The sequence below is a fragment of the Leiobunum rupestre genome, chromosome 6 (genome assembly GCF_980474605.1).
Source record: "Leiobunum rupestre chromosome 6, qqLeiRupe1.1.hap1, whole genome shotgun sequence".
NCBI lineage: Eukaryota > Metazoa > Arthropoda > Arachnida > Opiliones > Sclerosomatidae > Leiobunum > Leiobunum rupestre.
The window spans coordinates 67,453,223-67,597,401 of record NC_143389.1 but is presented as its reverse complement, the minus strand read 5'-3'; the positions used below and the strand labels follow the sequence as shown (position 1 = coordinate 67,597,401).

Below are 144,179 nucleotides of genomic sequence, written 5' to 3'. Positions count from 1 at the left end.
TCAGATTATAGTTACCAAATTTCGAAGCTAGTCAGATTCGAGAAAATTCATTTTCAAACTATTCAGGCAATCCATACTCATCATTTGAAGCAAAATTTCACAATACCAAAGAATTCACATTATACGAGTTATCCGTTGTCGTTTCTGTATACGGGCTAAATCTCTATAACTATTTCGAACTAGCAGGCTAATTTACCTCCATTTTAAGCCCAAAATGTAGAAATATTTTCACGTGGAAAATTAATTTTGAAAATCGGACAATATCATGATAAAACGTTTGCCAAAGAAAACCAATATTTTAGCGCTTGCCTATACTCAGTTGCAACCTTAGAAAGAGGAAATTCTAATACAGGAAGTGGAGGGATATTATCACGCATTTCCGGTAATCCGTTGGCCTGGGAATTCCCAATTTGTGGAGAATTACGGTGATATCTATATGAGTGTAACCACGCGCTGGATAAGATCCTATGGGTCCGATTTCAAACGATAAATAATATTCGACAAGTTTGATTACGGTTGTGAAACTAAAAATTAATTAATTTTAATAATTAATATTATTTACTTAAAAATATTTATATTCAGTAAAGGCCTGGAAAGAAACGAATTACGAGGAAAACATTTAAACAATCGAAGAAATATTTTTAAATTAACACATTATATAAAAGTATATTTTATTGTTAGTTAATTTAAAGAATATGTCCACTCCAAATTTGCAAAATATCAATTATTTAGTTTTAATCTTCTTAAAGGGAATATGAACTAAATAAAAGAAATCATCAGCTAACACGCGATACGATGTGTTTTTAACGTAACTAGAGCGAATCATCCCAGCTGCTGTTAAACCTGGTGGCATAAATGTGAAATTCGTTGATTCACCGTAATCGTGCAACATTCAATTCAAAACAAAATTTTAATTTTAATCGAGGTTGGAAAACTGCGATGGATTTTAAATTCGGCAATCTGCGATAAAAATTTCGTTCTTTGGGTGTTTCAATCTTGATCGAAATTCGGGCTAAATTGTTTATTTATCACTTTTCAGGATAGGCAAGTTTTTAACAATGTTTTTTTTTTAAGAATTAGCAAGTTTTTAACAAATATTTTTTCAAGATTAGCAGGTTTTTGACAAGTTTTTATACACAAATGTTTTTTTTCTTCGGGATTAGCAAGTTTAGAACCAAATGTTACATTGCAGCATATGTAACATAATTACTCATAAGTATGCCACTAACGGTTTGTTTCATCACGAACCAGTAAAAAGGTGGACTACGTTAGATTTTAACCTTTTTATTCACCCTAGTAATTTTGGGAGTCACACTATTGGCTACTAACATATGTATTTAAGCCAATGGAAAACCTCTAAATTGAGAAGGAATTTTTTGTGTCGGAGTTTTAGTCAGCCCAATGTAGCTTTATTGAAATTTATAAACTCGCTCGGTTTGTGCGGATGAAGTTAAATAATGAGTAGTTTAGAAAAATAAAAGGTTGCGGAAAATGACCAATACGGTTCGGTTCAGTGATCGCTTTCCCAAATGGAACAAGTCGTCGAAGTGAGTTATCCCACCAGCGTTATTAAAACCCATACCAAGCCTAGAAGAGGTAGGCCTAGGCTCAAAAGAATCTGCAAAGACTCCAACCTTGTAGATGCCCCAGAAAAGCTCAACCTGAATTTCAACTATTTTTTCAAATAAACCCGCTTCTTTTATTTGACAATGCAAATTTATTTTAGAACCATAGTCTCCCAAAACTTCATTAATTTGCATATTAATTGCATTAATAGTAGTTGACAGTATAATTATTGTAGTTCATTTTAGCTCCTAAGCCTTGGTTGTTCAAAACGATTTGTTTACTAAACTAATGGCCGTCGGTTTATCAGACGTAGAGCTAATTGTGCGACGGCATAATCGGCATTTATGACGTCAAATATTACGCAGGGTACGGATGACGCAATATCTGTGAAACAAACCGTTAGTGAAGAAATAGAGCCAGTGGCACACTTATGAGTAATTATGTTACATATGATTGCAGGGTTGGAAAATTTAGAACAAATTGTTATTTTTCAAGGTTGCGAAGATTGGAACAAAATGTTATTTTTCAGGTAAGTTATAACAAAATGTGGAGAATCTAAAATATTTAAAAAGGAGGGAGATGAACCAAGAAAATAATTTGGCAAGTCGGGGGACATAACGTCCACAAGACCTCGATGGGAATCAGCAGTTGACTATGATTTACCATCTGCTTTTTGGGTATTTCATCCGAGGGTCATTGAGGGTGGACGAGGGTAGGGCGCCCGGGGGGGGGGGTTAAGAACGGGGGAAGCCAGTTAGATATTTCGGAACTGGGGGCTTCGGGGCGAGAAATTCTCAAGAGGCAGCCTGGACAGCGGCCCTACCTCTCCGGGGCTGGAAGGGTTAAAGGTTTTTGACGGATTGTAGATGCGGGGGGTTGCGGCCCTGGGCTGCAGAGCGAAGGGAGGAGGGGGGGGGGGGTGTGACGAGCGAGTTGCGACTTCGATCCCGAGAAGAAAAGGGGTATTACGGCGCGTTGGTCATCGCATTCAACCCTTCTGGACCCCGGAATATACTTATATACGCAATGCTAGTATCGTGTAACCCTTTCCCCGCCGCCCCCCCTCACTTCAATCTCCCCACCCCGTGGTTCGTTTGGAAGGCCACGAAGCAGTTCCCAGACTCTGGAACTTGTCCGCTGGCGCTGCTAATATTGGCGGCAGAAACTTCCAATTTATCCGCTTTCGGCTTTTCCATTACTGGTCAGAGGAAACGCTTCTTCGCCCGGATGTTTCGAGGGGTCGTCCACAAAAGTGTCTTGCAACGCGAAATTTCATCAACGCTCTGTAAGGTCTGTAGGAGATTATTCTAAACAAATACATTAATTTATTTTTCCACTAGTGACTAATAATTTTCAGTTTCCACTACCGATTATAATAATTTCCAATTTCCACTAGCGATTGTAATAATTTTCAGTTTCCACTAGCGATTATAATAATTTTCAGTTTCACAAGCGATTATAATAATTTTCAGTTTCCACGTTAAGCGCTTGTAATAATTTTCAGTTTCCACAAACGATTACAATAATTATCAATTTCCACTAGCGATTTAAATAATTTTCAGTTAACACTAACGACTGCAATAATTTTCAGTTTCCATTAGCGACTGTAATAATTTTCAGATTCCATTAGCGACTGTAATAATTTTCAGATTCCATTAGCGACTGTAATAATTTTCAATTTCCACTAGCAACTGTAATTATGCATTTTTCTTTAATGTCACAAAACGTTTGCAATTCCCAAAGTTGAAGTGACGAGCCGTTACGTGAGCAAGTGGAATCTAAGCATTTTGAGAAATTTGGACGCTTACGTCCGGCCTCCTCGAGTTCAGTGGAAAACTTTGGTAAATCTGTTGTCGTAGTATAGCGAGGGTGGTTGCAGATATTAAATATGTGTTTCTATAAAATAAAACAAAAAAATTAGAAGTATAAAATGTTTTTATTCGCGTCACGAGCGCAAGTTATTTAAGTGCTTTACTTGCACGCGGGTTTCAGATTCCGAAGGGTCTCGCGACGGCAGCGCGTGCTCTCTACCTTCAAGAGCTACGGCTAAGTGACGTAGACAAAACAGTGGCACATGATCTCCCGCATTTTATAGAAACACCTATTATGTTACTGCCTCTATGTAAAACAATTCAATATGCATACGAACCACACAATATGTGGACCAAAAAATTTTAAATTCTTATAATCCTTGCGCTATTAAAAAGGTCACCATGGAAACCAAATCTCGTGATCGCGAGCCACGGAGCTAAAGCGTAGATTTTATATGACGAGTTTTTCGTCACGGAGTTGAAAGTGACGTAATTTACGTCATATCCCTTGAACCAGGGGCGCGTCGAGTTATCGAGATCCAAATCTTACCGTAAGATTTTGTTCTTGCTAGACAATTTCTTAGTTAAAATAATTTCAAAAAAGTGTCAAGTTGTCTATCAATTTTCTTCGATAAGCTGGATCTGTAAAATAAGTAATACAACTTTAAGCCTTTTGGAAATAATAGTTCGAAACGTTGCTTTAATTTAAAAAAAAAACGACAAAAACAATTGTTAATATATTTACCATTTACAAGTCGTTGGAATTCTCCGGCGGATACCTCAAAATTATAATTTATTCCCGTAATATCATCTTTAAAGAGCTACGCCAAATAATTCATTGGCATTCGACGCCATCTTGAATCTTGTTAAAAACTACCTCGAAAGCGATCTTGGGAATCTCGCAAGATTTGTGAGATCAAAAGTTCTTGTTTCCGGTTTTAAAAATCGTCAAGTTAGCAAGATCGCAAGAAATCTTGCATTTCTTGCAAGAAATCTTAATAACTTGCTGTTATGACGTACTTTTGAGTGATTTTTTTACAAATGGCCCAACTCCCCCATTTGAAATTCACCTTATATTTCTTTTTCCGTCGTAAAATATCCTACTGTCAGTCAAGTTTTCATACAATCTCATTTTTTTTTATTAATATTGTCTCGTTTGAATTTCAAATGACAGAAAACAAAATTTACATTTTGAAGTGTGTTTCAAAACATGAAACGTAAGATAAGTAAATATATATATATATATATATATATGTTTATATATATTTATCTTACGAAAAATAAATAATTTTACGTTTCATGTTTTCATATATATATATACACGATAGCGTATAATATATATATATATATATATATATATATATATATATATATATATATATATATATTATACGCTATCGTGTATAGTGTCCAAGCCGAAACAAGTAATGACGTCACCAATGGCACTCGAACATAAAGAACTAAAAGAACTAAATATATAAATGCTTTAGCATGTTCAAGGGCCTAAAACTGCTCACTACTTTAAGATACCCTTGAGTAAGTACCCAAGTAATATAACTACTTGGGGAAACTAAAAAATTTACAAAATAACAAAATTTCTGATTGGGTGAATAGGCCTAATATGACCAATTCACTCGATTTGGAAATATACGAGTTCTGGGGAAAACCAAATGATTTCGTAAAATGAAATACTGAACAAACATCAATTGTTTCCTTGTTTTCCAAACTTATCTAAAAATTATCGCGGTTTTTCGCGTTTTGAAATATGGAATCTTACGCAAATGGCAAATGCACCATTGAACATCGCTTTATGTAAAGAATGTAAACTAAATGTAAATAACGCGAGAAATCTTATCAAGAGACTGTACACAACAAAGACTATATATACGCTGCCAAGCGTATATATAGTCTTTGGTACACAATAAAGCTTCGTCTACCCTAACAATTTTAAGCTATACGTTTTCTATCGCTATAGAGTAATGGCACTGTGACGTCCTAGTACGTCACCCATGCTCTTTCCTATAGATAAAAAATTTGCGACCAAAATGGCGGCCATGGACAAAGCTACGGAGTGCTACTACTCTATAGCTAAATCTGTCTATAAAATTAAAACCATTGAATTCTTCTGCCTAAAATGAAAGTGGGCGCTATTCCTATTTCTTTCAAGCGGCGGTTTTCGGAAGCTCGCGTGTGGAACATGATGAAGCAGCAGGCCCCAAATGAGTACTTGAGCATCCCCAATCCGACTGACCCAAAAAAAATCGATTGTTCAATTACCGAAAGATATGATCTAAAATATTTGTATATTAATCAATAAGGAAAATTACTTTTACTAGAGAGGTATCAGTAAATATTTGAAACCATTTTACTTAAGTTTTTGAAAATTGCTTTCGCGCGTCCCACTGCACCAAAAAAACTTTTCAATTGTAGAAATATTGAACCAGCTTATCATGTTTTGACGGATATTTTAGGGCTACAACCGGATTAGTATATTTACTAATTTCATAGGTGGGGAGATAAAAATTACTCAAGGTATTGGCACCCCCAAAAATAATTTGAGCGCCCCCTAGTTTTGGCGGCTGTGTACGGGCCTGTGAAGCAGACGCTATTTTAATAGGGTTTCCGTGCATTTTTTTGTTCTAAATTATTTATTTAACATCGAAAATGTATGGCAACCGTGTTTTCCAGCGACTGATTAACAGGGTTGCCATATAGTTTCGATGTTAAATAAATAATTTAGAAGGAAAACATGCGTGACAACCCTGTTAAAATAGCGTCTGCTTCACAATGTTCCACACGCGATCTTCCGAAAACCGCCGCTTGAGGGAAATAGGAAAAAACTAAGTTTTTAGTTGATTGTAATATATTTATTTGCCTTATTATTTTAACAGTTTTTGTTTAATTTCTATAATAACCTCCTTCGAGGGATGTATGAAAGCTTAGTCAAATCGAGTAACATTATGGAACCATATTACTGAAGCTAATCCTAACTTTATTTAGAGCTCTAAATCCTATGCGCTGACACTCTCGCCCTGCTCCGACTTGAACCATCGTCCTTGGTAGTAGTGTATATCTACTTGGGCTTATTTAAACGCTAGGGGCTCACTGCAGATAACTAAATATTGATTACTCATAAACTGTAATTTTTTTGCTAATCGACATACTTATTGGAGTTATGTAACTTATGTTATAATTTTTGTCTCGGAAATATATAAATTAAACTTTTGATGTGGATGTCCATACAGTTTACATTTGAGTGATTGCTATTTTTAAAATTTCAAAATAAGATTTTCTAATTTCCCGCATTTTGACAAAACTCCAATTTCAGAATTGATCTTGAAATTATGACGTCATCGTCACTTTCTTCCTTCGAGACATGGCCGCCATCTTGTCTAAACGTTTCGTGAATACCACCTAGATATTAATATTTTCATGCGAGCATTTCAGATGACGTAAACACAATTTTTTCTTCATATTAAACAGAATCATTTGGAAACTGTCACGTGACCCATCCTCGAGATAACAGACCGTAACAGAGATCCGACCAATCAAATTCTGGAGAGTAGCACGCGAAATTGCTTAAATTCAGACGAGCGCCCGTTTAAGGTTTGTTTTAAATTCTGTAGGGTGGTTTGAAATTGGACAGGTTAAATCTGTAGTAGAAGCCGAGAATATTGTAGATATTTAAACGTAGCTTTAATTATTGTGCGCAAACTAAACTCTCGTACAAGTTCCCCCTGCACGTTTTGAAGAGGCAGCTCAACCCGTCTATTATCACCGGTATTTGTGTCTATTATCACCGGTATTTGTGTCTATTATCACCTGTATTTGTGTATCAATTGTCAGTCGTATAGGTTTTAGCGCAAAAACTTCGGACAATCAAAATATTTATCAAAAAGACGCAATATTTTATGTCGGATCCCCTCGTATCGCGAAACCATAAGCTCATTCGGTTGGCAATAGGGTCGGTAGTACTTCACCCCCCGCCCCTCTACTGCCGCAATCTTGTACCCAAAGAGTTGATAAAGAGGGGAAGAGAGAAACCTTGAAACGTGGCTCAGAAAATTTTCGAGCCCAAATTTTATCCCCGAGCAAGATCGCGCGGGCCTATCCCCTCGCCTGGGGAAAAAGATATCCCCCTTTTTTGTTCACTGGATCCCGGGGGGAAGGAAGGGGGCCTAACACCGCCAACATCACCTAACGTGAAGTTGGTTTGGCGATTTCATTGGCTGGTGATCAATTTTTCATCTACACCCACTGATTACGACAACGCGCGTTTCGTAGAGCGCAAAGGGTAAGTGCGTCCTTTCAATATAGCCTCCAAAGTGACGTGGTTTGCCAGTCGGAATTTCCTCGCAACACCGTAATAACATGGAAAGTTTTTAGCGGTACTGCCGCCGAGAGGTACGTTACAAGGATAAAAACATCGTGTCACGGAAGAGAAATAGACCAGTCTTCTTAATAAACTAATTTAAGAGGTATGTTTAAATCGATTAGCTTTTGATCTTAATTAAAAGTTAACTTACCCTTTTTTTAAATAACATAGGACAATTTGAATATCCGAGTGTTTCTTTTATTATAGATATGATTGCCTAACTTAGCGACTGAATTTTTAACCGGTAATTTATCTTTAGAAACCTTAATAAATAGTAATCTATAGTTATAATGAAATAAATTAATACACATAATAATTATATACATTTACAAATAAACCTTAATTGCTACTACTACCTTACGACCCTTTTATACAATTTGGAATATCATAGTAAAACAATGCCTAATTTAGCGACCGTGTTTTAAAGCGAATTTTTTAAGCAACCTTTTTTTTTAAATAGCTAAGAATCTATAATTATAATGAAAAATAATAATAATTATTATTATTATCGTAGAACTTAATTGCTATTACTATGGATGGCTAGAAATGTAAGCTTTTAGAGATAATAAGATTTTGCCAATTCTACCCAATTCAGGCGAGTCACTTGGCGATATGTTCTAAACAATAGAGAGGTAAAGCCCGCGATAGAAAACGTGTCAGGTGAACGCGTGTTGTAAACAGTTTGCGCCCAATTAAGTTAGCGACCACCGGGACCTGGTAAACTTTGTTAGCAACGAATACCAACTTAACTGGAACTTAATTTAACTTGGCCTAGAAGTTAACAGCAATTAACTTTCTGTGGCGTATTCATTATCTTCTACATTTAATTATTTTCAATTATTATTTAAATATTACAATTTCTCAATAATTTGCGAAAAAATACCACTTTTGCTCTCAGGTAGCGAGTTGGAATCTCACGCAAAAATATTTAATTAGATATAACTATCTTAACGTTGGATTTAAACGGAAGTCCGAGCGTAAAAGATGTCTGTTGTATAGCGACCTCCGTGTCAAAAATTGGTGAAACATTTCATAATATTGAAATGGACTGCTCACCTATATAGAGCATCCTGGATGTGTATTATTTGAACATTATTATTAGAAATTAGTCGATTTTTAAGTATAATGAAACAATACACTCGGCAATTATTAACGAGTTTAAAATAGGCGCTTAAATAAATCATCCTCCCAGGAAATCGCCCAGAAGTAATTTTTCCGAGAGCCAGGATACGCAAGATATGGTTTATATAGTGCTTGTGGAAATAATGGGAACTTTGCACCTGTAAACAGAAAGTCGTGTTTTTGCCAAGCCTTAATAAGTCAAAAAAGCTACCTGGTTAAAAGGGAACGTCACGGGGAATGCTTGTTGCAGCCGTAAAGGCGAAAAATTTCCAATATTTTAACATGCACTATATAAACAGTAACTTGCAGGTCCTGGCTCTCGGAAATATCACTTCTTGGCGATTTCCTGGGAGGATGATTTGTTGAAGCGTCTATTGGGAAACATTTCCGTCGAAAATCGTCGTGTCGTCAACAAACAGAACCTACAAACGGTGTAGTTTAACATAACACTACAGAAGTCAAGAGTAGACGACGTCAGGTTTTCACCATAGAAATAGATATAAAACTAGAACCATTGCGCTATCCGGTAATCTCAAGGAAGTCGGGCAAGCGAGAAGGCTGCATTGAGAGTGGAATCGCTACTAATCCAAGAAGGAGTGCGCCATCTATTAAAAAAATGTAAACTTTAATATTTTTTAAAATAGATGGCGTGCTCCTACAAAGAATGCTGGCGATTCCACTCTCATGGCAGCCTTCTAACTCGTACATCTCACCACAATCTAATCCTGCTTCTAGTCTCATTTCTATGGTTTTCACCGGGAATTTCCCCAATCCCCACTATTTAAACTCGTTAAGCCTTGGCGATTGTGTTGTAAACATATTTCAGTATCTTTTAAAAATCGACTAATTTCTAAAACATAATGTTCAAATAGCCTAAATTAATTGAACATTTGCTCAATTAGGACTCTTAATAATTCAGGAGGTATTATTTTGCAATTATTTATAATTTGTAATATTTCAATCAGTGGCTTAGCCAGGATTTTGTTTGGGGGGGGGTACACCATTGTAAAAAAAATTGTACGTACAACCATACGTTTCGGGGGGGGGCATGTCCCCCTGTGCCCCCTGGCTACGCCACTGATTTCAATAATTATTTCACCGACAATTGCTAAGGACAGTGACGGCGATCCCTAGGGAAAAACCAACGAGGGCAGAGCCCCCACAGAAATGAAATTTATAATCTCACTGCCTTTATTTGGGTCCGAATTCCGTCTTTTTACCGAAGTTATTTTGAGATTGCAGATGCGAGTAGCATTAAGATGATATAAGCGTAAAATTGATTTCGATAGATTCGTCCAAGCAGAAAATCGCCGCGTCGTGTACCCTATTTTAGCTAAAATACCTTCGTAAAGTATGTGGCCAAAAAAGCCACACAGGTATTTTTCGTATAAGATATAAGAAAGAACGCTTTTAAAAAAATATAGCAATACAAATTTAAGAGCTGTACATTTTCTTGCTTAAGTTTTAAGTATATGAATCTTTGGATAAAATAATAATGGCCCATGCCCCCACAGAAATGTTTTCCGATCGCCGCCGCTGGCTTTGCAAGTAGCTCCCGAGAGAAACGCCGCTAGAAGTCGATCGAGTACAGATACGTCATTTGAGCAACTGTCGGCTCGCTCATTGCCACCTGTATTATGAAAAGGCGCCTGTTATTAGAGATAGCCATTAATATATCCAATTTATCAAAAAAAAACTTTAGTGGAGAGACGTAGTGCCATCTATTAATGACAAAGGAAGCTAAAATTCAAAATAGTCAAATGATAACGTCGTCAGAGAGCCATCGCAGAGTATTATAATTATACAACTTCTACTTTATTTAATGGACTTTAACCCGTGTAAAAACTAACGTTTAAATGAGAAACGTATAGGAGTGTCGACCTAGCTTAATAGGAGCTTAAATAAAACATCTTCAAAGGAAATCGCTAAGCTAAGAATTAATATTTCTGAGAGCCAGGACCCGCAAGTTACGGTTTATATCGTGGTTTTTTAAATAATGGGAACTTCCCACCTATACGGTATGCAACATGTGTTTCTTTTTTATCAGGTATCTTTTTTGACATATAGGCCTTTATTAAAAGGTGGGTAAAAATGACGACCCTCCCAGCAAAATTTGAATTTATGTGAAAGACCAATAAGAAACTGCTATTTCGTTACACGACGTCTGAAACGCAGACGATTTTAAACCGGAAACACGAAACTACGCAAGACAGGAAATTCATTTTCATATAAATTCAAATATCGCTGCGAGGGTCGACATTTTTACCCACCTTTTAATAAAGGCCTATTAAGGCTTAGCAAAAACACGACGTTCTGTTTACAGGTGAAAAATTTCCATTATTTCAACAAACACTATATAAACTGTGACTTGCCGGTCTTGTCTCTCGGAAATATTACTTCTTGGCGATTTATGTTTTATTTGAGCGCCTATTGGGCACAGAAGGTTTACAGCACGCGAGGTCATAGGCTCTACCTCGGCAGAGCGTGGCGTCGCCATCTAGACTCGTTTCGGTCGCGAATCGAGAATAAGTGGAATGGTTAGCGGGAACAAAATACGCGAATAAGTACTAAAAAGCTAAATCCAAAACAAATTTGAAGCTATTAAAAAACTTACCAATAACTCGTACTAATAGGTCTTCGAACAAACGCGAATCTCGGACCACATAGGTTTTTCTTATTAACTTAAATTTATTTAGTCGACTTTCACATAATTCCACAAAATGACTCTTATAAACCCTAAATAAATACTCGATGAAGATTATTCTCGTTATTTCTATTTCCCAAAAGCAGCGGTTTTGGAAGCCTTTTAAATACTAGTGTTATTTAACAAGTTTTATTGGAAGTAATGCTTTAAATATCATATGACAGGGTTGCCACAGTACCTGGAGAACCTGAAATTCCTGCTCTCATATAGGGCACACTGGATGTATATTAGATTTACTGATATCAGAAGTTTCCTACACAGTACTGATGAGCCCCAAAAGGGCGAAACCGGTCTACGGTTGGAAACTGCCTGAAATTTAGACTTTTCATGAAGTCAGGAATATTTTTAAAATTAGTCTAAAAATCAGGAATATTTTTAAAATTAGTCTAAAAATCAGGAATATTTTAAAATTAGTCTAAAAATCAGGAATATTTTAAAATTAGTCTAAAAATCAGGAATATTTTAAAATTAGTCTAAAAATCCGGAATATTTTAAAATTAGTCTAAAAATCAGGAATATTTTAAAATTAGTCTAAAAATCAGGAATATTTTAAAATTAGTCTAAAAATCAGGAATATTTTAAAATTAGTCTAAAAATCAGGAATATTTTTGAATTAGTCTAAAAATCAGGAATATTTTAAAATTAGTCTAAATATCTGAATTTTAAAAATTAGTCTAAATATCTGAATTTTAAAAATTAGTCTAAATATCTGAATTTTAAAAATTAGTCTAAATATCTTAATTTCAAAAATTAGTCTAAAAATCTGAATTTCAAAAATTGTCTAAAAATCTGAATTTCAAAAATTGTCTAAAAATCTGAATTTCAAAAATTGTCTAAAAATCTGAATTTCAAAAATTGTCTAAAAATCTGAATTTCAAAAATTGTCTAAAAATCTGAATTTCAAAAATTGTCTAAAAATCTGAATTTCAAAAATTGTCTAAAAATCTGAATTTCAAAAATTGTCTAAAAATCTGAATTTCAAAAATTGTCTAAAAATCTGAATTTCAAAAATTGTCTAAAAATCTGAATTTCAAAAATTGTCTAAAAATCTGAATTTCAAAAATTGTCTAAAAATCTGAATTTCAAAAATTGTCTAAAAATCTGAATTTCAAAAATTGTCTAAATATCTGAATTTTAAAAATTAGTCTAAATATCAGGATTTAAAAAATTAGTCTAAATATCAGGATTTAAAAAATTAGTCTAAAAATCAGAATTTAAAAAATTAGTCTAAAAATCAGAATTTAAAAAATTAATCTGAATATCAGAATTTAAAAAATTAATCTGAATATCAGAATTTAAAAAATTAATCTGAATATCAGAATTTAAAAAATAATCTGAATTAAAAAAATTAGTCTAAAAATTAGAATTTTAAAAATTAGTCTAAATATCAGGGAATTATCTAAAAATTAGTCTAAAAATCAGGGAATTATCTAAAAATTAGTCTAAAAATCAGGGAATTATCTAAAAATTAGTCTAAAAATCTGGGAATTGTCTAAAAATCAGGAAAATGTCAGAATTTAATTTCGGTTGCAAATTGGAAATCTTTCTAATTTATTGATGAAAAAATAGGAAATTTTGGCACAAAATTAGTCGGGGAAAATCTGGAAAAGTCAGGGAATTTGAATGTGAAAAAAACTGTGGCAACCCGGTTTTAGAAGTATCCATCTAGGCCATAAAAAAGAAACATACATCTTCGCAGGCTCGACGCGGATTAACATTGGGCGGGAATTTCCCGTCAAACCACAAATGTGTACACCGCATCACGGCTCAAAATTTACCGCGCGTACTACTTTTCCTAACCATGAAAAATGTGAAAATACACTGCTAACTTGCTAAGGAATATTTATTAATCATTTTCCGTCTGTGATAGTTTTAGAATCCCGCTATACGATGAATTTCGCCCCGCACTAGGTTTTGGAACACTAGGTGTTTTCTTCCAAAACCTATTTTGAAAAATCAGTGAGAGCCTGGGAAGGTGCATGTTTCAATCTACTAACATCAGTAGCGTAAGGTGATTAATACAGCAATACATTTCTAATCATATGTAACATAATGACTAATAATAATTAATCGCGTAATTATTACTAACAGTCTCCTCATTTCTAGAGCTAAATTATTTTATGAATTTGAGATTTATAGGAATTTCATAGATTTAATTTAGATCGACTAATAATTTCCGAGTGTAAACTGTGTTATCGGAATGATGAAATTTATTTTTTTCTGACCAATTAGTGAAAAAGAAACCAACACAGACTACTAAATTTTTGAATTATGGATTGCTGATTCTTCTACTAATTCGTCTATGGCAATTTCTTGTAGAGCATACGCTACAAGTAATGTTTTTGAGTAATATCCACGGTTTACGGGTGGAATGTTTTTACTTTAACTGTAATTGTTGAATGTAAAAAACGCGTTTTCCTAGGGGTCCGACATTTGCTAATTTTGCGTACGGGGTTTTGAATCTTAAAAGTTATTTCAGAAATCAAACTGATTTTGAGATTGCAGAGCCCTGATTTTGAGATTTGAGAATTAATTTCAAGATTTTCAAGATTTCTAAAATAATTTTTCTCTAGAGTGTACGGGATTTGAATAAATGTTGACTTAAATCATGCCAGTTTTGATCATGGAAATTAGGAGAAATTCCCAATAAAAATTGGGCTGTTATTGTTTCGTCCATGGAAACTGACGTTTGTAGCGTATTTAAGAAATGAGCTGGCCCATCCGAAATATTTATTTCACATCGAATGTGTTTGAATAGACGCCTTAGACACCAAATATTTCGATACAATATCAATTCGAATAAACCTTGAGAATGTTGTCGAATATTCGATTTCCCTGATCAAATAATTTAACATTCGAAAAGGGGTTAAAATATTTGGTATTTCAAATATTTCGGAAAACTAGTCGAATAACCGGTGGGGTTTTTCTTGATGGTTGGGTTTCAAGACCATCATGGTGGGGTGGAGGTCTGCTTAGCACTTTCAGTCTTTCACCTCTCAGCAAGAGGAGCCGGGTTCGATCCCAATTTGTGGCACCGGATGAAAAATCTGAACAACTCCTGCGTTGAGTTTGCAAGTTATCTCCCCCACTATTTAAAGGGGTTTTCCGCCGAGTTCTTCGGTTTCCCCTTCCATAAAAACTTGTTGAGGTTAACAAGTTAGGGAGCTGTTGGTATGAAGCGAGGGGCAGGTCACTCCTTGATTAACGAAGCACCCCTCAAAAGATTAAATACGATTTAATCGTGATTATTTTGATTAAATTCAATTTAATCACGATTATGTTGATTAAATCACGATTAATAATGATTAAATGATTAAATCACGATTAATAATGATTAAATGATTAAATCTGATTAAAATGACTAAATCCTGATTGAATCGATTAAATCGTGATTAGTATGATAAAATCGCGATTAGAGGCAAACACAATTGCGATAGAACCATCAATATTAATAATTAATATTAAATTATCGTACTTTAGTTTTGATTTTAGTTATAAAATCTCGATTCAACCGATTTTATTGATTTAATCGTGAATAAAATGATTAAATCCTGATTAAAATGATTAAATTTAATTAAAATGATTAAATCCTGATTAAAATGATTAAATCTCGTTTAAATCGAGATTATATTTTCTAATCTTTATTAGATTTTTTAATCTTGATTTTACGCGTGACGTCATCATTCACGCGATAACCATTTCCCAATGAGTGACACTTATATTTGCAAGAGCAATATTTCTGTGGCCATTTTGGGCAAAAATTTGAAATAAAGGCGTAACAAAGTTTTATCATATTTTCCTGAAAATAACCCAATGAGACACGCGTCAACTTTCGGAGCACTCTGGGAGCCCTAAGATAAACGCCACGACACTCTAAAACCAAATACTTGGTATTCGATATATTTGGTATTCTTTTATCAGTTTTTCATTCAAACATATTTGAAATATTCGGTGTTTGCCGTGCGTAGAAAACCAATATTTGATATTGAATTAGGTTCCAAAGTATTGATAGTTCTTGTCGATTGATATATTATGAAATTTCTTACCCTATCGGTCTAGGAGATAAAAATTACCATTTTTTAGTCCCCCCCCCCCCCCCGAGGGATTTTGGTACTGAAATAATTTAGTAAACGCATCAAATAGCGAGTTTCTAAAACTATTACACGGGGTGACGGGGGAAAAATTCGTAAATATTCCTGCGCAGCGTAATATTAACATTGTACCTGGTTAGGAATAGTAATAGAGTTCGTAGTCAATCAGCAAAATTCGGGGAATTTTAAAATGGTTCCAAAAAGTCGGGGTAAAGTCAGGGAATTTGAATATGGGTCCAAATAGTCGGATTAAAGTCAGGGAATTTGAAAATGGGTCCAAAAAGTCGGGGTAAAGTCAGGGAATTTTAAAATGGTTTCAAAATGTCATGGGAAAGTCAGGGAACTGGAATTTTTTTTCAAAATGTCGGAGTAAAAGTCCAGGAATTTGAAAATGTTTCCAAAAAGTCGGGTTAAAGTCAGGGAATTTGAAAATGGGTCCAAAAAGTCAGGGTAAAGTCATAAAATTTTAAAATGGTTCCCAACAGTAACGAAAAGTCGAGGAATTTTAAATTTGTTCCAAATGCCAGGGGAAAGTCAGGGAATTTGAAAATGGTTCCAAAAAGTCGGGTTAAAGTCAGGGAATTTGAAAATGGTTACCAACAGTAAGGAAAAGTTGAGGAATTTTAAATTTGATCCAAAATGTCAGGGGAAAGTCAGGGAATTTGAAAATGGTTCCCAACAGTAAGGAAAAGTTGAGGAATTTTAAATTTGATCCAAAATGTCAGGGGAAAGTCAGGGAATTTGAAAATGGTTCCAAAAAGTCGGGGTAAAGTCAGGGAATTTGAATATGGGTCCAAATAGTCAGGGAATTTGAAAATGGGTCCAAAAAGTCAGGGTAAAGTCATAGAATTTTAAAATGGTTCCCAACAGTAAGGAAAAGTCGAGGAATTTTAAATTGGTTCCAAAATGTCAGGGGAAAGTCAGGGAATTTGAAAATAGTTCCAAAAAATCAGGGAATTTTAAAATGGCTCCTAAGGTCAGGGAATTTGAAAATAGTTCCAAAAAGTCACGGGAAAGTCAGGGAACTTGAAAATTGTTCCAAAACGTCGGGGTAAAAGTCAGGGAATTTGAAAATAGTTCCATAAAGTCATGGGAAAGTTAGGGAATTTGAGAATAGTTAAAAAAATCAGGGAATTTTAAAATAACCCCAAAGGTCAGAACTTGAAAATAGTTGCATAAAGTCATGTTAAAGTCAGGGAACTTGAAAATTGTTTCAAAAAGTCGGGGTAAAAGTCAGGGAATTTGAAAATGTTTCCAAAAAGTCGGGGTAAAGTCGGGGAATTTGAAAATGGTTAAAAAAAAAGTCGGGGTAAAGTCAGGGAATTTGAAAATAAGTCCAAAAAGTCGGGGTTAAGTCAGGGAATTTGAAAATGGTTTCAAAAAGTCAGGGTAAAGTCATAGAATTTTAATATGGTTCCCAACAGTACGGAAAAGTCGAGGAATTTTAAATGGGTTCCAAAATGTCAGGGGAAAGTCAGGGAATTTGAAAATAGTTTCAAAAAGTCATTGGAAAGTCAGGGAATTTGAAAATGGTTCCCAAAAATAGGGGAATTTTAAAATGGTTTCAAAAAGTCAGGGTAAAGTCATAGAATTTTAAAATGGTTCCCAACAGTACGAAAAAGTCGAGGAATTTTAAATTGGTTCCAAAATGTCAGGGGAAAGTCAGGGAATTTGAAAATAGTTCCAAAAAATCAGGGAATTTTAAAATGGCTCCTAAGGTCAGGGAATTTGAAAATAGTTCCAAAAAGTCACGGGAAAGTCAGGGAATTTGAAAATAGTTCCAAAAAGTCACGGGAAAGTCAGGGAACTTGAAAATTGTTCCAAAACGTCGGGGTAAAAGTCAGGGAATTTGAAAATAGTTCCATAAAGTCATGGGAAAGTTAGGGAATTTGAGAATAGTTAAAAAAAATCAGGGAATTTTAAAATAACCCCAAAGGTCAGAACTTGAAAATAGTTGCATAAAGTCATGTTAAAGTCAGGGAACTTGAAAATTGTTTCAAAAAGTCGGGGTAAAAGTCAGGGAATTTGAAAATGTTTCCAAAAAGTCGGGGTAAAGTCGGGGAATTTGAAAATGGTTAAAAAAAAAAGTCTGGGTAAAGTCAGGGAATTTGAAAATAAGTCCAAAAAGTCGGGGTTAAGTCAGGGAATTTGAAAATGGTTTCAAAAAGTCAGGGTAAAGTCATAGAATTTTAATATGGTTCCCAACAGTACGGAAAAGTCGAGGAATTTTAAATGGGTTCCAAAATGTCAGGGGAAAGTCAGGGAATTTGAAAATAGTTTCAAAAAGTCATTGGAAAGTCAGGGAATTTGAAAATGGTTCCCAAAAATAGGGGAATTTTAAAATGGTTTCAAAAAGTCAGGGTAAAGTCATAGAATTTTAAAATGGTTCCCAACAGTACGAAAAAGTCGAGGAATTTTAAATGGGTTCCAAAATGTCAGGGGAAAGTTAGGGAATTTGAAAATGTTTCCAAAAAGTCGGGGTAAAGTCAGGGAATTTGAAAATGGGTCCACCACCCTCCTAAGCATTGTAACCTGGCCACCTGTTTAAAAGGCTTATAAGTCGCTAGATGACTTGGGCCTAAGGTGGTGCCTTTGGTATTAGCCTAGCTGATTATTATTATTAAAAAAAGTCACGGGAAAGTCAGTGAATTTGAAAATGGCACCAAAAAGTCGCGAGAAAGTCGGGGAATTTGAAAATGGCCCCAAAAAGTCACGGGAAAGTCGGGGAATTTGAAAATGGTACCTCAAGCCATTCATTTATTCTACATAATTGGTCATAGAAAATTTTGAAAATTGGTCAGGGAAAATAATTCCGGCGGACATTTTGTACGAACCACCAGCAACACGAGTGGTAAACTACGACCCCGTGATGCGGTGTACACATCCGCGGTTGGCGAGAATTCGCAACCAACGGAATCTGCGTCCAGCCGGCGAAGATACTCGTTTCATTTTAAAGCCCTAGATGGATCCTTCTCTCGTAAGAGATAAATAGGCGGAACTATAAAGTCTAGGGGGGCTGAAAAGATGGTAGGCACGTGACTTTGTGGAGAACGGCAACGCCATCTATCCTAAGAATTACGAACTATTATTTATTTTATTTTGCTAATAGCGGTTTAAATTTTGATCGATTCATCTAAATTATCTAATTATTATTATTGTTTAGAACATTTTGTAATAGAAAAGTGGAAGTTAATTAGCTGTCTGCAGTATTTGGAAGGAATATTTTTTTCTTTACCGTCGCACGGCCAACTAGGAACACGAGTTACCGAATCGAAGTTGGCTGTGATATGGTAGTCACGTGATTTTGTTTTCCCATTTTAGCAAGTTGGTTAATACCAAATTTACTTTATAGTTTCGCCTATTATGGACGTCCATTTTCTTGGCACCTAGTTACAGGAAGAATAATTCCATATCCTTTTTGAATTTGGTAATTTCTAAATCTCCAGCCAAGAGGTTGATTTTTGAACATAGCTAAGGTAGCCTTTGTGAAGAGAATATTGTTTAAAATAATGTAGGATCATAAATGCTCCACCAATAAGTCTGCAGTGAGAAATAACTTTCCTCTTAAAAACTGCCCTCAAAGGCCGAGCTGGCTCTTCTTAATTTCCTCCATGATCCTCGTTGTTTCTCCATTCTTAACGATTGGCTGAAGGAGACAATATTGTTGGAGATGTCGATCCTCGGAACAGTTATATCGAAAGGGATACGTAATGTTATTGAACGCTGCCATCGCGAAATTGTCCTAGTAGACACGCCTATAATTGTTTAAAAAAATCGAATAGCTTTGAAAGCTTAGTAAATTAGTATTGAGCAGGAATCCATACCTCTACTTGGAATGCTTATCGCGGCAGATTTTCGTCTCGATGTGGCTAACGGTTTTTTTTGACGTCACTGTACCTAGGTTTACACTTACCCCTAAAATCGCTTCATATGACATAACTAGTTTTTAAAACGAACGTGAGAAATCGCTTCGTGTTGGTTCGGGAGCAACTCGTCCAAGTCGGTTCGCTTAAAATCGCTTTCAAAACGACAAGGCGGAGAAGTAAAATAGCTCGTATTTTCCAAAACAATGGGAATAAAATTTTAAATAATGTCAAATAATATTACTGTATGTATAGGAAACATGATTAACTAATTGTTTTGGGATATATTTTAGTATTTTAAAAAATTTGGTCATAATTTAAAATGGCGTTAAGCCTTGGCTATAAGCGAACCGAGGTGAAGCGATTTCGCACGTGTGAACCAAGAATTATAGTCGGCGGTCAAAACTGGCATTCAAACCGACCTAAACTCGGTTTTAAGCTCTAGTGGGACCGTGGCTTTCGTTAACTTAACAAACAACTACGTGAAAGGGGAGCGCGCAGAGGGGATTTTTTTCTCTCGCAGGCGGGGCCAAAGCCGTCAGAGTGATAATAATAATTATCATCTAGGCTAATACCCAAGTCATCAAGCGACTTTTAAAGCCATTAATTCAGGTGGCTGGGTTACAATGCGTTCCGAGGAGAGGTATGGATTCCTGTATTTAGTTAAAATATTAAATAATAATAATAATTAATTAATAATTTTCAAGGTTCCTATTAAATTGTTATGTAGTTGAAATATTAAATATTTTACGAATTATTGTGAATAATTATATTTAAAAGGCACCTTAAAAAATTATGGCGCCACCGAAGCTTTTCACTATCGTGAGATGACCAATATTTTTTGTATGGCGTTACTAGTACCGTTGGACTTAAGTGGTTCTGAGACCAAACTAATAACGGCTCAGTTGAGTTTACAACGCTAAATACGAATATAACCATGTAATTGAAGATTTTATTTAATTTCAGATGAAATCCATGAGCAACTAGAATTGGCATCGTGAACCCGAATTGTCGACATGGGTAACGACGACGAATACAGAGAGCGTTCTCCTTTGAACCGGGAAATAACCGTGTCCGCCATCTCTAGTCTTCTCCGTGCCAAACACTCGCCTTCGCACGACTCTCTGTACGTGTCGGGCCACGCGGGCAGGCGCTATTCGTACCCGGTTGCGCCAAACGTCAATGCCCAACCCGAAAACGTTGCCAATTATTTTTCGGGAAACTGCGATCAGCCTTTGGACTTCTCGAGGAAACGGAACGAGAGACCTCCTAGTCAGACTATATTTTCGACGCAAATTCTGTCGCCTCCTTCTCCCGCTCAACCGGAACCGCCGAGGCAAATACTCAATACGACGGATAAGTACCACCAACATCCCTCTTCTCCTTCCGAGCAGTCTGGCGACGACGCGTCCTTCCAGCACGGTTCCGAGCCCGACCAATCTCCGATTCAACGCCACTCAATGACCGATGTGCCTCTGCCTGGTATGCCTTGCGTGTCTCAACTGGGGGTTTTCGGCTTGCCCGCCTTGTACCGAGATTTCCGTCCGAACAATCAAGAGGGTCTTCTAGATCAGACTGCCTTAAATACCGCCGGTCTCCTAACAACCGTTCAATCGCTACCCATCTCCTCGAATCGGCCTTTAATAAATAGCGTGAGTCCACCGAGTCACGGCTCTCGGAAACCTCAAAAATACGCGCGTCCTTTTAAAGCTTACCCGCGAGATCCGCTGACGGCGGCCGTGTCCATGGGCTTGTATTCCAATTTCGCCTTACCATCGGCCATTCCTCTGTCACCGGAGACCATGACCACGCGCAACATACTTTCGTCCGTTACGGATCCCGCTTACTTGCATTTCAGGCAAACCATGTTAGAAAACAAGCGAATTGACGCGAAAAGGAAACACGTCGGACTGAAAAGTAACGGGAACGGTGACAATAGTCAACGTGACAATTCGGACGGAGATAGTAACGACGGCTGCAATATCAACGCCTTCGGGCCTCCGCCTCCTCAGGTGCTCATCAATTGCCCTCGAATGGCCGCTCCCGAAGACATCAGTAACGCGAGTAGCGAGGACAAAATGTGCAACACCGTCGGCACCAGCACGGGTTCACCGAGCGACGATGGAGGCCGCGACCCGAACCACGGGCACTCCGTCGGCGCCGTGGCAATGCAGGGCATCTCCGGACTGGGACATCAACTTTCCAACACTCTTTCGAACCGGAAACGAAATAGGTCCCTACCGGAAGAACTAAAAGACGAAGCCTATTGGGAGAGAAGAAGGAAGAACAACGAAGCCGCCAAGAGGTCCCGCGACGCCAGGAGGGCCAAAGAAGACGAGATCGCTATCCGGGCTGCCTACTTGGAAAGGGAGAACTTGAAGTTACGCGTTGAACTCGCCGCCTTAAGAAACGAAACTAACAAGCTTCGTTCTATGGTTCCTGTTCAGGTCTTCGGTAATTAAACGGACTCTTCTTAAACTTTTATCGCTTATAAATTCCGAGATACAATTTTAGTCGCTCATGGTACGACGGGTTATCATTTTTGTTTTAAAAGAGAATTTATTTTATAACACGCGTTTTTCATTCATCAAAGTGATTTTGATCTGGCAATGACAGACATAAATTTTAATGGCAGTTCTGTCACACAATACGGGTTTAAAATGTCTTTCAATCCCCGAGTGGATTCTACGTATTCTCACAACCGTTTTTGTAACGCTCAACTTGAAAGGCCAATAGTTTGATATTTTCTTGTGATTACGTACAAATGCTCAATGGCCAGATTTGTATCCAAAGATTCATTAATTTCTATCTTTATTAAATCAAAATTGTACATATAAAAAGTAGATATTTTTGATATATGGTATTTCGGGTGGACAAGGTTAGTTTGCTCCGAAGTATAAAGTATTTTTAATTATTTTTCTGTACCAAATATTTTGAATATAATATGAACTCTTTAACACCCGTTAAATTGCAACATAAGTGGTGTAGGGAAAACTACGTGTCAGAACCTGCTCAAACTGCACCGTCACATCGAATCTACTACCTTGGCGTTGTACGGCAACGCCACAGGCGGACTTTCTATGAACTAGATTATGTGATCTAGCAGATTCTGCCACTTAAGTTTTCTCACCGCCTCTTTTATTGCCCGTTAAAGAAACTATCGAAATCCTATATTTAAGAGATACTCAGTATATATAAGTTCCTTTTCTAATTTTAGTTGAATGCATTTTAAAATGTGTACTTTGTAACTTTTGTACGTAGCAATATATTTCAGAGGCTGTCAATTTACAATATTTAAAGAAAACGCACAAATTTTCTTTGTATTTTTTCTATCTGGGAAGGATCTACTTAAAAGAACTCGATGATCTCTTTAGACTACTTCCTTAAAGTTAGTGGTCTAGCGAATTCCTACAAAATGTATTTTCAAATAAACTATTTTTATAAAATGAACTAAACGGAAGTGTTGAATTCCTTTTACCGCTCCAAGTAATGTAATTTAATTAGCATTTTCAGTTTACACGTGAGAAGCTCATAAAATGCCGTATTTTCGTCTGCTAAGCAAAATCAGTGGTGGCACCAGGATTTGTTTTGTGGTTGGCGAATAGGTCGTAGTCCTCTATTTACAAATGTTTTCGTTTGTGCTATATTATTATCGTTGCAAATAGGCGCTTCAATAAAATATCTTTAAGGAAATTTCCGAGAGCTAGGACCTGCAAGTTACCGTTTATATAGTACTTGTTGAAATAACTTTTCACCCGTACGGTATGCAACTAGTATTTCCTTATAGCCAGGTAGCTTTTTTGATATATTAAGGCTTAGCGAATACACAACGTTCTGTTTACAGGTGAAAAGTTTCAATTATTTCAACAAACACTATATAAACAGTAATTAGAGACGTCACGTCTCTGATTTATATGGTTAAAATTGAAGGGAATAAGGTTATTGGTCAAGTCATGGACGAGCTACTACAACACTACCGGCAAAGTATGACTCGTGTATTGGAGGATTTTATCTTCACGTGTTAAAGTGCGTTTTCTGGGGCAAGTTACATGAGCTTTACGTCTCTAACTAAAAAAACGGAGGCATGTGGCAATTTCCGCGTCACGTGACATTGTATTTGCCCCTGATGTCGGAGCCAACGCGCCCTGGTGTAAAACCGCGAACTAACCCCATCTGAGCTGCTACGGAAAGTAGTCCGAAAAATGTCCTTCAATAGTTCGTCAATGATCAAATCCTTTATGCCCAAAGTTTGTAAGCCTTTGAAAATATATTATTTTTTCTTTCGAGTTGCTCGCTTTATTATTACAGTCAACATGACAACATCAATTCACAGAATGATGTAGGCAGTTTTATTTATTTCGGCTACATGAGACGCTACACGCAAGGAATAGGGAAAAACATCGACGCCGCAGCGCCACCGAGATTCGTTTGGTTGCGAAAGTAAACCCCAGCCAAGCCCAAACGATTTCTACTTAAAAGTATGAGGTGATCTCGGAGCTCGCGCCTAACTCAGGGCGTACAGCCATGGACTAATTAACACAGGAACACCTTGCACCCCGTTCCAGAATATTTGCTTCGGGCGATTGTTAAATGTGTGCTCTGGCGGTATATTTAAGAACTAACGGAAAACAAGGGTCAAACGGGGATGATAAAAGGGGGGGATGAACATAAAGCTAGTCCATGTGGCTACCACGTTGTGGCGCGTACAGTTTCGTTTTTCGGATTTAAATTAGCTAGAATTGTCCTTCTTAATTTGAACTAAATAGAAAATGAATTTTTCTTCATAAACTTATGAAGCGATGTTCATTTCTACACTTTAAAAAAGGAAAAAAAAAAGAATTGTCCATGGTACAGCTATGATAATTCCAATTTTATTCAAGCGCCGTGTTCTGGAGGTTTATAAGTGGACGATGGTGAAGCTAACGGTATTTTGAAAATTTCGAATTAAAGAGATGGATTTTTTTATTCAAAAGGTCCAGAGGTTAAATTATTATTAATCCAAGGATATTTCTTGGATAAATAATTGGAATATTATTAATCCAAGTATATGTTAACCAAATGGTTAACGACTAAAATGTTTGGTAAGTATTTGTTAATGTTGAACAATGTGTAATTTGCGATCTAGACGTTTCTGGGCTTTGTCATACTTGTGGTTTAAATTATGGTTTTCTAATGTACTACGAATAGAAAGTTGTACAAAAAAATTCATTATTTCTTTCAAGTAATGAACACGTGAAACATGCTGATGCATATCATATTTTGAAATAAACCAAGATTGATCAATTGTTCTTGAAATAATTCTGGTAATCCTCTTATTACCTTTGTGTACGTTAAATGCCAACTTTTCATTTAGTTTTTTAATTTTCAATTGCAGCCTTGTTATTTTAGATTTCTGTTTGCTTAGAGTTCTAAAGTTCTTAACTATGATGTTTCCTTTTTGTTCTTAAATCAGCTACTTGAACCATTTTGTTTGCCGTTGTTTTGTTTGACTTTGTCTCGATCTTAGTAGCCTGCTGAAATTCAATTGTAGGAATTTCCACTGATAAAGAAAATCATGTTAAAATTTAATAGAGTTGTTTCGAATGAAACTGTTTATAATCAAGTTCGATAGATATATTTTAGCTGGAACTTGCTGCAACTGAAACACAGCTCCTTTTTGTAGGCCTATTGTTGCGCTCTTCCACCATTTCTACAGACCGTTTACTAGATTCTCTGGAACCTTTACGTTTGAGCAACTAGCTAAGTTAAATATAATAAGCTAAATTAGCATTCCCTTTGAATTTTTTTTAAATTTAAATTAACTTATAAATAAACAATACTTAAAACTCAATTGCACTAGTTTTTCAAAAGTATGCAAAATATTCTTTCCGCAAAATAGCTCTTGGAAATGGCCAGTTCGCACTAGTTTTGCAAAAGTATACAAAATATTATTTCCGCAAAATAGGGCTTACCTCGCTTTTCAGCCGGAGTTTCATATCTCTATATCCTCAGTATCTCTGATATGGGGGTGTTGTAAGCCGAAAAAACCATTGAGTTGGGAATATTAATCTAGAGGTCGAATCAAAACGTCGGATTTCAGTATTTCGCGAAACAAGTTTAAAAAAAATAAGAATACTGCCGTCTGCTCGCAAATGACGAGAAAACTTTATCATTCTACCCGTGGCGCCGTCTATCTCTCAATGGTTCGTTCAAATAAGACGCGTTTTCTAGCAAAAAGATTTTTTTTCAAAAATAATGGATGGCGCCACGGGTCATATGATAACGTTTTCTCGTCATTTTAGAGGGGACGGCACATTCGTCATTTTCAAAAACTTGCTTCGCGGGGAGCAGATTTGATTGGATCTCTAGATTAATATTCCCAACTCAATGGAAAAAACTCATCACTCTCTCATGGACGAACTACTGAAGGACACTTCTCGGGCTGCCTTCTACCAAAGATAATTTTAACTCGTACCCTAGATTCGAATACTGAGAGCTTTCCCATTGACGGTTTTGCTACGAAGCGTTTACCCTTTTCCGGCACGTGACCTCAGAAAAATCGGGCTCCATCGGTTGCGGTAAGGCGCAAACCATGGAGCGAATTTTTTCTGAGTTCTGGCGGGAAGTGGGTAAACGCTATCGGCAACGTGCGAGAGAGTGATTTTGAATCTAGGATACGAGTTTAAATTATCTTTGCTTCTACCACGCTATCTCCAAAGTTTATATAATAATAATAATAATAATAATTTTATTTATCAGGAGAGAAAATGCTTATAGTACTATGCACTTATTGAGTCCCGAATACATACACAAGGATATACACGCATGAAGGAATAGTCCTTCATGATATACGTTAGTAAATCAAAAAAATGGAAACCCAAAAACAAGAAATAAAAAAGCAAAAAAAAATGAAAATAAAAATAAAATAAAACAAATGAAAAGAAAAATACTAAAGAAAAATACACAAGTGTTAAGCCCAGTTCACACTATACAATTAATTGGGCCACTTAAATGTATCCAACTAATTGTAAGCAAGAAAATTGTATAGTGTGAACAGAAAAAGGGGGGACCATTGTTACAATTTGTCTGTTCACACTATACAGTTTTTTTGCTTACAAATAGTTGGACACATTTAAGTGGCCCAATTAATTGTATAATGTGAACTGGGCTTTAGTACCAGCCACGAAACTTTGTCAAGACGCGACTTAAACGCATGAACAGACGAGTTGACCTTTACTATCGATGGCAGGTCATTCCAATGGTTAACTACCCTTTGTGTAAAAAAACATCTTTGAGAGAGGCTACCACATCTCTTTTTAAAGATTGTAGGAGCTTTACGCCCTGACCATTTAACATCAAAAAACGTTCAGTTGAGATGACATAATGACCATAAATAATTTTAAATGCTTCAATCAAATCAGTACGCAGTCTTCTGTCCTCGAGTGACAGAAGCCCCAAACGCTTAAGGCGAGTTGGGTATGGTAAGTTTCTCAAACCCGTGACAAGTTTCGTGGCTCGCCTCTGAACCCTCTCTAAATTGTCAATATCACACTAAAGGTGAGGGGACCAAATACTGGAGCAGTAGTCGAGATGAGGGCGTATATACGAACTGTAAAGAATTTTAAAGGACTTGACACTTAAGTGTGAAAAAGATTTACGTAACATATACAGTGCCCTCATCCCACGAGCGGCTGCAATACGACTGTGAGTGTCTCCCAACATATGACCAGAGAGCATAATTCCAAGGTCTCTTACTACAGAATGTGCCTCTATTATCCGTCCCCGCAACCTTTATTGGTGACATGGGTTCCTATCACCACAGTGTAAAACCATAGATTTAGTTGGATTAAAACTCGTGCAATTGGAAGACACCCAAAAGTCGAGTGCGTCAATATCACTTTGTAGCGCTTGAGCGTCAGTTTGACCAGAAATGCCACGACCAATTTTATTATCATCCGCAAATAGCTTCAGAAAGGAGTTCTTAATTACAAGTGGCAGGTCATTAATAAAGATAATAAATAGTGTGGGACCCAACACCGAACCCTGCGGTACACCACTGGTCACATTACACCATGACGAAGAGACACCGTTTACCACAACACGCTGGGATCTATCCCTCAAAAAAACCGCTACCCAATCGACAATAATGGGGGGAACATCCAGGTCCAATAGTTTACGGATAAGTAACCATGGACACTGTATCTCTAACCGGACGGGAAAAGCTGTAGCTTCCACCATACAAAATCACCTGGCGCCGCCACCGTCTCTCTGTAAAGGGGGGAGGTTCAAGAATTTTGAAAGTTTCGGGCTGTCAAGGACATATAATTCGTCACGTGGTCGGCAAAACGTTCCGTTTGAAATGGGGGTTTACATTCTTTCGAAGGAAGTAGTTTACATCTGCCCCAATACTAGTTTTGGGTGACGTAGGAAACGCGACGATTGTATTAATAGTTGTAGACTAAACTAATGTTTGTTTCATTAGAAAACAGGGTAATTAAATACGGATCAGCTACCAAAGAGTGAGAAATGGCTTGTTTCAATAGAAAACAGAGTAATTAAATACGGAATAACTACAAAAGAAACAGAAATGTCTTATTTCAATGAAAAACAGGGAATGTACATTAGGAGAAGCTACAGAGAGACAAAGATCGCTGGTTTCAATGGAAAACAAGGTAATTAATTACGAATCAGCTGCAAAAGAACCAGAAATTGCTAACCTAACCTAACCTAACCTAACCTAAACCTTACCTAACTTAACAATGACAAATAGAAAACATTTTATAAGATAATAAGAAACTAAAATTGTAGTTTAGTCTACAACTATTAATACAATCGTCGCGTACCCTACGTCACCCAAAACTAGTATTGGGGCAGATGTAAACTACAGTCCTTTCGGATGACCTTGACGGCCCTGCGAATCGAGTACAGCCGACTATTTGAGGTAATACGAAGTAGGACGCAAACGGACAGTGAGGGGTACCTCTTTTGAGCTGCTTTTCCCGTCCGGTTAGAGATACAGTGTCCATGAAGTAACGCAGATCTAGATAAATAATGTCGACTTCTATATCCTGGCAGATTTATTTCACTGGGGGAAGAAACGTGTTCGGGGGGTAAAAACCGACTTTTCAGGGGCAAGAGGAGTTATCACACGCGGAACACTATTGCCCTCTATTGGCAAATTTCGAAACTATTATAAATAAAATACTGTCTGCCCTCTCGATAAATATTCAAACATTGTATTTTACGTTTTTAATACAGGCATAAAGTGTTTTTTAATTACTTACCGCTTGATAAATAACCAATAGACCTTTAAAAAATCGCACGCTGGTTTGTTTTAAATACACGTGGAGATTCGGTGGTCACGTGACGTTTTATTTGTCCCTGAGGTCGAAGCCAGCGCGTCCTTATGAGATAATCGCGAATTAACCCCATCTCTAGTTCCTACGGAACGTATAGTAAGCGGGAAATGAAAAGCGGCCCGAGAAGTGTCTTACAGTAATTCGGCCAAGCTCTCTCGTCCTGTTATTTAGAAGGTCCATGTCCTAGGCTTCGTGCGTCGTTTAAATTTTGATGTCAATTTGAAATTGAATGTAGGAAATTGAAAGGTTCAGCTATCTCGGAGGTGGGCAAAATATTTGAGAAGCTTTCCAAAATGAACGCTCATTTTTTTTTCTATGCTTGATCAATTGAGCTAATGCTCACGGTAAGCGATCAGATTTTCACTCTCTTAAACTGAGCGAGCTCTAGGCGAGCGCGTAATATACCTCTCAGTCAGTTATGGTTCACGGCGCGTTGAGAGAGATCGGCCGATCTGCCTTCTAGTCTTCTCATTTTTAAGAAATACTCCCTCTAGCGGCGTGGCGGTTGGTTCAGACGAAAGCTCTCACAACGCGTTGAGAGAGATCGGCCGATCTTCGAACGAGTCTTCTCATTTTTAAGAAATACTCCCTCTAGCGGCGTGGCGGTGGGTTCAGATGAGAGAGATGACGGCGCGCTGTGCAAGATGGCGCCGAGAGAGATAATATTTTTATCGCATTTGAACGCTACTATAGAAATTTCGTTGAAACGTTATAGCAATTTACCAAGTGATATAATGCAATATAAATATTGATTGATATTGCAATAGTCTCAGACAATGAAGCAAGCCACCGTACGTACGATACTTTTTACCTCTCCGAGGGGACTTTGTACCCTGGAGGGGTATTACAATCACCGTGTCTGTCTGTCTGTCCTGCGAACGCGTTCGCATTTTCCATGCAAAGGTTAATCATTGCGTACGCAGTTTCTCAAAATCTTTGCGTTCGCAGCTTCTCGAAGGGTTGGCAAAACCACCGTGTGACGGTGAGCGTTAACGGATTCATTTGCGGTTTCGTTTGGTTTGGATGGTGTTTTTTCGTTAAGAGGTGAAAGAAACTCAAAAGATTGCCGCTTTACGTACTCACGTGGAGAGAAGAATCCAAAGAATTAGGTGTTACCATATTTTTGATCGACCTATACTGATTAGTCTCACCCCGGTCATCAATGAAATTTGGTCTATATGTGCGGTATTGTCAAACTATCAAGCTCCAATAATTAAATACGCCGAAGATACTATGGTCTAGGTGACTACAGAATTTAAAGGGAATAGAACCAATCGGATTTTTTGTGGATCACCACAGTGGTGTAACCAGGATTTTTTCAGGGGGGGGGGCATTTGATTAACAAAATTTTGGACTGCTTAAGTTCTGATGACAAGGGCTTTTGATAATTAATTGGTAATATTGTGGGGTCTTCTATATTTACAATCGTAGCAACTACTTAGTTAAAGGGAATATAACCTGCAAAGCAATCTTTATGGAAGACCCCTACATTTTTAAAATTTCCCTGTACAGTGGCGCCAAACATTTCTAAAGCCTAAGGCAAGAACGGACAGAGCTGCAAACGTTGATGTTCCACACCAAATACCTGAGGTTATATTCCCTTTAAGAGATTAGGTATTGATGACTTTCCTGAACTTACTATTATGTGATATCTTTATGGCTGATATAGCCCAGTGTCATACTTGTTTAGTTTACTTATGTCATTGTGTATTGATTAACCTAAAACGTTAGATAAATATCCTTAGTTTTTAAATAAAGCTTTATTTCAATTTTAAAATTATTAAAGATTCTGATTTTCTTCAAATGCAGGTAATAAATCATTAAAATAAAACTTTTCTAATTTGGCAACCATGTTGTTAAAAAAATTTGGGTCAAATTTAATCCTGTGAATTATAATCCCTTTTGGGAAATAAACTACGAAATCACACCAACTAAACCCAGTCAGTCCTAGTTGTCCCATTACTTGGAAATGGTACTCGTGGGCTATTTTTAACATCGGTTTTGCATCAATAAGCTCAATATAAAAGGCCTTTTCATGACAAGCTTCACTAGGTAAAGCAGCGGCATAAGAATATGGACATTTGCATTCAACTAAACCTAAACTTTCGGATTCTTGAGGGTCAAAAACCACCCTATCGGGTGATGTACCCAGCCATGGTTTTTCTTGGGGTATAACAATCCCGCTATGGAAAGTTACCATTTGGTGCCCAAGATCCCACATTGCTTTCTCATATTTTAAAATGCCAATATCTTCATTCTTTATACCATATTTTATTGCACGTATTCGGCTTAACTCTGGAGGATTTATGAAAGACCTCAGGCTTGAATCTGTCCACTCGCTTTTCCTCTTTAAAATTTTACCAAAACAAGATGACGTAATTCTGTTTTTATGCAGAGAAAGCCATAATTTGCAATTTCTCTGAGAGCGGGTATTTTTTTCATAAAAGGCTGCCATTTCATTTAAACAAACAACCCCCTGAAAAATTACATTTTGAGCCTCAGTAAGAGGAAAATAATCACCATTGGCTTGGTAAGGCTTATCTAGCTTAAAAATGGGAAATACTATTTTTTCCTTATCACAGGCACATAATGAATGGATAACCTCGTAACCATTTTCTACGAAGCTTAACAGATAAGATGAAAATGCACGTTGTGAGGCTTCACCCATTTGGGTTTTCACCCATGGCAAATCATCATCTGTAACCATTAACGGGACATTGCTCGTATCTCCAGCTTCTATAAGTTCTGCTTTTAACTTGTCCATAGCTTTTTTTTCTTCGTCCTTGGTACGATAGCCAAAACGCCTAGCTTCATATAGTTTAGATTCTATTTTTTTGGAGTCTTTCCCTTCTTTAGGTGATTCCCAGTTGATATCAGCCAGTTTAAATGTAGCTATATTTTTCCCTCTTGGCCGATTCCAAGTTTGAGGTAACTCAGTGCATGATAAACTAGGGGGGGGGGGGCACTTCGTAACCAGATTTTTGCAGAAGAGCAATCAATCTCAATAGAGCTATACAGTGGTTACAACAACCTCCTTTTCCAGCTTTACATTCACATACAGTTTCTTTTATAGTAGCGTTGGGCCTAATTGCTGCCATTACCAGGTATGGTTTTCCTGTTTTCTTCATACTTCGATAACATTTTCCATTCACGAATGCGAGATTTTGCCTCCTACATATCAATATAAAAGAGAAATAAGATACCAAAATAATTCAGTAATCAGCTCAATAACACACCTATGAAACTGAGTTCCTATCGAAGAAGGGTCAACGTAGCCTTCAGTTAAAAATTTAAAACTTCTTTTAAATTGTCGTTGAGTAGAAGAGTTTAATTGATGGTATGACAAGATACTTTCCTCTGTTAAACGAGGCACTGCTCCCAAAGAATTGGAATAACCTACTATGGGGTAAATAACGACTCCATCGTTGCCATTTAACAAATTTTGAGCAAGCGGTGAACAAGGAGATCTGGGCTGAACAATAAAGTCTTAGACTCGAAGTAGAGGCTTTGGGGCTATCCATTTTATGGCTGTAAATGAACAATTATACAATTCAAATTAGCTAACGATTTTTTTTACCTTGACTTTTAACCCATTAATCATACTTACTCTTCTTCTGAACTTTGACTAGTATAGGGTATCACAGCATTCTTCAGAACTTTGACTAGTATAGTGTATCACAGCATTCTTCAGAACTTTGACTAGTATAGTGTATCACAGCATTCTTCAAAACTTTGACTAGTATAGTGTATCACAGCATTCTTCAGAACTTTGACTAGTATAGTGTATCACAGCATTCTTCAAAACTTTGACTAGTATAGGGTATCACAGCATTCTTCAGAACTTTGACTAGTATAGTGTATCACAGCATTCTTCAAAACTTTGACTAGTATAGGGTATCACAGCATTCTTCAGAACTTTGACTAGTATAGTGTATCACAGCATTCTTCAAAACTTTGACTAGTTAAGTGTATCACAGCTAAATAATTACCAAACAGATTAGTTCAAAATAAATTTAAAATATTTCATAAATAAAATATCATACCTTAATGTCTGATTTAGGCTTCGTTAAAGAACTCCAAGATTTAACACTCACAGCAAAGATCCTGGCAGTTATAGAGATGCGAAACTCCCTATACCCTAAGCAAACCATTTTTTTTCAAATTTTTGCCGATCGCAGCGACGCCTGTACGTGGGGAGTAATCGCAGAGATCCTAGGATTGTTACCGTTGTTTACAATTTTTGCGTCTCTCGGCTTGAAACGGGCGCTTCCTTCCGGCCGAAGGGCGGCGCTGATGCTTGCATTTTTTTGTCAGGTTTTCGGCGGAGTTTCGCATCTCTATAACTGCCAGGATCTCTGCTCACAGTGTGAACCATCAACATCGAAATGCTATTTAAGTCTTTGCGTCATAAGCAGACGGTAGGAAAAAAAACGGATGTTCCGTCCAAGGCCAGTGCTGCCAGCTAAACTATTGGAATGCGAACCCCCCACTATTGACATGGGTCTATACGTAATAACTTCGTTTTCCTAACGTTATTCCATGCACAAATCAACGTACTGGCCTCGAAAATATTGGTACTGTTCAAAAAATCTTGTTCATCAAGATTTGATTTAAGGTTTCTTGACAAATGTTAAAATGATATATCAAAATTTGTTTGAATAGGCTTACGTTAATTTGGTATGCCAAAATTTATCTAGGCATGCATTGATACAAACACTGGACGCAGCAAAAGCTTGGTAATCGCTTAAATCGCGTTAAGATAGACTTCGCCGCAATCTCATACCAAAGAATTCTTTGCTCATACACTAGGATAAGGTTGTATCAAAACAGTAACTAAATAGGGGAAGTGGCCCTTTAGTTGGGTTTGGTGAGGCGTCACTTCTTCGGACTTTTTGCGCTTTTTTGCCGTAAATCCTGTTAGATATCCATTAATTAGTTTAAAATTAGGGTAAGCGGTTTTTTAAACAATGCATTCATCCGCGATTTTCCGTGGAAAATGAGTTCGATGTCAATGGAAGACTTGCACGTGCCAAAAGTAAAAAGGACCCTTTCCTCTATTTACTTCTGGATATATCATCATCTTATTCTTGCATTTTTTTAAAGGTTTCTGCACTTTGTAAACTTATTAATATTATCAAGAATGTATCTAGCTAGATATATTCATGATATTATATAAACGGCGAGATTTAAATAAATCTGAAATCCACTAATATATGTCTTATACGAAAGACGTATTTACTCGCAACATATACTTTCGTAGACTCCCACTAATTATTCAAAATTAGTTTCGTAAAAATATTTTTAAACGAATATGGCGCAGCTATCCTAATCTAGGGTCGTTATATTTCTTCTCTCGTGGACAATGACGTTAATACGGGGTCCTATGCGAGACCTTTTATTTTTATATTTGACTATTTTGATAATATATTTTTTTATCTTTAATCGAAAGTCTTTCCCACTTACAACTACCTTTATTCATACAATAATTGTTCGAAATTAGGCGTCATAATGCAACTCGATTTTCATTAAATCACATCAGAATTTCGAGGTGATTATTTAATGAGAGAAAAAGGTATTGAAATTTGAATTTCCCGATTTCGTAGGCCCGTTAGTATAACCTGTTAAAACCTTTTTTTACTAAAAACTTAACTCAAACTTTAATTAAAATATAAAAACCGTATACTTTAAAGAATAGATAAAAACGCCCTTAATTATAGATTTAAAACAATAGTATAAGGAACAACTTTGAAATACGATAAAAAAGATAATGTATCGGGTATATAAACTAGTGTAGAGATTCAGTTCATACCTCCAATATGTAACGATTTTAAAACTTGTAAATAAATATTTTGTTGATTTTAGTTTTTTCCCGTCAAAGCGTCAAATAAACGATTAGTTAGCCCACAGTCGCCATTACAAAGTTTCAGAGGTGTTTCAGTCCGCCTTTACGTTATACGCTCTCCCACTCTTCAATCTATTTCACATAACCATAGGATAAATATGGATATTTCATTATAAACCTCGGTATATAGTGCAGCTCACACTGTACAAATAATTCAGTCACTTAATTGTATCCAACCAATTGTAATCAAGAAATTTTCATAGTGTGAACAGAATAAGTGCAACAATTGTTTAAAATTTTCTGTTCACACTGTACATTTTTCTTGCATACCAATAGTTGGATACAATTAAACGGCTCAATTAATTGTATAGTGTGAACTGGGCTTAACTTTAACGAAATTTACATGATATTTCAAAGATTATTATTTTGTGACCCCTTATAATTTTGTGGCAGCTGTGCCCCCCCCTCCCCCCTTTAACTCAGAGCAGTCTTCTCTTTTTATTCTAAAAGAACTCGTCAAGAACCAAAAAAGGATTGTCTCTCAACCTACTAGTTAACTATCTATTTATAGAGAGCAAGGCCAAAGTTGTTAATTGATTTTCAGACATACATGTAGTTGTTCTTAAAACTTAATCATAAATTTAAATATGTGGCCCCTTAATTATAAAAATGTAGCCCTTTTAATATAAATCTGTGGCCAATCTCAGAAATGACCACCCTTAGCGCCGCTACTGAATTTTTGGTTGCGATTAAATATAATTTGAAACCTAGTTACAGGAACGTGCATCCCGCACTGTCAAAAAATGGGTTCACTCATATATTTTACATTTTAGTTAACTTCGTGGTTAGATCTACTGACTGCACTGGCCCTGACCATTCTATCAATAGAGTAGACAAAATCAGAGCTGGTCAGATAAAACCTAGACTTCTGCTTGTTACCCTTTAAGTTTACTTCCCGCCGAACAAATACCCTGGTGGTAAGCCAACCGCGGAACACGTTGGCCTACCACCATGGTATTTGTTTGGCAGGAAAGTTAATTTAAATGGTAACAGGCAGAAGAAAACCTAGGCTTTTAAGTACGGCCATCTGCGAGCTATATTTAATATATAATATGTGTCGAGATTTTGTAAGATTGACTGTTTTCGGAAAATCGACATATGCTTCATTACAGAGAATAGGCCTGAATAGTAGATAAAATTAAATTTATTCGTCGTTCCCGAAATATAATTTATGTATTAAATGTCACTTGTATACATTCTATATTCGTTGATTTCGAGTTGGTACCATCAAATGTGAAAATAGATCCGCGTGTACTTCATTTAATTTCTTGGTATTTTTTTATATAAAAAAGCCACTCGTATACGAATAAAAGAGAAATCATAGAATTTTCCAAAAGTCTGCTCGCCGCTTTGTAAGCGGTCCGGCGTAAACAAACTTCGGCGTCCCTCAGTGGGATCAAGACCCGCGTCGAGCTAGCGTTCAAATGCGATAAAAATATTATATCTCTCTTGCACAGCGCGCCGTCATCTCTCTCATCTGAACCCACCGCCACGCCGCTAGAGGGAGTATTTCTTAAAAATGAGAAGACTCGTTCGAAGATCGGCCGATCTCTCTCAACGCGTTGTGAGAGCTTTCGTCTGAACCCACCGCCACGCCGCTAGAGGGAGTATTTCTTAAAAATGAGAAGACTAGAAGGCAGATCGGCCGATCTCTCTCAACGCGCCGTGAACCATAACTGACTGAGAGGTATATTACGCGCTCGCCTAGAGCTCGCTCAGTTTGGCAAGTTTCTGAGCCAGATCAGCAGACCTTCGAATTTGAGATTCTCGCTCGTTGTGAGGTTATTTTCAAAAACGAGCACTCACAATTTTTGCCCATTTCGCGATAGGTGGCGCTGCAGCGTTACGTTTTTTCGAAGTAGCGAGTACTACTAGCGAGTAGCGCGCCTATGATATAGCGTCTACTACTGTCAAATTCGAGTAAAATGCCTAACTCTAGTCATTGCATTGTTTTACCATGGAGAAAACACTAAACAATGTGAAATAAAAATAAAGCATTAACCTTTTATAGCTTCTATTTCATACATCATAGCCATAGAAATCGGATAACAAACTAGAACGATTTTTAAAATTTTGTCGCGTGGTGATTAGAACCCTGCCTTTGCCCATGCTTTTCGTTTGGCTTGCAACGAAAGTTACGCCATCGGCGCCGCACTGGTGAACTAACACTCTATTTCGCATAAGATTAAATGGCCGACTTTAGTTTGCTGCTAACGCGGTCTTTTTGACATCTTTAAAGCGACTTATGTTTAATTAAAGTTGAAGAATGGCTCAAATCTGCGTAATTAAATCGTGTAAAGCCGCATTCACACTATCCAACTTTAGTCACCAGACTATATCTGTCTGACTAGTCAATCCGACTAGTCAGGTCAGCTTTCGCGTTCATACTATCCAACTAGTCAACTTGGTGTTGGATGCTTTTTGTCGGGTAGTTGAGTTCGAACGTTAGACGCATGAGGTCGTTTATATATCATTAACCAATCAGAGAAAGGAAATTTAGGTAGAAGCTGTCTGCTTGTTTTTCTGATTTGGGAATGTTGGCTTTGGCTCAATATTGTGGCTGGTTAAATTTATTGTTTTGAGTGATAATAAATATGGAGTCTGATGAATAAAAGAAAATTGCTTAATTAGGTAATTTTTTGATCGTAAATAAACAAAGGGTGAAAAAAGAACGAACAATTAGATTAATTCTGTTATAATTAAAAAGGGAAAGAAATAGTTATAAAACTTACGGTTTCTTTTACTATCAATCTTTCTCCACACAAGGATCAATATGTCGAAAAGTTTATTAAAAAAGCCTAAATTTAACGTCGTCAGCTCACTGCGATTTCACACGTGATCGCATTGAAGTCACTTTTTATCGGTTTTTATTGGCCATAGAAATCTTATACTCCTACCTAGAATGCTCCAGTCTACGGGAGAACCTGACGCCAAGTCATTTTGTAGCAACGACTAATGATTATATAGTCTTTGCTTAAGCTTCAGCCAATCAGCGGCCATTAATTGACTACGGCAAGTCGCTAGCGCCATAGCATGGCGGTTAAAAATAGTAGAAGCTCAGAGGATTTTTACAGGATCCATCCGATCCAAGCTCGCAGAATTCCCATAGGTTTTTGCTGGAATTTTTCACATGAACCACTTCAACGTTTTTGGATTTTTATATAATAAGTGTTAAGATTTTTTGAACTTTTAGTTTTGTTTTCATATTTACTTATTATAAGGAATATTTAAATACCATTGTGAGGAAGATAAATAAGATTTCGTTTAGGTTCGCTTTGAAAATATTTAAGCCTAGGCCTGACATAGGCCCAACTTTTAAAATATAAGGCAATGCCAATTGCAGTTTTGGGAGAAACAGTGACTGAAGGTCCTTAGTATTAACCTTTGTATTTAAAGGTTATTTAACATTTAAAGTAAGTAAAATTATATTTATTATTTTGTTTGTAGAAACTTAGATAAACAAAAACATTATGAAAGAGTAATTATATCCCACTAAAAATACATTACACTAAAGAATGACACTTATGAGGAATTGACGACAGTCATTGAATTAAACAGCAACAATCATACTGATAATTGTCTAATTTTTCAAAACTTTACCTTCTATTTAATAATATGCTTTTTCTCTGAGAAGCTTAGCCAAGATAAATGTCTCGCTCTCTGCTTAAATTCAACATTCCACTGTTAAACAACATAAGAGATGGTACTCAACGAAGACCGATATTTACAATGTTAAATAAAGTATTTTTTTAAAAAACGGATATTGCAGTAATTATAGTCCTGAGTTGTTGTTCCACTAGGCTCACTGAACTTCCTGAAGTAACTTTTACCAAATCATCAATTTGAAAGCCCGCCGTTGGTTAACATTTCAAATTCCCTCCAGGCTTAAGGAAACCCAAACTTTTACCTGTACAACGACACATTACCGTGGAAATGAAACATCGAGGAGCCATAACAACAAACAACGCAATAGTTATCCAAAACGTTTGCATATAAGAGAAAAATCTTTACGAGTAAAGAAACAGCTACCATGTTTAAAAACTACATTAAACTCGATCACGGCCTCCTGCATGCGCGGGGGTTCTCAAGGTGACGTAATCTAAAATCGAATTATTATTTTCAGTAACTCAAACTAGATGGCAACGAGTCGTTGGCGTAGTCACTCTTTGAATCGTGATTGGCTGATAATGATGAAACCTCCGAAAATGCAATTGGCCCATTTTGTATTTATACGGAATCATTCTACGTTATAAGATTTCTATGCTATTGGCTGCTGCCACCTGACTAGCTAGTCTGCCTGATTTTAATCGCCTCTCTTCCCGATTCAAAGTCGGAAGCTTCCCCGACAAAAATCTTATCAGCTGAAGCATTCACATTACCGGACTTGTCTGTCAGACAAAAATCGGGCAGCTTGTCAGCTGACAAAAGTTGGATAGTGTGAATTAGCCTTAAGAGTAAATACACAAAAGAAAACATATCTTTTCACAGGTTAGTGTTAGAAATAGTTTTCTTTTTACCATAATTTCCAATCGTTAAGAACGCACTAGAAAACGAGTTTCTTTCAAATCATAGAAAGCTAGTTTTTTTTTAAATAAAAAATGAAGAATGCTTCAAAATCGCGTAATTAAATATTTTAGGAGTAATTTCTCAAACAAAAACATATCTTTTCACAGGTTACTGTTAAAAATAGTTGTTTTACGTGCAATGGTTTATCACGAATATCTACGTTAGTATTGTATGTACGGCTATAAATTCGAACATTAGGACCCGGCTATTTCCTACAAAAAACGTTCTATGAACATTTTACATACGAGAAATCGTTGTGTCGTATTCGTGATATAACGTTGTGCCCGAAACGCGTCTTAATATTTCGTTTAAAATTTACCACCCCGATAACTCTTGTTATTTCTGCAATAAATCGCTTGAAAATGAAGCTATTGTGAAGGTTGTGTGAGATAAAATGATGGGAAAGTCGGAATAATGGGTCCCTTCAATTTAAGTTCATATTGGCTGCCGTAAGGATTAAATTCACAAGACCAGTATCAATGCTTTGAAAAGAAAACACGACACCGATGAGACTGTTCGACATGTAGAACGCGAGCGAATCAAACGTATATTAAATTATATTTAATACTTTAAATCTGAAAACCTACTATAAACTAAGTATTATTTGTAGTTAGGCCTATGCGACCAATGTAAAATACCCAAAGAAACAGTGAAGAAAAATTTAACATTTGGATATGAACTAGCTAGGTAACATCATAAGGATTTTTTGTACAAGTTGAAACACGAATATTCTACCAGGATTCTACGAAACTAATTTCGGAGATGTTTATTTAATTTGAAGACAAAAAAATAAATCTTTAATACGATTTCAAAACCGGCACGCATTTCTAACCAAGTCCCAACGAACACGCGGACGAAATTTTGACTACGGTGTCCGCTAGGTGTCTCTAGTATCTTATGTCCGAATCGACCATATTCCTATTTACGCCAAGCGGTGAAAAGGGGGAAGCTCATCGGGGGACAATGGAGTTTTTGTGCGGGCCTAATAGGTTCAGAGGGCTCTGACCGATTATTGAGTAGTCTCTGATCGTAGATTGTTAAAATGGCGGCGTAGTTACACTCGACGTTTGTTTTGACAGTTTTTTCGACTGTTTCCATTACAAATTTTTGTCGTACGATAAAGATAAGTTATTTATTTTATTCTTTTATACTTGCACTTTACTTGGAATAAGATTCTAGGGTGAAATTCGATTTCTATCGTTTTCCCCCCAAGGTATTTTCCTTAAGCCTAGGCAAATATTGCATGAACTATAGGGTTATTTAAGCTTGGATTAACAATAGGACTACTATTATTATAAAACCCTTTTTGTCTTATTATAAATTGCAAACTTAGATTTTTTTAAACTTAACTGTTTTTGGCTTAAGATCTTTTAATATTTAAGTCTTAAGGTATTTTGCAATGTTGTAGAATGGTTAAAGTATGCTGTGTGGTATGATGTCATAGCGACACCAGGGGCACGTCAAAATTCTAAGAATTCTTCCCTTGATAGTGAGAATTCTCACTTCTCAAAATTTTGACGGTCCTTCTCACAGGAGGTGACGTAATCTCTTCTCACGAGTTCTCTTGAGAAGAGTGAGAATGCCTCCGAGCATTCTCACTCGGTCAAATTACAAATAAAAATGGCAGCTAATATTCTAATAAGTTTACTTGATGCTGAAGAAAATAAACAAAATTATATTTTTGTTAACGAAAATTAATTTCAGAGAATATAGAATGGTTAGTTAATTTTCTATGAAACCTTCCCTTTTAAATTATAAATAAAATCTTTTCTTCCTTCATATATTGTCGTGAAATCGTGTAAAAATAATATTTATTGTCAAAGGCTTAGTTTACTACGTTCGTGGGATTATCGTAACTTCGTAAGCCGCCATCTTTAGAAGAGCCTTTTTACATTTGACGCATTTTAGCGAGTTCTCACGGGGAGAAAAATTCTCACGAAGAAATCTTCTCAAGAGAAGAATTCCTTCTCAGAATTTTGACGCGGCCCAGGGAACAGTCCACAAAATCATTATTTCTTTCAGTTTCCAACTGATGAAGATGTTAGAATGAAATGGGCAGAAGCGTGATAATGTAGCCATACAACAACTGGTGTTTTGCACAATACATATTTTATTAAAAAGCTAATGTGGTAGAGAAATTTAAAAAAATTTGAGAAATCAGAATTTAAGTTTCGATTGTTTTTTTATTTTCAAATATTGTGATACTATGTACAAAATGAAGCAAAATAAAATATTTAGTTTTCCAAATGTATATTTACTTCTCATCAAGCACTTCTTTAGTTTTACCCTCCTGGCCAATGTATGATACGCAGGCTGCCTCGGGCAACAAAAATTGGTAGAAAGCACAAAATTGTTCATAGGATGGAAATCCAGTATAAAATGTAATTGTTTTATCGCTGCATAGAAATTTATTTTAAGTCAATTTCCCCTTTTTGCCTCAGTTTTAAAAACAAATTGGTACTTTAAGTTGCCAGTGATATAGTACTATAATAGTCAGATCCAATACATATTGGGAATCAATAATTGGTTCTTCAGCTTGTGGGATGGGATTTTCCAAGTCCTTGATAGAAATGTTTCCTGATCATCACTACTGTTCCATGGTTTCATGGACTAATTAATTAGACCATGATGGTTTTATAGTGGCTTTAATAATTCTATTTCATGCATTATATGCCCAGGCCACGGCCCACTGCGCATGCGCTCGCGTTCTCTCGCCCCATAGCGGCCCGCTCAATCAGCCCAAAATAGAGAATGCCATTTGTGGCCGCTACGTAGGCTGGAGCGCTATAATCTGACCCCTCTTTAACATTGAATCCTACGGAGATATGTGGTTTTTTGATTTATTATGAAAAAGATTAAGAATTAATAGGCATTTTCAAGGAAATGAATGGTAAATCAACTCTTTTTATACGTTTTAATCACTTTTTCAAAATTTTTACGTTTGTTTTTCCCGCCGAAAATAATATTTTAAAATCACCAGATGTCAGATGCTCTCGCTACTGAGTCAGCTGTTACAGTTGACAACACGTCGATGAAAAAGACTGCTTGGATAATCACAATTAACGCTTGTAGCTAAGCCAATAGCAAATATTTTAATAACTGGGAAATGGAAAGTAAGTTATTATTTAAATATTTACAATCCATAATGTGGAGAAGTTTAAACAAAGTTATTATTTATCTGTTTCCAGGAATGACTGCCATAAATGTTGTATTGGACATTTCACATTTGGAGAAACTTTATCGTTTGAGGCTTAAAACTAAGTTCTTTAAGTTTCTCGTAACAAGCTGAAATTTAACCGTGTTATATTATCAACTAAAGGTGGAATTATTTTGTCACAGATAAATTTGCAGAAGTTGAAGCATGAGTGTCATTGCAATCACACTGTAAAAGAGGACATTTAGAAAGTTTCGGCAAATTGTTACAAATTCCAGGAGTTTCTCGTAAATATGGAATCGCTCCCTCTATGAAGGTCATAACAATTGAGATAATCAAACAAACTTCTGCTTTGGATATTTTAAACCACCTCTGTCTGATAGTTGAATTAAATCAAGGAGCGGAGAGTAGTAAATCCCCAATTCGAAATTTGATTCGTTTAATCAATAAATCTAATATTTGTTTGAATTTGGTTACTTGATTTTAAGAGGCAAGAAAATGACTAAACATTATTTACATTTTTGAGGGACTACTAATTTTTAATTTCAGGTCAGTATATCCCACCCCCAAGGGTCTAGAGACGCCAGTGCATTTATAACCAAATTGTTTACAGGTTCTTTGAAAATGTCAAGCCCCACAATTGTCTGTTAGAGATGAATTCTGTACCTTTATCTGTGTCACTAAAGTGTAAACTGCATACTACACTTGATGCTGATGTGTCATTTATTTTGTAATTATCACGTGATGTGATATGATTTTCAGCCATCTTTCTCACAGAATTTCATCACTTTTTTAGATTTGCAATAAGGAACGCAAAAGCATTTTAATCTTGTTAAGTAAGGGTAACTAAATTGTTGAATAAAAATTACTTAATTTCTAATTACCTGTAAACTGTATTATTACATTTCAATAGTTTGTATAATCTAGTGAATCCATTGACTTATTGATAAATGAAATTCGAAACCATATAAATATATGTCGGAACTTATTCTTAAAAGGGTTTCAAACAATGTAAATCTTAGAACATGTTTATAATAAAAATGAAAAAATTCCACCTAAATAAACATTTTATTTTCTTTAGAAGATAATGAAAATTATATAGTTATATCAGAAATGCATGTATTTCTGGTTATATGTATGGAAAAATGGCTACAAGACAAGGTAAAAGTTGTAAATAAAACTAACTAGGGTTAACTTTCTTGCTAAACAATTTGAAAAAAATTGAAATATAACCTAATTTTTTAAATTATAAATGGAAACATAACTTTCAATTACAAAATAAAAATGAAAAAAATTAGCTTTAAGAATATTTAGGTACTTTTTAGCAGCACGTACTCATCAGTTGTTGAGTTTCCCACCATAGAGTATGATGTTAAATCGGTTGTAAAAAGACGCGTTTTTAGGGTTGGGACGAAGCGCTCCCGGCGGACGACGATGACACTAATCTCTAAACTTTTGATTCGCGCCAATACATGGATTTGAAATTCTTTGAGCGGGCCGCTATGGGGCGAGAGAACGCGAGCGCATGCGCAGTGGGCCGTGCCCAGGCTTATGGGAAATATCTCGGGGGGGAATTCGGGGAAAAACGATAGAAATCAAATTTTACTCTAGAATTTGTTAAAGGTAAGGGCAAGTATAAAAGAATAAAATAAATAACTTATCTTTATCGTACGACAAACATTCGTAATATAAACAGTCGAAAAAACTGTCAAAACAAACGACGAGTGTAACTACGCCGCCATTTTAACAATCTACGATCAGAGACTACTCAATAATCGGTCAGAGCCCTCTGAATCTAATAGGCCCGCACAAAAACTCCATTGTCCCACGATGAGCTTCCCCCTGTTCACCGCTTGGCGTAAATAGGAATATGGTCGATTCCCCACATTGCCAGGCCTATGAATCCCATATTTCCCCTCCAGTATTTCCATTCTCCTAGGTCCTGCAGGGAAGAAAATTAACATACGACGATAGGGCAGTAGTGCCATCTTCGTTTTCAAAATTTCTAAATCTAAAATATTCTCTTACGCCCGTCTTTTCACGATTTATAATTTAATCAAGAACGCCGATAAAATATAAGTTTTTGAAGCCACGAAATGAAACGTTTAGAGGCATACATTTTCTCTCAAGTTTCTCATTGGTGCGCATGTGCTACGGGAAGTTCGTTTCGGGGGTCGTTCATAAAGAACGTAAGTAAGTGATAGTTTGCTGTTGGGTAATCCATAAATAATCTTTTGTATTAAAGTCACGTGTTAAGATTGACAACTATGTTCGAATGAAGAGAAAATTAATTTTCGAATTTTAATAAATGGTCATATATTATAACAAAAACAGTTCTCCGAACTGAAAAAACTGTTTAGAGCTCTTACCAGTTAAAGCATAAGCCTATCATAAGGTCCCCATAAGCAAAGGTCTACCATATGGGCCCATGTTAACGGCGTTGTCCTGGAGATAAAAAAATTAACGTACGATAGGGTAGTAGCGCCATCTTCGTTTTCAATATTATCTTACTTGGTAGAGCAGCCACGCTCGGGTTGTTAAATGCCACACAAAACGCGTCTAAATCTCTAATTTTAAAAATAAATACCTTCAGAAACAAGATCTGTTTTTTTCTAAAAGGCAGTTTTAGGTTTTGATGAATCATTTTGCAACGGTAAGTGTTAATTTTAAGTTTCTCCCGCGTGGTTCTCAGTTTAAAAACGTTCGCGCACGGTTTCTGCGGATTCATCATCATGCAACGCGCTAAATTCATTTGGGGAAATGCCTAGTTGAGATCATAGCCACTAGGAGGTGCAGATTTTGAATACCTACCTCTTAATAACGGGTATGTGATCGTCAAAAATGTGACCTAGACCTTTGCTTATGGGGACCTTATGATAGGCTTATGGTAACATATAATTAAATAATAAATAATAATCAGCTAGGCTAATACCCAAGGCACCACCTTAGGCCTAAGTCATCATGCGACTTTTGAAGCCCTTAATTCAGGTGGCCGGGTTACAATGCGTAGGAGGGTGGTGGCAAGCCCTGCATGCCACGAGATCGAGCCAACAGCTCCCTACACTAACTATTACCGTTAACCTAGACAAGTTTTTATGGAAGGGGAAACCGAAGAACTCGGGGGAAAACCCCTTAAACCAGTGGGGAGAGAACTTGCAAACTCAACGCTGAAGGAGTTGTTCCGAGTTTTCATCCAGTGCCACAAGCTGGGATCGAACCCGGCTCCTCTTGCTGCGAGGCGAAAGTGCTAACCACTCCCCCACCCCACTTCAACATAACATTAGCTTACAAGAGTGACAGAATCAGATAGCACCTGATCACTATATAAAATAAGCTTCGTGCGCGCGGCGTAGATGGTGCTACTGTCTTTTAGCCAAGAATCTAATCGGTGGTCTGCCAGCCATTCGATTAAGCGTTCTAGTTTGTTATCCGATTTCTATGATCATAGCCGTGTAATACGCGTAATTAAACCACGTTTTATATATTTACACAGGTTAGACTTGTCGCGCTCCGGGAGGGGCCACTTAAGCGCTACTCCCGCATTCGGAAATTTCAAAATCGCGTTCGCTGCGCTATCTCGGATAAAATTGTAAAACTATTGACCAAATTTATATATATATCCAATTAGTACTGTTTCAATAACTTAGATGGAGCAGCAAGCGTGATTTTGAAAACCTAGTTTCTAACCTGTGTAAAGGATCCTATATGTTAGAAGGATAGGTAGCCCTCCGGCCAGCCCGTGTTTTAAAAACGCTGGCAGCGCCGTCGATATTAAGAGAGACTCTAAACGTGGACATATAGGATCCTTGAATATATAAACCGTGATTAAAACATAAGAAGTCCTTACTCTATAGCTGGCAAACGCTATTAGCATCTGCTAATGCAATATACTTATGTAGTTTTTTACGGCAACCATAAGAGGGTGTAACGATAGTTTTCGGCCACGAATAGAAACAGGAAAATTCTAAAGTCGTTTGATACGTTCTCACAGGAATAATTAAGCTTATTTTAATTTTTGGTCAGAATTAAGTAATGTTTACATTGAAACTAAGCAAGTCGTCTGCTTAATCCGAATTATATCTTTCCAACGGCTGAGATTTTCAGCCAGCATCATGAACATCCAAATGTCTTCAGCTATTCCATCATACTTTAAAGGGGCTCCAAAGTTCGATGCAGTGCCGGCCCGAGGCAAGTTTGAGAATGGAGCGAGATCCGATTATGGCGCCCCCCTTGCTGGCCCCTTTTATAAAAATATTTGTTTCCTTTATTTTTCTTTACCGCTAAGGCGCCCATGAGACTTGGCGCCTGGAGTGGCCGCTCCGTTCACCCTATGGCAGGGCCGGCCCTGGTTCGATGGCAAAAAAGAAAAGAAAAATGATCATGCTTTTCCTCCCCCCCCCCCAAACCCTCACTTGGCCTTGGCAGAGGCGGGCAGAGTCAACCGTAAATTTCGCACTTTACTGACTTTACACACATTTTGCCACCGAACTTTTGAGCCCCTTTAATTTGACAAGTATAAACGAAGCTCTCGCGGTTTTCCTAAATACGAGTGTAATCGATTTTTTTTGTAACTTTAGTGACATACAGCGACCAAAAAATAAGAAGCTCACTCTACCGAATCTGCCGAAAGGTACGGTCATAGAAATCTTATAACATAGAATGATTCCGTATAAATACAAAATGGGCCAATTACATTTTCGGAGGTTTCGTCATTATCAGCCAATCACGATTCAAAGAGTGACTACGGCAACGCCTCGTTGCCATCTAGTTTGAGTTACTAAAAATAATAATTTGATTTTAGATTACGTCACCTTAAGAACCCGCATTTGATTGGCCCACGTCAATCGAGTCACGGGCCGTGATCGAGTTTAATGTAGTTTTTAAACATGGTAGACTGTTTCTTTACTCGTAAAGATTTTTCTCTTATATGCAAACGTTTTGGATAACTATTGCGTTGTTTGTTGTTATGACTCCTCGATGTTTCATTTATACATGTAGAAAACGATTTGCGGTGGACGGTAATGTGTCGTTGTACAGGTAAAAGTTTGGGTTTCCTTAAGCAATTTGAAATGTTAACAAACGGTGGGCTTTCAAATTGATGATTTGGTAAAAATTACTTCAGGAAATTCAGTGAGCCTAATGGAACAACAACTCAGGACTATAATTACTGCAATATCCGTTTTTTTAAAAACACTTTATTTAACATTGTAAATATCGGTCTTCGTTGAGTACTATCTCTTATGTTGTTTAAAAGTGGAATGTTGAATTTAAGCAGAGTGCGAAATATTTATCTTGGCTATAAGCTTCTAAGACAAAAAGCATATTATTAAATAGAAGGTAAAGTTTGGAAAAATAAGACAATTATCAGTATGATTGTTGCTGTTTAATTCAATGATTGTCGTCAATTCGTCATAATTGTCATTCGTTAGTGTAATGTATTTTTAGTGGGATATAATTACTCTTTCATAATGTTTTTGTTTATCTAAGTTTCTACAAACAAAATAATAAATATAATTTTACTTACTTTAAATGTTAAATAACCTTTAAATACAAAGGTTAATACTAAGGACCTTCAGTCACTGCTTCTCCCAAAACTGCCATTTTAAAAGTTGGGCCTATGTCAGGCCTAGGCTTAAATATTTTCAAAGCGAACCTAAACGAAATCTTATTTATCTTCCTCACAATGGTATTTAAATATTCCTTATAACAAGTAAATATGAAAACAAAACTAAAATTTCAAAAAATCTTAACACTTTCATTAAATAAAAATCCAAAAACGTTGAGGTGGTTCATGTGAAAAACTCCAGCAAAAACCTATGGGAATTCTGCGAGCTTGGATCGGATGGATCCTGTAAAAATCCTCTGAGCTTCTACTATTTTTAACCGCCATGCTATGGCGCTAGCGACTTGCCGTAGTCAATTAATGGCCGCTGATTGGCTAAAGCTTAAGCAAAGACTATATAATCATTAGTCGTTGCTACAAAATGACTTGGCATCAGGTTCTCCCGTAGACTGGAGCATTCTAGGTAGGAGTATAAGATTTCTATGGGTACGGTATACCGTTGAACGTCTTTTTTGCCATCCGGTTGCAAGAGTCCGATCCCTAATTGGAATAGCTAATTAGTAAATCTCGAATGATATATTACGAGGTGAATATCTATGTGCTTTAGTTCATCAATAATCTGCACCAAAAAAAGTCAATTAAATTTTGTCTATAACTAGCCTGCAATTTGGTCATTGGATTTCACACACGCGACGAATGCGCGTGATCTTGGTGATTTTTTCTTTAACGCACCCTAATGATTCGTTACGTAGATTTTTTAAAACCTATGTTGTCTATTCACTAAAGCCATATTGAAAAAAAATCGCGGGAAATACAATTCGCGCCAAAAAACTTAAAATTGGTAGGTTAAAAGTAACAGGCCCGAGGGGCGATAGCTTTTCATGAAGCCGGCCGGGCTTGGCTTCCTCTCGCTCCTCATGAATTTAGATAAAGGAGAAAGAATAAAGGGTAGGCTTGCGACGTCAGCCAACGAAACTCATGTTTATTTGAATTCGTATTAAGTTAATGTATTGAAGTTTATTTTATTATATTTTAATTTTCCGAAAAATCAAATGAAATATCTGCTAACAAAGGAAATAAGTGTTAACATGAAGAGACAAAAGAACAGGGATTAGAATTTACACCATGTGTGATGAATTGAAGCAGATTTAATTTCTTTAAGTTGTTTATTGATAATGGCTTTCCACCAGACTACAAACCATACGTTAGCAGTTAGTTTAATGACAACTCCAGTTTCTAAACTAAGTGATAGGTCATCGCGTGTAAAAAATAAAAAACGTCTAACACCTTCAACTCCACAAAGCCATGCCACTCCCATTGTTATGGATGAATATGACCAAACAGAAGACCATTATTATTTAGCTAGACCCAAATATAAATTAACAGCAAAAGAGCCAGCAAGCCGAAATCAGGTACTTTTATATTTATTGTTTTAATACTGATATGTAAATAGCATTCTTTGCAGAACACACAACCCGCATTGCAATGTTTGTAACTTTGCTTAGATGTTTGAAAATCTTTCTTGTTTCAGTTATAAAGCATAATGCATAACTAACAAAATTAATGTACGTTGTTTTTGGCAGTATAGCATCACATTGTCTCAATGAACTAGTTTACTCGTTACTCGTTAGTATGTTAAGTTAAAGTTAAAAGTTAGTATGTTTTTAATGGAATATTTGTTGCGTTGGCGCTTTTTCATGTTCCTTATAGATTTTACTTAATAAATTCAGTGCTAAAATAGAAAATTGTGTAATATTTTACATCTTACTTAAAATTTGTGTTATAAAAATATAACAGCTGGGTTGTAAAGTTCTAGATAAACTGTTTTTGCCATGGAAATCTTATTGTATATCAAGACTCGGATACCAGAGATAATTTCTTAATTCTTATAATCCACAAAGTACTTTGAATAAAAAAATAAACTCCTTACTTCTAAACAAATGGAGTGAGACTAAACTTAAAGTGAAATCTTATGGAGATGAAGTGTTTTTTTTTTAAAGCACAACAATCACATTTTAGTCAGTTTTTTGCAAGGCTTGTAGGATATAACCAAACTCTTCATAAAAGTCAAGTAGATTTCAAAACCCTTAGTTTTTCTTAACTTATTACGATTACTAATCATGGATAATTTAAAACATTTTCATATTTAATTTCTTTGTTTAACTGCCAGGGAGTTAAAAATTGGAACATGAGAATGGGCTAGGGAGATTATATTTGGACCCTGTTGTAGTATGTTGACAGTGGAGGTCAATTTCGTATCGAATTATGGGACTGCATTTTGCCTGGCATTTGTCACGCTCTACCTAACATGGTTGTTCTTTCAAATTAAATAATACATAAACTAAACAAAAACTGTAGTTACTTATACTTAGAGGACATAACTGTTGAGTCGATGTTGAGCATTGCTTCCAATCCTCCTCAAGCTTTAAAAGTAAGCTCCTTTCCCCTTTAAATCCAAATCAGCCTGGTATCTCATTGTTTAACTAAAGCTATCGACTACTGATGTGATTGAAGCACACGTTGGTAATGTTTTTCCTCCCCCCTCTCGTGCCAGATGGTGAAATTTGACCATGATGCCTTCTGATTATCTCAACAGAGTCATTCTATCTAAGTATGAATAAAAATATTTTTGTTGTTACTATGTTATTAATAATGACATAGTTAACACTAATGTGTAAGATGCTCTAAAAGGGTTTTATGATGTTTGAACTTCAAATTGTTTTTAAGATAGTATGTGATAATTATAAATTTTAAAATTTTCATTCTATTGTTTTTTCTTAGGTTAAACGGAAACTAAACCTAGAGTCACCTTTACCTTTAGAATGTGTTCCAATATCCGATGAATTTAAAACTCCGAAAGCCAAACGGGGAAGGAATTGTAGAAATGATGCTCTTTCATCCTCTAGTCCAAAAAGTACAAAGTTCTTTATAAATTGAAAAAAAATTATTTTTACGATTTGTTTAGAACAAGGGAGTGGTCACTGCAAAAATTTTAATTTCCATTTATTTCATTTTTTTTCTGTGATTTGCATACAATCACACCTTATTACTTGAGTGACTACTCTCTTGGTCTAGAGCCTATTAACCTAATAACAAAGAATGCTACAGCATTAAAGAAGCAATTGTTCTTGGGTAAGTAGATTGTGCAGTTAATAAAATAACCTACTACAGTTTTGAGCTTGAGGACCTGTAAATTTTATGGTGTTCCTGAAAAATTAATGCACTACTCTATTTATGGCAGGCGTTTAGACATAAGTCAAAATGAAAGAAATAGTAGTAAGTGGCTTCAAATGCTACATGTTGCTAATTCCCGTCCAAAACATTTCCTCGAAGAAATTTCTCTTAAAAGGGTTAATTAGTTTAGAAACATGCATTCCCGCTCAGCCAATCTGGATGTTATTTTTGGGTTTTTCCTGCCAATGGGATTCTTGGTGAAGGAGACCAGACGAGTTCTCTGTCAGTTCTCCCTCCTTGGACCGGGGCACTTGTTCCTCCCCCTTACGGCTGATGGAACATTTTACCTTTTTCTGTGTATAGTTTAACTTAGGGAAAGACTCATTTCTTAGCACAGCTCACTTTCAAATCAACAGGAATGCCAGTCTTTTATGCCTTTTTAAGGCTTGCTTTAAATTAATTAAATCCTTTAAAGGGGGTTGTGAGGTGTCGTAAGTCGATTATAAAACGTCACTGAAACGTCATTAGAGTGTAACTTCGTAAATGCGACGAACAGTGACTGAATGACATATTTCAAATTGACTTAAACCCCCCCCAACAACTCTACCTTGAAAATCCCTTTAAATGAAGCACATGGCTAATCAAAATAAGAAAACCCCGGTGTAAAATGCTGTGGCTGGTGAGAGGTTTTGTAATCCCTTACCCTAGGTAAAATATGAACTAATTATTATTTGAATTATTGTTTTAAAATACAGTAGGAACCAGTTGTAACTAATGTAATTGACCTCTCCAACCTTTTTTGTTCTGCAAACATTTAAAGTTGAGGAGTGAGGTATTGTAAGGCCAGTATAGTAAATAAGTACTGTAAGTCCGTTACAGTATTACTAAAAAATTTAATCGAACGTGGCTTCGTCTATAACTTAGAGGTAATTACAACGAGGAATTCCCTTCACCAGTTCATTTTTTTTATGGCAATTGAAAAATAAAACGCTTTAATAATGAAAACTGGGTTTTACTGTTATGAAATAATGACAAAATAAATGCGAAGGTAAAATGGAGTATAAAAATTCATTTGTTTTCTGAGCGTATTTTGAAAATTGAGATCAATATCGTGTTTTCACCATCAATGTAACAAAGTTGTAATTCTGGCAATAAAACTAGTAGATTGTCTTCAGTAGCTGGAAGTATTGACTGATTTGGAAATAGAAATATAACTTATTTTTTGGTATTGGTGTACTAGAATTAGAAATCCAGACTATTATCTATAAATCTTGAGGTTGAAAGGATTATAAATTGAGGTACTTCCTACTGAAAAAAAATAGCTTAAAGTACTTCTTGTTTCATTAGTACTATTATAGCTTTTTAAACCTTACTATAATGTTTAATTTTATTTTTAATTACAGCCCCAAAGAGGCCACTAGAAAGGACACGCTATGACACATCATTGGGACTTTTGACCAAAAAGTTTGTTAATCTTTTAAAGACAGCACCTAATGGGGTATGTAATATTTTTAATGCATATCTGGTACCAAGAATATATTTATACATGGGAGAATGATTGTTGAGTCGATCTACTGGCACCATGATCTATTATTCCCTCATCACAAGAGGGGGGAAAGTCATCCACATGTTTTTCAATTGCGTTAGGGGCGTGCCAATGATATACTGTGCCAACTTGAATTCGGAGAAACTCAAAATAGTCATTCTCCCTAAGTATAAGTAAACACATTCATGCTAGTATTAAGTCATTTTTCAGAAAGATTTGAAACTGGTTTCTACTATTTCTGTATTTTAAAAACTCGTTCAGCCTACACCTCCAAGATGAATTTTTATTTATCTATAATCATGTTTGTAAACCAAAATTTTGAAATGGGTCTTAACAGTATTAACTTTTCTAGGTCGTTGATTTGAACGAAGCATCTCTCCATTTGAGTGTCCAGAAAAGAAGGATATATGATATTACAAATGTTCTTGAAGGCATTGGACTCATTGAAAAAAAATCTAAAAATAATATTCAATGGAGGTACTGTATTAGAACATTGTTTTTAGATACTGTGCTTTTTTATTCCAATGTAATATTTCATTTTAGAGGTGGGAAAGTTTCTGTGCCAAGATCCACCATTAAGTTTGAACTAGCGCAAAAGGAATTGCACATATTAGAAGCAAAAGAAAATCAACTAGATGACCTCATTAATAATGCAAATTTGCAATTAAAAATGCTTACCGAAAATTGCAATAAGAAATATCCTTTTAGTTAATCTCAGTTTGAATTCATCTTGAGTTGCCGACACAAGAAGTTCATTATTCTGCCAGCCATGTGAACTTCTCATGTTGATCTAAAAGATTAATTAATTTTCATTAATTTTAAATAATACTGATATAATATTGGTATAAATATTTTTAATTAGAAACCAATATTTTGGAAGTTAGGGCTGCATTCAGTAACTCTAAAAAAGCTCAGCGCTGAGCTCCACGGTCGGTGGTTTTTTACTGAATGAGTTTTTGACTTCCGGTTTTGACGTCACGTTGCCCCTCCATTTTGCAATGAAGTCATTGGCTGTAAGAGCATGTTTTTCCGTTGCTCAACGGTCACGGAGGAAGGGCTAGCTGCAGACTCCGCAATGGATGATATTTTACAAAATTTACAACAAACATAAAAAGCGTTCAGCAAGATCCTACGTCAGGTTAGCAACAGTTTCAACGAAAAAAAATTTCAGATACTTCGTTGAGAGTTACTGAACGCAGCCTAAATTTAAATGTAGTTATTCCAATTATGTAGGTGTATTTTTTGAACAATGTGAATTTTGCATACTTGACCTTAACTGTTATGTATACTGCTTTTGTGACCTATAGAGATTTAAGAAGTGTTAGATCGTTTTATGAACAAACAGTTGTTGCAATCAAAGCCCCACCAGAAACGAAACTAGAAGTACCTGATCCGAGAGACGTAAGTTTTTTACTATTTTACTGAAACTGTTGTGGTAACAGTTAGTAGGACCAGTAATTATAAAAAGAGTAAAAAAGACCATGTAAAATTTAATATTAACTTCGTAGTACTTTGGCTAATATGCCTTCTTGGTGGTACGATATTTAGGACAAAACAAAGCCTGAATTGTCAGGCTTAGTTTTGTCTTAAATCTCGTACCGCCAAGAAGGCATATTTGCTGAAGAGTTTTTAACTCTTTTGTCGATTTGCTGACTGTTGGCGTCTTCTTTTCTTCCAGTAATTATTAGTCAAGTCCCAGTTACAGCTTTACCAATGGATTATGTTCGTAATAGGCAGACAAATAAATAAAAAAATTATAGAAATAATTTATACAACGCTGCATTTCAGGGTGGCTATGCCACTGAGCTTTATCATGCTTCCTTAAACCAAATACTGATTGAAACTAGTCAGTGTAAGTGGAAACATAAAAGACTAATAGAGCGAGTCTTAAGCATTCTCATATCAACACAATGTTATGATATTGTGGAATGACACAATCTTACATTTTAGACATGAATTCATTACGATATTTCAATTTCATCAATTTAATTATATTGGCAAAACTAAATTTTATTTAAAGATTTAAATGGCATCAGGGTTGCCACACGTCTGGGAAAAGTCAGGTAATTTAAAAATGGGCCTAAAAAGAATTTGTAAAGAGTCTTAAAATTTTATCTTGACACTAATTTTTGAAGGTAATTTTACTCTAGTTCTCTAACAAATTCTGTGATTATTATTTAGTTCCTTGAAAGTTTTGCTAATTTTTTTTAATTTTACAATAACCTTTGTACTGCAATATAAGTTGCTTTAAATTTATTAACTTCTGATAAAAGTAAAAATAAAGTAAAAAATTGTCTTATTTTGGCCTTAAAAATAAGGGAAAATCTCTTAAAATGGTCACGGAATAGTCAATGAATTTGAATCTGAAAATATTGGGGCAACCCTGGGCAGGTTTAAAGGTATATCTTTTAATCACAGTCCTCTAAATGAAACTTATATCTAAGAAAGCATTTGGTTCCATTTTGAGAGGATTTTTAGCATTTGTGCCAATCTCCCTCATGCTTGAAGAGTAAGGGGCATCTTGGGAACGAAAGGGCCGACGCCTTGGCCAAGGAAGGTGCGAGGGCTGGGTTCATTGGTCCAGAACCTGCTCTCCCCATCTCCCGTGGACTTGTACGCGGCTTGATGTCCAAATTTATGTCAGATCGTCAACTCAGACAATGGTCTGAAACTGAGGGTCAAAGGCAGGCCAAAGAGTTTACTCTTGGCCCTTCTAGGGAGAGAACCAGAGAATTACTCTCGCTCTCTAGGTCCAGTATTAGGATTGTTACTGGCCTACTTACAGGCCACTGCCATCTAAACAGACATTTAACGCTTATTGGGGTCAGTGATGACCCAATTTGCAGAGCTTGTTTAGTTGAGGAGGAAACTGCCTCACATGTACTCTGTAGCTGCGATTACTATGCAGCCCAGAGGTTTGAGCATTTGGGTATGCATCGGTTGGAGACGTATGACGTCTCTAATATCACGGCCGGGCAGATTTTAAGCTTTATGTTGGCATTAGGACTTATTTAAGTCACCCAGTTTGGGGATGCACAATGGACCTTAGGTTGAAGTGTTTGGCTTGCCACCCCACTCAATAATAATAATAAAGCTTCTTGCCCATAAAAAATTAATTTAACACGGAAACTTTTGTCATTCTACACAATAATTGGAAATTCATGTAGCTTATCCCCTTCCGTCACTTGATTCAAGAATTTCCTGCTTCCCAAAACACATCATTACGTAGTATCACCTTCAAAATTAGAATTATTCTTTGGCCTTTTAAAATATATATGAATGAAAACCAAAGTTTAAATTCATAAATAATTTATTTTGCATTCAAATAATAAATTTGTGATAGGATTTTCACAAATGAGCATTCAAACACTCCAAATGTTAAAAATTAAACTGACTACACACTTGCTCTCTTCCATGTTTGATGATGTAAACTTAAATAGTACAAAAAATTACATTAATATTTAACATAATTTAATATTTCAATTTCGATATAATTTACAGAGTCTTCAAATATGGTTGAAAAGTGAGAAAGGTGAAATTGAAGTTTTTCTTTGTCCTGAAGAAGATGAACCACAAAATTCAAGTAAAGATCCAACTAAAATTGTCAAAGACGAGTCTGAAAGTGCATGTGAAGGATCAAGTAGGTGGAATAAATTTTGCTTTGAATTTTTTCATGTATGATATAACAGTGTGGCTGCAATACTTAGGAATGGTAAGACGCCTGTCCCCCATTAATTGGCACCTTTAAAGTTCATTGGACCTTGCAACAGGCTCAAAGAACTGAATTATATATAAATATCATTTTTTACTACCAACTCAGATTGGGAAAATAGCTCGTGAACATGAATTATACTTCCTATTTGCTAAACCATTTTTGTGAAAATTATTATCATACGCAATACAAATTTTGTAAAAAACCAAAGACATCTTGAGCCTTTTGGCTTAAATAAATCATGGTTTTCTCAAGGGGCTTTTAGGGGATCCTCCTGGTTGTTACTCTTGTACCTCACCAAATATTTTTCCTTCTATCACCACTGAATACTACTCAAAAGTATTGGTTTTAACTTGTCACTTGTTATAATTTTTGGGAATTAAATTTTACTAATATAAGCTCCAATATTAAGCAACAAAAATTGAAATTTATGCGCAGAGTTAGAAGTGTTTTATTCTTAGTTGAAAACGTGTGAGGAATATTAATTCAATTGAATTATTCATAAATAGGAAAATAACTTTTCTGACTTTTGAGAATTTGCAGTACCTTTTCCTAATTGTATTTTATATCATATTTTCTTTACAAAATCGAGAAATAAAGCCCCAAATTCCAACAGTAAACCAGTTTTGTCCTTTGGAACTCATCAGTACTGTGCCAGAATTAGAGGAGCAATACTGATGAGCCCTAGAAAGGCAATACTGGTCTGCTGTTGGAATATGTGGCCCAGATTCTTGATTTTCATATCCCTTTCAACAACTTGACTTAGATGAAGTCGTTGGAAAAATTTCTAACTGCCATGCAATACTGTCAAAATAACCTCAACCAAACACTACATTTGGAAGCTCATATAGAGCTTCCCAATTTTACTAGTAATGTAATAAATATATCGATCAAACTAATCACAAACCCTTATTATCTTGGCAGGTGAGCCACCTCTTCGTTATGCATTAATTTCTGAAGATGACGATTTAGCTCCAATGGGGAAAAACTTCCTTTTGCAAACTGAGGACCAGAATAGTGAAATATTGCCATTTCTTCCTTTGGAACCACTTATTTCTGATACCGATTATAATTTCACTTTGTCTGAAGGCGAAGGAATATCTGACCTATTTGATACTTATGACTTCAGTGTATGATCTCATATTTTCTAGTTAATTTGCAATTGGAAAGGCAATTAAGAGTTGGAGCCGGTTTGAAATATTATGTATGGCATTTGCGTTACTGCCAAAGTTTTATTTGATATTCTTGCTGTTTGAATATAATTTACACAATTTTATACAAACAACGCATCCATCCTACGAAGTTGAGGTTTGGAAGTACTTAGCATTATAACTGTTCTAATTTTTATATGTAAAATATGAGACACCTAGGTTAAGTTTTTGGGGACAAGTTCTAATAATTGATAATTTTTAATATGTAGTTGCACGTTTTTACTTTTATGCTAATTTTAACAAGTAACAAGAAAGGAATTTATAAGCTGTCTTACTTTTTTAAAGTTAAATACCAGTATGTGATACATGTATGGTAATGATTACTTTCATTAATTTCTTGATTATAATTTGAAAGTTGATATTGCCTACAACTGGTCACTGTTAGATTTAGTGGCATGTTTATACATTCTTTTATTTGTAGCTAATTAATAATAATAAATAATCTTACGATAGTTTTACGTATATGTTTGTGTCATACTTAGTTTGCCCAGTACCTTTTCTAAATTAAATAAACATGAAAAACTTTTCATTTAAATATTGGGGTAAATATATTTTTAAACTTCAATTAAATCAGCAATGTTAATGCTTGGTGGGCATTCCTCTCAAGTACATGGATTTCATATAAGCTTTAAGACTGAACTGTTAAATCTTATTTTGGAAATGTGGAATCCTGAATTATAACAAATCTCTTATATTAAGAGTTTTTATAACTGTAGTTAATAAATCACGGTGCATTAATATTATTGTATTGAAACAAATGCCTTAAACCTATCAAATAGACCTTTATCTAAATTGAGTATCTTGAACAACTTTGTCAGCGTGGTACTCATTTAATGTATGAGAGTCGCCAATTTTTTCTTAACACAATTTAGTTCTTGTGGTGAAAAATAAACTGAATGAATGATGAAGTACCTTGTGGGCGAATTGCTAAAGACAATTTTCATAAAGCTTGAATGAAATATTACATTACTAGTAGAGATGTATGTAAAGTTAAAGGAAGAATGCAGGAAGTTAAAATGTAAACTTTTCTATTTTTTGCTGTTGAGAATTTCATTTTAACTATTGTTTTCAAAATATTTCTCATTTGTATAAATCATTTTTTGGTTGTATGTATGGTATGTTTATGAAGCTACTCATTTAAACATTTTTATCTAGAAATAAAATGTTTTGTAATATCTTATTTTAAAGAATAAGTGTGCTTCAATGAATAAAGAACTGCGGAGAAAGCAAAATAAACTGGGTTTAGTAAATCAAAGCTAATTTATTGACAACAGATGCTAAATATAACTCATTTGTTGGCTTAAAATAAGATAATTAGAGTGTAACTACTTAATTTCTCTAGGCCAAAATTTCTGGAAACAATCTTTTGTTTCGACGTACGTTTTGCATTAACAGAATTCTTATCTGCTTTGATTTCAGTACATCAATTGAATTTTATTTATCCATATATGTAAACACCTAATTAGATAATTAGTTTTTGTCTTGTGAAAATAATACGTTAAAAAAAATAATAACTAACTTTTACACAATTATTATTAAAGTATACACCTAGTTTCAAACTAATCAGATCATGGGAAAATTTCAGTAGGTTTGAAAAGTTAAACAGCTATAGGATAGTTAACTTAAACCAGTGTTAATTGACCATGGATGAACAAGGTTGATGTCACCCCCATGGATTTCCTTTCTTAATACTATTACTAATTGGCCAATTGAGGGAAGTAAGTGAGTGTTACATTTCAACAAGGCTTTATGTGGGAACCAGTGGCGTAACTTTGGCTGTACTAAAATTTGACCCCCTTCTTGACCCCTCTCAGGTATTTAAAAATTGAAGATTTTAACTAAGTAAGATAAAATTATAAGTTGGGGATAAGCGGAAATGAAAGGCAAGTTAACAGTGGCATGGATTCCTTAGGTGGTACCAGAATTCTAAATCAAAAACAATAATGGGCACGGTTAAGATAAGCTTAATAACAGCAAGGTTATTTGACTTTAAGACATTGGATTACGGAAGCATTCTGAGAACACTCTTAATTCAGAAATGTTTCTCAAATCCCCTCTTATCATTATGATATAGGAGCACCATCTAGGTAATTATTGACTTTTTTTAATTACATGGAGTAAAGATAGCTATAAATTAAATAAATATTTTCCGAAGTTATTTAAGTAAATAGAGACCGAAACGAGGTCTAGGTTGCGTAACGGCGCACAGTGGGGCAAACTGAGCCCAAACCTGGCCAAAAGTCAAAAAAATAAATCACGCGTATGAGTTTTATTTTAATTCATAATATTTGTTTATAAAGCCCCGCACAATTTACCGGTGTTTGATTTCTGACTACAAAATTTTATTCTCCACCAGGCTCCTTAGAAGTAGTAGATTTTTTTAGAAATTTTAAGTAGGAGTTTTTGGTATACATTCAGGCTTGATTTAAAAGGTAAAGATATTTTTTTTGCAGTCCTTAGTTTTGGAAATATCAATTCCAAGTAGATATCGATATTTTAGAGTTATGAAACTATTATACAAAGCCACCTAGTTCAAATAGTGGGAATTCTGGAAAACGACGTTAAAGGTCTTTAACTAATATATTCCTTTTAGAATTAATGTGACTTTTAGTTAAGAATTTAGGTAGATAAAGTTACAATTTTTGATTTAAGTTGATGAATATTCATTATTTATCAAAATATCGTTTAAAAATTTTGCTGATATTTGCCTATTTTCTATTTTTTGTAAAGATTTTCAACAGATATATGAAATTAAAAAGGGTGTCCAATTTAAAAACGATCCATGGCGATAACATCAAAACCGTTTAATGTACTAATTTCAAATTTTTGGGGCACTTAACAAGTGTTGGGGAACAATTAAAAATTATAACATTGATGACCTTGAACAGTTTCTTCAAGGTCATTGAAAAATTATCTGGAGAACCTTTAGATTTAGAAACTTCGTTCCAATTAGAAAGGTGTTCCTCGTCATATTTAATGTCTAAATAACTTTAGCCCGAATTCATTTGATCAATTGAAAGCCGAAAAATTTCGCACTTAAAACCAGTTGGTTATCAAGTAAGTAATGCTAAACTGGCTACAGGAAAGTTATTATGAATCGGACATAACATATGTTCTGTTCACGAATATTCTATTTATTCAAATTTATGTTGAGAACCGTAATGGATATTCAATAAAAATCGAATTAGAAAAGTGTTCTTCCCTACATTTTATGCTGAATGGGCTTTGATATGATTCAATTTGTAAAAAAGAAAGCCAAGTAATCGAAAATTTATTTTCTTTAGAGTTCGTCGATTCAACTTAAAACTATGCTAATTCAATGGGAGAATTTCTTTTACGTAATTTTTGGATTTATAAAATTTTTATTGTAAACAGTTTAGCATTGTTTACTTGATGACCAACTTGTTTTCCGGCTTTCAATTGATCAAATGAATTCGGGCCAAAGTTATTCAGACATTAAATATGATGAGGAACAACTTTCTAATTGGAACGAAGTTTCTAAAGCTAACGTTTCTCCAGATAATTTTTCAATGACCTTGAAGAAACTGTTCAAGGTCATCAATGTTATCATTTTTAATTGTTTCCCAACACGTGTTAAGTGCCCCAAAAATTTTAAATTAGTACAGGAAACGGTTTTTGAGATATTAATTTTGACCAGGTTTGGGCTCAATTTGCCCCACTGTGCGGCGCTACCTTCTCCGAGGTAGCACCCATGATTTGGCTGCTACAGACAAAAAAAAGTCAAAAGAACCAGTCTTGGAAATAGTGATATTTTTTACGGGGGCCCTGCCGCGGCCCCCTACCCCCCTTAAATTTATTTTTATTAAGAGCCACTGGCCCAAGCCGGGGGGAGGGGGAATTGGGGGTAAAAATTTAAAATTAGGTAGGGAAAATAGGAAATAACATTAATTAACTTTAAAACAAGCAAGTATATTATAATATCACACATAATCATTTGTAACGCTAGATCTCGCTCTCGTATAGGGTAGGAAAATATAGTTTCAAAAACGGCGTACAAATCATCATGGAAGAAGAAAGCTATTAAATTGAGAGCCCCGGTGGCCCGCAACCCCCGTTCGAATGATTTATTTTAAGAGCCCACTGATTTTTATTAAGAGCCATTGGCCCCAAGACTCCCGCTAATTCCAAGTCTGAAAAGAACTGTTTTTCTTAAACCACGGCAAACTTTCGCGCTACAGCGGCCATCTCATTCGTTGACGTTTCTGTGTTAACCTATGAACAAAAGATGTGTATGACGTCAGCGCATTAAAACGCACATTTTTAATTAAATGAATCATCATTGTCGTGAAAAATTAACTCAGTGGGGGTGGCGGCCATGCTGTCACTAATTTTCCCACCTTTTTTTTACATCTAACTTCAAAAAACATTCCAAGGCCGGGTAACCGTTTGAATTTAATTTACAGTCTATTAATCGAGACTACCATTGTTTTATATTTTTTTCGTGAGCTTTATTTATCTTAAATCGAGGACGTTGTTGAATACGAAAGTTTGACAGCATTTCTATTAAAGGACCGCGTAATCTAACCTCCAAAAAGTTGAGTAACCCTGGCAGAAGGCAAAAACTATGGCACGCCAAACCGGACAAAATTCGTCTACCACTCGCTTTATTCATACTTTACCTCTTGTTATATTCATACTTGGTCTTGCTATACTCATACTTTACCTCTTGTTATATTCATACTTTACCTCTTGTTATATTCATACTTTACCTTTTACTATACTCATACTTTACCTCTTGTTATATTCATACTTGGTCTTGCTATACTCATACTTGATCTTGTTGTATTCATAATTTACCTCTTACTATACTCATACTTGGTCTTGTTATATTCATACTTGGTCCTGCTATACTTATACTTGATCTTGCTATACTCATACTTGATCTTGCTATACTCATACTTGGTCTTGCTATATTCATACTTGGTCTTGCTATATTCATACTTGGTCGTGTTGTATTAATACTTGGTCTTAATATATTCATACTTGGTCCTACTATATCTATAATTGGTCTCGTTATATTTATACTTTTTCTCTCTCTTATACATCGAGGTCTCTCACACTTCGACTCTCTCTCTACTCTAACTTGGCCGTTCACTATTCATACATCGCACCTCTCTCTCATACTTCGACTCTCAGTAAAGGGCGCCTAGATTGTTCAGAAGATTTCTTAACATCTCTAAACGGGGACTTAATCCCTACTCTGAAGCACGAGGAACGGGTCAAGTACTTGGGAATCGATTTCAACGACGAAATTGTACTTGACAAATTTGATGTTCTAAATACCATCGCTGTGAACCTACACCTGCAGGTGGCTAGCCCTCTCTTACAACCCAGTCAAAAATTTAATATCTTAAACCAATTATTTTGGCCGTCGGTAGTCTATCCATTGCAAAATGCTCCGCTCAAGAATTTGACCAAGCAGTTTCTGAGAGACATCGACGTCTCAATAAGAGGGGCTGTAAAACAAATAATTATGATTCCGAACGATAGTCCGGACACCATGATTTATTCCCCGAGAAAGTTAAGAGGGCTTGGAATCATTTGCGCCTCTTGGGAGGCATACCTTCAACATTATAGCAAGATAAACGTTTCTTCGCTTAATTATTATATTGCAAAGATACATTTTCAATGTTGAAAGGTTTTGTTTTGAGCCCGAGGGGCTACTCTCGAATTCGTGGCGTTGGGCCACTGCATTAGCACTACGGTGCTACGGGAATAAATTAACCTTAGTTTGTATAATCAAATCAATATGTGTACCTGATTACGTGCCATATTATTGTTTCTGCTACAGCTAGAACGTTTAACTTCGCCCACAATGAAGGGAACTAATATAGTAAACCTAGGTAATAGAAGGTGTAGGGAGCTATCGGTTAGCTCGCGTGGCATGAAGGGCTGGCCACCACCCTCCTGCGCTCTTTAACCCGGCCGCTGGTTAAAAGGCTTTATAAGTTGCAAGAGGACTTAGGCCTGTAGTGGTGACTTGGGTATTAGCTTAGCTGATTATTATTATTATTATTTAAGGTACACGAAAGGAAATAATATACTTTGTACAGTTGGACTTAACTAATTATAATAAGATAATCGGATATATTTTATTGATTTTGTTTACTTACTTTGATATTTTTCTAGGGGCACAATGATATTTTTAAGGGGGCACAGAGACTTTTTGAGGGTTACAATGGGGCCTGGGTGGAAGTACGTATCCGTGCAAGACTAGTGCGGTCTCGCGAAATTAAACGAATGATCTACTTCCCTTATATTCGAGGGGTATATAAGTCACTCTGGGATGACCTGTACAACGAGTTCGCGTACTTAATACTGTTAAATGTACGGATTTTAAAGAGTTCACAAACTCTTATTAGCACAGTCAGAGGTACGACAGTGTACACCGAGTTCGCGGAGTGACCAACACCTCGCTTATATTCGCCTAGTACTTGCAAAATGGTGGAAAAATCGTTTTACTTAACTTTTGAAAGACGCAGAATACCTTTCAAAAGTGGGGAATTTTATTTTCGATTTCTTTAAAAATTCATCTCTCTGTATATTATTGGTCACGTGAATGTGACGTACTACTGCCATGTCCCAATTTATTCGAGATTTCCCACCAAAACCGTCTTTTAGAAAAGGCGCGAAATTTCCCACTTTTGAAAGGTATTGTAAGGGGATTACAATACCTTTCAAAAGTGGGGAATTTTATTTTAGATTTCTTTCAAAAGTCATCTCATGTAGATTCTCATTCTTGAAATTTAATTTCCAAACACCCTGTACAATAAAATACGGCTGAGACAGAATAGTTTTTTAGTTGGTCAAGTTCTCACTTAACTTGGCCAAATATAGTCGGCGTCAAAAGCGCGCGGTACAAAGTTTTGATTTGATAGCGCGACGGTATGAAGCTAGAGAGAAAGCTAAGGAAACTATGTATGTATGAATAGCGAAAGACCAAGTTAGAGTAGAGAGAGAGAGAGTCGAAGTATGAGAGAGAGGTGCGATGTATGAATAGCGAACGACCAAGTTAGAGTAGAGAGAGAGAGTCGAAGTATGAGAGAGAGGTGCGATGTATGAATAGCGAACGACCAAGTTAGAGTAGAGAGAGAGAGTCGATTCAGAAGTATGAGAGAGAGGTGCGATGTATGAATAGTGAACGACCAAGTTAGAGTAGAGAGAGAGAGTCGAAGTATGAGAGAGAGGTGCGATGTATGAATAGTGAACGACCAAGTTAGAGTAGAGAGAGAGAGAGTCGAAGTGTGAGAGACCTCGATGTATAAGAGAGAGAAAAAGTATAAATATAACGAGACCAAGTATAGATATAGTAATAATCAGCTAGGCTAATACCCTTGGCACCACCTTAGTAAGATCAAGCATGAATATATTAAGACCAAGTATGAATACAACACGACCATCGACCAAGTATGAATACAACACGACCATCGACCAAGTATGAATATAGCAAGACCAAGTATGAATAAAGCACGACCAAGTATGAATACAACACGACCATCGACCAAGTATGAATATAGCAAGACCAAGTATGAATAAAGCACGACCAAGTATGAATATAGCAAGACCAAGTATGAATACAACACGACCATCGACCAAGTATGAATACAACACGACCATCGACCAAGTATGAATATAGCAAGACCAAGTATGAATAAAGCACGACCAAGTATGAATACAACACGACCATCGACCAAGTATGAATATAGCAAGACCAAGTATGAATAAAGCAAGACCAAGTATGAATAAAGCACGACCAAGTATGAATACAACACGACCATCGACCAAGTATGAATATAGCAAGACCAAGTATGAATACAACACGACCATCGACCAAGTATGAATATAGCAAGACCAAGTATGAATATAGCACGACCAAGTATGAATATAGCACGACCAAGTATGAATATAACAAGACCAAGTAGGAGTATAGCAAGACCAAGTATGAATATAACAAGACCAAGTATGAGTATAGTAAGACCAAGTATGAATATAACAAGAGGTAAAGTATGAGTATAGCAAGACCAAGTATGAATATAACAAGAGGTAAAGTATGAGTATAGCAAGACCAAGTATGAATATAACAAGAGGTAAAGTATGAATAAAGCGAGTGGTAGACGAATTTTGTCCGGTTTGGCGTGCCATAAAAAACGTCTACTAGTTCCATGGACGAATTACAGAAGGACAATTCTCGGGCCGCTTTTCATTTCCCACTTACGTTTCGGAGCAAGTAGAGAACGGGTTAATTCGCGATTCTCTCATAAGGGCGCGCTGCCTTCGAATTCAGGGGCAAATAAACATCACGTGACCACCGAATTGATGACGTCACTCCGTTACTACCTCTCAGTAAAATATTCCCCAAAGTGAAAAAACTTATGGAACAAGCTCTCAGTAAAAATTCCCCAAAGTGACAAACTTATGAAACAATATTAAAGACTTATGGTAAAGAATATTCAAAGCAGCAACTATTCATATTTCCATTCATATTTTATAAACGATACCGAGCACCACGTCGAAAATAATAAACCGTTAAAAACAAATAAACATTCCCACTTGTTCCAGACTTCCAGCCCGATTAAAAGAACCGAAGCTGAAAATTTTAAAAAGTTCCAAATTTACTACGCTTGATATCGGTCAACCTCGAACTTTTGGGCATAAGTTAAAAGGGAACGCCATGGGGAACGCTTATTGCTGCCGTTAAGGAGAAAATTTCCATTATTTTAACAAGCACTTACTTCGTGATTTCCTGGGAGGATGATTTATTGAAGCGTCTACTTACTCTAAAGTTCAATTAAAATCATGATACATAAGTGAGACTCTTCCTATTCTTCACATGCAAAAGTTTTACGGAGAGCTAATCACAAGACAGACTGCATTACGGGCTTCGTCGCCGTTTTGCGTTCGCTTGGTAACGCGTCACACGTAGCCGTTGACAGCGCCTCGCTAGGGGGAGATTTTCTTCTTGTGATGACGTCACTCTGTTACTAGCTCTCAGTAAAATATTCCCCAAAGTGACAAACTTATGGAACAATATTATAGACTTACGGTTCCACTAACTGAATTCAAAGATAATGAAGACCTTGTACCCTAGACTCGAAATCACTGCCTGGCGCGTAGTTAATAGTATTTACCCACTTCCTACTGGACTTCCGAAAAAATTAGCTCAATTAGGGCTGCGTTCAGTAACTCTAAAACAGCTCAGCGCTGAGCCACGGTTTATAGAATATACACAGGTTGGGGCGCTTGGGATATGCAAGGACAGTAGATACAGGGACGAGAAAGCGTATTGGCGGCCTCTGTTGGAATATATCACCTAAAACGACCTAAACGCAAGGAGAGTTAGTTGTAAACAAAAAAATGGCGGTCATCTAATTTTAGCGGTTCTTGACGAGGCTTAAGTTTTCAAAACAAATGGGCATTTTTTTATTTACGCTCGTAGTTTTATTTTTAATTTAACATCAAAATGGTAAAAACTAACTACAATAATACTGTCCATGGTGAACCACGTCTTAACAATGGCCGCGGTTTGTTTACACCTAACTACCCGTGAATATGAAGACGTTTAAAATCGAATTCCCCCCCCCCTGCTTTCTCGTCCCTGTATCTACTGTCCTGGGGATATTTGAGGGTCCACTTTCTCGCTATCCCGCGTTTAGAAGTTTGAAATTAGGCTAAGGCGCCGAAAGCGTCATCTGGCGAAAACTAGCGTTTTAATTTTACTGGATGCTACGGGACTCCAACTCATGGAAGGTTTTCTGAATTTCATATTTAACTAAGGTAAATATATTTTTATACTAATTCTTTATTTTTCATATTATTTATTCCTAAAACACCTTATAATTTTCAAAATTGTATTTTGGAATGTGTTTTAAGCTTCCTGTTAAAAATATGATATTATTATTAGGCCTTAGCGTAGATAGACATGTGCATTTTTTCTCTATAATCTTGGTTTTAAATTAAATTTTAAAATATATAAATTAAATTAAAAAACAGGTGAAGCTTTTGTGGTATTTATATTTCAAAATAATTTTTAACAAATTGTATATAAAGTACATTAGTACTCTTTATAACATACAGGTGGCGCATAGATAGCTAAGTCTGGAACAGGGTTGGCAGGCAGTAGAAAATAAGGGGACCTAATCGCTAGCATGTACGAAGGTACAGGGAGCTCCAACCTGTGTAGATTCTATAAACCATGGCTGAGCTCAACGGTCAGCGGTTTTTTACTGAACGGGTTTTTTGACTTCCTGTTTTGACGTCACGTTGCCCGTTCGTTGAGCAACGAAGTCATCGGCTGTAAGAGCAGTTTTTCAACGGTCACGTGACGTCGCAGCACCGAGTAAGGCTAGCTACAGACGCCGCAACAGACGATATTTAAAAAAATTTACATCATTCGTAAAAAGCGTAACGGACTCAACGAAAATAATTTTTCAGATACTTCGTTGGGAGTTACTGAACGCAGCTATAGATATAGCACCTTACAACGACCGATGGAGGTCGAGTTTTCGGAGGTCAAATGCCACAAGTGGGAAATCGGTTCTTTACAAAACCGTCAGTCGGAAAGCTTTCTGAAATCGAATCTAGGGTACGGAGTTCTATATTATCTTTGCTTAAAAGAAAGGGTTACAAGTGAAAAGTATTCACCTAATAGTTTAGCAATGAAACTGTGCAATTACACTACCGCTATCTCTAGACTTAGTGCTGAACCACTATTTAGCAGACGACATTTTCTAAAATCGCGCAAGCTCTGGAAATTAATAGGTCAGCAAGGCGCCACCTTTGAAGTTGCTGCGTGCTACTCGCTATGACAGGATGGGATCGGCTTATTACGGGCGCAATATACATAAAACAATGGGGATTCAATATCATCAGCTATAGACTCCAGGGCCAAAACATCATGGCATGTAGAGATTCGATGGATTTAGTCGGTAAAAATAAAGGTTCGGGGAGATCATTAGTGTAGATCGTGTAAAGAAGGGGTCAACCTGAGGTACACCGCTCGCGACTGGAAGATAATCTCCCAGAAGAGGTCCCCCACCTCGGAATTCTCTGGGTACGGTTAGACAGAAATGATGAAATCCAATTTAACATATTGCTACAAACCCCATTAGACAAAATTTTAACAGTTTTGGCCACGTTCAGATAAGGAATAAGTGGTCCCCAGCATCGTACGTATGAAGTTAGTAGACAAGGACCGAGCGACCAGGACAAAGAGAAGGTTGGCATATAATGGTATAATATTTATTTGTAAGGAAGTCATGTTGATATTTAGTTATAAATATGGATAGACGACCGATTAAGGCTTCGCGAAAACATTTTTCAAGATTAGATTGATGGGTCAATATTTAGCGGAATTTCCCTTCGCGCCTTTACCAAATTGCAAATTGTCGTGATACAAGCTAGCAAGGCCACGAGTTCGCGAAATGCATCAGGGATGTTCGCTTTCTTTATCAATGACATCTCATAACTATTTGAAAAGAAATGAAAGCGTGCTACTACGAATGATATCAAAACGCGAGACAAAATCAAAGTTGTTTATTGCTTAAAGGGAAACAAACAGCTCGAGCAAAACGCTTAGAGGTAATATTTTAATGCAATTATTTATGCTAGAGGGCGCCAATTTAAACGTTTTGGTGGGAAGGGAAGAAGTACTAAAATCAAACAGTCTATTACAGCGTTAAGAGCCAAATTTAAATCGGAAGGTACCTGTCTAATGAATGGTCCCTTTTGCATCAATGTATCCCCGATATGGGCAGCGGAAACAGCAAATAGATCTACATGTATATTACATAAGTAATAAAAATACATAAAACCAATCAATGTTTACAATGACCTCTTTCAAAGGAAATATAGATAAATTAATACATTCTAGTGATCGAAAGAGAAAATAGCATATGAATGGGATTATGGAACTGGTTAGTGAATTTCATTAACGCTCGGGATATTATAATATCTCGACCGTTACATTTGTCAGAAATCACCTACCAAGGCTGAGGAAACCCTAAGAGGTCCCATTTCAAAAAATACGAAAAAAAAAGATAAATGATCTTAGTGTTTGAAAACTAAAAGCATCTCGTGAAAAACTGACGAATTTCAAAAAATTAGCATAAAATATTTTGGATACAGTGGAACCGGAAAAGCAAATTGTCACTGAATTGTTTAAGGTCATTGAATTTTCTCCCATCAAATGAACCCCTGTGCCGACTATGCGATCTGAAAATATTAAAATCCTAGCAAAAATATATTTATAATTATTAGCAGTGGTGATTTTGAAGCAGTTTTTTGAATTATGTTTGAATGTACCACACCTCTTGGATATATGACCGAATTTCGATATGAACTGAAACCTTCCTTTAGAAAGACATTTATCAATGGGACGGAGGGTCAGACTATATGTAAAATATCAAGGGGGGACTGACACGAAACCTGCGCTTTGTCTATGCCACTGCTCCTACGAATAAAAGTTCTGATTGCAGATAACTGATTGAGATAAACATAATCGAAATAAACACACTATAAAAATAATGCATTGTTATAAAACGAACGAAGTCCCTTTATCTCTTTTGTTTTATCGTTGACAGATAGCTAAAAAGCGAATGCTTTCGAAGTGATTGCATCTCGTATTTAGCAATCATGGCCGCGAGAGAGTCGACGATTTTTTTCCTGTTGCTAACGATTTTGTTAGTGGCTACTGTTACCACGGATGCCAAATTTAAGGATGGACCGTATCTTCCAAATTGGAAATCTTTGGACTCAAGACCATTGCCCACATGGTAAGACTATAGGATTAGTAAAACAGCGAATTCGTAACATTTACATCAATGTTAACCTCCAAAAACCATCAGATATGTTTTTGACAACGAGAATTTTGCCCGACCCTGACATATGATGACAGATATTTCTTTCATTGTACGAAAATCGCATTTTTTAGTAGGGTCGTGAAAACCTACTGAATATAGCCCATTTAAAACTGTTATTTAAGAAAATATTAACTTGACAGTTTTTGGCTGGTTGTTAGTTAGGATTATGGGGTTAGCATTTTAACCGAAATTGTGGTATTGGGTGAAAAATCGGAGCAACTTTTTCTGCTATTTAAGCGTACTAAAAGAATTACAACACAGTTTTGCTCTAATTACTAATTTGCTTTTGTGGTCGTAATTAGTTTATATTGAAGTCTTTGCAATAAGAAATGGAACTTTGTAGTCAGGGATTACAAAATCCTTTTCTGCTAGAAAGGGTTCAATGTTTTAGAGGGGTTATGATGACTGGCTTTGCCTAAATTCCCCCTTATGTCACTTTGTTAATTACATTGGGTGAATATAAACATAATTTTAAATATTTACTGAAACAATTTATTTTCTATATTATAAAATTAAATACATTTTATTAACTTATTTTCATAATTAATAGACCCCATCTTTGTTTTCTTATTTTTATCGAGCTTCTATTTATATGTATTTATTTAGCCGTTGAAAAATCAACATAAAATTCGCTTCTTCCGCCCAAGTGTGGGGAAGAAAGTCTAAGTTATTGTGGGACACATTCATCCTGTAATGGTAATCCAACCTCCCAATAGTTGAATAGCCCTGATGGAAGTATAGGAAGGGAGTTAGAGATAAGTAAAATCGAAAATGTTGATTAGTGTCTGTGCAGGTTGGAGTTATAGGAAACAGAAAAGTTTTAAAAATTCTGGTCGAATTGCAGATATCTCCTCCCCTTCGATCACCTGACTCACGCTTACCCTCCTACTCCCCAAAAAACGTAATTATGTAGTTCCCATCATAGATAAATAAAAGATTCTTAAGGACAGTTATCCTCTCCAAAACACTTCTTCTCAATGTAGTCCTTGACTACTAGCGCCACCTTTGGAAAAAACTTTGCTATATGGGTAATGCATATTATATGTCTTTAACAAGGACCTATAGTTATATGGGGTTATGCGAATTATATGGTCCTAACAAGGACCTATGGCTTAATGGGCTAAGTGAAATATGTGTTCTTAACATAGCTATATTGATTATGCAAATTATATGTTTCCATATGTCCAAACAATTGTTTTAAGATAAAAATGAAATTTCAGGTACGATCAAGCTAAAATTGGGATCTTTCTACATTGGGGAGTATTTTCTACTCCAAGTTTCGGCTCGGAATGGTTCTGGTGGTATTTAGATGGTACTAAGGTACCTCAGTATGTGAATTTTGTGGCGAAAAACTTTAGACCAGGTACGACCTACCAGGATTTTGCTAAAGATTTCACAGCGGAATTTTACGATCCAAACCAATGGGCGGACATTTTCGAAGCATCTGGAGCAAAGTAAGAACTTCGAAAGAACTGGTAACACTGCTAAAATCATTTAATCCGCGAGATAAAACATCTCACGCAGACTTGGAATTAGCGGGAGTCTTGGGGCCAATGGCTCTTAATAAAAATCAGTGGGCTCTTAAAATAAATCATTCGAACGGGGGTAGCGGGCCACCAGGGCTCTCAATTTAATTAAAAAATATTTATTAAACATTTTACGAAAATTTCTGGAACATGATTTGTACGCCGTTTATGTAAGTAACGTAACCAATTTTTATTTTTGTATTTTCCCTACCTAATTTTAAAATTTTCCCCTCAATTCCCCCCCTCCCCGCTTGGGCCAGTGGCTCTCAATAAAAATAAACTTAAGGGGGGTCTGGGGCCCGCAGGGCTCCCGTAAAAAATATCACTATTTCCAAGTCTGATCTCACGGCAGTCGATAAAATTTGGTGGCGCCATCATTTTTCCGTTAATGCAAACTTTTAAGGTGCCTTTCAAATATAAATTTAATTATTCACAATAACTCTTAAAATATTAAATTTTTTAACTTCATTCTAATTTAGTAATAACCGTAATAATTCGTAAAATATTTAGCAATTTATCTAAATACGAAATTAATGAGCACTTTCAAAACTGCCAACAGATGTCACACCACTCGACTTTTAAAAAACTCCGCGTTTCTACGAGAATAATAATTCATGGACACTGTATCTCAGTGTCCATGATTTAAGCGCCTATTATGCACTTAGAGAAATAAACTATAGAGTATTCTTTATAGTTCGAAATATATTAAAAAATTATTTACCTATATCTAGATATATTGTCCTAACTACTAAACATCACGAAGGTTTCACTTTGTGGCCCTCTGATAATTCTTTTGGTTGGAATGCCATGGATGTTGGGCCTAAGAGGGATCTTGTCGGTACGTATTCACAACCATAGTTACATATTATCAGAAGTATATATGGTATAAAATATCTTAAAGGGAGTAGGAACTAAATGAAAAAATAAAAAACCATGCGCTACCACGTATTATTATAATTTAAACCAAAACTAGAAAGGGGTCATCGATAAATATTACTAAATCGTTTTCATCATATTTAAACTTCGTGACTTATGTGGCTTAAACCTAGAACGATAACTCCTGGACAAGCGTCCCAACGCTATAGCTACGTTTACAGATTTTCCGTGCATGAGCACCACCAAACGGAGAAAAGCCGAACTTCCCATCCCCATGTACCCCCTTTTTTCAACCCTCTTTCCGAGGAGTTGGTTTTTCGGGCTCTCTGCCTATGTTATAGCGAACGCCGCGAAAATAATTTTTCCGAGAGAGAGAAATAAACACCGTTTTTCATTCTGAGATATTTTGGGGGAGGTAAGTTCCTCTTATTGCCGTTGGCGGCGTTATAGTAGTACGGACAGAAGACGAACATCTCCGCCCATTTTCAGTAATGTCCAGTAGTTATCGTTCTAGCTTAAACGCCTGGCCACAAAGCAAAACCATACATTCGGTCAGGAACGTAATTAGGTCTACAAGAACCTTGAATGGTAACATTGGTATCTGCTACCATGTTCTTATACAGAGAGGCTACACTTTAAAATCTACATGTATCACCATCTAGAGGTTGCAAGATTAGAATAAAATACTCTCACAAATATTATATACGCATACTATAAAATGTGTATAATTACATTTGTAAACATAAAATATTTTTTGAACTGTTAACACAAGAATGTATTTATTTATGCTTAGGGAGAATGAATATATTGAGACGATTTTTAGCGTTGTTCCAGCTAGGAGCAACAAACACAAAGAGAACGCGGCTAGCTTTTAAACACTCTAGCGCAGTGTTGTGTACAAATTTCATTGGACGAACCTTTACGCTGAACGTTTTACGGAAAGGAGGAAGACAATTTCCGAATTTTCCCCTTCCGACGGCAGTAGGCGCTAAAGCGTCTAACCAATGAAAAATGTACACAAGAAAATGCACGACTTTTGACGGGTTGCGTTCTCCTTGTGTGGGGTGCTGTGTTTGTTGCTCTTAGGTTCCAGCAATCCACCTCATGCTTGATGAGTAATCTCCTTCCCCCAAAACATTATAAATAAGTAAATTCTTGGCTAAACTAAAGTTTGCAAGTAACCATGTGTCTCCCTTCTTAAATCTATATTTAAAAAAATATTATTTCATCATTACCATGGCAAAAATTCGGTTTAATAATTAAAAGTTTTCAAATACGTAAAACAAAATTATTATTTTTAACAATTAGGGATACGTTTAAAAATATTTTAAATATTAAAATGAAATTATTCAAATTTTATTAAAAAAATTAACAAGTTTTAAAAAAGTTATTAAAAAAATGCTTACCAGGCGGATCCGATATTTTAACGGGGTCATTCAGTAACAAAAATATTTTCGTTTTTGAAATCTGCAGATGGCGATACACGATAGTTTTAGGGCATGGAAATATAATTATTGCCTTTATTCAAGGTTCCTAAAGACCAAAATACGTGATAGCAAATACAACCAATCCTATTCCGTAAAATAGCGCGCAAAACAAGTCAAATTCAAACGCCGGTGTGGCCCTTTAAGTCAACGACTCTCCCTTCTAATTTATTTCATTTTAATTTTTATTATCAAGGCGAATTGGCTGATGCTGTCAGGAGTAAAGCCGATCTTCACTTTGGAATTTATCATTCTCTCTTCGAATGGTTCAACCCTATTTACATCAGAGACAAAGAGAGTGGATTCAAAAAGCAAGATTTCATTGAGGTAATTATGGGAAAAATCTTTAACGCAGTGTTCCGAGGTGGAAAATCCAAGTGGCAAATAGTGTATTTTACCAATCTGTAAAATAAGGAGTTTAGTGGCCAATAGTGGACAATCCATTTTTATTGAAAAAATCATAAAAATTAGAGAGACTGATTCAGATTAAAGACATTGCATTCGAATTTGTACTTTTTAGACAATTTTTTGTTTTATTGTGTACAATGCTACTACTTTAAAAAAATAGTTTGGAAATGTAAATTAAACTAGTTATTTTTACCTTTTTACGAGCAATACTCTTTTATTAGCCACTATTAACCACTTTTTGTAACATTTTGCACTATATTCCACTTTTTGCCACTGACCTGAACTTTGATGAAAAAGTAGCCCTGTGGTAACACTGCTCTAAAGTAATCGGCATGTATAGTGGGTGAAAACTCGGAACCACTCTTTCCGTGTTGAGTTGGCAAATTCTCTCCCCACTGGGTAAAGGATTTTCCCCCTAGTTCTTCGGTTTCGCCTTTCCATAAAAACTTGTTGAGGGTAACGGTAATAGTGAGCTGTTGGCGTGAAGAGCCTGCCACCTAGAAGCAACAAACACAAGGAGAACACAGTTAGCCTTTAAACACACTAAAGCAGTGTTGTGTACAAATTTCATTTGACGAACCTTTACGCTGAACGTTTTACGGAAAGGGGGAAGACAATTTCCGAATTTTCCCCTTCCGACGGCACCAATCGCTAAAGCGTCTAACCAATTAAAAATGTACACAAGAAAATGCACGACTTTTGACGGGTTGCGTTCTCCTTGTGTCAGGCCCGTACATGGGGGGGGGGGGCGCCAGGGGATGCTCAGCGCCCCCAAATGAGTACTTGAGCATCCCCAATTTACTAATTTCATAGGTGGGGAGATAAAAATGACTCAAGGCATTGGCACCCCCAAAAAGAATTTGAGCGCCCCCGAGTTTTGGTGGCTGTGTACGGGCCTGCCTTGTGTTTGTTGCTCCTAGGTGCGACCACCCTCATACGCAATTTAATCCGTCCAACTGATCTTAAAGGGCAACGCAAGTGAGCGGGCAAAATGTGTGTTAAGTCAGTAAAGTGCGAAATTTACGGTTGACTCTGCCCGCCTCTGCCAAGGCCGAGTGAGGGGTTGAGGGGGGGGGGGCTGAAAAGCATACTGTTTTTTTTTTTGCCAGCTCACTTGCGTTGCCCTTTAAAAGACAGTAAATGGGCGTTCGGACTTTACAACTTTTAAAGGCCAATTAGTTTGATTCCCAAACTTGCCCAAATAATTAAGCTGGGTAACAGCAGACTTTGGTCCACTTTTTGGTGGACCAAGTTCTACCCGCAACATTTTTCGGGTAGGTGACCGATTTTGGGGTGTACAATTTGTTTCAGTTATACAAATATTTGAAATTTATCAAATGAAATGAAGTTATTCCGTGACGGCATTGACGCTTGAACATTGAAATATTTGACACACCGTCTGCTTACTATTGCTATTTTTAAAATAGCAAACATACATAATTTTGACAGGCTAAACCTAATTTTTAAATTTCATACGGAAACATTATTGCAGTGTAAGCAATTGTCATGCTATTGCGACTGTCAAAAATTGAATATAGACGCATTGTTTGATGGAAAAGTGTGATATTTAATTGGTATATTGGATATGAACCACTTGTTTGGCCCCAATAAAATTGTATAGTCTGAATTGTACTTGAAAGTAGATATCTGACTGGGGCTAAATTGGTACCTTGGGCATTAGCATAGCTGATTATTATTATTAGTAGTATAGCTTATACAGGTAGTCAAGTCCTTTCTCTTAATTACCGTTAAGACTAAGCAATTCTTTTGGTGCCAAATTAGTTGTTCATATCAGATGTACCAATTAATTGGTCACCCTAAGCTGTTCACACCTACTATACAGGCGCTTTAACCAACTAACGCACGGCGCCACAGCTGTTCACACCTTTCCACCAAACAATGCGTTTGTATTCAATTTTTGTTCGTCGCGATGGTACAACAATTGTCCACATGAGGGCCTACTTTCTGGGTTCCTCCAATGGCAGTATTCGTGTTTTTTATTTCCTGTATGAAATTTAGAAATTAGTTTAGCCTGTAAAAAATATGTATATCTGCTATTTCGATAATAACAATATTAGATAGGCGACGGGTCAAAGGTTTCAAAATTACCATATCAGTAACGTCATTGAATAGCTTAATTTTATTGGTTGAATTTCTCAAACAAATTATACACACAAAATTCAATGCTATTTAGTTGGACAAAATTCGGTTAACAAAGTAATTGGCCTTTAAACGTTGTATAGTCTGAGCGCCCCTATTGAAGTGTGAGACATTCAGTACACGTACCATTTTCCTTTTCATTCCGTTATTTAAATCTCCCCGACATATCATAGATCGTATTCCAGAAATAACCACTAAAACAACCAAGTCCATTTCGTTGATGTGGTCTTCAAGGAAATGGGTTTGCGGCAATAGATCGAATTTAATAAAATCTTCGTATTTGGTATCATTTCATTCTTAAAATTCAGAGGAAAACAATGCCCGAACTATACGAATTAGTCAATCGCTACAAGCCTGAGGTGATTTGGTCTGACGGCGAGGGCGAAGCTCCAAGCGTTTATTGGAATTCAACCAATTTCTTAGCTTGGCTTTACAACGAAAGGTGAGCACTCGTATTTAATATATTTAGCAGCAGCCATAGAGAACCTTAGAGCACGGCAACGAGGGTGTAGCAGCAGCCGTAGATAACCTTGGGTCCAGACAACTTGGAATAGCAGCAGCAGCAATAGATAACCTTGGGCAAGACAACGGGGGATAGCAGCAGCCATAGAGAACATTCGGGCAAAACAACGAGGGTTAGCAGCCGTAGAGAACCTTGGGGCTAAACAACGAAGGCTAACAGCAATAATAGTGAACCTTGAAAATAAACAACGATGGTATAGCACAGTGGCGTAGAGAACGTTCGGGCAAGACAACGACGGGACGGCAGATAGAGAGAAAGATCAGATGTCTACTAAAACTTTTGGGATAGCCAGGACCGAATTCATAGGATTCAATTTGATATTCGTTAGAAATTATGTTTAATTCAGAGAAAACGGCATGGTATTAGAAGATAAAACTTATTTTATACAAGACGTTTCGAGCCGAGGCTCTTCTTCAGTCGTTCGTTAGTTTTAATTTGATTTAAAATTTTACCACGCGCCATATTCAAGTTCTAATATCACGCGAGCAGAAGGTCAGCGTGTTAAAAAATAAACAAAAGTTTTACTGATTTTAACAATTTACGTGTGTAATAGAATCAATGTAACCGATAAATCCAAAGTATATGTAAGTCAGTGTGAATTATTAAAATATAAATATAAAATAAAATAAAATTTTAAATCACAATATTACCCCAATTAGTTACTTCTTGACATAATTGGGGTAATATTGTGATTTAAAATTTTATTTTATTTTATATTTATATTTTAATAATTCACACTGACTTACATATACTTTGGATTTATCGGTTACATTGATTCTATTACACACGTAAATTGTTAAAATCAGTAAAACTTTTGTTTATTTTTTAACACGCTGACCTTCTGCTCGCGTGATATTAGAACTTGAATATGGCGCGTGGTAAAATTTTAAATCAAATTAAAACTAACGAACGACTGAAGAAGAGCCTCGGCTCGAAACGTCTTGTATAAAATAAGTTTTATCTTCTAATACCATGCCGTTTTCTCTGAATTAAACATAATTTCTACTAATATTCACCATGGTAAATAATAAGTTTAATATATTGATATTCGTTCTTGCTCTTTTATAGTCCGGTAAAAGACGTGGTCGTTACTAATGACAGATGGGGAAGCGATACAGCTTGCAAACACGGAGGATTCTATTCTTGCCAAGACAGATACAATCCAGGTAAATACCACCAAAATTATGATGTCAAATTATTACATAAATTTCATAAAAGTAGTTTTCTTGAATTATAAAATAATAACTTAAACATAAATGGGCTGACGCAATCTTGCAGGAACATAAACACGTAGCTCTAGAAGTCATCGTTTAAATGAATCTTTATTCTTTATAAAACAACGGTAAAATCCCAATGTCGATATTGATGGTATTTGTATATATCGATTCTGATATAACATCGGTACAGAAGCAACACTAACTGGTGCTATTAAGAAACTCTAAATGTACACACTTGGAACGGATGGGACTTAAACTACTTCGAATGTAATACTTTGAGTCTATTTCCAAAATCAATGGCTGTCCGCCGTCGCGAGCAAAAATCTCGTTGCTAAATCATGTCCATGTCACCATAGTCTTCCTTAGACTAGAAATTGCAAACGTGTAAGCTAGAAAATTAACATTGACCTTATAATGGTGAACACAAAGTAATGGAATCTACTACTAGCTCGAAATTTTCGATGTTGGCGTTTACTAGGTTTTGCCATGAAACAGCCGCTCAGCTGCACAAATTTCGCCAAATTTTGCCATTTTGAGTTAGAATGTGGATTTTATTAATTTGAGGGGCTTATTTTGGATCTGCAATCCGTTTTTTTTTCAAATTAATTTAGTTCCTGGGATATTTGGTTGCCAAAATTATAACACAAAAATTCCGAAAATCAGTCGCGGAAACGCATTTTTAACCAAATCATACTGTTGCTTTGCCTGTTGCTGATTATTCACAAAAACCCTGGACCACTTATTCCCTATCCCGTACAGGACGCAGTTTTCTTATCATCATTATGATATCAAAATGTCGATTTCTCTCAAAATCGCCTTTATGCATATAATACGTTTCTGAACTAATAGAAATAATAAAAGGAGGGGGATTTTATGATCATTTCTTAACAACGTCCTCTGTTGCAGGTAATACAAAAACATAAGAAACATTGATGGGGTTGATTAATTTGAAAATAATTTAATAAAATATCTCTACTTTTATAACTTAGCGATTAAATAAAGATATTCAGTAAATATTTATTTAAACTTAAGACTACCTTCATATACGTTAAAATGTTTTGTTACCATGGTTGAATTTTCAATTATAATGAGTATTAAAAGCACGACTGATACTTCATGGTATTTTTATTAAAATCTTTACAATTTTTACATATTACTGGAGCTTTCGGGTTCGAGACCCCTCGTCAAGCGGTGTTCTTCTTGTATGATTTAACAAACTAAATTACAAATTTCTCGTTTCAATTTTCTTATCTCCTATAACCGTTTTTGAAACGAGAAATTTGTAATTTAGTTTGTTAAATCATACAAGAAGAACACCGCTTTACGAGGGGTCTCGAACCCGAAAGCTCCGGTAATATGTAAAAATTGTAAAAATTTTAAATTTTAAAGATTTTATTAAAAATACCGTGAAGTATCAGTCGTGCTTTTAATTCTCATTATAATTAAGACTATCTTTGTTAAATGTAAATAACCTAGATGGCGCACCCATGCAAAAACGATAAATGAGGGAAAATTTAGGTAAAGATTGAAGGTAATGGGTAAAATGAGAGTATTTCGAATATTTCATGGGAAATTTGAGGGTATTTAAAAATTTTGAAAATAATCTACCATGAAATATAATTTCCCATATTGACCAAGTGTAACTAAGTTGGCTGTAAGTGGAAAACCTTTTAGGTTCTTTCTCTGTTGTCAGCTTTGCCGATTGGAGCAGACATAAATATTGTTTTCGTCCCTTAGTAAGCGAATTGCATACCTACCATTAATATGAGTGTCTTTTTCTTTGTAAAAATTAAAGAAAAAACGGTGATAATTTAACTAAATCTTTTAAATCGTTGTTTTTTAGGGAATTTTCAGAGTATTTTTAAATTTAAAATGGGTAAAAGTGGGGTATTTTACTGTTTGTTTCTTGTGGGAATTTTAAGGGTGTTGAAGTTTTATAGCAGCAACACTTCGCAGTGATGATCAAGGAACTCGAATAAACGATAAACTGGTTTAATTTATTAAAATAATGAGAACAAGTTACATGATTGAAAGCTGGTAAATTAGTGACACACTGATACGCAGTGTAAAAGGTTTTTATATTAAAACCCGAGCGGGAAAAAATTTAAAAAACAAATATGACAATAAAGCGGAGAGGTAAAGTAAAAAACATCTCTCCGTGGTTTTGTTATCTTTCCCGCTGTGTTGGCAAACAATCTTCGTCGGTTATCTTCAACACTCTCCCTCGACGAAGATATGGTTAAATGCGTGGAGATTCAGGCTTTGGCGAAGGCGTGTGAATATCTCGGCACATAATGGCTTCGTGAAAATATCTGCCAACTGCTCTTCACTTGGCACGTAAGTGACATCAATCTGACCGTTGATCACAAGTTCTCTCACGTAGAATTGACGGACGTTGATGTGCTTTGTACGACGATGAAATTCTGGATTCCGAATCAATTTGATAGCTCCTGCGTTGTCAATGCGCAGAACTGGAATCTCATTTTCTCTTTCAATGCCCAAGGACCTTTTGATGGCTTTGATCCAGACAATATCTTTCGCTGCTTCTGTGGCGGCAACCAATTCAGCCTCGGTAGTAGATAATGCAACGGACTGTTGCTTTCGACTTGCCCATGTAATTGGCGTTGATCCCATCAGGCAGACAATTCCCGAGGTTGAGCGTCTGGTCTTTTCACATCCGGCATAATCGGCGTCGCAGTAGGGGACAAGTTCCGATGTATCATCCGATTTGAACAAGAGACCCAGGGTTGTCGTTCCTCGTAGATAAAGAAAAATGCGTTTTACGGCGTTCCAGTCTGCAACTGTTGGGTTTGCCATAGCCTGCGATGTACGATTTACGGCGAACTCGATGTCAGGACGTCTACCCATTGCAGCATACCGAAGGCTTCCAATGGCTGAGGCGAACATCGTTTGAGCTTCGAATGTCTTCTGCCCATCTTCGCTGGTATCTGGCATAAAGGCTGGTGTTTTTACAGCTTTACAGTCAAGCATTTGGAATCTTTCCAAGACCTTCTCGAGATAAGCGCTCTGATGAAGGAAAATGGAGCCATCTTCCGTGAAGTCGATCTTGAGACCAAGATATGTTGAGGCGGCTCCTGTGGTAATCTCGAATTCATCAGTGAATTGACGGAGGAATGCATCAACATCTGTAGCTGTAGTTCCGGCAATGAGACCATCGTCGACGTAGAGGATTAGGATAAGCAATGTCCTTCCAGATGAAAAAACGTAGAGGCAATGATCACCATCAGCACATCTGAAACCGAAATCTTGTAGAACTCGATCATTTCGTTCGTTCCAGCAGCGTGGTGATTGTTTAAGCCCGTACAGACTCTTTTTAAGCCTCCAGACTTTGCCGCTACTGTCATCAAATCCTTCTGGTTGGCGCATGTAAATCTCCTCGGAAGAAAGGCTGTCCTTACATCAAATTGCTTTAAATATAATTTTTTCTGAGCAACGATGCTGAGGAATATTCTCAGGGTCTCAAAACGGGCAACCGGAGCGAAAGTCTCTTCATAATCGATCCCTTCTCGCTGTGCATATCCCTTGGCTACGAGTCTGGCCTTATACTTGGAAATCGTACCGTCTTCGTTTGTCTTTGTACGAAAGATCCATCTATTTTCAATGATTTTCCGGCCCGGAGGAGGATTGCCAATTCGTAAACTTGGTGTTCCTTCATTGAAGAGAGCTCTTCAGACATTGCCGTTTGCCATTTCATGGATTCGGCGCTTGAACGAGCTGCTTCGGCTGTCTTTGGAAGATCATCACCGATCAGGAAAACTTTGTCTACAGGCATGCAGGTACATCAAGTGTGCCCTTTTGCCCTCAGTTTTGAATGATCTTGAAGTACGGGTCCGGTGACTGCAATTGGTGATTCGACGGATCTGGATGTCACGTCTTCGGAATCATCGACGGATCTGGATGTCACGTCTTCGGGAACCGAATCGTCGGAACTCTGCTCTCCCTGACTAGAGACATCCATCCATTCTCCAGGTTTGGTTTCGAGTATACATTCCTCAGGATCGAACTTGACATCTCGAGATCGGATGACGTCATTTAGCTCTGGAACGTAGACTCGATATCCATCCATGTTATCTTCATAGCCAACGAGAATGCCTTTCAAAGCTTTCTTAGACAGCTTCCTTCGCTTCTCCTTTGGCACATGAACGTAACAATCGGTTCCAAAAATGCGCAAATGCTTGACTGATGGATTCGGCTTTCCAGTCCATAGTTCGTACGGTGTCTTCCCTTTGATGCAAGTTGGAGCTGTGCGATTTAGAATATACGTCGTCGTGTTGACAGCTACAGCCCACAGCTTTGGAGGTAGAACGGGTTTCGAATACAGCATTGCACGTACAGACTCCATGATTGTTCGATTCTCACGTTCAGCTACTCGATTTTGCTCAGGAGTGTATGGCATTGAGGTTTGATGCTTCAGGCCGACTTCTTGTGTCGTTATTCGGCGAAACTCATCGTTGACGTACACGGTCCCGTTATCCGTGATAAGTTCTCGTACGGTATGCTCATGGTTCTTGCAAAATGCGAGAAAGTCTTTGAAACGATCCACGACTTCAGGTTTCTTCGCCAAGAAATATGTGATACGAATGCCGGAATACTCGTTCTTGAAGAGAAGATAGTAGAGCTTGCCCTTCATTGATGGAGTTGGTGATGGCCCCCAGAGATCTGAATGAATTCTTTCTCCTGGCTTCGTGGCTTTATCTAACCGAGTGCCAAAGCTGTGACGAGTCATTTTTCCAAAGATACATCCTTCGCATAGCTTATCAGTCTCCTGATTGATAATCTCGTAACCGAGTTTGTTCAGAGTAGCCGCTACATGTCGTTTATCTTGATGGCCTAGTCTTTCGTGTCAGACTTGGAGGTCCACCTTTTTCTCGTTTCTTGGACCAGTGGCAAGATATAAGGAACTCGACGGCTGCTCCACAGTCATATCTACCCGGAACAGTGATTCGACTTTCCCAGGAAGACGTAGATGCTTTCTCCCCTTTATTTTATCATACAGGCCGCAGGAGAACGCAGTGGCTTGAAATTCCAAGTTGGAGTTTCGTTTCATGGCGCTTTTTAGAGAAAATACATTGCATGCAAAACCGCTGATGTGCCAAACGTTGTGGATAATCTCGTGACGAACGGACTTTCCATCATTAAAACGTCACCCTCGCCGTCCGCTGTCATCTGAGCTTTGTTCCCAACTTGTAGAGTGGCTGGACTGTCAAACCTCCTGAACTGAATGAACTTCGTAGCGTCATTGGTGATGTGCTGCGTAGCTCCGGAATCAAAATACCAGACAGTGTCTGCCGTATTACGAGCAACAAGGCCATTTGCCGCATAAAGACCACCGCCATTGTCGGCGCCAGTGTTGCTTCTGTTTTCCCCAGTTCTTAGATTGCCGGTTGGTTTCTTCCCTCCTGTGCAATCCCTCGAGAGATGTCCTAACTTCTTGCATTTGAAACATCTCGGTCAATTTCCTCTTGAGCTATTTCCAGTGGAATTGACATTTCATCTACCATCACGACCAGCTAGAAGACCAGAGGACTCATCAAAGGCGTTGCCATCACGTGTTGAACGGCCTATCAGTAGGCGCTCCAACTCCGCGACCGTCTGCTTTTCTTTAGGCAATGTATCCCAGAGCATACCAAACTCTCGGTATTCGTCTTGAGGTAATGACTCAAAAATGCAGGCGATCAGAATACAGTCATCAAATGAAACGTCCATTTCCAACTTCGCTGTCGTCAGGATGTCTGACCATAGAGAACGCATTTGTGCAAGATGGGTGGCCATGTCATCTTCAGGAGCTTTCGTCGTTTTTATCAGTTGGGCGAGTAATTTTCGAAGCCGGTTGGACGACTTTTGTTCGAATATTTCCCGTAGTTTACACCACATTTCCCTTGGTGTTTCACAATCAGCAATCATGTTCTGGACCTTCCGGGATAACGCTGACCAGATGACAGTACGGGCTGTACTGAAAGCAACTTGGTATTTCTCTAGGGCTGCTGAAAATGCTGCCTCTGTCTCATCGGTTCGTACTGGTTCCGTACGACTTCCATTGACAATGTTGTAGACGCTTCGTATCGTCAAGACGTCACATACTTGTCTTTTCCAGCTTCGCCAATTCTCTGGACCAGACAGTTTCTCGACATCATGGCGTAGAAGACCATCCATCGTGGCAGGAATTAGAACGCTGTGAAACAGGATAAGATGAAGACAGGTAACCAGTTCAGTTGATCATCATAGTCAGCGGAGTGGCGCAGTGGGAGCGTGCTGGGCCCATAACCTGTTGAAGTTTTATAGCAGCAGCGCTTCGCAGTGATGATCAAGGAACTCGAATAAACGATAAACTGGTTTAATTTATTAAAATAATGTGAACAAGTTACATGATTGAAAGCTAGTAAATTAGTGATACACTGATACGCAGTGTAAAAGGTTTTTATATTAAAACCCGAGCGGGAAAAAATTTAAAAAACAAATATGACAATAAAGCGGAGAGGTAAAGTAAAAAAACATCTCTCCGTGGTTTTGTTATCTTTCCCGCTGTGTTGGCAAACAATCTTCGTCGGTTATCTTCAACAAAGGGTATTTTTGAAATTTGGAATGGGTAAAAGTGGGTATTTTTCAGCTTATGTCTGGGTAAAATGATCTTTTGGAATTGGAAGCACTGCCTCCGTTATAAGCTTCGGGCGTAGAAAAAATAGCGTCATCTACTTTAATACCTGTCAACTAAATGTGGGAAGAAATAGCAGGCGACTTTTGAATATGAATTTTCTTTAACTGAAACGTTCAGCTTTTACATCGAGATAATTTTGAATGAGCAGACAGATTTTACACATTCGATTTAAAACTCAGTCGGTAAGCGGCGATACTTCTGACCAAAGTTTAAACTACGCACGAAGCTTATAACCTTCTAAAGTTGAATAACCTTGATGAAATATTTCGGATAATTTTTTGAACGCAGTTTGCTAAATTTTTTAGGAACCAAACAGAATCATAAATGGGAGAACGCAATGACTCTGGACAAGAAATCGTGGGGTTTTCGCCGTGACGCAACTTTATCCGACTACTTGACCATCGAAGACCTTTTGACGCTGTTAGCGGAGACGGTGTCTTGCGGAGGAAATCTCTTGGTTAACGTGGGACCAACGAAGGACGGCAGAATAGAGCCTCTCTTTGAAGAGCGCCTGCGTCAAATGGGCAGCTGGCTACAAGTCAACGGGGAAGCCATCTACTCGTCCGTGCCTTGGCTCTTCCAAAACGATACACTCACTCCCAATATTTGGTACGACACTTAACAAAAGCCACAGCATTAGCATTTTCCATTTGACCTCTCGCGATCCGCTCCGAATTGATTACACTCCGTTTGAAATGAAAATGTAAGAAGTTTCGAAAATTCGAGCGATTTAATTTTCGATCTAAAAAGAAACACGCAAAAAAACGTGATCTGAGATGTGTTGAAATCGGTTTCAAGCTTTCTCAGAGCTCTCTGGGGGCAGTAAATGGAACATTAAAGGGGTTCGAAAGTTCGGTGGCAAAATGAGTGTAAAGTCAGTAAAGTGCGAAATTTATGGTAGACAAGGTTCGTAAAAATGCTTGCCGCACTATATGAGATCTACCGAGTACCGACTATCAATGGAATAGAAAATTAATTTTGACTTCTGCTATTTGGTACAGGTACACCTCAAAATCCACGAACGACGTCTCGACCAGAGATACCTTGTCCGTCTACGCGATCGTCTTAAAATGGCCAAGCGACAACCTGCTGAGACTCGGCGCTTTAGCAGACGCCGCAGACACCACGACGATCTCGCTTTTGGGATATCAGTCCGAAGAGCCGTTGCCCTGGACGAAAGGACCGAAGGGAGAAACCGTGGTTGTCTTGCCATTACTCTCGCCCGACACGATCCCTTGCCAATGGGCTTGGACTCTCAAAATCACCGATTTGAACTAATACAGCTTATCTACGAATACACCAACGTGAACGAACAAAAATAATTTATAAATTCACTTTTGTACTCTATAATAATAAAATTACTGTTCGTAATAGATATAACATTGGTATCAGCCGCTTAAAAGCGTGAATTTATTCATATACGCCCATGAATATATAAAGTACATACATCGCCTTACTACGATGTGGTTGTCGTAGAGGCAGGACTAAGGTTATTGATTTTTATGACGCTCGAAATACCGCTCTCCTATTGGTCCGTGAAAGCCAACGACGAATAGGTCTATTTACGGAATCACCGTAATAGTGACTATGTCATGGGGCGCAGCGTAAAGTCCCACCCCCGTGACTGGCTGATGGCGTGAAAGAATTCGCTGGATCTTATTCATCGGTACGTATGAATAAATGTTCAAAGGCTAAAGTGGCGCAGCCGAGCGCCAGTTGTTTTGGAAACAGTGGCGTTGCCAGGATTTTGTTTCGGGGAGGAGGGGGGCACACCATGGAAAAAAAAGTAAAAAAAAATATATTTGTAAGTACGACCATACGTTTCGGGGGGGGGCATCTGCCCCCCTTAGCTACGCCACTGATAGCCATAGGGGTTGGTTGGTGATCGTCTCATTAAGTAGAGTTATAATAACAGATTAAGAAAGAACCGAGAACTTCGTTAAATTAGCATATATTTTAAAAACTTTTATTTGGACTAGGCCTATGTCTGACTAGCTTTCTACAGAACTAACGCCATTTTAAGCGATGTTTAATGTCAAAACTATTCGCGACCAAAATTAGTCTAGGTGCCGCTGCAGCGTCACGCTTTTCGGGGATAGCGCCTCTGATCTAGCGTCTGCTATTGTGAAATTAGAGAAAAAAAGTCTAAATATGGTCATAATTTCTCCGTTTTACCATGAAGGAAACACAAAACAGTGTAAAATTATAATAAAATGAAAAAATTAAGTTCTGAGGCTATTAGCTGGCAAACACTCATAGACCTACCGTCTGCTAATACGGTACCGATCTAGTTTTCGACGGCAACCAAAATAGAGCGAAGCTATAGCTTTCGGTCGCAGATAATAAAAGAAAAAATAGGCCTGTAATAGCGTTACGCCCACCACCGTGACTCAAGTTTCTTCCTCGCCTAGGACGCCCCACAGTGGTGTTGCAATGATGTGTACATAGATAAGAATTTGGGGGTCCACGGGGCCCTATTTACGCCAGTGGCCCTAATAATGGAGAATACTCAATGCGATAATGATTTGAGAGCGCTTCGCTTGCGTAAATTAAAAATATCATAAGAAAAAATACTTCAGTTTGCAGTAACAACTTGATTTTATTTTCTAGTTACACGGTGATTGTACGCGTCAATTTTCTAGGTCACCATCTTAAAGGTCAACAAAAGTGGTGTAGGGAAAACTACGTGGCAGAATCTGCTCAAAATGCAGAAAAGGGAAAACCTTAACATTATCTAGTTCAAACGAAGTGCACCCGCGACGCTTTCGTTCAACGCCAAAGGTGTTACGGTGCAATTTTAGCCAGTTCTGCCACGTACGTTTTCCCCACACAAATTTTGACGTCCTTTAACACGTTGGAAAATCGACAATGTTTTATACATTTCGAGTGGCAAAGGCCCGTACGCGGAGAATTTAATTAAAACGCTAAGATATCGAAAAGAGTTTATTTTAATTTTTAGCCTTTGAAGCTCCTTCATCGTCGGAATCGTCATCCTTAGCGGCGGGCTCCTCTTTGAGTTCGGCCTCGGCTGAGCTGACGAGATGAGACAACAATTTTTGTTTCTTGTCTTCTTTTCGCGCCTTCTTCTTTTTAATCTTCTCCTCTTCTTCTCGTTTGGTCAACATTTCCTGGAAGCGCGGGTCTTGCACGTTCACGTTGTAACCCAACACTTCCCGAATTTCGTCGATGACCGCTTCCTTTTTCGCGATTCGTTCGGCGACCTCAGCTTCTCTCTTAGCTTCCCTGGCGAGCATCTCTTTCCTCAATTTGGGCAATTTCTTCATGTTGGCTTCGATTAAATCTTCTCTCGTCTTCCTGGTTTTCAATTCCGCCATTCGCTTCTCGTTAGCGACGGCTATAACTTCCTCCAGCGGAGGATACATCAAATTCTCGTACTCCCATTTAAAGGCCAGCTCTTCGGGCGTTTCGAAGCAGATGCCCGGGTTTAACAGCGACGCCTCGCCGTGGGCGCCGTAATAGCTTCTCAGGTAATGTTTTTTGTAGTGAAAGTCGAATGGTAGACCAAGGGGCTCTCCACTTTGAAGCTTCTTTAAATACGGCGACAATTTAGATTTGTCCCTGACGGCATCTGACGGATCATCAGTCTCGTCCTGGTTGTCCGATACTTGCGAACCGACAGCGCGATTTACACTTACTCGAACGTTGCTTCCGTAACGGTGTAGTTGCTTCAACCAAATAGCGTTTCTTACTTTAAACAACATCTCGCGGCGAATTTCTAAAAAATATAAAAAAATTAAGAGTTTTAGATTTTTATCTTAGGCGAATATCATATCACAAAACTAATAGCGTGGCTTATTTCAAAGCTTTCCCCATTCGCAACAAGTTTGGAAAACAGTGTTCAATGGCGGTGCATTCGCCAGCCCCTCTCGACTGCTACATCTAGTCCCGGGAGTGTGCTCGTCCCATTGTCCCTTCTGCCCCGTTTTATACACGTTTATTTCGATTGTCCCATTGTCGCCTTACTCATCGCGGGTGTCTTGGACTGGGTCCATTTCCACACGTAGGAGCAACAAATACAGCACCCCACACAAGGAGAATGCAACCCCGTCATAAGTCGTGCATTTTCTTGCGTACAGCTTTCATGTAATGGTTCGTCCAATGAAATTGGTACACAGCACTGCGTTAGCGTGTTTAAAGGCTAGCTGCGTTCTTCTTGTGTTTGTTGCTCCTAGTTCCACACAGGACACAAGCACTGTAACCCTGGAGACCTTTTTTCCTGGTCAGTACCCCGGGAATCATTGCTTCTGCAACCTCGTTTTCATTACCATAAAGTGAATCCTCCGAGATAATAATAATAATAATAATAATCAGCTAGGCTAATACCCAAGGAACCTAAGTTATTATAATCTTTCAAAAATAGTCTAAATTTAAATTTTTTCCCACGATGTATAGCGATGGATGCGGAATCGTTATAAAATCAAGGTACTGTCCAGGTACCGGTCATCCAAAGCGTACGCCGTCCTAAACAATGAATTAACAAACTTTTTAAACCCTAGGGATGTCCCAAAAATGTTTTTAAAATCATCCACAGAACCTGAGTACTTCTTGTGATAATGAATAGAAATAAAGCGTCACGTGACCAGGGCACACCATCTTGCTTCCCAAAACCAGTGTACCCCATCCTTAAAAATGAAACGATTCTGTTTAAAGTTGGTTTCCACTAAGTCCTTTCATCTTTAACAAGTCATCATATGACTCCTTTTTAAGAAATTTGGCTTTACAGAATACCATTTCTTATGATAAAAGACTGTTTAGGTCAATATTATCAATCTTAAATGACTAGGTGTGGCACAAAGCCGCACAAAAAGCTTCCCATAATTCTTTTTCCCCGAACGAAACGTGTCTAGGTGGCGCTGCGACGCTGATCAGAAAATTGACTTTCTTAACGCTTTACCGTGATGCCAGTTGAACGTCAACCCCCATTTTTCTGTTGACATTATGGCGACCCTTAAAAATTGTTTTATACCAATTACATCACTTTTAGAGGGCAAATAGGATACAGCCACGTACCACCAATAATTTTGGTCAGTTGGCAATATGAGGTCCACTTTGCAATTTTTTTTTATTACGCACAATTTGTTTCAAGAAAGATCCCAATAAACATTTCACCAGGTGACGTGGAAACTTAGTAGAGGTGGAAAAACTAGGCATCTCCTACCCGGCAATTCGACAACTCTTGTACGCCCTGTTTGCAATACGACTCTTTACTTTTCCTCTATGATCACTTAGATTACTTTAGTTGGACGTGCTCCTCCTATTGGGCAACATCTTATATAGCATCGGCTGTTGCTTTAGGTCCCTAATTACGCTTCACCAGCTAAAAACGCCCGTTTGTAGACCACCTCTCTATCATTCAAAACCCTACATTTTAAAACGATTACAAATTCCTTACTTTTTCAATCGTTAGTCCCACTTTAGTAATAAAAATCGTTTGAGCCGAGTTACATTTCCGTATCATTTCCCAGAACTATTAATTACGAATTACGATATATGCCATTTAAATCTGGAATTTACACTTATTGTACACTACACGAAATTCTCCAAAAGTAATATACATCAAATTAAACTTTCTTACCATAAAACAGCTAAATTGTTTCTTGAGATCATGAGAGAAGAACCGTACTAGGAGTTGCAAGTAATACCAATCAATCTTTTAGGAATAACACTTGGAAATTAAGCTTTCTGTAGAAAAGCAGGGTGCACGACGAAGCAAAGTGCTTTTGGACACTACTACAGCAGAAAAGGTGAAAGATTGGTTTTTACTTTCTTTTTAATTATATTAAAAAGTATTATATTATTTATATATAAATGTGTAAATATTTAATATAATATGTATAATTTAAAAAGTCAAACTCTAATTTCACAAATAATTCCAATAACTTCTAGTTTCCATGTTTTAATATAGCGCCTGTACAAGATAAAACGAACTATAAATCTATAGGAATTTTAGTATTTCCATAGGTCGGAGAGACCCAGTGGCGGATTATGCTTCTTTGATGCCCTAGGCGCCATTTTCCCATAAGGCGCTTTTAATTAAAATGGGTTTTTATATTTTTTATTGCTCTGTAATTTTTGAGGCCCCAGAGACCACGAGGCCTTAGGCGCCTATAGAGTGCTTTCAATTCGAAACTCACGACGTCACCAATGTAATTCGCCTATTGATAAAAAACGGTTACTGTCATGGCAGCCACTATTAACACTAGCTGTGACGTTACAAGTTTTCAAAATGGTATCAGACGAAAGCACTCTATTGGATAATCCGCCACTGGCAAGACCTTTGGTATTAATTTTTGGTCTCCAGTCTTCGATGTGCGAGACTGAACGTCGAAAACTTCTGTAGCCGTAGAAGGCAGAAAAATCGCCATGTTTTTTGTCTACCGTATCCAACGGAAGATTTGTCTTCCGATATCTGCCGTATCAAAAGCGACATAAGACCCAAAAGTGTGCCAGATAGTTATATTTTCCACTGAGAGCTTGTCGCGAAGTTAAAAAGAGTGTAAGAGAGGGGGTAAAGAATGCGTCATCAAAATTTTAAATTTTAGAACGTATCTCAATGAACGACTTAAGAGGATAGAAAATCGCGCCAAGACAAATTAGTCCATAGACCAAAGAGATCGCTTCAAATACATAGCCATTTAGTTGTCTTTGTAGTCGATGGTGACACTAGCTCTCTGTAGAATATTTCAAAAAGGCCAAAGGTAGGGCTGACACACTATTGGGTCTTATGTCGCTTTTAGCTGTATCCACTGGAAGATTTGACCTCCGATCTCCGCCGCTTCTGACGGTCTCAACTCTCCACATAAATAGAAAGTCTAGGAGATCGAAGACTGAAGGTCGGATCCGCCGATGGATGGCTCATTTAAAAACATTGCCACTCTTATACATTTCACAGAATTTACTATGTTTTAACAGTTTTCATTAAAAAGCATTAATCTGTTTTCTTTTTAAAATTAAATGTTTTGGTAAAATAGGTTAAGGACATTTAAAACCAGGTTTTCTCGCTTCAGATAATTATAGATCACATAGAATGATATAAGTGTTGAAACCTATCGCCAAATGGTCAGTTTCTGTTTATTGGGAGTATATAATAATAAATATAAATAAATATATAATATAATATAATATATAAATATATATATATATATATATATACATATATTTGAGCATCGCTGCAGAAAGACGCAAAAAAAAAGACGAAATAAATTTAAACATTATATAGTTAATTATATAATTAACTATATAATGTTTAAATTTATTTCGTCTTTTTTGTAATTAACTATATAATGTTTAAATTTATTTCGTCTTTTTTTGCGTCTTTCTGCAGCGATGCTCAAACAAAAGCCCACCTGAGGCTTATTGAGCAATTCTTTTTTTTTATAAATAAATAATTAAATAAATAAAGTAATTTAACTCAATTAACTTCTGATTATATTATACGAAGGATTACCATACTTTTTTAATAATCTGCTTTGTGGTGGATAATATAATAGATAAGTTAAGCAAACACTCGTGTTCGTGTAGGACAATAATATCTATATTAGTCTACGGTTGTTCTTTGTCGTATTTATAAAAGTATGAATTTAATCGCAAACTACTAATCAACTTTCTTATCATACCACTTTCTTACACTTCATCGTTAGTCTCGATACCTTTTCTCACGGGTTCTGTTGCATCTAAAAAAGTATCTTTCGTACGTAAGACGACGTCGTCTCAACAACTTTTTTTTAAGAACCTTGGTCTTCGTATCGTTCTTCATTTGGAATTTTTGGCTTAAAAATATCTAAGAATGGCCAAAAAGATACTAAGTGTGGGATTAATTTGCTTAGATATTGTTGTCGAATGCGATAAATTTCCACTAGAAGACAGTGATCAGAGGTAAATAACACATTGATACATTTTTGTTAAAAGTCATGTCAGCAGTGTTTCCGTTTTCTACATTTAATATTTCCCTTTATAAATTAACTTTTTAGATTATATAACTTTTCATCGTTTTGGGAATTTGAAGTAATGGTTCAGAAAGGAATAAAATTTACGAAATCATGTATTCGGATTGATAAAAAGTTAAAGTTAAATCTAACATTATACGATAAAAGGCACAAAATGGTGAAGTACCAAATTTTCGATTTCGAGGTTTATATTACTCCTCGGCTTTTGGAGGTCACTGAATTCAAATCTGCAATCTGTTCCTTTCTTTTTCGTATAATAATTTTATAATTTGACGAAAAATTCGAAGCAAAAAAAAACTTTTTATTATTTCACAGATGTTATTGTTTTCTCGTCTGTGATCGCTAATGATAATTGTACGTGTTCGGCATGTTCTTGCGCTTTTTACAAAGTACTAAATAAAGCGTTTTCCCAGTGGTTTTATCGCTTCATAACCAAGGCACAGTTTAATTAAGTAAATATATAAATTAAACCTCAAAATCGAAATTTTTTGCATTAAATAGTTTTTGGGAAGCTGGAACTTTACCTTTCTACACACCAAGAAAGGTTTATCATCGTAATTTGCCAAATATTTAATACTAACGATGTAAGTGTCCATTATATTTAGGGTGAGATGCGTGTTGGCTTTATCTTACATATGCATTGTTATTTAGATATTTTGAAAGGGCATGGTACAAACGCATTTAAATGTCATTGAAGCCGAAAGCCAAACAAAATAGGAACGCAGCACAACTACAATTCCACCAGCAGGCGAATCCGCATATTAGCAAATATCTCAGGCAACCTTGAGACGAATCTCTTGGGAGTGCTTTTATCGAAGACATTATTTCAAAAGGTTTTAAATTGTAACATACGTTATAAAGAACGTTCTTATTCTGTAAATAGCCTTAAAAAGTATATTTGCACCTTGAAATAATTAAGTTGCTAGGTTTTACAATTGACTTATTCAACCCTAATAAGTCGATCCATAAATGTATTCATTTCAACTACGAATATTTATTTATTTAAATACATAATAGACTGCTAAGCTACAGTAAGCTTTTGTGCAATCTTACAGGTTGTGGCTTATGGAGATATGACAATAATATAATATAGAAGAATAATAAAAAACAAATAAAAAGTATAAAAAAAATACGTTAAACATGAGAAAAAAAGAAAAAATGTGAAGGCAATAGTACAAACAGGGTATAAATGGGAACAGGGCGGGGTTACTGAGAGTCTATGAAATGGTTTCTAATGTTGCGTCGGGCCATCGGCCGTGAGGTGCAGTGGAGTACATCGCTGGGTAATTTATTCCACAAGGTAATTCTACGGACGGAAAAGTGCCATTGACGGGTGGTAGTACGGACATGTGGTTGACTATCTTGGCATTATGACCTCTCGTTTTTCGAAGAGTGGCGAAGTCGAAGAAAGTACCTGCCTTTAAGGCAGAGCTACCAGTCCAGATATTCCAGAGTTGGAGAAGGTCGTTGATAGTATGTCGCAATAGTGGCGCGTCAATGGCAAGTTTGGAGTTCCGCATCTCAGTCGTATCGGTTTCGAGCCCTTTCGTTAGCTTGGTGAATCGGTTGTGGGCTTTGGTCAGTTGGTCTCTATCTCCATCCATGGGTGAATCGGGTTTGGAAAGTGACATGCCGTTCATGGTATAGTTGAAGCGCAGATTTTTGCTACCTAGGTGGTTTACTCCGCTTTTCAGGACATTGTAGGTCATACCGTGGTCCCTTGCCCATGCACTCACAGCGTCAAGATCCTCTTGAAGGGATAGTTGGTCTTGAGACGTAGCTACAGGGTGGGCGAGTTTGGTATCGTCAGCAAAGAGGTACGACTGGGAGTGGAGGACGACTGTGGGCAATGAGTTTATGAAGATGGAAAAGAGACCTGTGATGAAACCGCACAGCCATTTTAAGGCATTGCCCTGCACACCAGCTTCTTCGAGTGACGCAATTAGGCCCGAGTGGGGGATAGTGTCAAAAGCCTTGCTGAGGTCCAAGTAGATGACATCTACTGGGGACCCAGAATCAAGCCATCGAGTCTAGTCATTGGTAGCCATCAGTAGATTCGAAGTACAAGAGTGTTTGGAGAGAAATCCGTGTTGTGAAGGGTGTAGGAAATTGTTGTCAGTCAAGAAGGATCGAACTTTATCATTAGCCCTTCATGCCCCTTCTACCATCTGGGGCTATAAAGGGTACTGACAATTAGGAGATAACCATAGGTCGTTGACCCAATCCAAAACGTTTTCGGGATTGTACGTTTTAACCGGCCAATAAAATTACCCGTAATTCATAGTACAGTCTGTACTACTACAAAATCAGTTGATAATTACAAATAAAACTATTTTCTGTTAATTTTATTTCTTATTTTAGTTCATTCGAAAAGATTAAAATTAAATTGGGCAGTAATAACTAGCGAAGTTTAAAAAATTTGCCCATCAAAACTAGTGACTAACTATGTAAGAGGAAACTATCTAATGTAGTTCGATATTCATGGTTGAAATTAATACATTCATGGTCGATCGCAATGCCAATAGTGCCAAAAACATTACATTATTATTTTTGTATTTTTTTTATTAGATGTCAAGATTTACAGTGGCGAAGAGGTGGAAATGCTTCGAATAATTGTACAATATTTTCTCAGTTTCACATGCCATGCGAATTCTTGGGAAATTTTAGTGATGACATTCCTGGAAAGTTAGTACACTGCCATTTGAAAGGAGTTTCTTATGTCAGGTTTCTCTCAAATTTTATTCCTCAAAACCAACATAAACTGAGTTTTAAAGTGTAGTATAACTGTTACTTGCGAGTGTACTCGACTACATGTTTAATCACCTTTATTCACCGCTCCCATCTAAAATCACTTTTTCGATTAAAACTTGCTGAAAAAGGGCAATTTTTGTCCCGTATTTGCGAACGAAACGAACTTAGGCGGCACTGCGGTCCCTAAGCTTTCCCTTCTGCGTTTACTATCACCAAAAAATAATAACTGAGTATATTAACTATGATGAATTTTTTACTACATCCTTTCTTCGCAGTGACACCAAAAATATACTAATTTTAATTAAATAGTTACTGAAAATATTGTTTTCAGTTATAAAAGTAAATTAATTTTATTAATTTTTTCATCATTAATCGACCAATGTTTCTAATTTTAACGAGCTTCTATTTATCTACTTTAGAGGGAGCTTTTGACAAATCAACATAAAATACCCCTCTTCCAACCAAGTGTGAGGAAGAAAGTCTAACTTATTGTGAGACACTCGATTCTATTGCTGGTAATCCAGCCTCCTAAAGTTGAATAACCCTAATGGAAGTATATTATTGTTGTTCAAATTCATTGTTAGGCTACCAGTGTCGTTATAGATAAGTGAAATCGAAAATGTAAAATGTTTGTGCAGGTCGGAGTTAAAAGTCCACAAAGTCGTTTGATAAATTTGGATCGGATTTCAAATAGCTCCTCCCCTTCCATCACGTACCTTAAGTATACCCTTAATACGGGTAAAAGAGGCCCTAAAAGGGCTCTCAAGCGGCAAATTTCGTCCCAACTTGCAATGTGGTCTAAAAATTCCATTGTGGCGTCTACTTTGAGGATCCGATAAGTCCGCAGCGATGCGGGGTGGACAACATAGTTTTTAAAGGGGGGGGGGGCAGAGAGAGCCGTTGCCCCCGAAATTTGCGTTCAACGAATTGGAGCGTGTTTGGTGTTGTTCCCGATGAAAGTGTTCACGCTAAATCGAATGAGACCAACCACAGGTCGGATGAACCGTTTCCGAGTTATGACCGAATTTGTACTGACCATACTTTCGGATCTTACGTATTGTTAAGTGCCGAATCGAATAAGACCAACCGCAAGTTCTTCGTTTCCAAGTTATAACGACAAATGTGTGGAACGTAATTAGTGGTTTTTTCAAAAAGCTATAAAATTGGCATTTATACCTCCAACGTTGTCTAAACATTGCTCTCCGGACCACCAGAATGTACTCGTCTAACGTACCACTAAGTGCTGAATCGAATGAGACCAACCACAAGTCCGTAGGATGAGCTATAACGGAATTCACATTAGAAAATTGACATTTAATCCCCCAACAGTGTCTGAAAAGGATTTAATAATAATAATAATAATAATCAGCTAGGCTAATTTATTTTTAACAGTATTGTTAAAAGTTTGTTACAAGAATTGATGAAGAGATGTTTTAAAAAACAGGTACGGAGCTGTTTCAATCAAACACCCATGCTTTTAGCATGCTTCTGGTAGCAAACATTAGTCGAATACAATACTGTTAAATATAAATTAAAAAATAAGAAAAAATCCTTTTCAGACACTGTTGGAGGATTAAATGTCAATTTTCTAGTGTGAATTCCGAAGGACTTTTGGTTCGTCTCATTCGACTCAGCGTGAACACTTTCATCGGGAACAACACTAAACACGGTCGAACTCCTTGAACGCAAATTTCGGGGGCAACGGCCCCCTCTTGCCCCTAGTCCCCCCCCTAAAAACTAGGTTGTCCACCCCGCATCGCTGCGGGCTCATCGGATCCTCAAAGTAGACACCATAATGGAATTTTGGGCCACATTGCAATTTGGGACGAATTTTGCCGCTGAGCTACCCTCTTTTACCCGTACTACCTCCCGCCCCCAAAACATTATTTAGCCCACACCAGAGACAAATAAAAGATTCCCCAGGACAGCTTTCCTTCTCCAAAACGTGTTTTCTCAACGAACCCTTGACAAGTAGCCACATTACATTTTGAAAAAAGGTTGTAAATGCAAAATTACGTCACTTTATGTATAACTTACGTCAGACTTTTTAAATTAAATACCCCACAAGTTTGATTTATTGCGAGACACGCGTTTTTATTGCTGGTATATCGTCGTAATTCAACTTCCTAAAAATTTAATAATCCTGGTTATTTCAACTTGTAACGCATTTTCGAGTATTTTGAGAATAAATTGGATTGATTATTCGATAGGCTAAGCCACCACTCGAAAACGTGTAGGTGGAACTTCTAGGAATGTAGGTTGTACACAATAAAGGTACGTCTACAAGTTACCCTGGTAAGGAAAAATACGCAGACAAGGCTACAAGTGCTATTACAGGAAACTAGTCACTTGGAATATCCGAGGTACTATTCACACCGTACTACAAATGCGTCTGGAGAACCTGGAGGGAGCTTAAACTACATCGAAAGGAAGACGTTGCCCGTTTTTTTTTCCAATTCATTGGCTAACACTCACTCGGAAAATAGATTAAACAGAAAATGAATTTAAGAAACCCCAATTAGTTATCTCACTTAAGATTTTTGATAATTCGTCGTGTTCTTCACTAAACTGGTCTAATTCCGAGCAAAATAAAGTATTTAGATGGTTTCAAAAGACTAGAAGCCGAACATTTATCCGAGAAAAGGCGTAATTTTGAAAAGCTAGGCTGTACCGCGACTGTTTCCTTGAGAATTATCAGGGCCGCCATAGTCTTCCTTAAACATTCCAAGTGTATATATTTATAATTTACTATTCCTGATCATACTCATGTTAATTATGTTACATATTCCCTTATCTATAAAATAATTTATTTTAGGTTTCTAAAGGAGGATATCGAAACAAGAAGTATAGACATTAAGAACTGCTCGGTTATAAAAAATGGAAAATGTCCAACATCATGTGTAATTATTAACTCCGAAAACGGAACACGTACTATCGTTCATCACAGAAAGTGAGTTTCAATCAGTATAATTTTGCGTCAAATGAGGTACGCAACATTTGGACGCAGCCCTTTTGGACGTCAAATATTTAACTTTGAGGACATTAGTACAACAGAAATTTAGACGCGGGGGACATTCGAGGGTTTGTTTGTTCGCCCCTTCACACTTCCTTCCAAGCTGCTCCACTTCCTTCAAAACTTCGGCCACTGGCTACTCGTCAGTTTAATACTATTAAATAAATTAAAATACTTAAAGAACAAAAAAGTGGTGTGGGGAAAACAATGTGGCAGAATCTGCTCGAACTGCACCGTGATTTTCTTTGAACTAGATCATGCCGTACGTGTCTCTCCCCTTTCGCCAGTGCACATTTATCAGATTCTACTACTTACATTTGTTTGTTTTCCCTACCCCAGTTTCGATAATAATAACGTACTTGTTATTATGAAGCCGTAGCTTTTGATTATCACTATTGAAAATTTAATTGACATTTATGTAAAAACCAGAGTGTTATGTAGTTGCTTTAATGAAAATGAACGAAGTAAATTCGAAGTTGACAGAAATAACGGTACTTTCGCAGTTGGAAAGTTCTACAACGACTACAGATGATGGCCTTCAATGAGAAAAATCTTTTAAAAAGGGTGGGGTTAGGTCTTAATTAAAACTATAGTAGCTTATTCTTATTCAAACATAAATGATTTTGAATTAATTATGTTCATAGGTCCATTTTAGAATTGTATTCTGAAATGGAGCCGGCTTTTAAAGTGGCTCCAAAGTTCGGTGCAAAAAAAAAGAAAATTGAGCATACTTTTCATTCCCCTAACCCCTCACTCGGCCTTGGCAGAGGCGGGTAGAGTCCAGACTTGTAAATAGTATATATTTTTAAGAGAGTCCACTGGACCCGGACCCCTCCGCCGATCTATTTTTTCTAAGAGTCCAAGACTCTTCTCCCTTTTTTCACCCCCCTCGTTTAAATTTATATGTTCTTTAATCTCTCTTTATTCCTTCATTTTACATTCGAAAATATATGTCACCAGGTTAAGCCTATAAAATTTTTATTGTAATTATAAAAGAGACAGTCAGAAATGGAACTGCAGCATTATTTCATTATATATTACCAAGAATGTATTTATTTATATTTAGGAAGAATGATTATGTTGCGACAATCGCCTTTCCCCTGTCTCGCGCGGGGGGAAAGACAAAACGTCACCGGCGTTTGATTTCCATCGCGTTAGGTGACGTAAATTTTAAGCAGCCAATGAAATACCTTGACTATTCGTTTTATGTTAAGCGGAGGAGCGTACTGGGGGGACCAACGGGTGGATTGAGAGAAAGGCTAAAAACCGTCTCGACATAGACATTCTAACTAGGTATAAATAAATACATTCTTGATATTACCAACGACAAAGTTTACATATTTTCATAAATAATTGTGATCGGTTAAATGAAAATGCTCATAAATATTATCACAATTAATTGAACCAATAAAGTCATCATTTCAAACACATCGGGCTTAATTTTTTTCTAACTTTATTAATTTTAATAAAACTAAATTTTTATATTCAATGGCACTGTTACAATTACTGTGCCTAATGGAATACAGAGTAACAAACTAACAGAGCAAGACTAACGAAGTATGAAAATTATTCCCCACACGACACGGGCCACACCTGTTTAAGTTAAAAGAGGTTTTTCCCTGGTGGCCCAAGTTTTCAAAATCTTTCGTTGGTCATTGTCAATTTCCATAGGCCTCACATATAAGTAGATAGGGTAGCTCTAGCTCCGTGGGGAGTCCGACTAATATTCGGAGAGCTGCCATAGCGACGGTCAGTATACACTATATAGATGTCTCAAATAGAGAAATAATTCTACTTTTTATTAAATTCTCGAAATTTCCCTCTTTTTACACAGCTAACGAAATAATTTGAGGGATTCTCGTGGACTCTTTACCCCCTTCTATAAACATTTTTTTGGAAGTCCCGTGATTTTTTCAGGGGTTTTTGACGCGTGGACTGCCGCTATTTACAATTCTGGCAGAGTCAACCGTAAATTTCTTACTTTACTGACTTTACGCACATTTTGCCACCGAACTTTGGAGCCCCTTTAAAAGCAGTTTTGTAGCATCCGCAATGGAATCGGTTTCAGAACCCACTGACGGTCCCACTTTAAAATTGTTTTACAGCTGCATAACTCCACGATAAAGCCTGAAGAATTTCGTTTTCCTTTTTTTAAAATACAGCCAATATTTTTCATTTCAGAGATTTTCCAGAGATTAACAGTGGAGACTTTTTTAAAGTGAATCTTGAAGAATATAGTTGGTTACATTTTGAAGTAATATCCGTTTTATCGAAATGTGCCGGGGTGGGGAATATTTGACTTTTTTATCAGGTCTTCAGCTCAGAACGGCTACAGATTTGTTTTGATTTATCTAGGGAAGAAATGTGGACGAATTGAAGAAAATCGTGGATTATGTTAATAAATGGAAACGTGATTCTGGCTCCTCGGTTCCAATTTCAGTTGAAATTGAAAAGGCTGTGGAGAAAAAACAAGAACTTCTTTCTCTGGGAGACTATACTTTTCTGGACAAAGTTTTTGCTCAGATGTGCGGCTACAAAAACATGGAAGAAGCTGTACTTGGGGTGTCCCATAAAATAAAGCCTGGGTAAGAAATTTGTCTCCGATGAGGACATGATATTTTCTGTTATGATAGCGAAATTGAAATCTGTCACTCTGGGAGGCTATTCTCTAATTTATCTCGATCTCACTCTCGATGTCGACTCGAAGTCGATCTCGAAGGCGATCACCTCGATCGAGAAGTCATTTCTCGATAAACGCTATTCTATACTTCATCGAAATCGACTTCGAAGTGATATATCTCGACTCTCGACAAGCGAGTAGACCACGTGGGTTCTACATATTTCCGGTTGTAATCGCGCATAGGCTCTCTATTTTCCGACCAATAAGAATACACCATCACAAAAACAGCTGATTAAAAACGCCCATGTTTTATAGTTTAGAGAAAGGATATTTATTTTCATTGTAATACTGCAGTATATTTAAAGTCCAAATAGAGCTCGGCGAAACAGCTAAATTAACCGCTAAAGTTTTGATTAACCATAAAAATTACGATTAACTGTTTATCCATGGATATTATACACGGCTATATAGCAATTTAACATGAAAAATAATCGGTTTTTTTTCGGATAATTTTCGTTTGTGGATAAAAATGAATAAAGTTATTATTTCTTATCCAAACGCCGAGCTCTAAGTCCAAAGGATTTATTGTTTGGTCTCTTATAACTCTTTATCTTTGAAAATTACGCCTATTATCGATTTCTAAGGCTATATTTAACAATACAAGCCGAGCTATAGCAAGCGCCATTGCTTTTTTTCCCTAAGAAAGACGGTTTGGGTAGTGGTAGCTTTTTGGCAACACGGGAGAAGGGGGGGGGGGGAGGTAGTTAAAAAGAATTACTAGCTCGATGATTGATTGAAACCTCTGTCGAAAGCGATCTCGTAAGCTTCGGACACGACGAGATCGACTTCGAGAAGTCCATCGAATTCGAGTAGCATTTTTCGACAAATATTTTATAGAATAGCGTTTTTCGACATCTCGTGAGAGCGATTCGAGATCGAGAGAGATCTCGATCGAGAAGTGCTTACAGAATAGGGTCCCTGGTCAAGGGCGTAGGAACGTTTTTGAGTTTGGGGGGGACAAATATTTAGAAATTTTACTTCAATTTGACGAAACATATAAAGTTGAATTTGAATACGCTCTTACTTTGTTGTTAATAGTTTTAAACGACAAATTTATCTTTTTCATAATGGTTGTAAAAACAAATTCACAATATTGCAGGGGGGGGGGGGGCAAACACAGGTGTTGTCCCCTAGTTGAAAGTTTAGGAGGGTGGCTATGCCCCAGCCAAATGACATCCCTGCTCCGACTATGCTGAAGATGGCACCTCACAACACTAGGAGGATTAACCCCTTACCCGCGATTAATACTGCGGGGCTTATTGCTGTGAGCAGCGTTGCCATTCAATTTTGCTATTTCAAAGACGAAATTTATAGCTCGAGGATTATGCCGCGCGAAGTGTGCTCCATGGCATGTATTAATTGGAACGTGCCACGGAGCGCGCATCGCGCACCGTTATTAAATGCAAGTGGAGAAAGCCTCCTAATCTTGTAAAGAGCCATCTTCAGCAAAGTAGGAGTTGAAACCTACCTCATTAAATAGAATTATCTAGAGTCCAAACGTTGCCTACGTTATTATAAAGGCTCTTGCACGCCTTCCTACAAGGGTGTACATTTTAACGACGCGAAGACGTATTTCGTTGCTTTTGATTTACGAAAGTTCATTGCCCTTTGCCCTTCATTTCTATTGGATCTAATCGGTCTTAAAAATTTCCTTCAATGAAGAAATTCCGGTGCACGGGCCTTTCGTATAAGCAACGGTGCAAATTTCAAGCGAGTAACTTTACATGTGAAATTGTTTTATGAATTTAGTCTGAAGGCACTAAACTCTTTATCTCCTTTAGAGGGGTTGTTATTTGTGCTTGGGGTGAATTGGGAGCCACTGCTAGATGTGCGGATGGACGTTTGGTGTTTTCACCATCATTCCCCCCAAATATGATTGTGGACACTTTGGGCGCTGGAGACACGTTTGTAGCTTCAACAATATACGCTCTACACAATGGATTCGACGTCAAGGAAGCCATAACTTTTGGATGCCAAATGGCTGGGACCAAATGTGGAATTAAAGGCTTTTGGGATCTACGAGAAGCATATGACGTTAGGCATTTTACAGATTTCAATGTTTTATCAAATTTAAATGTATAAAAACATTGCTATATGATGGATATAAAAATTAATACATGCATAGGTAATTTTGATAATTTTTACGAAATTTAAAGATTTAATCTGTGATTCGAAGTAAATTGGAAAATTAAAGTTATATTGGAAAATTATTGGGGTTTTTTTAAAGAAAAGAAGGGCTTCAAGCCCTCAATAGCGTTTCAATTTTAGTCATTTACCGCCCACGTTACCAGGTAACTATATGAATTCATCTTGGAATGGTTAAGGATCCATTGTCACTGGATGCCGTTGCTAAATCAAGTATTTAGCTAGTTAAAAAGTAGCAAAGAAGGTAAGTGAACTTCTATTAGAGACAGGGCCGTCACCAGGGGGGGGGGGCGGTAGGGCCCGGCCCTGCCTAGAATTGGTTTGGCCCTACCTAGAAATTCGCGAAAAAACGATTAAAGCCCTTGGCCCTACCTAAAATTTTCGTTTTCCTACAAGGCTCCATGTAGGTATTATAACTTTATAACGAATCTTATCCGGGTAAGTTGTACTGAGAGCTAGTCTCACTCGGTCTCACTATAGTGTAGTAGACTACAATACAAGATACGTTAGCCTATATTTGGTCTATCGCCTGGCGCAATTTTCTCTCTTTGACTTACTCGCTCGTAAACATACGTTCTAAAACGCCTCACTTGGCGGCGCGCTGGAGAAAATTTCGAATTTTGATGACGCATCAGTGTTTAGCGATTTGGTATCTAGGTAAAAGATATTTGTACCTAAGGTTAAAGTATCTAGCGTATCTGTTGATTGTTAGTGGAAAGATACTTTTATCTAGTTCAGCTATAATTATCTAAACGTGCTATACTGTTTATCTTCTCATACGTATTCGAGAGTTATATTCGCGTATCGGATATTTCCTTGAACACCTATTAACTTAAAATATAGTACCCAGTAAAAAATGATTTTATCTAAAGGTAAAAAGATCTGTATGTAGATAATAGGTACAGTTTAGATATACAAAACGATTCCTATGTACTGTGAGTAACCAGGGCCGGACTGGCTAGTAGTTGGCTACACCGGCTACGCAGTCGTGTTGGCCCCATTTCCCATTAATTAGAAGTTTTTCCTATTTGGCCCCCAATTTGAGTTGGCCCCGATCTGACCGGCGATCGCCGGTTAGCCGCCCGGGCCAGTCCGGGCTTGTGAGTAGCGACACGAAATTTAACAGAACATTTCAAAGAAGAGCAGGCATAGACCGAATATTAACAAAGCTAACTCAAGACGTTAAATCGACCGATAGGTAGATCCAGAAAGCCAGTGGGTGAGAATTTGCGTGAAGTGAAGTCCAACTTCCCCCCTCATGCCCGGAATTAGAGAGTGTGGGGCCATAAGTAGTGAGAAGGGGCCCCTTCTCTCAACGCAATTGAAGGAAAAAAGAGGGGGCGCACCAATAAGTGCCGCGAATTACGGGGGGAACCAAAAACCCCTGCTAAGTGCGGGATACCAATAAGTGTCGCTAAGTACGGGGGGAACCAAAAACTGCCGCTAAGTGCGGGCAAGAAGGATAGGGTGCAGGATACCAAGAAGTGTCGCTACATTTTCCAAATGTATTTGAAACTATTTGCTTTTCTTGTCATCCTACAACTATGGGGGAGGGAAACTGTATTCTGGAGGCGAAAAGGGGCCTCGAAGTGCGGGCTGCGATTGATATTCCATGTCAGGATGGACGAGCGGTCTAAGGCGCCAGACTCAAGGTCTTGAAAACCTTGTCTTCGTCACTAAATGGAGACGCATAAATTCTGGGCCTCGTATGAGAGCGTGGGTAATGGGTTCGAATCCCGCTTCTGACAACAACACTTTTTTTAAATTAAATGATTGCGTAGCAAAATTGAAACATTTATGTTGCGAGTGGGGAACGAGTAGGTGGGTTCACGCCAGGATGGCCGAGCGGTCTAAGGCGCGAGACTCAAGGCTTTGAAAACCTTGTCTTCGTCGCTAGATGGAGACGTGTGAATTTTTGTCCTCGTATGAGAGAGTGGGTTCGAATCCCACTTCTGGCAATAACACTTTTTTTAAATTAAATGATTGCGTATAAAATTTCAAATACTAACGTTGCGAATAGGGAATGTGGTCCAGGGGTCAGTAGGGCCCCGAATAATAGATGTAAAACGTTTAAAGACATTTTCCAAATGTATTTGAAACTATTTGCTTTTCTTGTCATCCTACAACTATGGAGGAGGGAAACTGTATTCTGGAGGCGAAAAGGGGCATCGAAGTGCGGGCTGCGATTGGTAGAGTATTTTACCCATGGTGCTCGCAGGCGCGGTTCTAGGGGGTGGCCCAGTGGGCCCGTGCCCCCCCCCCAAAATTTATGATTTATATAAACTTCCATTCGATTTCCTCCCCCACCCCCTACTATTCCCTGAAGTATGGGCCCACTTAAGAATAATTTTCTAGAACCGCGCCTGGATGCTCGCGGTTACGTGGGCCTAGGATCGAAGCGCCATCTAATCAAAATATATTTTCTTATTCGAGGCGCACGTGCTTGTTAAGGCTTAGCTATGTTTTGAAGTTGTAGATGAGAGTGAAATTTTCTTTAAGAATTTAATTTATTATTTGCTATGGAAATTTTATTATTATTACAAAATCATACTTATTCCAAAGCTTCTAAATTGACAACTATTAGAGCGTAAGCTAGCTGTTTGATTCCGGGAAATGACACGCAGATTTATGTTTCTCATGAAAAAAAGGTTAAAAATTGCTTCCAGAAACAGCATTTGCATTTCCTAAAAAAATATCTTCTTCAGATTAGTCGCAGTTTATTTTAGTTATTGATTAACATTTCGATATTAAGTGTTTATTTTGTCTATTTTAAGACAATATATATCGAAAATATTCTTTATTTTATTTTAATTATAGTACCTCGTGAACCGAAACATAGTAATTGTTGAAAAAAAATATATCTGTATTTGAAATTTCATATTTAACATATTATTGGTCAGTTCCGAAAAACTCATGTTTGCTTCCTTAAAGGGAAAAGGAACTAAATAACAAAATTGTGTGTTAACTAGCGCAACAACATGTTTTTAAAGTAATTATATAACGCCAATCACCACTAGAATCAGTTAAACCTGGTGAAATTTATTGATCCACTCTCCGTTATAAGGACATGGTTGTCATACCACTGCCACAAATGGTTTTACCCTAAATTTTTTTATTTTTCATCAAAGGAATCATAGGTGGCGCCAAGATCGTTTTGTAAGTCATTTTCTCGTATGTTTCCGCGAATGGTTCCAAGGCTAGACAAGAATTGCTTTTTCAAAATCTGATATCGATAAAGACGGACGTGCCCCTTCTATCACTTCCATGACTTCATAAATGAAGGTTGCCATGTAGTTCGATCAATTTATTTTATACCTTATAAATTATTTTTTATGCAGTTCATTTTTATATTTTTTGATTGACTGGCGAATTTGTGTTTATACTTTGTGTATATTTATTTTTATGAATTTATACTTTATGATTTTATACCTAATAATTGGATTCAAGTTTTATTCATTCTGATGGATTTTTTTATACTTTCTGTTATTATACGCTCGGACGCCTCGCCTTCCGCTAACCTTTCTAGTATTAAGAACGCATAGAAATAACTAAGACCTATGTACGATAACATTGTTCCCTGCTGCCATGATCTAATAATTTTCCGAATGGAAAGCCCTAAAATTCGGTGTATAGCGCCATGTAGGAAATGCTAAATTTGATATTCCTCCCCCGGTTTTAATTGAAGATTCAAAAATGGAATATATTTTTAATTTTAATTTACTCATTGAAGTAATAATAACAATTAACAGGCGTTAGATACGTTAAAACAAGTAGTTGCATAGTAGGGCTTGTTAACAGACAATTTTTCGGTATAGAATTGACTCCATTTCAGATTTGTCGCTAATTAGAAAGGTTCAAAGCCTATTTGACTCTAATTCCACCAATGTGAATTAAGTTAAAACCGTTTCCAAAGTTTTAAAAAGTCGTAAAAACTTTAAAACAAAGTCATAATAGAAAAAGCTCAAGTTACGATATTTTCTCTTTGTAACACTTTATTCCAAAATATTGTACCTTGAAATTACTGTAAAATTTATCAAAGAAATAATATCGTAACTTCAAGTTACTATAAAATTAATCTACTTTCCCAAACAAGAAATTATGAGTTACGATATTTTATACGAAAGCAAAAACCACGTAACATCTTGGCAGGAATTTTTCAAAATATTGATTTAAATAATAAGACAGAGCCGTTGTTACACGGTTTTTGCTTTTAGGTAACTGTACTATTAATAACTCAACACGATTTCAATGGCATTAGAGAAACACTTCCTCTTGTACAAAAAATTGAGTTTGCTTTTCTGGTGTGTTTTGCTGCCGCGCTAAACGTACAAAATAACAACGTGTTTTGTTGCTATTCCAACAAGAAGGCAACCCTGTTGTAGAGGAAAGCAGATGATTGTATATTTTGTAATGTCGCCGAGGAAGCAGACAGTCTGTTACTAGACCTAGGCTTAATCTTGGAGTCTTCGAAATTTAAGTTCTATAGAATTTCTTTTAGGTTATTTTTTATTTTGAAACAACCTATTTCATCTTGCCGCTGGCTAAGTATGAATATTTTTTATATGAAGCGTGTTTAAGGTCCGGGAGACTCACTGATTAAACTAGGCCAAGCTGGGCTGCCTTTAAGTTCTACAAGATTTGTTTCTGCTTTACTTTTAATTACCTTGGATCAACTGAAACTACCATATAAAGTGCTTTTCTAGCTGTATTAACCTGGCTCTCAAACTGATAAGGGAAGAGGATATTTCATTTATTTTATCTACTTGTCATATTTCTTAGTTATCTTGGTATTCTGTTAAATTACAAAGTAGTTCCAATGGTGACCCATCCCTTAATTTGAGGACATTATTCTTGTTTTAATTTTTACTACGCACAAATAAGTTGATGTAGGGTCGAAGGTTTTATTTTCAAAATTGTATGAGGTAAGCCAAAATGTTTAGAAGTAGATGGTTTTTTTAAAGTGGAAAAACGGTTATTATTGAAAATAGTGGGGTAACAATGTTGACAATATTATTGGCCCGTACTGTAATACCAACTAGTGTCACTGACTTTATTAGGGTTTATAGGATTGCTAAAATGGGGTGGTACAACTCCCTAATGGAAAGACAACAGTTATAGCAGTCACTATTATAATAACAGTTGCGATCTCTCATGATTTGTAAAATGTTTCATTGTAAATACCTATATTTTTCTTATGCGTAACCCGGAAATCAGGAAATTTTAAAAATATTGGAAATTTATATTTGTTATGACCCATGTTAGTGATTTGTAGAGTCCTTTTGCGATCTCTATTGGTGTAAAAATCTAAAATCAATCTATAAAAGTGCATCATCAAGGAATTTAATATCTTTTGCCTCCACACCAATATACATCAAGGTAGATGTGTACTGCTCAAGTGTAAACTTGATATTTTTTTTGTTAAATTTTTTTTGGGTGGAAATGAATATTTACAAAGATATGAATTTTTAAAAAACTGGCCATTTACAGTGAATTTTCCCTAGGACGATTCTTTAAATTCCTAGATTTTAATGCGTTTTGGATAACGTAGGACTGATGGCGAAAAAGAAAAATGTGGAAATGCAAAACATTACTAACTTAAAATGTAAATAAAAAATTATAGTGGCGAAAAAACACAGCGGAAATGATAAATATTATTATTAAAAATTAAATCAATTAATCCATTTATGGAATGTGGTAGTCAGTCACAATGCACAGATTTTCTTGAGTTAAGTACAAAATAGGATCTTTGGGAACCGAAATTGAAGAGCTGGAGTGCAGGATTAATATCGGGTTGACGATACTTGATGCGTAAGGCTTGGTGCTGTCCTCTAGGTTGCCTTATAGATGACCCATAGCTTTTTTAGTATGGGGCTGGGTGGCGCCGTGCGCCCCCAGCGCTCGAGTTAAGTGAGTGCGCGGCGCCGTCAGGCGCCAAAACTTAGGTTACATGTCTGTAAAACTAAATATGTTTAAGGACTATCTTGTACATATTATAACTATATAAAGAACAGAGAACCACTGTTGTACAATAAAACAACAATAACTCTCGAGTAAAAACGCGAACAAGTAAAGAGACCAAGAAGTGGGGGAGAAAACTAAGCTTTATTGTGGAAAAATATGCGGTACATCGGCATTTTCAAGGCGAAAAACTTAAATAGGACTAACCGACAATAGATTGTCTCTAGATTAGTTTAACCTGGCGACGACGCGAGTTGTAGCGCCGAAACGGCCGTAGCATATCTTTTTCATAAAGTTTTATTGTACAACAGTGGTTCTCTGTTCTTTATATAGTTATGTCTGTAAAGGTTTGTTCTGTTTTGCATTTCGAAGTTTTTCTTTTTCGTCATCAGTCCTACCAAGAATGTATTTATTTATACTCGGGGAGAATGAATATGTCGAGACTATCGACGGACACGTTGAGGCCCTAATGCCGTCACGCTAAGGGGGGGGGGGAGAAGGAGGTTAATCGCGTCGAAAAACGTAATATTTAAGAACCAATGAGATTGCAGTATTATTTGATTTTATTAAAGCGGAGAGGCATACCGGGGGCCCCAACGGGTGGAATTGGAGAAAAGCTCAAAATAATCTCGACATATGCATTCTCCCTGAGTATAAATAAAGACATTCTTGGTCCTACGTTATTCGAAAAGTATTAAAATCTAGGAATGTAAAGAATCGTCCTAGGGAAAATTCACTGGAATACCAACATTTTTAAAGATTCATATTTTTGAAAATATTCATTTCCGCCAAAAAATTTTAACATTAAAATAATCCCCATCTTGTCCTCTATTAAAAAAAAATAAAAAAAACGGGGGGGGGGCAGCTATAGTACCCTTTTTGCAAAAAAAAAACGATTTTAAAATTCTAGAAATCAACTTGGAAATCCTAAAATCAATCTCAAAATATCTTAATTTTGTCTAAAAAAATCTTCCAAACTTATCCAAACTTGCCAACAAAAATTCCTGTAAAATCTCTAAATGAATTTTAATGATCTTGAAATCAATCTGAGGATTTTAAACAATTTTGGCAGATAGAGAAATGTACAACCACTTGCTTGATAGTCTGTCTACATTGGTTTTTTTGCTATTAAAATTCAAGTATCAGCTGTTATTGTTTACTTTGCCACGTAATTTTCACATTTCTATGCTTTTTAGTTTTTTGAAACTGAGCAAATAAAATGTCTTGCTTAGATCTCTAATTTAATATTTCATACTAGCAAAAGTTAATGAAACTTATATTTTTGAGTTTTATGATTCAGCCACAAACTTTTAACTGTTGTATGATATAATTTTGATTAAGCAGGCAGCTCAAAATAGAATGTTTAATTATTGGAGACTTAGTTTTATTTTATGTAACTTTGAAATATTTTTGACAGATGTTTTCTTTGGTGGTTGAATCACATGATGACCGGATTTACTACTACTGGCTTTTTAAACCATGACTGCAATATTGTTATCAAGTTTTCCAGAATATGAATACATAATATTGACAGTTTTGTTTACTCTTGCAATACTTGTTGTTTTTATATTGTGCGCTTGCCATGGTGAGAAGGACAGGTATGTAGAATTATAATTTAATGTAAACTGGATGTTTTAAAGTTACAATGTAATACCAAGAATGTGTTTATTTATACTTAAGGAAAGTGACAATGTTAAAATGATTTTTATCATTACTCCCAGTTCGCGGGCCCTCATGCCTAAAAAGTAAGCTCCTGCTTAAAAAATACAAATCAGCCCTGTACCTTATTGGTTTACATTTTACGATGTGACTTAAGAACACGCCAGTTACTTCATTCATTTTCACGGCCCACTTGTGCCAATATAGTATTTTTCTCTACGAACCTAGCACTTGTGCTAGGAGAAAATTTTACCATGATGCCTGCTGATTGTTTCAATAAATAAAAAATGATTAATAAATAAAAAATGATTAATAAATAAAAAATGATTAATAAATAAAAAATTATTAATAAATAAAAAATGATTAATAAATAAAAAATGATTAATAAATGAAAAATGATTAATAAATAAAAAATGATTAATAAATAAAAAATGATTAATAAATAAAAAATGATTAATAAATAAAAAATATTAATAAGTAAAAAATATTAAGGGAAAAATATTAATGGAAAAATATTTAAGGGGAACGGCCAAGCTTTTCCAAATGTGGTCTTATTTCCGTATCAAAAGATTAACCAGACTTTCAATATACTAACACGTACCTTTTTTGTCTTGAAAAAATAGCTTTGGCCAAAAAAGATGAAACGAAAAATAACGCCAGGTGTTTGAATTTTCGCCGCCATGGTTTTTCTGTCTCACCAACCAGGTGGTGCGGCGGACGCGCGCTCTTCGATTTCCCGAAATTTCTTTATTTTATTAAAAATTAACAACTCAATATTTTTTTATGCGGTTTTCGCCATAAATTTTAGTTTTTAATGGGCTATAGGGCTATCTAACTGGTTAAAGCTTGACCGTTCCCCATTAAGTGAAAAATATTAGGTGAAAAATATTAAGTGAAAAAATTAGGTGAAAAATATTACGTGAAAAATATTATTCTCAATAAATAAATAAATAAATTATTTTGAATAAATAAATAAATTATTTTGAATGAATAAATAAATTATTTTGAATGAATAAATAAATTATTTTGAATGAATAAATAAATAAATTATTTTGAATGAATAAATAAATAAATTATTTTGAATGAATAAATAAATAAATAAATTATTTTGAATGAATAAATAAATAAATAAATTATTCTGAATGAGTAAATAAATAAATAAATTATTCTGAATGAATAAATAAATTATTCTGAATGAATAAATAAATTATTCTGAATGAATAAATAAATTATTCTGAATGAATAAATAAATTATTCTGAATGAATAAATAAATTATTCTGAATGAATGAATAAATAAATTATTCTGAATGAATGAATAAATAAATTATTCTGAATGAATAAATAAATAAATTATTCTGAATGAATAAATAAATAAATTATTCTGAATGAATAAATAAATAAATTATTCTGAATGAATAAATAAATAAATTATTCTGAATGAATAAATAAATTATTCTGAATGAATAAATAAATAAATTATTTTGAATGAATAAATAAATTATTCTGAATGAATAAATAAATTACCGTACTTTGAAGCCCGAAGGGAAAGAAATGACTTGGAGTCGTGATTCCGATCACACAAAAAGAGCGCGTTTGGGCCGTTTCTATGTCACTCCTACCCTTTGGAAGGCGTCGAAACGCTCCACAATGTTACAACATCCGACCATTTACCCCTAATTCTCAAATTGACCACGAGTAACCTACAAATCAACAGAAACATTAGCGATACGTGGTGTCCCTTACCAAAAAATAAGTTGGTTTTTAGTTGGTATTTAGTTGGTATTCACATTTAAGTTGATATTAAGTTGGTTTTAAGTGGTCAGCATATTTCAGTAAACTAGTTAAGTTGGTAATAAGTTGGTTTTAAGTTGGTGGGAAAATGCCTTTTTCTTTAAGTTGGTTTTTAGTGGTCAGAAAATGACATATTATTTGTAAGTTGGTTTTAAGTAGGTTTTAAGTTGGTATTTAGTTGGTTTAAGTTGGTATTTGTCTCAAATACCAACTTAAAGTATTTCCCAGACCACTTATTTTTTGGTAAGGGGTTTCAATAACTCCCATATCACGGACATTAAATACAACAATATTTTAAAAACATTCTGGGAACAACGCATTGCCGATTTTCCACAAGATGATGAAAACCTATTACCCTGGTGGGAAAAAACTAAATATCAAATAAAAACATTAACCAAAGAATATACTTACCAGTCGAAAGTTAATCAAGTTACCGAGTCAAAGCAAATTACAAATAAACTTTTAAACGAACATGACATGCCTGAAAATAAAAAAATTGAACTAGAAAAAAGATTAGAAGAGCTGGAAAATAAAAAAGTAGATGGTATACTTACCAGAATAAAGATAGATAACGCGGTTGCGGTTAAATATCCTTCAAAGGAACTACTAAGAAAAGATAATAACAGAATGGTAAATAACATGTCAACTATCAAAACTGAAAACGGAAGTGAAACGACCACCCAAAGAGAATTATTCAAAGAAGTGGTAAAATTTTACACAGCCTTTTTTGCAGACGAACCCACTGAAAACGGCCAAGACTATTTAAACATACTTCCTAAATTAACAAAAGACGACACCAATGATTGCAATAGCTCCCTACAAAAATTTGAGGTGGACCAAGTAATTGAAAAACTGCCCAAAAATAAATCACTGGGGAAAGATGGTCTTACCAACGAATTTTACCGTCATTTTTGGCCTTTAATTGGCGAAACTCTATTTTATATTTTTACGTCCATTTTATATTTAAAAACCACACCAAGCTCTTTTAGTATAGCGTTAATAATACTCTTATATAAACACGGAGATCCAAAACTTTTAGCAAATTGGCGCCCAATATCGTTTTTAAACTCAGATTTCAAGATTTTAGCTAAAGTTCTTGCGAATAGAATTCGAAAAAAAATTATAGATCCCGACCAAACGTCGAGCATACCACAATCAAATACAAATGTCGTCAGAGATGTAATTTATCACTATAGCTTCAACTCAACTGAAGGCCTAGCGATAATATCTCTAGATCAAGCCAAGGCGTTTGACAGGGTCAAACATTCGTACCTTTTTAATATCCTCGCACACGTTGGTTTTGGAGATTTAATTACTAATTTTATTATCGCCGTATACTCGTCAGCAGAGGCAATAATTAAGATTCAAAACACGCTGTCTGCTAAATTTCGAATTGGAAAGGGAATTCATCAGGGCGACCCGCTCTTGAGTTTCCTCTTCAACCTCTCTATTGAACCTCTTCTTTGCCATCTCAGGAAAAATTTAGCCGAGTATTCTATAAACCTACCCTTCATTCCAAGACCGCTAACCGTTATGTCGTTTGCCGATGACTTAAACTCATTTATCACCGATGAAAAAGGCTTCCAAGTTCTAACTAACGAATGTCTAAGATATAGCTCTATAAGTAACGCAAGATTTAATCTCGATAAAAGTAACGGCCTGTGGCTCGGAAAATGGTGAAACCGAAGTGAAGAACCTGTAAATGTAATCTGGAAAAACGATGAAATAAAAATCTTAGGAATTACTTTCACCACAACAGAAAATAATTTGGAAAATTACGCTGAAAATCTAGGCGTAGAAATAATGGACTCCATAAAGAACGCTTCGACAGTGGCGGAGAAGCTCTCATATAAGTCAAGAGCTCAGCTCTGCATCATAATTTTGAGCAAGTTCTACTACATCCTACCAACACTATTCTTTCCAATAAAATTATCGGACTACATTTTCCGAAACCTGCATTGATTTGATCTGGATAAAAGAAAAACATTGGCTCAACGCGGAGAGTACCACGCAACCACCGTCTATCGGAGTTTTCGGTCTGCAAACTTTGATCAACCAGTGGAAAGCTTTTGCGCTCTCAAAACTGATTCGGGTACTCGAAGGAAAATGTCATCCGGTAGAAGGCGCTTTCGTGCGACATTATCTGAAACACACAAATGTCTACGACTTTAGCTACGAAGTTATAGGCATGAAAAAAATAGACCTAAACTACGACTACCTCTCAAAGTATTACGCCGACCTATTCGAGTTTTGGCACTCATGTCCTATTCGTTTAAAAAAACCAACCGATTTTAATACCATTTTAACATTACCTATTCTTTACAACCCGTTTTACGAATTAAATTTTTACCACCCTAAATGGAAAACCTGGCTACCGCCTTTTAAATGACATTTACAACTGTGAGAAGAACATTTTTGAAAATCCCATCGAGAATAAAAGCTTGAGGGCGGCAACAGAACGGTCTCTGACGAACCAATTAAAAAAAAAGATCTAATTAAAGAAAATTTTAACCCAAGTATTGTAATGATCATAACAATACTTGGGTTAAAATTTTCTTTAATTAGATCTTTTTTACCAAAAAATAAGCTGGTTTAAATAGCTCTTTATATGTACTAGGTTAGTACCTAGTTTTAACCTTGGATATGTCTCAAGTACCATAATAATACTATGTAAATACTACCTTTCATAACCAGCTTCATACCATATTGACAAAATAGTTTGGTTTAAAACTAGGTCAATACCTATTTGATAACCTTTACATTACAAGGTCGCTACCCAGTTAAACTAGGTCAATACTAGTCTTAAACCAGGTTGATACCAAATTTATACTAGGCTTATACTCATCATTAATTAGTTTGATACCCAGTTTATTCCAGGCCTATACCCAGTTCATTCCAGGCCTATACCCTACCTAAACCAGGTTGATACGCAGTTTATTCCAGGCCTATACCCTACCAAAACCAGGTTGATACCCAGTTCATTCCAGGCCTATTCCCTACCTAAACCAGGTTGATACCCAGTTCATTCCAGGCCTATACTATACCTAAACCAGGTTGATAACCATGTAATATACCAGGTTGATACCAATTTCATACTAGGCCTGTTACAATGTTTGTCATCAAATGGACCTATCCATACAACATCAACTTAGAGCAATGCTTGAAAGACCAAACTTTTATAATATGCTGCAGAATCGATTTCGGGAGGATGACAATGGAAATATTTCTGCTATTTACAATGGTTCTTTATATCAAAAGTATTACGTAAATAATGGAATACTCTCAAACCCAAACAATATCTCCTTTACTTGGAATACAGACGGGGTTCAATTGTTCAACTCTTCAAAGAAAACTATGTGGCCAATATACCTTGCTATCAATGAACTCCCCTATAAGGAGAGAATTAGGCAAGAAAATGTTATTGTTGCAGGTGTATGGATTGGGGTTACAAAACCAGTTATTAACAGTTTTTTTAAACCAATGCACCATTCTTTCAAGAAGCTTTCTGATGGTTTTGAAGTCAGATCACCAGATCAAAATGAACCATTCATAATGCAAGGTTTTGTGCTATGTGGAACTTGTGACTTGCCAGCAAAAGCTATGGCATTAAATATGGTTCAATATAATGGAGCATTTGGTTGCTCTACATGTACACAAGAAGGTGAAACATATTTCATCACAGAAACCTCCCATGTGCACATTTATCCATATCAACATGCTACAAATCTAAGGACTCATGACGATACTGTAGCTTTGGGTATAGAAACAAACGTTTTGGGAAGGTCTCTATTAGGGGTTAAAGGTCCCACAATTTTAAACAAAATGGTTCCCGATATTATTAAATCAACATCAGTAGATGCCATGCACGCTGTATTTTTAGGTGTTACCAAGAAAGTTCTTTTACTATTGCTAGACAGTCAGTATTCTGCACAACCATACTCTTTACATAATATAAGGCCATTAATTGACGAAAGATTGCTTTGCATTCATCCACCTTCATTTGTTCAACGTCTTCCTCGGTCCACCCAAGATATTCCATACTGGAAAGCTTCCGAATTTATGTTATTTTTGTTATACTATTCTGTGCCTGTCTTGCACGATGTATGGCCACCAGTTTATTTTAATCATCATTTACTTCTAGTGTTTTCAATGTATATTTTATGGAAGTCCGGAGCCTCAATCGATGAATTGCAAATAGCCAAATCACTACTGATAGAATATGTTTCAGACTTTGAACAGCTATATGGTAGACGACATATGTCAGCCAACATTCATGGGCTGCTTCATTTGTCCGAAACATATTCTACCTTAGGTCCACTTTTAGAAACTTCATGTTTCCAATTTGAGAATTTAAATGGAAAATTAAGCAAAATGTTTCATGGAACGCAGTCTATCCACAAGCAGATTGCATGTTCTGTATCTGCTTTTGTCAGCATACCAATTTGGTATGAAACATTAACTATTGGCTCAGATTCCCAGTATTTTTGCAAAAAGATGTTAGCAAAAGGAAAAAGACACAAATTATCTGATCAAATTAAAGAATGTGTTTCAGTTGTAGGTGTAGCTAAAATTGTTAATGATATACCATTTTATGTTCGCCAAGCACTACTTGCTCATTTGGATCAAATAAATATTTTTCAGGTTTTCAAACGACTAAAAATTAACAATGTGGTGCTTGAAAGCGAACAATATGTAAGATCCAAAAAACGCAACACAATGTACGTAAAGTGTAGTAGTCCAAATGAAATTGTGTTTGGTAAAATTAAATATTTTGTAAAACACATTCCCAAGTGTACATGTCGTGCAAATTGCATATGTGTTATTGCATATTATGCAATAATCCAACTACTAAAAATGTCAACACCTTTCCAAAATGGTCCAAATAGGGAAAGATATTTTGTAAATCACATAAGAAAGATTGATAGCGAATTGACAATACAAGCAATCAATATTGCTGGTAATTGGAATTTTTTACCATGTTTTTTTATAATTCCTGAAAAAGAGGGAACAATGTTTTTGGTTGAGCCTGCCAATTTAATTGAAGCAAATTAATTGTATTTAGTTATCCATCAATAAAATATGAACTTCCTTTAAATCAAATGCATATAATTATAATTATTAAAATTTTAATAAATTAAAATTTTATTTTTCATATTCCCAAATTGTATTTATGTTAAGAAACTAATTTTCTATAAAAATGCAATTAATACGTACACTTTGAATAAAATTCATTAAATTAAGCTAGAGCAATATTAATTAATATGGCTCTAGATTAATTTAATTTATTTTAATCCATCAATCAAGTGTATATGTATAAATTAATTATGTCATGCTTTTTTTATTAGAAAATTAGTTATTTTTTAACATTATACGATTTGGGAATATTTATTATTAAATAACATTTTAAATTTAGTTAATTATATACGCATTTTTTAAAATAAAATTTTAATTTGCAATATGCTTATACCTTCTTGCAATCAGCAGGCATAAAATATTTTTAAATTACCAGGTGCAAATACTACGTAAAAACTAGTTTCATACAGTAATTTTCTGACCTAAAATCATTAACCAATTGAAAAACGTTATTACCATGTCGAAATCTATCAACTTGATGGGATGGTTTTTAAACCAGGTTAAAACCATTAATGTTCCACCTAATAAATTTAAAGATTTATCTGGCTAGGTAAGGATGATTTTAGTTCTAGGTATAAACCAGGTTGATTTTGTGGAAAAATCAAAATTCAGCTTCATACCATTTCAATACCAATTAACAAATAGTTCAAAAAGTATGAAGTTAGGTTGTGCCAGGTGAATACTATATAATAACCTTCTTATTTAAGGAAAACCAGGTTAAAACCTTAATAAAACCAACTTATTTTTTGGTAAGGGGAGCGAAACCAATAACATTGAAAACAATATCAAGTACGAACTAGAAATACAAATTAGCGAGAAAGTGACACCTATCGGGAATGTTTCTAAAATCCAGATTAAGCGGTTTATTTTACCTAGCTCCACTAATTTAAGAAATAGAATTCAGAAACAATTTTATAACGATGAAACTTTTCATAACCGGTTAACTCCAATCTGGTACCCATGTTTTTTCTTCAGAGAGAATAATATTCTCTGGAGAATGGCAATGGGGAATATAACAACCCCTATCTTAGCTCAAAAACTGTTTAATGTTAAAAACACCTGCCCATTATGCGAAAAACACCTCGGCGACATAATGCATGTATTTTTTAATTGTAAAATAACCCAATTGTTTTTAAAAGAAATTATAAAAGTCATAGAGAAATTCAACCCGAATTTTAATCTTAAAAACAAATTGTATTGGTTTTATGCGAGGGGCTGATCACTCCGCGTAATCGGTGTACAGAGCCGTACCTTTGACTGTACTAATGGGATTACACGTAATCTTTGAAGTCCCTGCCTTTGGCAGTGGTAATCTAAGCGTAATCCGGTGTACAGACTTTCTAAGAGTCCTTAGCCCCTCGGTTTTATGTAACAGAAAAAATACCATATTATAAATTGACTGTAATTTTATTGAATATTTCTAAATTAGCCCTGTATTTTACATACCAAAACCGGATGAATGAAAAAGATATTGAACCTCTAATAATGTTAAAAAATTATTTCAATAAGAAACTATTACTTTGTGCCCTCACTTAATTCGAATTTTTCAAAAAAAACGACAGAATAATTATCAACGAATTTGTTGAAGCGGGAATTTGCAATATTGTAAACAACAGTATTGAAATACTTGTAAAATTGTAAATGTTTCCAATGTAGGTGGTGACTTTTGAATATGTAAATAGGTTGTTTTTAATATTGTGCTTTTAAAGATTGTAAATATTTCTTGTTGCATTAAATAAACGCCCTTCGTTCTGCGGAGAGGCTTAAACGAAAAAAAGAAAAAAAATTAATAAATAAATTCATAAATAAATTCATAAATAAATTTCATAAATAAATTTCATAAATAAATAAATTCATAAATAAATAAATTAATAAAAAAAATATTTAATAAATAAATTAATAAATAAATAAATTAATAAAAAAAATATTTAATAAATAAATTCATAAATAAATAAATTATATTATATTTAATAAATAAATTATATTATATTTAATAAATAAATTATATTTAATAAATAAATTATATTTAATAAATAAATTATATTTAATAAATAAATTATATTTAATAAATAAATTATATTTAATAAATAAATTATATTTAATAAATAAATTATATTTAATAAATAAATTATATTTAATGAATAAATTATATTTAATGAATAAATTATATTTAATGAATAAATTATATTTAATGAATAAATTATATTTAATGAATAAATTATATTTAATGAATAAATTATATTTAATGAATAAATTATATTTAATGAATAAATTATATTTAATGAATAAATTATATTTAATGAATAAATTATATTTAATGAATAAATTATATTTAATGAATAAATTATATTTAATGAATAAATTATATTTAATGAATAAATTATATTTAATGAATAAATTATATTTAATGAATAAATTATATTTAATGAATAAATTATATTTAATGAATAAATTATATTTAATGAATAAATTATATTTAATGAATAAATTATATTTAATGAATAAATTATATTTAATGAATAAATTATATTTAATGAATAAATTATATTTAATGAATAAATTATATTTAATGAATAAATTATATTTAATGAATAAATTATATTTAATGAATAAATTATATTTAATGAATAAATTATATTTAATGAATAAATTATATTTAATGAATAAATTATATTTAATGAATAAATTATATTTAATGAATACATTATATTTAATGAATAAATTATATTTAATGAATACATTATATTTAATGAATACATTATATTTAATGAATACATTATATTTAATGAATACATTATATTTAATGAATACATTATATTTAATGAATACATTATATTTAATGAATACATTATATTTAATGAATACATTATATTTAATGAATACATTATATTTAATGAATACATTATATTTAATGAATACATTATATTTAATGAATACATTATATTTAATGAATACATTATATTTAATGAATACATTATTCTTAATGAATATATTCTTAATAAATATATTCTTAATAAATAAATAAATATATTCTTAATAAATAAATAAATATATTCTTAATAAATAAATAAATATATTCTTAATAAATAAATAAATATATTCTTGGTGATACAATAAATATATTCTTGGTGATACAATAAATATACTCTTGGTGATACAATAAAAAAATTACTCCCACCAAACCCAAGCTAAAAGCAATGTGTAAGAACGAAACAATTTTTATCCCCCAAATAGTTTTTTTTCTCTAATATGTATTGACAAGAATGTATTTATTTATACTCATGGAGAATGAATATATCCAGACTATCGACGGACACGTTGAGGCCCCAACCCTGTTACGCTAGGGGGGGGGGGGGGAGGGAGAAGTAGGCGTTCTTTTTTTTTGCGTCCTCGCAGCAGCGTTAATCGCGTCGAAAAACGTAATTTTTAAGAACCAATGAGATTGCAGTAGTATTTGATTTTATCGAAGCGGAGGAGCATACTGGGGGCCCCAACGGGTGGAATTGGAGAAACGCTAAAAATAATCTTCACATATACATTCTCCCCGAGTATAAATAATAAGTGATTGCTAGGAAAGAGGAGCTAGATAAAGTTTTTATTGTTGATGAAATGTCTTTAATGAGAATGTCATAATTAGTTACAATGATTTTTTTTAAATAAAATGAAATGAAAATAAAAAAATTTACTCTGACTACGCTGAAGATGGTGCTACACAACACTAGGGAGCTTTCTGCTTCTATTCTCAGTAGGGTTGGAATAAAACCCGTTTTTTTTTTAATAAAAACCTATATCAGGTTTTTTAAACACTTCTTTGTTTCACTTTTAATCTAATTTTAGCTTTTAACTGTGCATACATATTACAAATCAACTAAAAATTATTATGAGTACAAGACCGCAGAATAAAGTTTCAGCTTCATTTTTTACAATTCTCACCAGAACGAAGTTTTAGTTTCATTTTTGATTTTGTATAAATGCAGGGTGACCAGGAAAATGCCGAAAAAATTTTATAGAAAAAATAGGAAATTGGTTTAAACCAGCCAACCCTGATTGTCAGTATTAAATAGAAACAGGAACGCCCTGTAGTGTCGTGTAACACCATGTTCAGCATATTCGGAGTAATAATATCACTTTTATTTATGCCAAATTGTTCATAATAATTCACAACAGGTAGAGTTTTGTTCTGTTTACATTGATATAATATTTTAAAGAAAATATTTAATTAGAATTCTTTGTATTTGAATTTCTTATGTATAGTATTTGATTAAATTAATTGTGACCCATTCATGGTAGAAGTCCCATATAGCTGTTTTTATACAGTAACATGGCCTTTTTGTTTTAATGTGGCTCTTATGTCACAGTCTCTTACTTTCACAAGTCTACGAGCACTTGCTACAGCCGCAAGGAATATAGCTTTTTTAGTGAGTTTGCAAATTTCGCTTCCGAAAAATATACAATTTGAGCGGTCTCGTGTCGTAAGAGCAACGTATTGTATTTTTCACTTTTTATTCATTTTATTTTATAGAAACTTCTATAGGCCTATTACATTACAGCACATTTTAAAACTGTCAATTATTCCTAATTTTTTTAGTAAAGTTGAAGATTATGGAATACCTGGACGTTTATCTAGTATAGTTTTAGATGCTCCATCGACAACACTTAGCGTAAGTAATTAAATACAAATTTAAAGTGTATTTAATGTGCATAATTAACGATAGAAGAATAAAATTGCGTATCTACTTTCTAGGATTATGTTCTTTATTTATTGCTTTGTTAGTTGGCTACTCTGTTATAGCACTAATTTAGGCAGTGGTGTAGCTAGCATGGGTGGCACCTGATGCGGATATCATGGTGTGCTACTTGCTAGTCAAAATGTGTAAAAAGGTTTTTTGAATTTCTCTAGTTTGTAAGTTTTAATTTTTTCACGGTCGGGTGTTACCCCCAAAACGGCCGCAAACGGGTGGCACACGGTGTGGGCTGTCCCCCACAGCTATTCCACTGCATTTAGGTCACTTTACTGTACATACATTCTGATACTATGACAATATAACGGTTGCTTAATAATCCCCTCAATAACCAAATTTTTAATTAAAATAAACTTAAATGTTTTTCAGGATCATTGCAACAATCTTCCAGCAGAAAATGGAAGTGCTTCAAATGGAAAGCTTATTGGAGATTCTGTAGCTGAAGAAAATGAGGATTTGAAATTCAGGTTAGTAGTTGCTTAGTGGATTATGTATAATTTTGTAACAGTTAATATTATTTAATTAAAATGAACAGCTTCCAAAAATGATACCACATAATGGTGTTGTAATAGTCAGGAGAAACATTCAGATAAAATCTTCATTGGTTTTAGTGGTGAATAGGGAATATTTAAATGATTAGGTCACTATGGCCGAACGCTACAGTAAAATATTTTTGAGTAAATATAAAATATGAAGGATTATGTAATTTTTCTTATCAAATTGAGGGCGCTAAGAATTACAGTGACAAGCCATTAATTTATGCTAGATTTTCTAACTCATCTTTGTCCAATTAAAATTACACGTTGGGCTTGTAGACAATAGCTTAAGATGAACTTCTATGCTAATCATTTCCCAAACATTAATATTAAAATTAAAATTTATTATAATAATAATTTTACTTTATATCATGCCAGGGGAAGCGGTCTGAAATTATCCAAATTCCATGTAGTAAAAACTATAAAAATATCAATTTTGCTAAATATTTGAATGAAATTAAATAGGTTTGAATCTTAAATATGTCGTAAAATAGTTATTTGGGTGTAATATTTCCATAAATTTTTTTCCATCTTGTGTTTAGTAAATCTTACCACTGAATTTGTTTTTATTCCTTTGTAGAACTGTAGTTGAGAGAGCTCTACCTGATATACCAAATGGTGTTCCACCACCGTTGGATACCGATACTGATCAAACTCCAGACAGTGGTTCTGAGTGTTATGCTACTGTAACGAACAAGCTTATGCCAAATGATAAAAATGTGATAATAAAGGACTTAAGCCTAATAGGCAAACCAGACATTTTAGAAAATCATGTGAGTATCTGACAATTAATATTTCCAGAAATATAGAAAAACCTTATTTGTTTTTATACCACAGATAAGGTGCTGTGAAAATTTTTCACATTATTTAGTAATCGCAAGTAGTATAATTAATATATATAACAGATACAACTATTATGGGACTGATAGTTTTTTGTGGCTTGATTTGAGAATATTTAAATAAAGGGGTCAAAACTAAAGTTTTTGTTAAAAATATTTTACATGTGTGAATTAGAACTCATTTTGAGCTTTTCACGATAGATTTATGTATTTTTTAAGATTTAATTTCTTTTACTCAGTGGAGTCTTTGAAATTTGTTCAAATGTTCAATGCCTCGTAATAATTATTTTAATGTTAGAGGAATAACTTTCGCATCACCATTTGTTATTCGATAAATCCAACGACTATATCAATGCCTGGTAAATTAGCATTGTGTACAATTTATAATTATTGACATATCTCTGCCTACTGGCTGAGTTTTATAGTGCTTTCTATTTGAGTGCTCAATAGTTAATCAATTTTTCCCCTGACAATATTGACCTCGCTCTCTTTGTGGTTTATCTATTATATATAGGTTTATGTATCCACTGAGGGTAAATAAAATTTAAGGTAAACCGTCGAGCTTATGCCCTTTTATATTTACTTATTTCCTTATTTCACAATACGGGTGTGTTGGTTTTTTCGAAGAGTTCACAAGCATCATCAAACAACGAAGGCACAGCCAAAAATGACAGCCTACCAGCATCTTTAGAGGGAACTTCAGCCTTAAAAACATGCCACAAATATTCTCATGTTCAGAAGCCACATCATCCTTATGCTCGACTGTCAAATCAGTTAGATTCTGATCCTGGAACGGATGATTATGATGAATCACAGTCATCTGATAGAGATAAAGAGAAAGTGTTCAATTATGGCGCTGCGGGATTTACTCATTCTTTGTCAAAATCAAATTTTGATAATGACATGTCTTCTCCTTCATCATCATCAATTGGTCCATCAAGTGGTAATGCTTATTTTTTTGACTTTATCATTTCACAAGACACTATGTAATCGTAACTTAGAGTAATTGAAAAATTTTCTGGTAAAATTCTTAGTTCAAGATAATATGAAATTTGTAGTTCCAACTGAGCTAGTTAAAAGGTTACAACTGTAGATCCATTTTTACACTTCCCATGCTAATTAGTACTTAACATATAGTAAAATTCTTCTTTAAATTCTTTTTGGATCTATAGTCTTAGCAAGAATGTATTTTTTTTTATTTTGGAAGGATGAATAGGTTTAGACAATCTGCAGCCACCATGGTCTAGTTTCCAATTAGGTGGAAGGAAAAGCAGAAGTAGTCTTATTTTAAACGTCACCCTGCGTGTGTATCAATCATGTCAGTAAAAAAGAAATCTTTTATGCTTGGGAACATTGCCTATTTTGGAGACAATGTTTATAAGAAATGAATACATTTTTATGAAGAGTCCCAATTGTTTCAAAAACTTTTGAGTCCCAAGAATAGAGTTCACGTAATTAGTACTTTACTAACCGTAAATTGCAAGATGATGTAGCATTTATAATACTAACGCAAATGTGTTGATCTTTGTGGATTGAGTTTTAGTTTCTCTTTATTTTCCCTATCTATTCTTCTGCTGATAACAATAAAGTTATCATAGTAGTGTTATTAAAAATTGTGCTTTGGTATCAATTCCTTTATGCTAAAATATGAAGAAGGTCACACCCAAAGGATTATCACTTTCACATGTCTATATTGTACTACTGTATTTTTTCATTCATTAGATGAAGCGAGACCAAACTCATTAATTGCTGGGCAAGCAGTTGCGGGTAATATACCATCAGCAGAGATACCTTACATGACTCCTCCATTAGCTGACCAACCAACAAATAGTCACAATTTACCTACAACTTTTGTGGAAAATGGTAATAATTTGTTTACTCAATGTCAAAAAAACTACCTGTAGTACATTTCTTTTCTAATGTTAAGTTGTTGCTCAACGAGAAGTGCCATATACCGTCATAAGTGTGAGGGAACCACTTGAACGAGTTAGAATGCAGACACAAAAACTAAGGAAACGTCAACAATCAAATCAGGTTGGTACATAGATTCCACAGGTGTACAGGTTGACTTAAGAAATGATGTCTGTAAACGTCTCAGTACCAATTTAAATTTAAGACAAAATGTCACCAAATAAAATTAAGATGCATGCATTCAATTGCAGTGGTGTTTATAAATTGGTTACCCTAGAGTAGTAGACTAGCTCCTTTTATCTAAAAAGATTCTAGAAACCTCACTGTTGGTCTAATACTTGTATTAATTTTTTTAAAGGGCTCATCACTTGATGAACCTGAAGGCTATTACATGGAGGTTCCGGATGAAGAGCAGACATATGCTGAAATTGAATCAGGACCTAACTCTGGTGAGTCTTCAACAACTTATGACCACATTGATCCAAGAAATCCAGGATTTCCTCCTGACCCACCCACAGTTGAAAGTTTAAAGTCAGTTGCACAAGCACATTCTCGACAAGGTATCTTATTTTTCGAAATCATGCTTGTTCATTCTTGCTTTATTATTAAAGACCATCTAACTACAAAACCTTGTAACATTTTGCAAATATTAGTGTACCATAGTTATATTGCATGCAATGCATTTGGTAGTTCGAAAGTGCTGTAATTACACAACAGTAACTTTTCCTCAGTTTTTTACCTTGTTTTAGGTTTCTACTAATTAAGCTCTGGGTCTGTTTTAAAGCCCCAAATGTCTACTTAAAGTGGTGGCTTTTTCAGGCTCCTTTTAGATGATTTCTTAGCCACCAAGTAAAATAAAAACTGCTATAGTTGCCACTGACAAGACCTTTTTAAATTTTGCTCCTGAAAATCATTTAGGTACCAATAACAATTTTCATTGCTAGTGTATTTAACAGCATTAAATAAAATTTAATATTTTTTGTTTGATATAGAAGCTGATGACAATGCTGTTAGTTGTGCATATAAGTTTTTTGATAGCTAAAACTGTTGTAGATGATTGTAATTGGCATTTCTTAATTATGTTATGCACTGTTTGGCTTATATTATTCTCTAATATCTTTTGTACTAGTCATCTATTTTTTGGTTTTAGCATCTATTGCTTCTATGTCTTCGTTTGGAAGTGTGTGCGGTGATGGGCAGTCATCCACGAAAGATGTTAGCGCACTTTATTCTGTGGTCGATAAAACTGATAAATTAAACGCAGCAGTTCCAGATTCTCCAAAATTTGACAAGAGGATACGACAAGATTCAAATGTTGATGAACTCTATGCAAAAGTACAAAAGAAACGGGCTGGAGGAACAATGAGTGTTTCTTTAATTGAAGACGTTTTGAGAATAGAAGGGTCTGATGAAGTATTTGGATCTTCTGAACCAAATGAACAGCCCCCAGCTCTACCTCCTGTGAGTGGTAGACTACACGCATCATCTTTATTTGAACCTAATATTGTAAGAATGCTTTCAAGGCGACATTCTGCAGAAGTTGGATGCTCTAGCAAAGATGTTACGAGTGAATCTGATCCAGGCTACACTACAGTGAAGCTACTAGACACAAATCAAAAACTAAAAACTATTGGAACTACTTATTCCGATGACCCTGGATATGAACGAATTAGAAGGGAAACTGAATCGGAAGAACCTGGATACGAGTTTATCAGTAATAACCATTTTATAGGAGATGGATCAGATCCTGGCTATGAAAGTGTTGCCAACATGAATTTCAGTTCTGCAATTGGTATCAGCAGAAAAGACAGTGATATTGGCAGTGTTGTTGATCCTGGATATGAAAGAGTGAAGAGGCAAAGGAAAGCTGATTTGGATATAAATAGTGATCCTGAATATGAATGTGTTAAATTTTCAAACAAAACTGACAGTGAAACTGATCCCGACTATGAAGGGGTTAAATTCCCATTTCCACTGAAAAGTAATGAATTTGCAGATTCTCAATATGAAATATTCAAAGATGCTTTAAACATTCATAATGAATCTGAGGTCAATGCTCAGGTAATAGACAGTAGTAGTGGACCAAGTGGATTAAATAACAGTCCTGATTATGTCAGTACTAAATCTAGAACTAGAAGTACTACAGATAATGAGATGAAAGAATTGGGCGACGAACTTAACCTGGATAGTAATTCTTCTTTAACTAAAGATAAATATCTTTCTAAATATGCCAAAGGGGATAGCCAAGAATTGAATGGAGATTCTGAAGATTTTAATGAAAATCGGCACAATGTCTTTAATGGTGGTAAAGAAGTTGTAAATGAAAATAAAACCCACCTTACGTCTCCCACCTCTAGTGACAAAGAATTTGACTTTTTATCAGGTGATCGTGATAAAAATCTTGAATCACAGGATATCACCGGTTACATGAGTCAATCTTCTAGCGAATCAGGAATTATAGTTAGAGGAGAAAAAATTTCAATTAGGATAAATTGTTCCAATTCGAACATGCCACGCTTGCCGAAAAGTGAACCACTTGAAGTATTAAGTGTATATAACAATGCAACGAATTTAATGCTGGGTGGAGCACCTTCAATACATACTTTTTCAAATGAAAGATTTTCTGATAATGGGTTGGAAGAAGGATCATTTGATGTGCAAAGTAATCAAGACTACGAGACTGCTAGCAGTGGAGGAAGTACTGGTACATTAAGTAGTCGTTACAGTTCGTCAGTACGAAGGTCCATAAACTCTTCCGCAATTTGTTCCGAAGGGGATAGTAGCAAAGATAATTTAACTCTTGTTGTAAATAAAGATGAAGGGGAAAAAAGTGGCTCAAATTTAGATACAGAATAGTATTGCTACTTTTTAATCAGAGGCCTTTTAGCTTTTTAAACATCTGTGATCTCAAAACTAATTTAAAATAAAAACTAATTAAATTTAATCTTCTATTCTGTCAATTATATTTAGTTCTTTATATTGTATATAATTTTTTTTTATAGAAAACGTGTAGTTTGGTATAACGCTTCTAAATACCTGGTACACTAATGTCAATTTTTGTGCTTTTATAGATTTTTTAAAAGATTGTCTTATAACTAGCATAAGCAAAATTTTTATTGTATATTTTTTTGTGTTTTGCGTTTTAAACCTCCAATGCCATCTGAAACTGATTTCATTACCACATTCCTATTTTCACCACTATTAAAATTTCAAAAAATTTGTCTATTATTCTACGTAGCTTGCATTAGCACAGTTCTTAAAAAACTAAACTTGGTTAAAAATCTAGTAAGTAGATATTATATATACGTATAATTAATTTTTATTTACAGTAATAGGTGTTTCTATTAAATACTGGGATTACTATAATTATAGACATAATCTAAAGTTAAGTGTTTACGTATTAAAGTTGGCCAAAATCGCATGAGTTTCATTCCCTAAGACTTAAGAAACCTGTGCCAAAATTAATTTGATAAATATATTTGTTTGTATTATAGAAACATCTATTTCAAATTAAAATTTATCATTGTAAATTACCTATTACCGAATTGCAATTTAGAAACTGTGTGAAGTCGACTTAAACACATTTAATCTTGTTCATTAGTTACGTAATTTTTTTAACAGAATGAATTGTCAGTAATTATCTCAATAATTCAAAATTAATTTTTTTAGGCTTAGTTAAGCACCATATATAAAAACAGCACATTGAAACCTTATTTCCATACTGAAGTGAATCAAATAATGAATAATACGAGCGAGAGATTTCTGTCAGCTAATAACATTTTCGTTAATATAAGAGACTAACAACTCTCTTTCCCTATTTAATTTATTTATCAAGCGATGTACTAAAAACGTTAACGCTAGAAACAGGGTCAAACACCCACCATGCTGAAAAGATAATAAAACTTTAGCATTAATTTGAATTTGACACTCTCTCGTTAAAGTTTACACGAAAATAATGATAATTAATGTTTTTTTTCAAGATATGCGAAAATTTCAGCTTTATATTTGTTTATTCCTATTGTTAGATAACAATACACTTAATTTCTTCAATTTTGATTGAAAAATTAGTTTGGAAGTAAGATTTGAGATAAACTGTTTTTCTGATTATTCCAAAACGTGTCTTATAAAAATTACAGCCCTAAAGTAACAAAAGCAAAAATATAAAACCAAAAGTATCTCAAGCAAATATATAAAACCAAAAGTATCTCTTTTTGTTCTATGGCACTTGCCATCTCTCTATCATTATCTTTTTGAATCGATGGGCATGGCATTTCTATTAAATTTTATGAAAGACCTAATTTATTTCAATGTTGGGTATTATTATACTTCATTCTTGGTATAAAAAATTAAATACTTAACATTTTTGTATTTTCGAGATTCATACAAATACCACCTACAAATTTAAAGGAAAAGGGTAATGCAGTTTATAAATAGCATCAATATAATAATACTGATTTTTTAAAGAAGCAATAAATTTTCTTAATTAGGGATAGTCATCTCAGATGTTAAAAACCTAGAATTAGACATAAACCATATTAATTAAAATAAAAAAAAACATTTTGAACTAAGCATAATTTTCATAAAGTATTTACAATAGGTTATTATTTTTCATCCTGGGACTCTATATCTTCATTATTATTAGGAGGGTTTTCCTGTATTTCACTCTGAAAAATACCCAACTTATAATTTTAATGGAAACAATTTCAAATAAAAAGTGGCTTCATAAAGTGATATTTGGCAATAGTAGAAAACTATTCACGAGGGGGTCAGGCTATGTAAAATTTTAGGAGGGAGGCAATAGAAGAATTAATTTAGACCATAAGACTCAAGCCCAAGGTAGGGATGTTGATACGGAAACCTCCCTTAACCTCTCTTATGGTTTTTCCGTATGTTTTTGATAATAGTTCAACTATAGCACTTTTGAAGATAGTCATCCATTTTCTGGAGAGAAAAGGACTGACTTTAGCAGAAAAACATAGAGAATGAGCAATTGAACATTATGTGTCAAGATGGAATGCCAGAACCCAACATGATTCGTTTTAATATATTTACTTTTGGTAATACATTACTGCAAGTGACCTAAATTTAATTTGCGTCAAAAGTGGTAATACAGGCCAAGCGGGAAACTGCGTAGCGTTTAAATTTTTTTTAAACTTAACTTTTTTACCCTTTTTTTACTGCCTTTTGCAAGTAAACAAGGTTAACTCAGCTTCCACTAAACTTTCTAATTCTTAAATGAAATGCTCAGTGTAATAGAAGTAGTTTATCTTGTAAGGTATTGATTTGCCTAAAGATCTTTAATTTTTTTTATACTTATAGAAATTACGACTATTTTGTGTGTATTAAAATGCTAAATAAATAGTCTTGTACTCAAATAACATTTTAATCGTAGCACTGACTAAAGGTAGTACAGTTTATGGTATTTACTCAATACAAATCAGAAGAGAAAATGCAGAAAACCTGAAAATTTGGGGGGTTCAGCAGATTATGTAACACATAAATGGAAAATGATTACAGGTTAGAAGTAGTGGTTTCAAACAATTTCTCCTAAACGTAAAACCTGCTTTCAAACTTGAACTGTTTACAAATAAGTAGCTACAATGGTTATTTGTTTCTCAAATATTTCTTTCTTTCAAAATTTTTACCAGAAATAAATGAGGGAAGTGGGAATTTTAAGTTCTATATGTTTTACTAAAGTGCCACTCTGTTATTTAGACATGAACTGCGTGATCATTGAAGTATCTAAAAAAATCAAAAATACTACGTGGAAGCAGCACAAGAGCTGTCTTAAGTGCATTTGCAAGTTTCGCATTGCCTTGAGTTGGACTGATATTTAATACAAAATTTTATGTTTTCATTTAATTACGAAAAAGGCGATGCATTATGTTGCTAAAATTTCCGGAATAATGATGCAACGCTGGAGGATCTGGATTGCGGAGCATTCAGATAATTTTCGTTACTCTATTAAAGAAAATGGGTAGGAAAATAAATTGTGGCCTGTGATATGTTTGGAAATTTCTTACCAAAAACTCATTAAATCCCTATAGAGAAACTTGTCAAGGGGGTGAAAGTTATAGTCAATGGAGTTTGCAACCCTTCCTGTTTACGCATATTACCAAACTCAAAAACTTTCCTACGACACTGACTTTTATTATTTAGTTTTAATTTTAAAACTACTACTAGTTTGGTTTTCATTATTTAATAAAATTTTAGTCATCTTACAGACCATCATTTAAAATTCGCGGGATTGCTATTGGTATGATGCGAATGCCACCTTGGATTAAAAACGTGTTACTGGATATTGCACTCCGGGAATTTAGTGATTTTCAAAAGTCTGAGATGCCGCTCGCGCCATCTATTGAATTTTCGCGTTTTGGTGATACAAACATAGAGACTAGTCTCTATGATACAAACAAGACGGCGTTTTAGGTTTAAGGAATTACCGAGGGGCAGATCACTTTGTTACAAGGTGTCCTAATAATCATGATTAAAAAGTTAGTCATGATTTAATCATTTTTAATCTTTGTACAGCCAAAGCTACAGATTTAATTTTAATCTAATCTAATCATGATTTAATCATACGAGGGGTGTCCTAATAATCATTGGAGTTAGCTGCCCCTCGGGAATTATACACAGCTTGGATCAAAAACGTTATATCAGTTTTCAGGTACGTTAAAACGTAATCAATCTTCTATTCTTTTGTATTTAAAACGCACTGTAAGATTTTATATAGTCTTAATAATTTTAGGTATGAGTTTCAATGGGAAAGCGAAAAAGGATACCCCTAACATATGTGGTTTCCTATCATACCTGAAGTCGCTGTTACATTTGGGATAAGCACAGTGCTTAGTTCTTCCCATAATATTCAATTTCAATAGTATTTGCTTAATTAGAAGTTAGCGCAAATATTATAAATCTCTATTTACCACAAAATAATCATAACAAGAAGGATCTTAATGGCGAAAAAACCAGTAACTTTTTCAAATCACTGTACGTTACGCGCATGCGCCCAGATTTACTTGTATCACCATTTCCATGACAACCCCACCCCGCCCCGTTTTTTTTGGGGCCATTCGTAAGGCGCCCGAGAATGCATTGCCGAAGGTAGAGTGCAATATCCAGTAACACGTTTTTAATCCAAGATGCCACCTACATTTACATCATTCAACTAGAACTAGTTCGAGTTCAACGGGGGGCGCATTCCGGAAAAAATGTTGCTCCTCTCTTGTTGGGGGTGTAACGTCTCTGGAGCTCGTGTTTTCGGGAGACCGAATTAGAGGGGGCTTATAGTTTACTTCCATTTGTCTGTCGTTTCTTTTTTCATCTATACTAATTCCTAAGTGTCTTCTGTCTGTCTGTCTTGCGTCTGTTTCTCTATAGACGTCCGAGCGGTGAGGCCGTGCTTCCCAGCTAGTTGTATTATAACTTGGTAAAATTACAATTTAAACATTATGTTACTTATGTTAAAATATAATAGCTCTCTCACAATAGAACACGATTTTTTCTCTAAAATTCAATACACGGTTAACGTATGCGGTAGTATATCTTACTGTCAGGTGACTTAAGCTAGAGGTATCCTAAAAACCATCACAAGAGTATTCCACCTGATAATAGATATTAAACGCGGTGGATACGTATGCGGTAGTAAATCTTATTGTCAGTTTACTTAAGCTAGAGGTATCCTAAAACCCATCACAAGAGTATCCCATCTAATAATAGATATTAAACGCGGTTGATATTAATCAGGGTGTGCCTTCTTTCCTTACTGAATTAACAAGTGAAACAAAATAAAACTCCGGCGACGTCACTCGCGTTTGAGCAGTGAGATAAATTTTTATACTCGATTCTCACGACAAAAGAGAGAGACGTCTTGTTGCCTGACGTCCAGTGACGCGTTTTTTTAGGGGGGGGGGGAACCAGATATCTTTCCCATTTTTTTAACGGGAGTGTTCGGTTTTTCTTGTATGAAAAGAGGCTGTATGCGCCAACCTATATAAGAGATTTTTCTAGGAACCTTGGTTCGAGTTAACCATATAAGTCTATTAGAGACTTTTTTGGTCGCTGGACTTGGTGAGATAGGACGTGTCTTTGTTGACTCCGTCTCTTTCTTTTCCCTCCTCAGTTCCTCTATTTTCATTTTTTTTTTCTATGCCAACTCAGCATACTTTCTTTTTTAATTGTTTTCCCAGTTCCCTTCCCTCCTTAGTTAGTTAGTTTTCCCCGTTCTGAATTTTTCGCCAACGCCTTTTGGTTCTTTTCGGGACAATGGCTGCTTCTTCGGAAATCACCGGCGAATCTCAAACCATGGAGCTAGTTGACCCAGCTGACGAGGATTTGACCGGGTACACTGTAGTGGACCGCCGAGAAAAGCCGAACAAGCGCTCGCGCTCGCCGAGCTCTGGGGAACAAACCTACGTGCGCCGTCCCCCCGCGCATCACAGGAATCTCCGAGACTTGGGGTGCCTCCTTGCAGGAGTGGGCTTCCCCCCCCCCTCTGCCTGAAACCGGCTTTGGAAGGAGAAAAAATCACAAACCTGGGTACGAAGAAGCTTCACGAGCATACCGTTAGTGTTTTTGGAGAAGGGGTAACTTTCCCGCCGCTCCCGCAAGGGGACTTGCTGGTCTTCCCACAAACAGAGGCGCATGTTAATGCGATCAAATCAGCGACCTTTTTCGGCGATTTTAAATTTTGGCTGGCGGGCTCCCTGTCGACCTCGGACGTTGCGTTGCGGAGAATTATGCACGTCCCGACGGAGATTTCGAAAAGCGATATTTAGGAGGCTTTAATTTTTCGACACCAAGCTTTCAAGTCCGTCCGTCGCCTAGGTGGCCACACTAACACATACGTCATCGGATTTACAAAAGATTCCGTCTCTCGGAAGATTTTCTGCTATCGTTTGAGCTTCGCAGTTATGGAGTTCACTCCTCGCCCATTACAATGCTACAGGTGCAGGCGTTATGGGCACATTGCCTCTACCTGTAGGTCCACAGTTACACACGAAGTCTGCGGCACGTGTGGAAAGGATCATGCTTTTGATCCAAACAAGCGGTGCTCGGAGACAGCTTATTGCGTTAACTGCAAGGGCGCTCACAGCTCCAAGTCTTCGGGGTGCCTCTCTTTGAAAAGGGAACACCGGGTCTTGCAAGTCCGCCGAACCGAGGATGTCAGCTACATGGAAGCGCGTGCTATCGTCCGTCAAAAGTCGTATGCCCACGCTGCTCGTCCCAGGAGTACCTCGCCACGTCGTCAAGCACCACCGGTAGCGACCACTCCAACGAAACCGGAGACAGCTGCTCCCCGGGGACTACTCTTGGCTAGCGATATTACCCTCATGGTGGCGGAAATTGTGGCCGCAGTCGTCGATACTCTCGAAAGGCTTCAGGACAAACAGACTAACAATCAGAACACGAGATCGGCTTTAAAAATTCTCGCTACTTCTTTTGCCAAAGGCTTTGTGGAGAAACTCACCGCTCCGACATTCTCCCGGAGTCTCGATGCTCTCAGTCAGGAGGAATTCCCCCCTTAGCTACTGGAGATGACTAGCATCCTGCAATGGAATGTCAATGGTGTTCGCTCTCGTCTACCGGACATTATCGACCTCTTCGGTGACTTACACCTAACAATTATCACGCTACAAGAAACTTTTCTCTCTCCAACTGATTCCGTTAATCCATATTTCGGCTACTATGAACCTTTTCGCGAGGACAGGTCTCCTCCCGGTCCTTCAGCTTTCGGAGTCCGGGGTGCCATTGCGACACTGGTAGACAAGTCCCTTCCAGTCGTCCGTCTCCCCTCTCCAGCCTGCGCCGGCGTGGAAGCTTTAGCCTTGAGGATTCGCTCCTCGGTTGGTTGGTTCATGGATTAAACACTAAAGGATGTTCCACGGGCTAGCTTCCTAAGGCAAAGTCCTCGTTAGCTAGGTGTTATTTTTTGTTTTTCTTCTATCCAGGGGCACCGGATATGAGTTTGTAGCGCCATCTGTTATTTTTTGAAACTTTTATACCGTGATTTTTAGAATTCGTCTGCTATTTTTTCGATACCATTATTTATTTGAAAGCACGTGGGTTTGTTTGCCCCTGGATAGAGCGGAGAGAAAAATAAATTTCCGGTTTTTCGGACTCGCGCCGCTAGGTGGCGACGTGACAGGGCATTTGTGTGTTTTTTCGCCCGTGGAACATCCTTTAGTGTTTAATCCATGGTTGGTTCACCCTCAACAACCTCTATGACCCCAGGGGTTACGACACCAAGGTTTTTTCGACTTTCTCCTCCGGGACGCCACCTCCCCGGTTCTACTCTTGGGTGATTTCAATGCCCATAATATCCTTTGGGGTAGTCATAGGACTGACCCTCAAGGCCGTGTCATTCAGAGTTGGTTAGAAGCCCATGACAACATGGTACTCCTCAACACTGGCGAACCGACACGCAGCCCGCCTAAAGGCCCGGACGGAGCGTTGAATCTTGCTTTCGCTAGCACCGAACTGGCTATTCATCTTCCATGGTCAATTTTGCACCACGGAACCAGCGGTCATCTGCCAATCTACTTGGGCGACTCGTCACACATCACTAGCCGTCCACCAGGTCCAGCCCATTGGCACTACCCTGCCGCTGACTGGAAACTTTTCCGGATCCTCCTGGATGACTCTCAAGGATCAGATAACCTGACTGTCCAATCGGCGGAATCTCTTCTACATCAAACAACGATAGCCACGATTCCGGTTAAGCGGGGTTGCGGTGCCACAGCTCCTCGTCAGCCCCCTTATTGGGACGTTTACTGTGCCGACCAGGGTAAAAAAGTCACTGCGGCTCGTCGTCGAGCTAGACGCTCTGGGCATTCTCTGGACCAAGTGGTCTACAATCGCGAAAGGGCTCTTTATAAGAAGCTCACTCGAGAAAAGACAGTTGGAGAAATTACTGCAGCAAGCTCCATGCGCACACCCCATTGACTCAGGTATGGTCCCAGGTTTGGTGGTTTAAAAGTGGTAATCGTCCCCGCAGGCTCATCTCACTTAAACGTGGGGACGCGGTCGTAACGGAACAATCCGCAGTTGCCGAGTGCCTGGCGCAGTCCATCGGAGCAGATATTCAACCTCAGCCAACACTCGGTCCGGATCAGCATTACTGGCAGGAACCTTTTCTGGAAAAACCGCCGACCAGGTATTACGTCCCTTTTACGGAAACGGAGCTATACGATGTCATCTCTGGCCTTCACTATACCTCCCCGGGGATCGATAACGTCTCTAACCTCATCATAAAGACCACGACGCCGGCGTTTCGTACGGCCCTCCTAGTGCTCTACAACAATCTTTGGGCGGAAGGTGTCAGGCCCGCTTGGTGGAAACACGCTATTCTGCATCCCATTTTGAAACCTGGGAAGCCCGCAATGGATGCAGCCTCTTACCGTGACATATCCTTGCTCCCAAACCTCAGGAAAATCTTTGAGAAATTGGTTCTTGGCCGTTTGGTTTGGTTCTTAGATCAAAACGGTGTGCTGCCCGCGGAACAATCGGGCTTTCGCCGTGGCCGGCGTGCAACCATAGAAATCTCATAGGTAACTAGAATGCTGCCGTGAAACTGGCAAATGGACCAAACGCCGTGGCAGACGATAGCCAGATCTCAGCCAATCAGAGCTCAAAGAGTGGTTCTGCCAAGAATTTAATGTCACCAGAGAGAATTACGTCACCTATCTCCCGCGATAGTAGCGGAACCAAGGAGGATTATTATCCTCCTTGGCGGAACCACTCTACGGCCTCTCATTGGCTGAAGGTTCAAAACGTACTGGCGACAAACTCGGCCGTAGGCGGCAGCATTCTAGTTACCTATGAGATTTCTATGCGTGCAACGGACAACGCTATTCGTCTTACCACAGCTGCTCAAAGTGCTTTGGCCAAGAACCAACACTGTCTTGCAGTGTTCCTCGACTGAAAGGATGCCTTCGGCAGTGTCCACCATCAAGCACTGCTCTACAAGCTACGACGTTGGGGTCTGTCGGGAAATTTTCTTCGTTGGTTGGAGGACTTTCTCAAGGGCAGAACCTTCCAGGTCAGAGTTAATGGGGAGCTTTCTGACGTATATCCAGTTAAAAGGTGAGTCCCTCAGGGCAGCTCTATCAGCCCCATCCTCTTCGACGTTATGTTGGACGAGATCCCTCAAATTTGTCAGAGCTTGGTAGATCACGGTGAACACGCAGATGATATTGCAGGTTGGAAGTGTGGACTGGCGCTTCAAACTCTGTACGACTCAATGCAGATAGCGCTTGATAATATCTCGGAGTACGGTTCCAGCTAGGACCTCAAGTGCGATTATTTGCTCTTCACCAAAACAAAAACTATCCCGGGAGGTCTAACTCTCCATCTCGATGGCACCCCATTGACCAAGGTCAGGACGTACCGGTACCTCGGCGTCATTTTTGAAGACCGTCTCACGTGGAAACCTCACGTTGAGGCCCTTGCTAAATCTTCACTAAAGCGTCTTAACCTCCTGCGTACCGTCTCGGCGACCCGCTGGGGAGCGAGTAGGGGGGTGCTCCGGCTCCTGTACACCCACCTTATCCGATCCAGGTTGGACTTTTCCAGCGCACTCTATGCGTCCGCTTTCGCCACCCTTCTGTCCATTTTGGATAAAGTACAGAACGCTGCTCTTCGAGTCATCCTGGGAGACCCGCACTCCTCGCCCATAGTTCTTATGGAAGCGGAGGCGACAATTTATCCTTTGAGCGTTCGTCGTTCTACCCTGGACCTTCACACTCTCGCGCCATGTGGAGCAGTCGACACGCCAGAATTTTACCCCACTCTCCTCCGCGACAATCTCGCCACTTTGGAAGTCCTTGAACATCGCTTCGCACCGGGCCAGCTCCCTTTCCTGCTTCGTTCGTGGCACTTAACCAGAGAGCACAATCTTTCTTGGCTCTTTCATACCTCCAGGAGTTCCAGGAGTCATATCCCACCCACCCCATCTCCTTCTTGGGAACCGCCCACGGTGAAGGTCATCTCCCGCTGGTTGCATTATCGCAAAGGCGACCTCTGCTCGGACGCGCTGAGGAAATCTTTCCTCGCGACGCTTGACACTCTCGCCAAGGATGCGACCATTATCTATACTGACGGTTCTCTCGCTTCGGACTCTGGAATCGCCGGCGCTGCTTTCGCAATTCCATCTCTAGGGGTTGGAGCCCGTTCCTATGTCGATTCCGGTCATCCCATCAACAGGATCGAGCTACTCGCCATACAACTAGCTCTTTCCTACGAGTCTGCTCATCTTCACAGCTCGGTGGTCGTCTGCTCGGATTCTATGAGTGCCCTCACCATGCTCCATAACCGCTCTACTGACCCGGTGGTCACGGCAATTCACGATCTCTGCGACAAGTACCCTTACTCGGTGACTCTCCTGTGGTGCCCGCGGATGGACTTGCGGGAGTCACCGATCTTCCGCGGCCATCTAAGGTGGATTTCTTCCTCCCCGCGACGCTCTCCGAACTGAAGTCAGTGTGCAGCAAGGTCCGGACCACTACTTGGGCTGATTCCTGGAGGACTCGTACGCGCATGCTCTCTATCGCGCGAAGCCGAACCCGGGTTCACGCGAAATCATGCGTCTACAGCTTACGCGATGCGATGACACTCTTTTGGTGCGTCTCGGCTGCAACCGCCTTCCGACAAAGACTCCACTTTTTCGAATCCTCCTGTCCCCCACAGACAGTTGTTTGAAGTGCGGTGCTGTTGACACTGTGGAACACATTCTCTTCGACTGCCCCGACCAGCTTGCACCACGGCTGCGTCTACACTCCGCCCTCCACAAGAGGCATCTACCGGTTTCTTTGGATGGGGTCCTCAAGGCGGTTCACGCGGGCTTCGCCGAGGTCGTCGCTGCCACCTGCGTCATTCTCCGACGTGCCATTCGGATCTGAGAACTCCTTTCTGACATTCATTGTGTATTTTACTCGGTCGTGTTATATAGTTATATTGTGCATTTTCATTATTTTTTTTCTCACTGTTTTTTTTGTGTATATATATATATATATATATATATATATTTCCCTTGGCGCGCTTGGTGTGAAGGCTCTACGCTATATGCACCAATTCCCCACACTATGTTATTCTGCCCCCCCTGGGAGTAGAGAAGTTGACTGGAGGGGAAATTCCCATATCTGTAGCATTGAGGCTCTTCCCCCATCAATTCGGCCTAAGCCCTCCCAGCATGCACTGGGTTTTTGGTAGGGGCCTACGTTTTACCTTACTCTAGCGAATAAATAAATTGTAAATATTCGCCATGCTTTAGTTTTGAAGCTTGGAGTAGTTTAGAATGAATATTTTATTGTATTAGTTCTTTTTTAATGGATTGTTTTAGTTTATTTTTTTTTAGATACCAACATGATCACACATATATCAAATTTTCAAAAATTATTTAAAAAAATGAAGGTAAATTTTGTTCTATTATCTAATATTGTACTATAAACCAAGGCCTAACAAGTTTTTTTCTCTTTTATAAATTAAAATTATTAATTGAATCACATTTGCAATTTTTATAACAGCAGTACTTTTACATTATGAACAATTCTAACTATGTCAATGGCTAAACTATACAGGGTGTCTCAATTTGCTCGATCAGGCCATTTTTCTCAAAACGTATTTATGCTAGGGTTCTGAAATTTTCAGGGTTTATTTGTTAGGTATGGAAGGCTTTGGTTAATAAATTTCAGAAAAATTGAACGATTTTGTGCCGTTTTGGAAAATTTATTTTTTCACCGGTAGGTGTCACGCAAAATGTTTCAATAGAAAAGTTGTAGGGCATAGTCGAAAGTGTAAAAATAATTTTGATTCGGTTGAAAAAGACCTATTTTTCACAGAGTTTGGAGGTCGGGGGAAAAAACATAAGTACTAGCAGCAGAAATACATGAACTGAAATTATCAGCGAGCATATTTTTGTCGGACGGCAATTTCCCCGTGCGAAAGGGGAGGGTTAAATAGCGAGGCCTTGTTAATTTTCCGCCTCCCGCTACTACAGGGAAAATTTCGAATGCACCACGGGTAACTAGACCGCCATCTAGTGAGGCTAAGATAAATTATTTAATCGAAGAAGATCGTGAGAAACGTGGTCTGCAAACCTAGGCTTAGCCGTGTTTTGTTTTTGATAGAGAACAGAGATATACTTAGTTTTATTAGAATCAGGAAATATACCAATTACTTAATGGAGCTACTTAAGATATATGAAACCCAGATAAAAATATTTAGGCCTGCAGTAGCAAAGAATATGGGAAGACCAAAGAAACAGAAGGCTACGGAAGAAGAAATAAATCACAAGAAAAGAACTAGTAGAAATAAGCAATAGAAATGATGATTTCGTTTACGAGTAAGGCTACCTTTACGTTGCTATTCAGATTTATATTTCAAATAAAACAAGTACAATTATTTTAACAAAATAATACAAATATTTATGGTTTATAATTCTTAACCTAGTCAAGTTAGACTTGTTTTTATTAGTCGTTAACTGGGCTTCATTAAATAATAGCAACTGATCAAGATGATATTTGTTTGAGCTTTCTTTCCTTGGACGTTTCTTCTAATAGTCACAGCCTTTCTTCCACTGACACATGATGCACTTCTAATTTTTCCCCAGCATCGTATTTTTTTATTTGTTTTTCGAGAAAGATTCGCTCGGCCGTCGCCAGGTGGCGTATTCAAACATTTGCCGGGGAGGTGGGGAGGTTCTCTTTCCGAGAAGGGGAAGATGACACGTGGCCACTAAGGTGGGGGAAAACGGGGAACTTGCCTCCCGTGTTAGAGGAATAGAACGCTGATAATTTCGGTTCATGTATTTCTGCTAGCAGGCAATAGCCTTTAACGAATTGTAGGTAACATGCATTTCAGTTATAAGATTTCGAAAAATAAACAAATAATAATTAGCCCAAGTGACAAATGTTTTTTAATGACTTCTACAAAATGTTTTCAAAAATGCCACCTTCTGATGCAATGCACAAATATGCACGATGTTGCCTATTGCGAAATGCTCCCCGAACCATTTCTGGAGTCACCCGGCGACATGCTTCGATGATTCTTTGTCGTAAATCTTCAACGCTCGTCACAGGTGTTTGGTATACGTAGTCCTTTACGAATCCCCAAAGAAAAAAGTCGAGTGGTGTTAGATCAGGGGATCTTGCAGGCCAACGAAGAGGACCAGTTCTTCCGATCCATCTTCCAGGAAACTCGTCGTTTAGATATGCAACCACGTCACGATATTGGTGAGGTGGCGCCCCATCTTGCTGCAACCAGATGCGTTTGTACTCGGCCAGAGGAATGTCGTCCAACACGTTGGATATTTCGGTAATGGGCCAATTGCGCAGTTCCCATTTCCGCAAATGCAATTTCGCGGTTTTCCATTTGCGCAGTTTGCATTTGCGCAGTATCCCATTTCCGCAGTTTTCCATTAGCGCGTTTTTCATTTGCGCTTTTTCCGTAAGCGCAGTTTTCCACTTGCGCAGATATTTTCCATTTGCGCGGTTTCCCAATGGGGCTGTTTTCCATTTGCGCAGGTTTTTCTATTCCGCGGCTTCTCACGACCTGAATATTCTATAGTAAGCAATTTTCCTTGAAATAAGATTTTTTCAGGTAGTTTATTTTTAACGTAACCTTGTTTACCATCCAACTGTGCTGCTGGTGTATTTTTAATTACCAGTCGCGCTGTCCATACCAATAATTTAGAGTTGTTTGAAGTTGACATATCGGTTGTTGAATTATTTTGTTGGGAATAAATCTTCGGTCGACAAGCGAATCGTAGCTTCTCAGCCTTTAGGCTAAAAGAAAATGTAGTATCTGTAACATTGAGGACAGTATATTGGCTGCTATTTAAATTTAGTGCCTTCCACCAAAAATGCACCTTTTTAATTGCACTGCATGTTTCCTAGGGGTCAGATAGAATATTTTTTAACGGTTAGGTTAGCCGGGCGCGCCGCAGGCGCGTACGCACCGTTTTCATATAGGAGGTGTTCTACGACAGAGGACATTCTAACGAAATATCTTGGTATTGGCCTCTCACATAGGACGTAACTGTCCTATGACAGAGGCTATTCCTACGAAATACAGGACGCTTACTGTCCTATATTGGAGGCCATTTCAACGAAATAGTTTTTATATAGAGGTAGTTATATCAAGGCTAGCGCGCAACGGTTAGGTGAGCCGGGCGCGCCGCAGGCGCGTAGGCACCGTTTTCATATAGGTGTTCGACTACAGAGGACGTTTATTCAAAAATAAATAATATATTCATATTACGGAGCGCAAAGAGTGAGAAATACTGAAACTGTTTCAAATTATCTCGTATGAACCAAGGATTCTTTGTGTGAACGCGGCTTAAAGGGGCTCAAAAGTTCGGTGGAAAAATGTGTGTAAAATCAGTAAAGTGCGAAATTTACGGTTGACTCTGCCAAAGGCCGAGTGATGGGCTGGGGGAGAAGAAAAGCATGCTCAATTTTCTTTTTTTTTGCTACCGAACTTTGGAGCCCCTTTAAACAATAACAATCTAATAGTACTCTAGATTACCCACTACATTGACCTTAATTCACTAAATAATTGGTAAAGTTAAATTGAAAGGAAATAAATTAAGTTAAATCTAAGAAACATTTC

At 36.5% G+C, this 144,179-nt stretch overlaps 6 protein-coding genes across 14 annotated transcripts; 5 read left to right on the top strand and 1 right to left on the bottom strand.

Moving 5' to 3' along the window:
- Positions 1 to 7,229: 7,229 nt before the first annotated feature.
- Positions 7,230 to 22,972, top strand: LOC149943249 (uncharacterized). Its single transcript, XM_090178737.1, has 2 exons — positions 7,230 to 7,855; positions 20,499 to 22,972. Exon 2 carries the CDS (start codon positions 20,549 to 20,551, stop codon positions 21,992 to 21,994), a length of 1,446 nt encoding a protein of 481 aa, XP_090034863.1. The 5' UTR covers positions 7,230 to 7,855; positions 20,499 to 20,548; the 3' UTR covers positions 21,995 to 22,972.
- Positions 22,973 to 48,865: 25,893 nt separating this feature from the next.
- On the top strand, positions 48,866 to 58,436 carry LOC149943248 (transcription factor E2F3-like). Of its 2 annotated transcripts, XM_090178373.1 has the most exons (9): positions 48,866 to 49,003; positions 49,129 to 49,467; positions 50,837 to 50,969; positions 52,633 to 52,727; positions 53,128 to 53,252; positions 53,319 to 53,471; positions 54,065 to 54,176; positions 56,277 to 56,415; positions 57,412 to 58,436. In XM_090178373.1, exons 2-9 carry the CDS (start codon positions 49,231 to 49,233, stop codon positions 57,621 to 57,623), a joined length of 1,206 nt encoding a protein of 401 aa, XP_090034499.1. In that variant the 5' UTR covers positions 48,866 to 49,003; positions 49,129 to 49,230; the 3' UTR covers positions 57,624 to 58,436. The 2 variants fall into 2 exon arrangements, with proteins under 2 accessions (XP_090034499.1, XP_090034498.1); XM_090178372.1 differs by having other exon boundaries at positions 48,866 to 49,467.
- An 11,894-nt stretch (positions 58,437 to 70,330) lies between these two features.
- Positions 70,331 to 86,826, top strand: LOC149943247 (alpha-L-fucosidase-like). The gene is made up of 8 exons (XM_090176982.1): positions 70,331 to 70,489; positions 71,797 to 72,030; positions 72,834 to 72,940; positions 74,659 to 74,789; positions 77,339 to 77,472; positions 78,622 to 78,719; positions 85,752 to 86,055; positions 86,448 to 86,826. Exons 1-8 carry the CDS (start codon positions 70,350 to 70,352, stop codon positions 86,722 to 86,724), a joined length of 1,425 nt encoding a protein of 474 aa, XP_090033108.1. The 5' UTR covers positions 70,331 to 70,349; the 3' UTR covers positions 86,725 to 86,826.
- A 1,199-nt stretch (positions 86,827 to 88,025) lies between these two features.
- Positions 88,026 to 90,645, bottom strand: CRIF (growth arrest and DNA damage-inducible proteins-interacting protein CRIF). Its single transcript, XM_090178392.1, has 2 exons — positions 90,626 to 90,645; positions 88,026 to 89,182 (listed from the first exon to the last, which is right to left on the bottom strand). Exon 2 carries the CDS (start codon positions 89,166 to 89,168, stop codon positions 88,395 to 88,397), a length of 774 nt encoding a protein of 257 aa, XP_090034518.1. The 5' UTR covers positions 89,169 to 89,182; positions 90,626 to 90,645; the 3' UTR covers positions 88,026 to 88,394.
- A 265-nt stretch (positions 90,646 to 90,910) lies between these two features.
- On the top strand, positions 90,911 to 104,064 carry LOC149943245 (ketohexokinase-like). 6 transcript variants are annotated; one of them, XM_090178387.1, is made up of 7 exons: positions 90,911 to 91,013; positions 91,125 to 91,211; positions 95,982 to 96,137; positions 98,980 to 99,114; positions 101,359 to 101,461; positions 101,533 to 101,762; positions 103,639 to 104,064. In XM_090178387.1, the coding sequence occupies exons 3-7, from the start codon at positions 96,052 to 96,054 to the stop codon at positions 103,937 to 103,939; spliced, it is 855 nt and encodes a 284-aa protein (XP_090034513.1). In that variant the 5' UTR covers positions 90,911 to 91,013; positions 91,125 to 91,211; positions 95,982 to 96,051; the 3' UTR covers positions 103,940 to 104,064. The 6 variants fall into 6 exon arrangements, with proteins under 6 accessions (XP_090034513.1, XP_090034514.1, XP_090034511.1 ...); XM_090178388.1 differs by lacking the exon at positions 90,911 to 91,013 and having other exon boundaries at positions 91,110 to 91,211; XM_090178385.1 differs by lacking the exons at positions 90,911 to 91,013; positions 91,125 to 91,211 and adding an exon at positions 93,123 to 93,342 and having other exon boundaries at positions 101,359 to 101,431.
- A 4,323-nt stretch (positions 104,065 to 108,387) lies between these two features.
- LOC149943244 (uncharacterized) lies at positions 108,388 to 129,738 on the top strand. Of its 3 annotated transcripts, none has more exons than XM_090177777.1 (10): positions 108,388 to 108,547; positions 111,378 to 111,558; positions 123,133 to 123,205; positions 123,656 to 123,753; positions 124,403 to 124,595; positions 125,289 to 125,604; positions 126,384 to 126,524; positions 126,589 to 126,695; positions 126,931 to 127,021; positions 127,723 to 129,738. In XM_090177777.1, the coding sequence occupies exons 2-10, from the start codon at positions 111,440 to 111,442 to the stop codon at positions 129,426 to 129,428; spliced, it is 2,844 nt and encodes a 947-aa protein (XP_090033903.1). In that variant the 5' UTR covers positions 108,388 to 108,547; positions 111,378 to 111,439; the 3' UTR covers positions 129,429 to 129,738. The 3 variants fall into 3 exon arrangements, with proteins under 3 accessions (XP_090033903.1, XP_090033901.1, XP_090033902.1); XM_090177775.1 differs by having other exon boundaries at positions 126,931 to 127,132; XM_090177776.1 differs by lacking the exon at positions 108,388 to 108,547 and adding an exon at positions 108,650 to 108,924 and having other exon boundaries at positions 126,931 to 127,132.
- The last annotated feature ends 14,441 nt before the right edge of the window (positions 129,739 to 144,179 follow it).

Bases quoted from the DNA above. Each gene is read 5' to 3' on its own strand.
- LOC149943249 (XM_090178737.1), top strand. From the start codon at position 20,549: ATGGGTAACGACGACGAATACAGAGAGCGTTCTCCTTTGAACCGGGAA.
- LOC149943245 (XM_090178384.1), top strand. From the start codon at position 93,254: ATGGCCAAAAAGATACTAAGTGTGGGATTAATTTGCTTAGATATTGTT. The intron at 99,115-101,358 runs GTGAGTTTCAAT...TTTTCATTTCAG, and splicing joins ACTATCGTTCATCACAGAAA to AGATTTTCCAGAGATTAACA. The intron at 101,462-101,532 runs GTGGGGAATATT...TGATTTATCTAG, and splicing joins TTTTATCGAAATGTGCCGGG to GGAAGAAATGTGGACGAATT.
- LOC149943247 (XM_090176982.1), top strand. From the start codon at position 70,350: ATGGCCGCGAGAGAGTCGACGATTTTTTTCCTGTTGCTAACGATTTTG. The intron at 72,941-74,658 runs GTACGTATTCAC...TTTATTATCAAG, and splicing joins GCCTAAGAGGGATCTTGTCG to GCGAATTGGCTGATGCTGTC. The intron at 77,473-78,621 runs GTGAGCACTCGT...GCTCTTTTATAG, and splicing joins GCTTGGCTTTACAACGAAAG to TCCGGTAAAAGACGTGGTCG.
- LOC149943248 (XM_090178373.1), top strand. From the start codon at position 49,231: ATGGCTTTCCACCAGACTACAAACCATACGTTAGCAGTTAGTTTAATG. The intron at 53,472-54,064 runs ATATCCTTTTAG...TGTTATGTATAC, and splicing joins ACCGAAAATTGCAATAAGAA to TGCTTTTGTGACCTATAGAG. The intron at 56,416-57,411 runs GTAGGTGGAATA...TTATCTTGGCAG, and splicing joins AAGTGCATGTGAAGGATCAA to GTGAGCCACCTCTTCGTTAT.
- CRIF (XM_090178392.1), bottom strand. From the start codon at position 89,168: ATGTTGTTTAAAGTAAGAAACGCTATTTGGTTGAAGCAACTACACCGT.
- LOC149943244 (XM_090177775.1), top strand. From the start codon at position 111,440: ATGACTGCAATATTGTTATCAAGTTTTCCAGAATATGAATACATAATA. The intron at 125,605-126,383 runs GTAATGCTTATT...TTCATTCATTAG, and splicing joins ATCAATTGGTCCATCAAGTG to ATGAAGCGAGACCAAACTCA. The intron at 126,696-126,930 runs GTTGGTACATAG...ATTTTTTTAAAG, and splicing joins AACGTCAACAATCAAATCAG to GGCTCATCACTTGATGAACC.